We start from the raw sequence: 114,236 nt of genomic DNA, 5'->3' as shown, positions 1-114,236 counted from the left end.
TGCATGTGCACACATGCACATACATACAAGAAATTGGACCATAACATCAAGTGATATACAAAAGTCAACTCAAAACATATTTAAAACCCAAATGCAGAAGTTAAACTACAGTTTAGAGCACTGGCTGCTATTCCAGAGGTCCTGAGTTCAATTCCCAGCACTTACATGGTTGCTCACAACCATCTGTAGTGGGATCTAATTCCCTCTTCTGGTGTGTCTGAAGACAGCTACGGTGTACTCACATATGAAAAATAAATAAATCTTTTTTTAAAAAAACTACTGTTTTGGGGTGATGGCCTCAGCAAGATGTGGTATTACCCTCTTGAAATCATAGCAGCTGTGATTACAGCAAGAAAGTCTCATGCTTAGCCTCCCCAACATTTCCTCTTGGAAGTGTGGATCTAGCTCATGAGGTCCCTAAGGTTCCACCCTTCCCTGAGGATATATAAAAGGCTCACAATTTCTAAAGGAGGAAAAGTTCTTCAGTAGTGTAGCTGCTGGCAAGTTACCCATGATACTTGTAGGTAACCCCTCACCTATTCTCCTGTAAGCAACCCCAATTAAACTTACTTGCCCCATTGGTGAAAGAATTCCTTTGGTCTGTTGGTTCCTTATTTGGAGTGAGTATGTGTTTAATCCATATATTCTCAAAAAGTTAATACAACAACCACATAAAAGAAAATATGAACATCAACTTTGTGATCAGGATTAGACAATAGTTCTTTATATATGACTATATAGCTATGTCCTCCAAATTGAAATATTACCTCCTGAAGAGAGGAGGGAAGTTCATGTAATATATTAGATTGAGGAAAATAAGGAAATTTCTAAGGCTTTAAGAACTCAAAAACTACAAAATTCTTTCCCCACAGTTAGAAAAGCAGTAAACAACTGTAGGCTGAGCTGCCAGCAAATTGAGCAGGAAGCTCCAGGGATGTAGCTTTCATGAGTCATCCATCATCCATGCTGGGATGGGCTTTGCAAAGATACAGCTGTCATTGAGTCACCCATGCTCCTGTAAATAACCCTTCACCTGTGATTCTGTAAAAAACACCAGTAAACTCAGAAGTTCATTTAGCTACAGTTGGTGGAATCATTTCTTTAGTCTGTCATCAGTGCCTCATCTGAGATGAACAGACATTTGTTCATATCTCCCCAGGAAAAGTCAGACAACATATATCACGAGCACAGGAAACTTAAGAAAACTATTGGAGTTTATCACAAGATTAAAACATTTGTGCATCAAAGAGTGAAAAGATAGCCCATGGAGTGGGAGAAAAGACTTACATTTGCGTATTTGATAAGGATCTACTAACTAGAAAATATAAATAACTCATTAACAAAAAGACAAATGACTCAAAAAAATGAACAAGTAGAGGATTAGAAGTCCAAGACTAGCCTGGCAGTGGTGGTGCACGCCTTTAATCCCTGCACTTGGGAAGCAGAGGCAGGCAGATTTCTGAGTTCGAGGCCAGCCTGGTCTACAGAGTGAGTTCCAGGACAGCCAGGGCTATACAGAGAAACCCTGTCTCGAAAAAACAAACAAACAAAAATAAAAAGAAGCCATTACAAAACTTAGAAATGTTAAGAAGTCATTTCATGCCAGGCGGTGGTGGCACACGCCTTTAATCCCAGCACTTGGGAAGCAGAGACAGGTGGATTTCTGAGTTCAAGGCCAGCCTGGTCTACAGAGTGAGTTCCAGGACAGCCAGAACTACACAGAGAAACCCTGTCTCAAATAACCAAAAGAAGAAGAAGAAGAAGAAGAAGAAGAAGAAGAAGAAGAAGAAGAAGAAGAAGAAGAAGAAGAAGAAGAAGTCGTCATCCAAGACTAGGTAGACCTGGGACAGTTTGACTGACATAAGACCCTGTCTCAAATACACACACACACACACACACACACACACACACACACACACACACGGACTAATACGTACGTGAAAAGATGTGTAACATTATTGATCATCAAAGAAATGCAAATCAAATCCATGAAATGCCCTTGAATGACTGGGGAGGCATGATTGCTAATGAGTATGGGGTTTCCTTTTGTAGTAATTAGACAGTAGTGATTGTTGTGAAACTCACTGAACTGTACATGATATTGGGGATGAGAGTTAAGCAATATCTTGTACATCCCAGGATGAGTGCTGAGATTACAGGCCTATGCCACCATGCCTAGCCAAATTTTATACTTTAAACGGTAAATTTTGTACTGTGTGAGTGAAGTCTATACCAATAAAAATTAATTTTTATTTTCAGACAGGGTCTCAATGTATAGACCTGATTGGCTAGAACTCCTACGTAGACCAAGCTGGCCCTGAACTCTCAAGAGTTTTACCTACCTCTGCCTCCCAGGGGCTAGGATTAAAGATCTGCACTACCACACTCAGCTTTTATTTTAAGATTTCTTTCAATTTATGTATGAGTAGTTTGCCCTCATGTATGTATATGTACCACATACATGCCTAGGGCTCTAGGATGCCAGAAGAGGGAGTGTTGAATCTCCTGGAACTGGAGTTATTGATGGTTGTGGATCAGCTATGGGTGCTAGAAATTGAGCTTGCATCCTCTGCAAGGGCAGCAAGTTCTCTTAACTGCTAAGCAATCTTTCCAGCCACATAAAATTTTAATCTTGGAAAAGGATTTTTTTAACTAGTAGGAAAACATTAACAAAAAGTAGTAGTTGCTATATTAATATTGACAAGGTGGATTTTAAGGCAAAGTTAATCCTAGTACTAAATTTTTAATAAAGCATTGGACCAACCTGAAATGCAGAACTGAAAAGTACATAAAGCAGCATGCAAAAAAAAAAAAATTGCAAGAACAGTCTGGGAAGATGGCTGCTGCTGTTCATCTGGAGGACCTGGGATCAATCCTCAGTGCCCAAATGATGGCTAACAACCATCTCTAATTCTAGTTCAAGGGAACTTTTGCTCTCTCCTGGTCTCTCAGAGCACCAGGTATACACATGGTGTACAGATATGCATGTTGGCAAACACTCATATACATAAATTAATTTTTAAATATTTATAAAAGTTCTACAAGGAGAATCTAGCAAAATGCACTTGAGCTTTTGCTCAAAGGATCATTCAAGGTAAGTAAGATACAGCTTCCTAAGAAAGAGGAGCTGTCAAAATCTCCTTAGATAGTGAGGGAGGAGACCTGAGGGAGAGGTTTTAATATTGATCAGAAATGGCCAGATAGGGTTGAAAATATTGAAAAGTATTTTAAAGAAGTACTTTTGTTTGGCTGGCAAGTTTGTGAAACTTGATCAATTTGCTCAGTTTGTGAAAGCTCTAGCCATGAAAGTCTGACAACCTGAGTCTGATCCCAATATCACACATAAAGTGCTCACCTTGGGTTAGGGATAGAGATAGGAGGCTTGGCTAAAACTAGGCTTAGGTAGAGAATGTGGTTCCAACACACCCTTTAGACATATATGCCTGGCAGGAAGGAACTTGCGGCTATGTTGCCAACTCAGTCACTGTTTGTCCAAGAAACTTTCATCCTTGGCTCTTTCCTGGGTTCTTGGCCACATTCTTGACTCACCTATTACCCACTCCTGCCCTTCCCCTGACAGCCTACCTCCATTGAGTCCCACTTCAGGTAAAGGTTCTCTGTATCATGTGTCTTTTTCCTCATATGGACCCAGAAGTACCCATCTCCCAATCACCGTTCCTATTTCACTTCTGGGCCATTCTTCACCTGAACTCTAAAGGGATCTCATAGGGTCAAAACTGAAATCTAGACTTCTCCTTGGGAACACTGATAAGAGGGGGCTGGAGAGAACTCTCCTTTTCTTCAGTTACCCAATCCTTATGTCCCAAGCAAGCCCTGTCCCTCACATAGAAGTCAATAGGATGATTCAGAGTGAGAGAATGGATTTTAGATTCTCACTCTGCCACAAGATGTGTGCCCTTTGTTCCATTACTCAGTTTTTATATTCCTCAGTTTCCCCCACATTGATGGTGAGGGTGATGATGACAACAGCTGCCTCATTCACAGATGAGCTTTAAGTGAATTCCCATTAAGCTTTCCAAAGGCTGGCATAAGGTAAGTGCCCAATAAAGAGTCCTTGTCAGCTTCCTTTTTATTACAAGAGATAGGCCTTCCATAAAGAAAGGTGAAGCATAAGTTGTTTTTTTCTCTACTTTTAGATCCCTGAAGCATCTTTAACTTACCATATCCAAAAGTGATCTCATTACCTCTCCCCCAAAGCCATCCCAGCTGAATCTTTCTCTAGATCTGTTGCCAAGACTGTCCACCCAACTCCTAAAGAGCTCCTATCTCAGGTTAGGTATGAGGTTCAGTTGGTAGAATGCCTACCTACCAGGTGCTAAATCTTGGGTTTATCCCTAGCACCACATTGCACACCTGTAATTCCAGCACTCAGGAAGTGGAAGCCTAAGAATCAGACGTTGAAGGCCATCCATGGCCACATAGCAAGTTTAAAGCCACTTACATTTGTATGAGTCCTGTTTGGCCAACATCTGGTGAGGCAATGTTCTCTTGTGACACACACAAGAGGTACTTCCTGAATTCCTGCCTGTCCCTAAAAGACTGGACTCAGCTCCTGATTTACACCTGACTTTTTTTTTTAAATGAATTTGCGCCGGGCAGTGGTGGCGCATGCCTTTAATCCCAGCACTTGGGAGGCAGAGACAGGCGGATTTCTGAGTTCAAGAGTTCGAGGCTAGCCTGGTCTACAGAGTAAGTTCCAGGACAGCCAGGGCTACACAGAGAAACCCTGTCTCGAAAAACCAAAAACAAAAAAAGAATTTGCCTTTATTTTATGTGCATTAGTGCTTTGCCTGCATGTATGTCTATGTGAAAGTGTCAGATCTTGGAGTTACAAACAGTTGTGAGCTGCCATGTGAGTGCTGGGATTTGAGCTCTGGTCCTCTGGAAGAGCAGGTGTGTGCCCTTAATCTCTCCATCAATCTCTCTGCTAAGTGACCCATAGCTCTACTCTCTCAAACTGCCCTCAAACTTCCAATGGGAAGATCTGGGAAGGATAAAAGACACGCTGCCTCTATATCACCCAGGGTTGTCCCTGGCACTTCACTCCAAAATGAGCCTCTCTCCTCAGCTCAAACTTATCTAGGGCAAGATTTAGGGGCCTGGTGGGCAAGGAATGGATTTGAGCTGCTGCCTCAGGTACTAAAGGATTAAGAAGTGACTCATAGATCTCTAAACATGTGTCTGTAGCATCCTCTGCTGGGGGTGAAGTCATACTGCACCGTGTCAAAGCCAATCTGTGTCAAGGGGCCAAAAGTGATCTGGCCCTATGCTTAGTCTGGACTGAGTGCTGATTGTTTCTGGAAGGCTGGCTCTGATGCTCATGTTTAAGGCTGCCAGAGCAGCTAGAAGAATAATTTTCCTGTGCATATTGTCCCCATAAAACTACCCCCCTTCACCCACTAAGAGCCTCCCTTGCAGAGTAGAAGTTCAATCAGTACTGCATCAACAAAATAAGAATGGATAGATGTTCTACGTGACCAAAGGAAAAGATGAGGTACATGGGGAAGCCAAAAGGAGACTAGAAAAGGTGACCAAAAGACAATGAGGTCCGAGGAGAGGTCACTGGAGGTGAGTAAATCAAGATGCTGAGACCCTTTTTTGGTACCAGATGTCTAAGGTTTCCCTCTAGTGACCCCAATAGGGGTAATAGCAGGACACTGGGCAAGCATGTCAGGATACATGGCCCAAAGCCTGAAGCACAGGATGACTGAGGTGACCATGAGGACAGACAAGGAAGTTGTCCACTTGCTTCCAGACCTCCTGGCTCCAATCCTAAAACCCAGAGTAGCCTCTGCCCCAGAAACCCAGGCCAGCTCTCTCTTGGGTCTCAATGCCTCTCTTTGGATCCCAAAATTTGACAAAATGAGCCTTTTCATACACACACACACACACACACACACACACACACACACCAATCAGGCTCTGTCATCCACCTCACACAATGGAAACTAGAGCAAGGAAGGAGGAAGAAAAGCCTCCTTTAAACTCTGGCTAAGCCAGACAGTGGTGGAGCGCGCCTTTAATCCCAGCACTTGGGAGGCAGAGGCAGGCGGATTTCTGAGTTCGAGGCCAGCCTGGTCTACAGAGTGAGTTCCAGGACAGCCAGGGCTGCACAGAGAAACCCTGTCTCGAAAAACAAAACAAAAAACAAACAAAAAAATAAACTCTAGCTTAGGGCAACCCAACTGAGCTCAGCAAGACAAGCTTCTGGAATCCTGGCCTACTGGTGGTAAATGGGGTTAGGGCCACTAGAACCAGATGATAGCCCATAACTCATCACACAAGAAGCAGCAGTGGAGGAAAATATCCTGAACTCTGGTCACTTTCAAGCCCTTTCCAGCCCAGGATTCGGAATCAGGAGCAGATTGCTGCTGCTGCTGCTGCTGCTGCTGCTGCTGCTGCTGCTGCTGCTGCTGCTGCTGCTGAATTATGCCTCCTGCCATTGCCCCCTGCTGACAGCCCAGTAGATCTTGCTGGTGTCCATTTTCTCTCAAACCCAGGGCAACCAGCCAGGCAGCCTCTTGCTGGCAGCACTCTGAGGGTCAGAATTAGGAAGTCCTTGAACAATCCAGAGTGTGCCATGATCCCAGCGACTCCTTGGTCCAAGAAGCAGAGCACAAGACCTAGTGCAGATCCACTGACAGTAGACTTGCTTCCTTCATGTCCTTCCTTTAGGTGATCCACAACCCCATGCTCATCCCACACCCAGTTCAGCACCAGAGCATTGTTCTGTTTGTCTTTATTGGTTGGGAAGAGGAAGAATTAAAGGGCCACAACACAAGCAGGACCACCCACAGTCAGCAAAGCACAAACAGCCACACAATGCATGTGCGTGCAAGGTGCAGGAAGGATGGCCCCCAAATCCACTTTTGAATACCTCCTCATTCTCCATAGAGGGTGGCAACACCATGGGGAAGGGAGCCTCCATCATAGGTAAGGATAGAGGCTGGGGGACATATTGGGGAAGTCCTGTACCCTAGTGCCATGCATCACACCCACAATCTCAGACTTTTCAGCAGAGGCCAGTCCAGGGGAAAAGGATCAGGGAAGGAGACCAAAAGGGCCAGAAGAAAGAAAAGCTGGGAGTCAGTCCACTTGGCCTTCCTTGGCATCCACCTGGAGTGGTGGGGAGGAGAAAAAAGCAGAGGAAGACAAGTTTAAGAGGTGCCCAGCTTTCCTAGATCCTTCCCAGCATCTTACTCAAGCTTTCGCTTTCCTTTCATAGAGACTCCATAGGGTCATGCCCCTATCCTACTAGTATAACAGGCCTGATGTACCCCTCTTCCTAGCTTCTCCTTCTCTGACACTCTGCTCTAGGCTCTCCAAACCCCATTTAGTTCATTATCACCCTCTAGGCTCCCTAAGAAACTAGTTCCCAGAGGATGCAGGGTCCACATACCTGGTTGTCACCACTTGGGGGACTGGCTAGTCCCAAGGCCTGGGTGGCTGTGACGGGTCATACCCTGTTTAGAGGCCTCCTCACCCTCTGGGCTCTGTCCCAGCTTACGGATGTGACGTAGGAATGATGTGGCATTGAATGCACGCTGTGGGAAAAGAGCAGGGTCAGGCTAAGCTGGGGCCAGCACCAAGACCAATTCTAAGACCACCATCAAGACCAGTGGCTACACCCTGAAACAGAAACATGGTAATCTCTCTCTCCATGCTCACCTTCCAGTGGGTCCTGGCAAAATTCTTCTGGATCTGCTCACTGACAGAACCCAGGATGTCCCTGTCCAAGGCTGCATCCCCAGAGATCCTAGAGGAAGGTTGGGAATCAGCACAGGTGTTGCTCCTGCCCCTGTTCCACATGCCAGGCATCCCACTCACCAAAGATGCTGTAAGGCCTGTTGGCAGGTGAACCTCTTCTGGGGATCACGTTCCAGAAGGTGCCGAATGAAGTCTTTGGCTGGAACAGGGGGCAAGGTCAGTCTGCCCTGTCCCTGGTTCCCTTTATGAGTCCCCAGGACAGGGCCAGCCTTACACTCACCTGATTCTGAGATGTCATCCCAAAAGGGGGAATCAAACTCGTAGCTGGCCCTCAGAATCTGGCTGAAGAGTTCAGGATCGCTCTCATCATAGAAGGGGGGGTACCCACACAGCCTGGCACCCACAGATGAATCACCCAGTTGTCCACCCCTCCCCACCCCAGCAGGGACAGGCAGTAGGAGTTGAGCCGTCGCAGCGGTCACTCACAGGATGTAGGAGATGACACCCAGGGCCCACACATCTACGGCCTTCCCGTAGGGTTTCTGCTCCAGGAGCTCTGGGGCTGGCGGCCAGAGGCAGACAGACAGACAAACATGTCTGCACAGGCACGCACACATGGCATGCCCTTGAGGGCCACCTGGTGTACCTATTCAGCCCCAAGAATAGACTGCCACAGGCAACAGCTGTCCCAGGTCCTGGAGCCTTGGCATCCCCTGGGTCACCAGCTCCCTCCCCACCACAGTGAGCCTTGGAGTAAGCACTTCCCTCTTACCCACATATCCTGGGGTTCCGCAGGCTGTGCCTAGCATGTTGTCAGCTTGTATTTTGGACAAGCCAAAGTCAGAGACCATGATCTTGGAGTCCTCAAAAGGTGTGGCATAGAGGAGGTTTTCAGGCTGTTGACACATGGGACCAGGGAAAGGGCCTATGAGTTTGAGAATAGCTTGGGCGTTGGGATAGGGTGGGCCTCAGCACCCTTAATCTCCTCGGACCCAGACTGAAGTGAAAGTTGAGAAAAATGACACTCAGGTCTAAAGATAAGTTCGATAGGGTGGAGGCACAGCCAGGTACCTTGAGGTCCCGGTGCACGATGCCTAGACTATGAAGGTAGGAGACAGCACCAAGGACCTGCCCTACAAGGTGGCTGGCATCCTTCTCTGTGTAGGAGCCCCGTTCCATGATGCGGTCAAATAATTCACCACCTGTTACCCTGGAGGTGGGAAGGAACAAGGTAGGAGGTCAACTGACCCAGGGATAGATTTGGACATTGCACCCCTTCTGCTCAGCCCCCCAGCAGCCCTCCTCACAGCTCCATGGCCAAGTAGAGATGGGAGGGGCTCTCATGGACGTCCTCTAGAGCCACAATGTTGGGGTGGCTGATTCTGAAACAGAGAAAAGGCTCCTGATGGATCTTCATCTGGAAGAGCTCAGTCCTGAGCCTGCCCCTCTTTTCCTTCACCTGTGCCCTGTTCCCTACCAACCCCTGCCCTGACTAGCCCGGGCCTTCCTAGAACACATACTTCTGTGGGCCATTTATAAAGCTCAGATGGATAGGGTGCCTCTAATGTTGCCATGGAGACATGCAGACTCAAAGGGAAAGAGATGCCTAAGCCCCTCCCCCTGCAGATTGGCAACCAGGTCTAATGAGTCCAGAGGACTCAGCCTGGGTGGCCACAGGTCTCCCCAGCCCAAGGGGAAAGTGGGCACACCTGCGGAGTACCGCGATCTCATTTTCCACCAGGGCTTCCTTGCCCCGAAGTGCTTTCTTGGGAATGCACTTGAGGGCCACAAGATGAGCAGAGCCCCTTTCCTGGGCCAGCATCACCTCGGAGAAGGCACCCCTGTCACAGAGCCAAATAGTGGAAGGCAAGAAAAGAAGAAGAAGGTGCCAGTGAGAGGAGGATGAAGAGCAAAATGGAGGAGGTGCTCAGGCCAGACCACCCACCCTAACACACACTCACAAGTGTGCACACACATATCCCCACAGCACATCACACAGGTTCACATACACTGGCACATTCACACACCACCTCCCAAACAGACAACAGCATACCTCACAATTTACCCCCATGTTCACACTCACACCACACACACACACACATCACTCACAAGCTCCACACATTTGCTCACATGTGCACATGCCCCACATACACAAGCACTCACGCCCACAGCCCAGCATGCACACTCACGAGCCCAGCTTCTCCCGGATCTCATAGACACTGCTGATGTCCTCCGTCTGTTTCTTGAGCAGCAGCATGTCTGGGGGTGGGGGTGAGGGTGGGGGTGGAGCGAGGCCCCTTGGCAACGCGCAGCTCCCTTGCCCACAAAGCCAAATAGTCCCCCAACTCAAGATGGAGTCACCCACTCCCAAGCCCAAGTACACCTTACTCCCCCCCAACAACCAGGGCCACACACAGTCCCACTGAGGCAGACCACTGCATGCGGGCCTCCCACTCAGGTATGCTGCTGCCAGCCTGTACTCTGCCCCCCCACTCCCACTCCAGCATCCAGAGCACACGTAATCTTGGCCACCAACACTATGACACCCCCTTACTGCCTCCATACATCAAGCCAAAACTGCCGGCTATTTTCCAGAAGGCTCCATACACTCACACCATGGTTCATTAGGCCCACCTCCACCCATAAGGCCCGTGCCCCTCCCCCACCAGACCTTCCACCTTGGCTTAGCTCAAGCACACAGCACGTAGGCCACGAACCCGCTCGAATGCACCTTCGACCTTGCTTGCAGCCACCTGTCACGACCACAGCCACCCACGCAGCCACCTAATCGCTGCTTGGCCCCTGGAGCCTCGGAGTGGAGGGACTCCGCAACCTCGGCCGCCTGTGTCCAGAGCTGCGTGGGCCGTGCGCGTGCGGACAGGGGGCGCGCCAGGCGCCCCGGGGGGGGCGGGGGGGGGGGGGGGGGTGGCCTGCGGAGCTAAGGTGGCTGTTGGCCTGGGACCTATACTCCCCAGCCTACCCGCCACGCTCGCCTGCTTGCCCCCAGTCCAAAGCGGGGGTGGTGCGGACCTGCAGCTGCTGCCACCGCCACCGCTGCCGCAGCAATGTCTCCTCACGCAGTAGCTGTTGTGTCGCCGAGCCCCCCGCCCGCGCCCCGCCGGCCCCGCCCCCTCCGCGCGAGGCCCCGCGAGCCCTGAGCAGCCAAGCAAGCGGTGGCTGTGGCCACAGCACTGCAGGGATCCTTGTAAGGCAGAATCCCGGGTTCTGGCCACCATTGTCTGACTCCTTAGTTATGCTTGCTGACTACTGGGTGCTCAAGTGCCCTGGTAGCCCAGTGAGTGGCCCCAAAGCCTTTGCACCACTGGTGACTTTGCCCAGAAGTGTTGCCATACAATAGGCCTGGGTGTCTGCCTTCCTTGTTCTAATATGATGTCCACAAACAGATTATCCAGGCCATTTGCTACTCAGCAGTCTCTTTTCCTAGTCTCTGCCAGCCCCTGAAACCTTGATGCCAGCACACCCAAGTCTTTACCAGCTGGCTCCCTTTGCTTCCACCGTTACCTCCTGGCCCTCCTCTTTTGCACCACATCATTCCCTTCATTGGGGTTATGTGGCTCCTGGACGCACATATGCCACACTCCCTGGCAGAGTAGGAGTCTGATGATTCTCTGGCCTTTTCCTCCAACTCTCTTCCCTTCTTCAACCTCCTCTGCACCTGCCCCCTAGCCTTTGCATGCACTGACCATCTTTGCCCAGATGTCTACTCAGTTCAGCCCTCATTCCATAAATTAGTCTGGCATACTGCTTCCTCAGACAGGCCTCTGACCTCTGTTGCCTCTGCCTGCCAGTTCTCTAAGTCATGACTCTGTCTCCTCTTCAGAGCACCTGCCACTGCAAATCACCTTGCCAGGTCTTCTTCCCTAAAGCAACTGACACAGTCCAGGTGAGGCACTCAGGAAGTACTGAGGTCAACCTTCATGCAAAAATTTGAGGATTCCTCCACACCACCATCACCCCATCCAGCCCTATTACAACTCTGTGTCTGTCCTGCAAAGAGAATTCCTGTCCTGCTTGAGTTCCTGTCCTGGCTTCCTTCAGTGATGAACAGTTACCTGGAAGTATAAGCCAAATAAACACTTTCCTTCCCAAGTTACTTTGATGATGGTGTTTTGTTGCAGCAATAAAAATCCTACCTAGGATATGGAGTTTTGTTTGTTTTTGAGATAGGATGTCATGTATTCCAAGCCAGCCACAAACTCACTATATAAATGAAGATGATCTTTAACCTCTGATCCTCATACTTCTGCCTCCAAGTGCTGGAATTATAGTCCTGTATCATCAAGCCTCTTCTTACACAGTGCTGGGGTTGGAACCCAGGTGTTTGTATATGTTAGGCTTGAACTCAGCCAACTGACTTCCATTCTCAGTCCTCATGAAGAAATTTGGATGTGTTCAGCCTCATGTGGAAAATATCACATGCAAGCGAAAGTGGTCTGTAGTCCTGGCTACCTGGGAGACTGAAGAGGAGAATCAATTCAGTTCAGAATTTCAAGGACAGCCTAAGCAACATACGGAGACCCCCCTTTTACAGAAATGATGTCATAAGTTGGACATGATGATGCATTCCTGCAATCCCAACACTTGGGTAGTGGAGGCTAGAGTTCTAGGTCAGCCTCAGTTCAATGACACCCTATAAAAAAATAGTATCCTAGCTTTTGGTTGACACCAGTTGTCTTGTGTACTTTTGTATTGCTATAATAAAACACTGTGACCAAGGTAACTTATAAAAGAAAGAGTTTAATTAACTTTGGACTTATGGTTTCAGAGGGCTGGAGTCCATGACCATTATGTTGGGAATCATAACAGCAGAGGGGTAGGCATGGAATTGGTGCATTAGCTCAGAGCTCACATCTTGATCCACAAATAGGAGGCAGAGAGAGGGAAAGATACTGGGAATGATATGAGTCTTTTAAAACCTCAAAGTCCCACCCTCTTAACACACCTCCTCCTACAACATCAACTCCTAATCCTTCCCAAACAGTTTCACCAAATGGGACCCAAATATTAAAATATTGGAACCCGTGGAGGCCATTCTCATCTAAAATTTGTAATTATGTATTCAGTAATTATGACCTTTGTAATTATTTAGATAATCATTGAAGTACTGTGTATGTCAACTTCAAGATACATATGTGTGTGGTGCCAGTGAATAAAGAACTTTGAAAATCAACTGAAATTGCTGGAGAGATGACTTAGCTATTTTTAAGACTTGTTGCTCTTCCAGAGGACCTGAGCTCTTCTCCTAGTATCCACATAGGGTAGCTCACAGCTGCTTATATATTCCAGCTCTAGATGATACAATGCCCTCCTGTGGTCTCCACAAGCACTTACAGGCATGAGTACAACCCAACATCCCTCCATATACATAATTAAAAATAAGATTAATCAGCCGGGCAGTGGTGGCGCACGCCTTTAATCCCAGCACTTGGGAGGCAGAGGCAGGCGGATTTCTGAGTTTGAGGACAGCCTGATCTACAGCCTGAGTTCCAGGACAGCCTGGGCTACACAGAGAAACCCTGTCTCAAAAAAACAAACAAAATATGATAAATATTTTTATTAATTCTTTAGAAATGTACCACATTTTGAATATACTCACCCTGCTTCCAAGTCTTCCCAGATTTACCCAAAATTATCCAAAGTCCACAGAGAATTCAAATAAGAAAATGAACAATCCAATTTTTAAAAACAAGCCAAACCTCGGAAGAAACAACTCACCAAAGAAATGCAACAGGCAAATATGCATTTAAAAAGGTGTTTACCACCATATCTCATTACCAGATTTCATGATGTTCTTAGATACCTCTTAAAATGGCCAAAACCCAGAACACTGATAACAGGTAATGTTGGCAAGGACACTGGGACAGTCATCTGATGCCAATGGGAATGAAAACTACTGTAACAGCCACTTTGGAAGGTTGTTTGTTTGTTTGTTTGTTTGATCAATTTCATCTTGTTTCGTGCCACTCCACCTGTCTTGGCAATTTTGTTGTTTTTCTCAAGGAAGGGTTTCTCTATGTAGCCCTGGCTGTCCTGGAACTTGTGATGTAGAACAAGCTGGCCTTGAACTCAAGAGACCTTTCTACTTTTGCCCTCAGAGTGATGGGATTAAAGGCATGTGCCACCATTGCCTGGCAGAGGCTTGACAATTTCTAATGACGCATCTTGCTTTTACCATATGGCCCGGTGATAATACTCCTTGGTGTTTATGACACATATGTGAAATCTTATGTCCACATAAAACCCAGCAGCTTTATTCATAATTAGTGAAGACTGGAAGCAAGCAGGATACCCTTTAGAAGCTCAAAGGAAAACTTGTCAGTGAGGAAGAGGAAAGAACAATGCAACCACACAGAGAAACTAATAATTCTTCAAAATGTTTTGCTGAGCCAGGCATGGTGTCACACACAGTGAGGAAATAGAGGCAGGAAGACCCGAGTTCAAGGTAATCCTCCGGTACACAACAAGTTTGAGGCCAGCCAAGGATACATGAGACCTTGCCCCCACCCACAAACAAGCGAACAGCATACTGTTAAGTGAAATAAACCAGGGGGAACAAATCACCTATAGAACATGTCAGAAAGGGCAAAACTATTGAGACAAGAAACAAATCAGAAGTCATCAGGGAGTGAGAAAAGGACAGTGTTTTACTAGGGAAAGCAAAGGGAATTTTGAAAGCAGAAAAACTATTCTGTCTGGTGATGTCATGATAGAGGGTTCATGATAGACATTCAGCAGAAGTGTCTTGACAGTAGAAAAGGAAACAGAAGTCTATACAAGCCCTGGTGATCTTGTAGGAGGTAAAGGGGTCACAATATAGAGTGCAGATTGTGACAAAAAAAAAGCTTTACTGTGTCACAAATGTATATACTCTCTGAAAGGATTGATTTAAGTCACTGTACACAGGAATAAGTGAATAAGACTAAGTGCAGGCTGTGTAACAAGCATAGGGCCCTAGGTTCCATCTCCAGCAGTGCAAACTATGGAAGAAGTTGGAGGAAAGAAAGGGGAAGGGAAGGAAATGATATAATCATATTTTAATTAAAATGAATTCTAAAAAACTAAAATAAATACAGGTATTTAAGACTAGAGCAGGAGAAATTGGTAAATCAGTAAAGCGCTTGTCACCCAAACATGAGAACCTGAGTTGAGATCCCCAGAACTCACATAAAAAGCCAGTGCATGTCTGTAATCCCAGTTCTGGGAAGGCAAAAACAGGAAGATCTGTGGGATGTGGTGACCATCAAGGTGGCACAAGTTCAGTGAGAAAACTTGCTTCAACAAAAAATAAAGTAGAGGGGCTCAGTAAAGGAGTTAAAGTAAAGTAAAGTAAAGTAAAAAGTAAAGTAAAGGAGAGATGGCTCAGCGGTTAAGAGCACTGACTGCTCTTCCAAAGGTCTTGAGTTCAATTCCCAGCAACCACATCTGTACTACAACTCAACTCACAACCATCTGTAATGTGATCCAATGCCCTCTTGTGATGTGTTTGAACACAGCTACAGTATACTCACATACATAAAATAAACAAAATAAGTCTTTAAAAAAATACTAAAGGTTAACAAAAAATACTAAAGGCAGATGAGGTGCAGTGGGAGGGTATGAGTTAACAATTCTAAGACCACTAGATCTCTACAGTGCAGTTAGAGAAGCAAAGGGACAAGGCTAAGTTGATCCACATGGTAATGGATTAGAGTCAGAAACATCACTTTGAATTCCTGCTTAATTCAGACATTAATGCATGTCTATTTATAGCTAGTGTACAGAGTAATGAGTTGTGCAAGTCCCCTTGCTCTGTCTGCTGAGAAGGCCCAGAAACACTACTCCATAGCAATGAACATTTTCAATGAATGACTCCTTGGAGAAATGGCTCATTCAAAATCCACAGCAGGAAATACATGAGCTGGACATAGCGGCAGAAAGCAAGCAAATGCTCAAACAGGCACATACATGCACACAAGTGCATGATACAGAAGTGGGTTGGGAAAGAAGATAAGTGGTATAGCACATCCCCCTACATAGCCAAGAAGCTTTTTTTTAAGGTCCTATGTTGGCTTACAACTATCTGTAACTCCAGTTCCAGAGGACCAGACATTCTCTTCTGGCCTCAATCACACAAGTGGTGCACAGATATAACACCTATACATATGAGAATAATAAAACTTAAAAGGGTTCATGATAATTAACATTGGTTATTAACTTGACATGATCTAGAACCACTGGAAAAAAACAAACTGCTGGGCATGCTTATGAGGTATTATCTAGATTAGGTTAATTGATGTTGGAAGCATGAACATTCCATGGGCTGGGATCCCAGACTGAAAAAGAGAAAAAAGAAAAACAGAGAAAACATTCAAAGATTCAAGCTTAAGACCAGACTGGTCTACATGTCAAGTTCCAGAGCAGCTAGGGCTATATAGTTAAGACCCTGTTTCAAAATAGCAAGTGAGAGCCAGATGTGGTGGCACATGCCTTTAATCACATGGGAAAGCAGAGACAGGAAGATCTCTGTGAGCAGCTAGGGCTATATAGTTAAGACCCTGTTTCAAAATAGCAAGTGAGAGCCAGATGTGGTGGCACATGCCTTTAATCTCTGGGAAAGCAGAGACAGGAAGATCTCTGTGAGTTTGAGGCCAGCCTGGTGTACATAGTAAGTTCCAGTACAGCCAAAGCTACACCGCAAGGGCGTATCTGAAAACAGCACCAACAACAATAGAGTATAATAAATCATTTATTAACTAATAAATAAATATCAGAAAATAAATAAAAGTGCTGTGAAGAAGAATGCAACATACTCACCAGAGCGGATCCTGTCTGTTACAGCTTGTGTTAACTGTCTATCAAAGGCTATGGATCAAAGGCTTTCTCCCCAGCCTATAGTGCTCTGGACAGGGGTGGAACCCTTAGAAGGTAGGGTTTAGTGGGAGGAAGTTAGGTCACTGAGCTGTATCTTTGAAGACAATATTGGGGACCTCTTCTTGTGGCTTTCTGGCCAGAATGGCACTGCAATGCTCCCTTGCCAGGTGTTCTGCCTCACTACATGACAAAGATAACATATTCAAGTGACTTTTGCCTGAAACTCCAAAAATTTCGAACTAAAACTAAGCCCACCTCTGTAAGCTGCTGTGCCAAGGTGTTTGTTACAGGAGTGGCAAGTGACTGACATAGCCCAAGGAAGAAGGACATGATATTTTTCTTGTAAAGAATGCAATGTGGAAAGAGAAGGTATCCCTTTGATGAGTGGGAATCTGACATATCTCCACCAGACAGCCATTGTCAACATTGGCCAATGGTGCTATTGATATCCCAAAGGATGGATGAGCATGGTCTTACAAACACCTAAGGCTTAGCTAATATTCCACCTCCATCAGAACTGTCAGAATCATCAAAACGAAGCACTCCTCACAGTCACAGTAAACATGATAGACAAAATCAATGTTGTATCCTGGATGGGATTTTGGAACAACAAAGGGACTTTAGAGAAATGCTGCAGTAAGCTAAATAAACTGGACTACTATACTTGATAGCGGACCTCTGTTGACTCACTGAGATAAATGTAGCATAAGAGTTTTTGTGATATGGCAGAGGGATGTGGGAGCGCTCACTACTATCTCAGCCATTTTTCTGTAAATCTAAAAAAGGCTTAAGTTGCATATAGTATCCCACATCTGGAATCCTAGCACTCTAGAAATGGAGACAGGAATATCAAAAGAACAAAGTCACCCTCCGCTGTAAACTGGGTTCAAGGCAGTCTAGACTAAATAAGATCTTGTCTCAAAACACTGGAAAAATTTTTCTCTAAGTCTGAATGTGGTGATTCACACTTGTAATCTCAGTACTCAGGAGGTTCTATCTAAGTTCAAGGCCAACCACTATCCCACCATGGACCCCCCCAAAAGGAAAACTAAGTCTTCAATAACAAAATATGGTGTAATATAAAAAGTTTATGTCAAAACATAAAACATTAATCTTTTCAGATTGTGTGAGTGAGCACAGCTGATAAACAAGGTAGTCTGTGCTGGGGAGGGGACTTGTGCCTTTCAGCAGTCCCCAGGCTTCTGATACTGCACCCCAGCTCCATGAATCTTAACCCCATCCTATTTGTTCTCCTTGTCTGCTGGCTCAGGAGTTGGAAGTACAAAGCCCTTCCAGGACCCTATCTTTCCCTTTGTTCCCAGCTCATTCTAATTCTAAAGCTTATTGTGCTGAACCCCTAGAAGAGGAGGTGCTCCAACCATGCCTTCAGCTGCCTAGCTTCTTACAGAATCATTGTAGAAGGTGATGGCCTCCATTCAGCCTTCTCTCAGTCCATGACTACCTTAGGCCTGGGCAGACAGTGGGTCTCATCTTTGTCTTGCCTGCCAGCCTCCATCACCATGGGCCCTGTGGCAGCCCTCTCCCAGCTTGCTGCCTCCACCTTAGCCTGTTCTCAGTTTCTACTCCAGTTCCTAGATGGTTGTTCTCAGCACAGTTCAATGCCTTCACGAGTGCTAGTTGGGAAGAGCTTATGGCTATCAGCTGAGATCCTGGGGAGTCCCAGCATGCTCCTCCCTAGCAACTACACTTTCCCTGACACCTCAGCAGGAGCATGCCCTAGAGAGAGCCTGCCCAACATTGTAAAGTCCAATGCCTTTGTTCCCCCTAGTGCTCCACATCTCCTAGGAACTGTCCCTAGAGAGACAAACTGTCCCCATCAGTGTACACACTTTCACAGGTATCTGGGTTGGAACACACACCACAGGCACAGAGGCTGATTGAATTTGTTTTTTAGCTTCTTGGGAAATGGCTCATGGGTAGGGCAGTTGTTTACAGTGTCTCCTTTAGCCTCCTGACCATCAACCAAAAGTCAGTAAAGAAATAGAATCAATACCAATGCAGGATAACAATGGGCAAGTACAATGTCTTAATTAAATTTTAGTGCAGTGAACAGACACCATGACCAAGGCAAGTCTTATAAAGACAACATTTAATTGGGGCTGGCTTACAGGTTCAGAGGTTCAGTCCATTATCATCAAGATGGGAGCATGGCAGTGTCCAGGCAGGCATGGTGCAGGAGGAGCTGAGAGTTCTACATCTTCATCTGAAGGCTGCTAGAAGATTGGCTTCCATGCAGCTAGGATGAGGGTCTTAAGGTCACACCCAGTGATTCACCTACTCCAACAAGGCCATACCTTCTAACAGTGCCACTCCCTAGGCCAAACATATACAAACCATAACATGGAACCTAAGCCTGGGCTAGTCATTGGAGTATGGAGAGGTTCAGGCCCTAAGAAGATGAGTTAGGCAAGAAAACTGCTGCAGGAAAAACTGGCTGCATGGAATCTAGGGTAACCCACAGACTGGAGGGGAGCTGGAAGGTAGTGTCATCAGACAAGGGATAAGTGGGACCCCATGGAATCAGGTCTTGAGACCTGTGAAACTTATGCCCTTGAGATGTAGAGGCCCAGAAATCTTCAAGGTCACATTGGTTATCCTCCATGGCCTTTCATTTCTGTTTCCTAGTTGTCTCTACCCTGTCTACCGTCTGAGCCTAGAAAAGCAGTGCCGGTCCCAGGTGACTAAGCATGGGTAACTGGTACCTTAAAATGCCTCTTTGTGCCTAGGTGGAAATAATATTCCTTCCTTAATGTTCCTGTACCTGGGCTCAGCACATGCCTTTTCACCCAGATGCTCCTCACTTTTACACCCAGTCTTGACTTTTTGAACTCCAAACCTCCCCACACACAGCAGTGACCATCTCCCCAAAGTGCCATCAGCTCACCCACATGTTTTTTGGGCTACTATATTCTTTGTTTCCCATCCCTGCTCCCTGGATAAGCAGGATCTTAAATTCCCAAAAGTACTCACACCCAGTTCCCACTTCTACAGCCTGATTTTCCTGTTATCGACTGGTCTCTGCCCACATCTCACCCAGATAACTGTTGCAGCAGCTCCTTTTCCTTTGCACATCTTTATACTGCAATGGAGTCCTCTGTAGCCATTCCTTGGGATCCTCTTCTTTCTTCTCTTAAATAACTCTTTTCCTTGTTCCTTGAACTGCTCCAACTCTTCCAGGATATATGTGCTTTGAGTAACTCCTCCATGGCCTTTGTTTCTCCAGGAAGACTTTGGTCCCAGGCTGGGACAAAAATGACCCAAGTTAGGGTTCTCTGATAAGCAAGGAGAATCTACTAGGACATAGGCACTTGTCACACACACATACACACACACACAGAGAGAGAGAGAGACAGAGAGACAGAGAGACAGAGACAGAGACAGAGAGACAGAGACAGAGAGTGAGTGCGAGAGCACTCTTCCTGCTAGCCTGGGTGGAGTTGATGCCCCTCCCTCTTCCCTCACCTATCAGGCTCAATCTGGCTCTGGCTGGAACTGCTTTTCTTTCTAAAGCTGCCTGATGGCTTCAGGCTTAGCATGATAGGATGAGCCATCTGGGGACTTTGGTGTCTGATCAGATCAAAGAGTTTGGGATTGAAATGGGGACGCTTCACTTTCCTAGTCCACTCCAGGCTAGAGTTGGCCTTGGAAAATTCCCAAGAAGCTGCTTAGCTGCTGATGGAGAGGCCTAAAAGTCCCTGAAGAGCAGGCAGGTTACTGAGCTTAGAGGGAGGGTCTGTACATCTATCAGGCACCAGGGGGCAGCCTTACCCTATTCTTACCCCAGTATGTATAGATCACACGCCCTACCCATCCCCACAAGTTATCATGGAGTCCCCTTTACACTGGTGACACATTGTAACTTTGATCTTCAACCAAGTAAGCTACCCTTTGCCCACTCTGGAGACAAACAGAAATTGATCACACCCAGAGCTGGCACCATGACCCTCAGCCTCCAGGTTGTATCTTTGAGGAAACCTAAATGTCTTGAGGAGACAGCTCAGTGTTTCTGGCATAGTTCCACAGAACTCCTGGAGAACGATCTCCCCTCTCCAGGCCAGCGCAGCGACAGCTCTTCAGGGGGCAATTGCACAGGACACTTACTTTGGTGCAGGAACCAAGAAACTTTGCACCTGGGTATCCAACTCTCCCTAGGTCCTAATTGGGAAGTAAAGACGAAACATTAGGTAGACTGAAAGAACCTTGATGAAGGGTGGTCCACCGGGAAACGAGGTTCTAGGCTAGAAAGAGTGGAGAGAAGCGAGAAGGACTAAGGATGTCTGGAGGTCAACTAGAGACTCCGTTTTCCTGGTGATTCAGAAAAACCTAAGGGGACTTTGACCCGACCCGGGCCAGGTGATCCTGGAACGAATGGCGGCTCGGCCCACTGAAAAGAAAGTGCTGGCCAGCGCCCCAGGTAGCAGCCATCCTGCTCGCCACTGAAGCGGCATCTCCTCTAGAGAAGGAGGTAGGCGGAGTGACAGGGAGGGCGGGATGGAGGGGGAGGGGGGAACCAGCCGGGTCGTGGGGGTGGGGCGACAGTGACATCACCGGGAGTCGGTTCTTAAGCAGCAGCGGGTCGCGCAGGGAGAGGGACAGTTGGAGTGCCGTGGCGAATCTTTGAGACCGCGGCGGCCCGGAGAGCGGCTGTAGCCGCCGCCGGCGGGAAGGAGGGGGCTAGTCGTGCCCAGGACCACCGGAGCCGCCAGCGCCAGCAGAGCCGCAGGCGAGCAGGACAGCCGCTTGGGACTGGGCCGGGGCTGCGGGCCGCAGGCCCCTTGCTCCGGCCGCCGCTTGCAGAGAGTGGGCGTCCGATGCCACCCACAACGAGCTAGGGTGAGCCTCCGGCAGGGCAAGCAGTCGTCGCTGCAGCCGCCACCGCCGCCCGAGCCGCGGGCAGGAGTCTTGGGAGCCGCCGCCGCCCGGCCAGGCTCCGCCGCCGCCCGCACGCTCCCGGGCCCCCGACACACATGAGATTCTTCAGGCTCACTTTCAAGTGCTTCGTGGACTGCTTCTGACTGCGCCGCCCCCGCCGTCCCGCACCCCTCCCGCCCACCCGTAGCCCCGTCCCCCGGCCCGGCCGTCCCCGAGGCCCCCGGGCGGGCCCGCGCTTTCGGGGCCCTCTCTCCAGGTGCCACCGCAGCCCCTTGCCCGCCCGCCACCCTCGAGGTGCCGCGACCCCCGGCACGGCCTCGCGGCCCCAGGGGCCATGGCGAAAAAGAGCGCTGAAAACGGTATTTATAGCGTGTCTGGCGACGAGAAGAAGGGTCCTCTCATCGTGCCCGGGCCCGACGGTGCCCCAGCCAAGGGCGATGGCCCTGCGGGCCTGGGGGCACCCGGTGGCCGCCTTGCCGTGCCGCCGCGAGAGACTTGGACACGCCAGATGGACTTCATCATGTCCTGCGTGGGCTTCGCCGTGGGCCTCGGAAACGTGTGGCGCTTCCCCTACCTGTGCTACAAGAACGGAGGAGGTGAGTGCCCCTGCGCATCCTGGCTTTTCATCAGTGGTCAGTTCCCAGCCCCAACCTGCCACGGGCCCACCAGAGTAGCGGGGCAAAGTCCAGAGGTTAGGGAGGCCCGCCCAAAGCGGGTGGGGGCCATGGTGCCCCCTCACTAACCAAGCATTCGGTGACCCAGCACAGCGGCCTCTACCCCCCCTCACCAGTCATGTGCCTGGCAGTGTGGAGGGGAAGCAATCAAGGAGAGCTTCCAGATGAACTGAGGGGTTGCCTCACAGACTTCCAGTCCAGACTGGGAGTGATTGGCCACTGAGGTGGGAAGGGAAGGCCTGCCCCCAGTGGAGGGGGCTCTAGGAGGTGAGGAGCCCTGGCTGCTCCCATGGGTCAGGCACACAAGTGACACATTGTGTGGACCCCCCCAAGTGTGCACATAGGAGTACACACACACACACACACACACACACACACACGCACACACAATGGGCCACTCTGTCCCTCCCCCACACTCTCCCCTACCCTCCCTCTTCTCCCTTTTCTCCTCTCCCCTCCCCTCTGGCCCAGGGTTGGAACACTGGGTGCTTGAGCCAGGGTTGGGAAGTCTGCGGCCTGGCCTGCCTGGCGCCGCCACTGAACAGGCTGCATGCACATCCCATGCCCAGTTGCCTAAGCTCAGCTTAGCAACAATAGTGGGTACTCGCCTGTCCTGGGACTGCAAAGCAGCACTGGGCTTCTAGAGAGCTGAAGCAGCTGGGTGATGAGTGGGAAACTGAGTCCCAGAGTGGGGGGTGGGCTCTGTCCAAGGTCACACACAAGAAGGATGCTGGGAACAGGAGCCCAGTAAACTGCAATTAACTCTGTCACTGAGTAGCAAAGAGAGCTGATCCTGTGCAGATAGGGGTCCTAGACAGCAGTAAAGAGGAGTAGGTCAGAACTGCAGCTGCTCAGTTCTCCTCTCCTTCCTACCACTCCACATAATTGCTGGAATACTCTCTCAGCCCCTTTCCTTAATTTGTCTCTTTGTCCTATACCAATACCCCCATAAGCAGAGAATTGCCACCACCCAGTTTTCTCTTGGGACTCTCGTGGTTACAAAGTTCGGGGTAGTTGGGCTCATTGCCTTTTGACAAGCCCCCAAGCCTGAGCAACCAGCCTGGCACACATGAACACACCCTAGTCATTCCTTCCTGTCTGCTGCCTGCCAAAAAGAATTGTAGCACAAGAGAGGGCCTGTATGCATAAGCCTGTGTATTTTCAATGCCTGCTAGGTCACCCTAGGTGTCTACAGGCTCAGACCTCAGTGAGCCAAGGGCTTCCCATAGTACAGAGAACACTGGCTAGATGCTGCTGCTGTGCCTCCTCTCAACAGACCTAGAGCTCATCTCCTGGAGTTATTCACCTTGAGCCTCTGAGTCAGTGGCCACCACTGTGCTGATTCACTCAGTGGGAAGTCATGGGACTGGGGTGCAAGCTGAAGCTGGGGCTCTGTCTGGGCCTTCTCGGACTTCTGGAGTCTGGGCTGGTGTGAGGCCTGGATGGCTTGGCTGATGGGTTTGGGTTAAGTCCCCTCCTGACCACACTCCATGCTTCCTCCTCTAGGTGTGTTCCTTATTCCCTATGTCCTGATTGCCCTGGTTGGAGGAATTCCCATTTTCTTCCTGGAAATCTCACTGGGCCAGTTCATGAAGGCCGGCAGCATCAATGTCTGGAACATCTGTCCCCTATTCAAAGGTGAGCCGCCCTGGACCAACCATCAAGTCTCCATTTTTCAATTATTGGCCAGGGCCAGGGAACACAATATGGCTGTGACCCACTTGAAGAAATCTTTTGATTTCTTAGGAAAGATTCCTAGGCTTAGGAGAGAGTCTGCAGGATACTAGATTATACAATTAATTTGAAGAGTCAGGAACTAGGGGGCAGGCTTGCTTAAAAGGGAAAGAATGGAGCACAAACAGCCAGGCTTAGGAACAGGACCTGTTGGACACACTTGACTCACCTCAAAGGTCCTATTACTGTCCTTGAAGAAGCTGGGCACACAGGGGTGAAGCAATTTGCCAAGGTTGCCCTCTGAAGGGATGAGTATTTTCCACACTTCCTCAGGTTACTAGAAAGCTTTCTCAGCTGATGTATAATGGAGGCTACTGGGTAACATGGAGTGGAGGCTTGCCTTCTGTGATTGCAGGGTGGCACTGGAACCCAGGAAAGAGCAAGGATTTGAAGCTAGACAATCAACAGGATGTAGTAACCATATAGGTAGAAGAGGAGAACTGTCTCTAGCTCTGGGCTGGGTGGGGGAGCTGAAGCACAAAGATCATGGAGGAACATGGCAAATCTTAGCCAGAGACAGACAGACAAGAAAGGTAGCCTAGAGTTGGGACACACAATTGGACTTGAAAAGCTTGGAGAAGTCTCTGGCAGGATGAAAAGAGAGAGATGATACTGGGAGAGATGGAGGCATACAGGGAACAAACTGTCAGGAACTCATCAGGGATCAATGCCAGCTCTGGAAGGGGAGATAATGAGGGTGGTAGAAAAATGGCTACAAAGGACCCCAGAAGGAGCAAAAGCTTCTGACTCATCCTTAGGTCTGGGCTATGCCTCCATGGTGATTGTCTTCTATTGCAACACTTACTACATCATGGTGCTGGCCTGGGGCTTCTATTACCTGGTCAAGTCCTTTACTACCACTTTGCCGTGGGCTACGTGTGGCCACACCTGGAACACTCCTGACTGTGTGGAGATCTTTCGCCATGAAGACTGTGCCAATGCCAGCCTGGCCAACCTCACATGTGACCAGCTTGCTGACCGTCGGTCCCCTGTCATCGAGTTCTGGGAGTGAGTCAGGTGCCTGTGGGCAAGCCCATCCTCTCTCATCCCTTGGGGGTCTCCATATGTGGTCAAGCCCTGGGTGCATATGGCCAGGGATACAAAACAACCACTCCTGGGTTTTGTCTGTCCCCATCCTCCAGGAGTGCCTAGACAAGTCTTAGGGCTTGAATAGACATTGCTCCTATAGCAACATGACATTTGCTATTGTCCTGTCATGTTGACATCATTATGGAGCTGAAACTGCATATTTGTAGAAGGTTGGAGTGAGGATGATGACCCGGGGTAATCCTCCAAATACCTGATGGTACAGCCTAGACCAGGGCTGTGATGAGGGAGGACCTGCCAACTCCAAAGCAATCACTGTGCCCTTTGCTGACATGATCCTCAGGTGCCTTCCTTTCTTCTCTACCCTAGGAACAAAGTCTTGAGGCTTTCCACAGGGCTGGAGGTTCCAGGAACCCTTAACTGGGAGGTGACCCTGTGCCTGCTGGCCTGCTGGGTGCTGGTCTACTTTTGTGTGTGGAAGGGGGTCAAGTCAACAGGAAAGGTATAAGTAGGGGCATGCAGGGTGGGGGCAGCATTACCTGGGAGGTATACTTGTCTGCAAGGGACACAATGACAATAGGAGACTAGACTGAGGGTCAAACTTACAGAGGGGACAAGTCCTTAAACTCACACCTTTTACTCTCACCTGTTGGTGGGCATTCTTTCTCAATCTTCACCTCCAAGGACAATAACCTTCAGCCCAGAGAGTAAAAGGTCCTTTCCCTGTGTCCACTGCTCATCTTGGCCCTTTCCATTTCCTACCTCTTCTACTGCCTCTCCTTCTGTTTCTTCCTGCTCCTTGCTAGATGCCTAAGTTAATTTTGTCACTCTGGGTGGACCTGATCTGTAGAGGCTCTCACCTCTGTGATGAACCAACACATTAAACTTGCTAAGCCAGGGGACATGCTCAGGTCCCTGGAGGATCAAACTCCAGTGCATCAAGATTTCTTCACAGCATGGTCCTCAAATGCTGAGTATCTCCCTCCTTCCCTGTCTTAGCAATAACACCAAGCTGCAAACCCAACTCTTGACCAGCTAGAATCCCTAACTGCTAAGGAGCCCATCAGTCTACCAAGAATGACCTGGAGTTTGGGACCACGGGGCTCTGAGGGAATATGTGCTTATTATAATCCATGTAATATTGCCACAGATTTTCTGTGCCCATACTCCCCATACCTTCCTGCCCCCATATAGGCCTGCCCCATAGGAACAAATTCCGTAGACTGCTTTCCTTTATTAGACGTTAGATACACCTAGGGACCCTCACATTGGAATGTTATGGCCCTGTTTCTTCCCTCCTTTTGCAGCTAACTAGAGCCTGCTATGAGGCTGCCAGGGCCCCAGCCTGGCTCCTACCTTCCCTGCGGATAGTCCCTCACTCAGGAATAGAATGAGTGCTATTGGCTTTCCTAATCCAAATTCTGAGCATGACTGCAATTTGGGGAGATGACTGTTAGGCATGTTATCAGCTCACAGTAGCACTGGGAACCAGCCACCAAATTTAGGCAGGAGGTATCTTAAGGGGGAACAGGGACCCAGAGCCTTTCTGAGCACCCTGGCCCCCCAGATCGTGTACTTCACTGCTACATTCCCCTACGTGGTCCTCGTTGTGCTGCTGGTGCGAGGGGTGCTGCTGCCTGGAGCCCTGGATGGTATCATCTACTATCTCAAGCCTGACTGGTCAAAGCTAGGGTCCCCTCAGGTGAGGAAAGATAGTTTTTGTGGCAACAGGGTTGGGAGATGCTGCCTGTTAAACAGGGTCCCTTGTGACTCTTCTCTTGACCTATCCCTTCCAGGTATGGATAGATGCTGGGACCCAGATTTTCTTCTCTTATGCCATTGGCCTGGGGGCCCTCACAGCCCTAGGCAGCTACAATCGCTTCAACAACAACTGCTACAAGTAGGCACCCACCCCTGCCCTGCCTGCCCTGCCTGCCCTGCCTTGCCCTGGAGCAATGGAACTCCTTAAACCAGAATATTCTGCCCCTCCACCCTCAGGGATGCCATCATCCTGGCACTCATCAACAGCGGGACCAGCTTCTTTGCTGGCTTTGTGGTCTTCTCCATCCTGGGCTTCATGGCCACAGAGCAGGGTGTGCATATCTCCAAGGTGGCAGAATCAGGTGAGTTGCCTGACCTCGGCCAACTTCCAGAGCAGCAGAACTACTCTGATGTAGGACACACACACACACACACACACACACACACACACACACACACACCATTCTGACATGTGACAGATGAGTTCAGCTAGCTCTGTGAAGCTGAGATGCATGGCTCTATGCAGCTGAGATAAGGCAATTCTCTGGATCTGGGGACCCCCGTCAGACACTTCCTGGACTGCAGGGTGTGTCCTCATGTTTATTGAGTGCTGCAGATAGGAATAAAGATGATCCTTCAGTTCTATCAACCCAGGACAACCAGCAACTGCCATGGTTGCTGGAGCTCAGGGATAGTAGTGTGAGTCAGGAGTCCTGCTAATACAGGGTGGGGTGCTACCAAGGACCACAGCCTTTCAGAACTCTGGTGTGAGATGCCTGTAGGACCTCAATGGGCTTAGCCATGCTGAGGCACAAATAGTCCTCAGATTTTTATTATTTTATTATCTGGGGGATAGTTGTGACCTTGAGCATCAGGGTACTCAGGATGGTGCTGAGGGCCAGTCTCACCCTGCATCTTTGCACTCAGGGCCTGGTCTAGCCTTCATTGCCTACCCACGGGCTGTCACACTGATGCCTGTGGCCCCACTCTGGGCTGCCTTGTTCTTCTTCATGCTGCTGCTGCTCGGTCTGGACAGCCAGGTTTGCAGGAGCTCTAGGGCAGGAATGGGGTAGGGGCTGGTGGTGGACAGGGGACTTGGCACATTGGGCAAGAGGTACACGGGTACATGGGGAACCTGGGCCTGAGCTGCCCTGGCCACAGTTTGTAGGTGTGGAGGGCTTCATCACCGGGCTCCTGGATCTCCTCCCGGCCTCCTACTACTTCCGTTTCCAAAGGGAGATCTCCGTTGCCCTCTGCTGTGCCCTCTGCTTTGTCATCGATCTCTCCATGGTGACTGATGTGAGTGGGGGTAAGGTGGGTTACTGTCAGTTTCCAACCATGGGCCATCTTCCCTGACCTGACTCTGTTCCTCAGGGCGGGATGTACGTCTTCCAGCTGTTTGACTACTACTCAGCTAGTGGCACTACCCTGCTTTGGCAAGCCTTTTGGGAGTGTGTGGTGGTGGCTTGGGTTTATGGTAGGTCAAGATGAAGGGCCGGGTTAGAAATTGTGGGGTGGAATGGGGATGAATGGTCTCCATCTCTAGCCTTCCTGTCCACCTCATCCTGTTCCAGGAGCTGACCGCTTCATGGATGATATTGCCTGTATGATTGGGTATCGACCTTGCCCCTGGATGAAATGGTGCTGGTCCTTCTTCACCCCACTGGTCTGCATGGTAAGGCTAGGGAAGTAGGCAAGTGGTGTGGTGTAGTAGGGCACCAGTGACTACAGGCATCTGTGTCCACAGGGCATCTTCATCTTCAATGTTGTGTACTACAAGCCACTAGTCTACAACAACACCTACGTGTACCCATGGTGGGGTGAAGCTATGGGCTGGGCCTTTGCACTCTCTTCTATGCTCTGTGTGCCCCTCCACCTCCTGGGCTGTCTCCTCAGGGCAAAAGGAACCATGGCAGAGGTAAGGTCCCTACCTAACTCATTCCTCAAAGAACAGACCATTGCTCAGAAGCATGGTCAGCTAAGACTGGAGGAGGAAATAGATGGAAGGGAAGCTAACCCATTATGGCCTCATGTGGCAGAAAGGATGCAGGACCCACCTCTCACTTCCCTGGCTCCACACAAGGACCACATTACAGGGATCAGGGCCTGAAAGGGCCCTAAGGTACCTTGATGGCAGATTGTAGGAGCTAGAGAGGTTGAAGCAGTTGCATGTGACACATGGGAAATTCAGCATGGCCTCCTCTCCCACAGAGATGGCAGCACCTGACCCAGCCTATTTGGGGCCTCCACCACTTGGAATACAGAGCTCAGGATGCAGATGTCAGGGGCCTGACCACCCTGACTCCCGTGTCCGAGAGCAGCAAGGTCGTCGTGGTGGAGAGTGTCATGTGACAGGCACCCCCAGCTCATATCACCAGCTCATCCTTTGGTAGCCATAGCAGCCCCAGCTTTAGCCCCCACCCATCCCTCTGGGGGCTTGCCTTTCCTTGACAGTTTGGGGGTCTGCCTGGGGGGGAGGGGAGGAAGCACCATGAGTGCTAACAAAAATAACTTTTTCCATTTTTAATAAAACGCCAAAAATATCACAACCCACCAAAAATAGATGCCTCTCCTCCCCACTCCACAACCACGCTGGTATTTGTGTTGCTTCCAGGCCTACCTCCTCTCCTTCCCAGTGCCCAAGATCCATCTCCTAGCCTTGCCAAGCCCACCTGCCTGCCTCCTAAGCTCTGCTCTGTAACACATCTTTGCCCTAGAAACAACAGTGGCAGCTTGGGTAACAGGAGAAGAGGGGAAATAAGGTAGGACAGGAGGGGAGGCAAGAGAGGGACAGTGGAACCAAGGTGAATATCTCAGCTGAATTAGACCCTTCCCACCTCTATTTCTAGAAGCTAGAGAGCCAGTCAGCAATGGAACCTTGTGTTCCTGCGCCAATTGCCACCAATATTGTGTGAGCTTGGGTCTGACTACATGTCTGTGTGTGTGTGTGTGTGTGTGTGCGCGCGCGCGCGTGTGTGTCTTGCACACGTACATGTGTAGATCTGTAGATCTCTTATCTCTTACTGAAAGTGAATACCAGAAGTAAACAGAGCCTCTGGGCAGAGGCTTATATTTTGCACATTTTATAAGAAAAAAAAAAACTTGAGAGTGAGACTTCTGCTTGTATATTTCTAAAAAGCCCCTACCATCCCATTTCCACTCCTTTCCTTCATATCTGCACCTTTCTTCTCTGACCCTAGCCAAGGAGTGTGAATTTATAAACTTAATTTTCATAGGCAAAACAAAAGTTTCAGGCTGTTGAGTACTGTTGTGTGGATGTTCTGTACGGTGTCCAGCCAGAGACAGGAGTAGGAAAGTGGGAGCCTGAATGGTGTCCCCACACTGTTCCTTTGCCTCTAGTCTGTGGGGTGGACGGCTGTAACATTGTCCCAGGGAATCTGGGTCTGCTCACCTGACATGCTCAGACTTGCCCACACCCAGCTTCTTGGGCTGGGCATGATTGCAGGGATGTCCCATGGACACAGCCTAGGGAAGGGATCCTAGGCATGGCTCCCACCTCCAAGCTAAAGGCTGATGTACTTTCGACATCTCAAGTCTTCCATGTAGCAGCTTAAACCCACATATGTATCCCATCAAGGCCGAAACAGCCAAGTAGCCCCTAGAAAGGCTTCCTTCACAAAGCTGGACTAAGCCAGGGAGGTGGGGCTGGGTAAGGGCGCAAGCCTTTGGGGATGTTCTTACTGTGCTAAAAAAGCCACTGCAAACATAGCAATAAAAACACTTCATTTTCCAAAGTTGGCTCTTGTTTCTGCTTCTCTGGAAGAGGAATGAGGTGGGGATGCTGGTGTGGGAACCTTCCTCCAGCTCCACCTTGCATTCACTAAAGCCCATTCTGAGGGATTCTGCACCTAGTACCATGTCAGAAACTGGAAATAGAGCAGCAAAGGAAGCCTCAATCCCCTAGACTGAAGAACATGGGGTGACAGTAAGTTCAATAGGAACAAATGCAGCAGAGAGAGGCTGTAGCTATGTGTTATTCCAACAATTTTTCTAAACCAAGCATGGTGGCTCATGCCTATATGCCCAAACTTGAGATACTGAGGCAGGTAGATCAAGAGAAGTATGTTTGTGAGCAAGTGGCCTTCCATGATCTAAAAGTAAAGGGCATACTAGGATCACAGATAGTAAGAGGTAAGCTGAGGCAATGAACCAGGGACTAGCCATCAGTATCTGGACCTGTCTGGTAGCACTGGAGCTGGGTCAGGGAGGTTCTTTGGATTGGGGTCTTCTTTCCTGGCAGAATCAGAAGGAGCTGTGGATGACTATATGATGCAGTAATGAGGAGTCAAGATAAACACCAGAGATTTGGCTTGAGCCACAGGAAGAATGGTGCTGCCAGGTCCTGTGATGGGGAAAATTGGGAGTTGGTTTCGGGCATGTCATCTGGGAAATGTCATCCAAGTAGAGATCTCTGGTTGGCAAATAGACACAAGACTTTGCAGTTCTAGAAAGTCTGGCCTGGAGCTAAAACTTCTGAAGTACTTACCACATGAGTCCTGAGTCTAGAAGGGCTGGAGATGGAGCTTAAGTGGATACAGAGGGAAACTCAGTGACATATATCATCCTGGGCCCTGACTGGCCTTCAAAGGTCAAAGATGATGGTGCTATATATAGTTCACTGTGTGGCAGAGATTATAGGGACTCAGACAAGAGTGGTCTTGGGCAACATGCAAAAGTCTCGTTTAAAAAATGGGAATTCAAAAAGTCAGCTAGGCCTGTCAAACTAGCTACTCAGGCGGCTGAAGCAGGAGGATCAAAAGTTTGAGGCTTTCCTAGTAGCTGAAGATAAGGTCAATGATAGAACACCTACTTAGCATATATAAGGCCTTGGGTTTAATTCCCAGAATTTCCAAAAGCAGAGGCTGGGGTAGGGGTGGAGTTAGCTGAGTCTGGCCATCCCAGGTATTTGGAGGACTATGGCAAGGGGGAATTGCAAAATCAAAGTCTTCCTGGGCTACAGGGCAAGTTTAAAGCCATCTTGGAGAGCCTATGAAGATTGTCTCAAAACACATCAAGAAAAGGAGATACAGCTCAGAAGTAAAACACTTGCCTAGCATGTGGAACACCCTAGGTTCAATGCCCAATGGAGGAAGGGAGAGAGTCAAATATATACATGAATGAATGAACAAAGTATGGCTTATTCACAAAATGCAATTTTACTTAGTCTGACAAAGGAAATTGAGATATATGCTGTATGGATGATCCTGAAGGACATGATGATTGGTGAGACACTTCTGTAAGACCACTGCATGATTCTACTCAAAAGAAACTCCTAGAGCAGTCAAATCTAGAGACTGAGTGGAGTGATGAGGCTTAATCTCAGATGAGTGGCTGGGGTTTAGGAAACATGATATCAAGTTCTATATGTGCAAATGTTTAATGGCATCAAAACTATGCGCTTGAAAATGGTAAAGATGTTTTAGGATGTGTTACAAGTTTATACATTTATGCTTTACCACAATATAAAAAAGTGATAGAGGACAGGTCTTGAAAGGGTGGGACTTAGTGCACAGAGGACAGCCTCTGACGAGTCTGTGGTGCCACAAGAAGGATGATAACCAGACAACCCTAGTTCTGTTCTGTGCAAAGTAGTTCTGTTCCATGCAGAGTGGGAAGCAATCATCACCTGGAGCAGACTGTAGCCTCCCTGCTCCCTTCTCAGCACTCATCTTCAGTTTGTCTTCCTTTACAGGCCTCTGCTCTTGCCCAAACTCCTGTTTGCTCTTATCCCTAAATCTCAGCATGTTATCGTCAGCTGCAGAAGATCTTCGTAAGGTCTACTAGAACATCCCCCTGGCCTCACACCACCCTTTCACTCAACTAACTCCACCCATGAAAAAGAAGGAGCTCACAGTCTCAGGCTCTGTTGAGGATGAGCTCTCACGTCTCCTTCAGGCCAAAGGCCTTCTCAGCAACCAGTCAACTTCAGAGACAGAAAACGGTGACATCATAGAAGGCTACTTCACAGAGCTGTGCTATTTAACTGGGTGCTACAACAATAGATTCCTATTTACTCAGAAAAACTGCTCCTATACAAAGGTTTAAGAAACTGAATTAAAAAAGTCAAAGTAGATTGAGAAAATGGAATGGCAAACCATCAGACAGGATGCCCCAGAAGCTGGGCCAGAGAGGGTAGTGGTCAGGGTCAGAGTGGAAAAGCAGGAGAAGTGATCTGGACTTTAGCCTTCCAAAGCACAGACAAGCAATCTCAGGGAAGCCCAAAGTAGTCCAGAACACTTCCTGGAAAAGTAGACTACTAATCCTGAGCCTTGGCATAGCAACCAGAGGGTGTTACCTGAATGTTCTTTCCCCCATGGACACCACCTCTAGACTGCTGGGAAGGGGGTGGACTCCTCACAGGACAGCCATGCTTTGAGGGTAAGGAAGAGTGACAGAATGCTTGAGAAGGCATCTGCTTGGCCTAGGCCCACACAGGTCAGACAGGAGTAGGAACATAGATAACTGACAACCACTTAGCCAACATCAACATCTTCAGGAGTCACTCCATTCCAAGAGACACTTCTAACTTGCTCCCATAATCCCTCCACCTAGTCTTAACACACAGTGGGCACAGAACACACCCTCAAAGAGATGGCTGATGGAGGAGGGTAGGATAGGGGTGATAAGCACCTGATCAGGAATAGACCCTTTCTTTTGCCCTGCTAGAAAGCAGCCTAGCTACAGGCTGATCTAAGGAAGCAAGCAGTGAGGGCAAAACCACATCTAGCAACTCTTCAGCACTGGTGGGCAGCAAAGACCCAAGCACTATGCAGTCCTTTCTCTACTGCCTTGAAGCCCCTCTCCACTGCCTTGTTCTGCAGTACCAAGTTCTAGGTCACTGCCAAGGACAGTCTCCTTTCCCAGTCAGCATTAGTCAGAGGTCATGCTGTAAACCTTCAGGAGGGGGTTGGGCAGGGAGTGACTGGTGGCACTCTGCCACATTCTATCTGTCCTGAATGTGATGAATAGGAACTCAGAGAAGGCACCAGGAAGTCCTGCTGGTTTACAAGGCTTCCCAGACAGTTGCCAACTCCCAGGAAGACTGACAAGACAGACACTCCCTAAGAGCCATAAAGCAGAGTTGTCCTGACTGAAGGGGGGAGGGATGAAGGCAGAAAGCAAAGCTTTGAGTGTGAGTCTGGTCTTCAAGGGCTAAGAACAAGCTCAAGGAAAGGAAAAGTGCCACACTGAGCCTCTGCAGCCTTCCTGGACACTCTTAACTTTGAGAGAGGAGCAGCAGAATCATCCCCAAAGCCTCAGACACAAATACCTTGTAACATAACAACATTTATTCCCCTCAGGATAAAACAGTTGATCTGCTTCACAGCAGCCTCCTTTAGGACACATGGCAAAATAAAATGGGGTTCAACTGCAGGCCAGGTCACCAGTGTTTTTCTATACTTCTAGGAGTGGAAAGTGCCCTGGCCATGGAGAACAGTGGTAAAATTACTCTGAATGAACAACAATCAGGTCCTTTTTGGTATAAGAGCAATATGTGTAATAGGGCCAAAATGATGATCTATAAGCCATGGAAGAAAACTGGGGAAGTAGAAGGGAATAAACCTAAGTACCAGAGGGACAGGCTGGACTCCAAGGAAGCAATAAGCATGGGTCAAGTAGAAGCCAGCTGCAGGCAGGAAAAACCAAACCTTTACTCCTCCTTCTTGTCTGAGGGACCACGTACTGATGCCTGGGAAAGGAAAAAACCCCAAAGAATGAAGTTAGTAGGGCCTGGGCCTACCCCTTTGGCCTCTAGTACTATGCCCCCAAGCACTTGGTTCCCCACTCCTGATAATGACAAGTACCTAGGCAAGCAAGGTGCCTTAACCTCAATAATACCCTAAAGCTTGCCAGCCTATCCCACCCACTAGGGAAGACCCTTGACCTAATGCCAAGGGAGGGCTGGCAGTTAGAGGAGTCCACTGCAGCTCTCTTTTACTGCAATGGGAGCAGAATCAAGACCTCCTCCAGAGCACACAGTGGGTTAGTCCCAATTTAGGGCCTTTTCACAATTGTATACCTTCCAGTTAAAACCCAAATCCTTGGGGGTTTGGAGATAGCATCTGCCATAAAAGCATGAAGACCCAGGTTCAATCCCAAAACACAAAAAAAGCTAGTTATAGTAGAGCATACTTGTAATCTCAGAGCTGGGGAGGCAGATCAGTTAGATTCCTATAGCTAGGTAGCAAGTCTACTTTGTAAGCTCTAGGCAAATGAGATATCCGGTCTCATAAAATAAAATGGATAGCTTTTGAGGAGTGATACCCAAGGTTATCCTCTGGTGTCCATTATACATGTATAGACATGTATGTGCATGGACACACAGACCCAATCCCCAAGTCCTGCCCAGATAGCCTGGTATGTGGGGCTGGCCCCTTCCTCCTACCCACTACCTGACGTAAACCAAACAAATCTAGGGATCTTTACTTGGCTCCTTCTACTCACCTTCCTGACCAAGCTTCCAGCCATATCTGGAGTTGTGAGCCTAGCCTGAAAATTCAGATCAACAACTAATACCTTGAACCTTGCAGGTTTTAGCCCACCATCTAGTACCATGCCACATACCCTGCAGGAAGGGTTCTGACAGCTGGGTCTGCTCTAAGCTTACACTCAGAAACAAAGGAGGCAACAGGCTCCTTAGTACTCTAGGAATTGTGATGTAGGACCCTGACCCTAACCTGCACCTACAGATAGGGAAACACTGACCTGCAGCTTGGCATGCTCTTCTAGCAGACGGTCATATTCTTTGGTAAGGCCCTCAGACTGCTTCTGCATAGCCAGAGCCTCGTTTTCAGCTTTCTCAAGTTCTAACAACAACGAAAATGAATACAGGAAGTCAAAAGATTATCTAAGGAAAAAAAAACCCTACCTGCTTAAAACATGGGAAACTGATGCAAAAGAGGTTATATAGAGAAGGTTCCAATGTTTGTCAATGTTTTTGCCTTTATAAACCACTAGAGGAGAGTTGTAAGGAAGGGAAAACCCAACAGCTAGATGGAATAAAAAGTCAGCACCAGCCCCCTTAGTCCTTTAAATGGAGGGACACTAACGAATGGTTCCCAGAAGGGGCAACCTTAACTGGCTGGCAGTGAAAGGCAATGAGCAAAATCCCAGCATCAAGACCCCTAGTGACATTGGCCAACAATTACAGTGCTGAATGCATCTGGAATTAATCTAGGAGTGAGGAGGGAAAAAGAAGGGGGAAAGGGAGGGTGGATCACACAAATTCTTCCAGACACTTTTTTGTTCTTGGCTCCAAGGCATTTTGGGCCTCCCTACTGCCTGCCTGTCTTAAAGAGAAACCACCAGTGAGCACTACTAAAGTATGCACAGCAGCTGTTAGGCCTTCTCAAAGGCCTACTCTCAAATCACTGAGATGCTCTAGCAGTGAACTTGTTTGATCACATTTGGGCGTGAAGGTGCAGAGTACTATGTGTTTGCTTCCACCCAACTCTTGAGCTTTCACATGAAGTGGGCTATTAATATTTGATCCATGGGGGCATCAATGGACACTGGACCTTCTGGATATAACAGGACAGCCATCCTCACTTTTCTTGGTGCTGGCAAGCTCATCTTTTAGCTTCTTCAGGTCATTCTTCAGGCTCTTGTTCTCCTCTAACTTCTTTTCAGTACTCCCAACATCCAACTTGTCTCCATCCTCAGCAGCTCCCTAGGGAAAGTGCCAAGCACCTGGGTTATTCAGAAGGAAGTGAAGCTGAAGACAGAGACAGTGTACTCACATACATGAAATAAATTTTTAAAAAATCTTTTAAAAAAAAAGAAGGAAGTGAAGGTGAAATTCCAGACCAGTGTACTCCATAGAACTCTGATTTCTCAAGCTACTTCGAGCAATTACTGGCCCTTTTGGAAATATCAAGACAAAACTAGGCCACTACAGAGCTCCCAGGCACAGACCAGGGATATAGCTAGCTGCTGAGGAAAGAAGCACCTGCTGCAAGCTTATTCACAGGATATACACTTTGCCTACCCAGGCCCCTAGACCTACCTTCGCACAAGTAAAGTTCAATGGCTCTGTGTTTACCCATCTAACCAGTAACTCAAGTTGCTGTCACCTGGAACTCTCGGCCCAGATAACCTAAAGAACCACGCCTATTCTTTCTCTTCCCTGACTCTTGCAGCTCACTGCAGCCAATGACTCCAAAATTTGTTTATATCCAACTGCACCCCACCAATCTCTAAATCATCACTCTCCTTCACAGCTTGGCTTACAACTACACGTCTTCTGACAGGCCAACAAATTGGTCTCTGCTTCTTCCCTAATACCAAGGAATCCATTAGTCCCATGTTCATAAAGGGTTGCAACTAACAACTAACTTCTAAAGAATAAGGGTCTTCTTCAGCACAGATCTCTGTTCCTAAAGAGTCATTCTCATAAGACAAAACAAAACAAACTGCCTCTGGAAAGAGCATATGGAGGTAACAATGGTAATACCCTCTTCCTCTACTGTGACCTCATAAATGAAGAGAAGGCACCAGAGTCATCCTGGATCCTTCCAATAGACACACCCTACCCACTAAAAACTCTTTCGTTAGGGACCAGCATTCTCACACAGGCTCTAGCCTAATAGTAACTACTGTGGATTCTTAGAGATGTAGCACTAGCACTGTGGTTCTGGTCACCAAGGCTAATGCTACTCTTCTAAGCAAGCAGTTTTGTTAAGTGCCCTGGAACAGGCATCAGGCATTTTTTCTTCCATTTTCCCCAGGCATGTACTTCGCCTGACTTCAAGTACTGTGGCTAGATTTTTCCTACTCAGGCTATAAGGGCAAACTTACCTTCTTTAGCTGATCATTCTCCTCCATGTATTTCTTGGCTGCCTCGCTGGCACTTTCTGCCTGCTTTTTAAAGGCTTCATTGGAGGCCAACAGTGTGGCCTGCTGGGAGATGAGAGTCACCAGGCGTCTAAGCAGGCTGCAATTGTTTACAAAAAGAAGGGAAAAGTGAGACGCTTGAGAGCAAAGGGCCTGGCAAGAACTCTTCTTGGCTGTTACCTGCCTACCCTGCCTCCAGCCTAGACCTGGCAACACAAAGTGGAGCCCAGGAACTGGCCTCTGCCACCACTACCCCGGCCCAAACAGCTGCATTGAACAATGGGAAGTATCTCAGGGAGGGATCAGAAGCAGCACACACAGGCACAGCCTAGCCATATAGCAATAGATCTTGGAACACCGGCACTTTCCAAGTGATGGCCTAGATGTGCTAGACAAGCCTCAGCACTGTTTTCCTTCTTGCGAGGCCAGGCTTGCCTCCCTAGGAGAACAATGTTAAGATAAATTTGGACACTTCCAACATGCCAAGTGAATTCCTCATAGCTACTTCATGAGGTAGTTACCAACTGCTATTCACTCTCATTTGACCAAAAAAAAAAAAAAAAAAAAAAAAAAAAGGTTCAGCAGGGTGAAGCAATGTGTCTAAGTTAAAGAAATGTCTAGCAGCCAGAAATACGCATAGCTATAATTCCCACTCCTATCTACTGGACTCCAAAACCTACACTGGGAAACATAATCTCTCAGCTTCCAGATTCCAACATGAGTAAAAAAAAAAACTTCTTCACCTCTAAATTGCCTTCCCAAACGTATTTTACAACCAGGTGGGACAATGTTATCTGTTATATAATAGCATTCAAACTGAGGTTGTCATCAAGTACTTGGGACACAGAAAAAAAGAATCAAGACACAGATACCTGTTGCCTATTTCAAACAGCTATAAAGGTAAACAGGTAAGCAGGTAGGAATAAGCACTGGACCCTGAACAATAGACTAAATGAACAGAGAGAGGACAGAAGGACTTGCTACAGCCTTGAGAAAGGTACTGCTCAGGCAGCCAAGAAAGGGGAGTACTTGCCCACATGTCTTGGAAAATCTAGCCACAGTACTTGAAGTCAGGCAAAGTACATGCCTGGGGAAAATGGAAGAAAAAATGCCTGATGCTTCTTCCAGGGCACTTAACAAAACTGCTTGCTTAGAAAAGTAGCAGTAACCTTAGTGGTCTGCTCCAGGACTGGCCTCTCTAGTCCCATCATGCATTGTCATTCCCATCTGTAGCCTGGGCAGTCAAGGGAACCAAAAGCACAGAACAGGTAAGCTCTCTTCTCAGCCTCAGTCCAAGATCTGAAGGGCTCTAAGTAGAACCCTTTTTGGAAATGCACATGTGGAATAGAGTGACACTATGGGTCCTGCTTTGGGGAAAAGCTCCCAGGGGTCCCTGGTGGCACAGAGAGAGCCAAGCTGTTGATTCCTGGCATGAGAAGAGAGTTTCCAGTGACATGTGCTCTCTAAAATTAGCAGGCCAGACCTCGTGGCCTAGAGCTCAGGTTTCCCTGCCTCAGCCCAGAGCTGCCCACCAGCCTGCCCCCACACTGGGCTAGAGTCCTGAAAGTAGAAGCTACCAAGCACCCAAGCAGCCAACAAAAAGTCATAGGCATGACACACAGTGGCCAGAAACTAGAGAAATACCAGTAAGAAAGGCAAGTGTGACTAGCCCCAACTCCCAGCACAGAAGCTTCCTGGTTCCTGAATAGGTCCCTGTAAAGTTTAAGAGGTCCCTCCCCATAGCTAGAAATGAGGAGAGGAGCATGTGTGCCACCTGGTGGTGGAGATGGGACCCATGGGCACTGTTGGGTCCTAGCAAAGATGAATGAATAAACCAAGACTTGCCACCCCTACCTGGCCAGGCAAATGGCTGCTATGGAGTGTCCATAGCTATCACCCCAGCTACCAAGGGAAGCCAGCCAGCTGGTAGATGACGGCCACAATCAGAAAGGTAGTCCCATCAGGAACGACAGTCTCAGTGTAACAATTCTGTTCAGTGCTATCGTAGGCCGTCCTCAGATATTGTGAACTAGGGTTTCCTGGATGGTCCAGAATACTCACAAAATACAGCATCCACAAAAATCCAAGCCCAAGACCCTGAACAGTGTCTGCTCACAATTCTGACGTTTGATTTGCAGCCATTAACAAGACAATCACATTGCCAATCTGAACCTGATTTTTTCTTCCTGTGGCCAACTGTCATGGATATTTTTTCCACCTCCCTCCCAGGGTACCCTAGTTGGCCACCAAGGGCAAACACTCTAATGGCACCTCCAACACATACACTGACAGTTCTTTCATACTACCTATGTTGGAGGTAGGCCTCTAATCCATCCAGGGCTGATTGTGGGTCATTTGCTTGCCATTTCCACTTAACTCCGTCTTCTTTCCTTTCCTGCCTTTGCCCTCTAACTGCCTCAACCTTCAACCATTTATTTGAGTTTTCAGAGGATGTGGACTCTGTAACATATGCTGCTACTGACAAGTTGGTTTTAAGAGATCTTTCATCTGGTATACTCTTCCTCAGGTGTCTACTCTGCAGTCTGTATTTTCTTCCAGCTAGCTTTATTGCTTAAAGGGTTTATGTGCCACCAGACTCAAAACAACCTACTAAACATCAGATTCTGATGTTACACAAACACTCCAAACAAAGCCTGCCAAGATGAGTCTTCCCTTACTCCAACAGAACCAGCTATCAAGTATATCTCTGCGGTAGAGGCACTGTTCTCCTTGTCCCTTACCACAAGTCACTATCAATATTTTCCTTGTCAACTCTAGAGAAGATGCTCTCTACTCATCTCATGGTCAGTGCCTAGTGCTTCCTCCCTGCTGGCATCTGTAGAGTTCCCATCCACTGCAGAGCTGACAAATTTGACTGGTTGTTCCTCTGGTTGAGCCACTGTGTGGGAGTAATGCAAAGCTTTCACTATCCCTAGAACATGCCTATTTCTACATATTAGACACTATGTCCATCCTAGCCACCTCAACCATCACCTCCCTTGGGAAAGCCTTTTCTGTTGGGGAGGTGCCCTCTAGTGTTCCCACAGCAGCCCCCGATACACCACAAGCTCTTGTATTCACTTTCTCAGGATATTCAGTCATCTGATTGTCCTATCAGGCTACAAAGACCTTTAGGCTGGGCCCTACACATGTCATCTCTACTCCCCCAGACTAGGTACAATGAAAAGAAACCTTCCAGGTGACCTAATTTCACTCCTGGAACAGGGAACACTCCCTGACAAGTGAAGGAGTATGTTTGAGGCTGCCTGTCAGGTCCAAGCCTGCCCCCTTTCTCTTGCTAAACTCATGTCTGGCACTAGAGACTGGGGGTGGGGCATAAGCTGATATAGCACTCATCACCCTATCTAACAGAAGACACAAAAGAAAGCAGCAGGAGGGTGCTGGCTCAGACTCTGTCAGTGAGCAAGCTTAACTTGTGGCTGAAGTGGCAGCTGAAAAGCCATATGGGAAACTTGATTCACTACCTCAAGCTGATGAGACCCAAGCTCTGGTTTCTACCCCAAACCTTAGGGACCTGGCAAGCCAGGTTAAGCCTTTCCTAGTGTTCTGGCCAGCATTTGCCAGCCCAAGAAATCAGTTTCTGGAACATTTTACTGCTTTCTCACTTAAATAGTCTCTCAAGCACTCTCTCCATTGTTTTCTATATGGTATTTGTCAGGCCTCTAAAACTGAGTGAGGCATATGGTAAACAGAAACAAGCTTCAGAACTGCCATACTCTAATCCAAAAACACAAGAGCCTACAGAAATCATAAATGACCACTTCATGGCCTTTATTCCTGCATAGATAGCATCGATCTCTGTTTTATCTCCTAAAGATTTATCCAAGATTAACTTTTTATACCTATTCACTTAAAAAGCATAGGCGAGGCCGGATGGTGGTGGTACATACCTGTAAATCCCAGCACTGAGTTCTAGGCCAGCCTGGTCTACAGAGCGAGTTCCAAGAAAACCAGGGCTACATAGAGAAACCCTGACTTGAAATACATACGAACAAAACAAAAACTAACAAAGCATAGGTAAAAACCTAATAGCTAAAGAAAGTTCCTAAAGATCTAGAGTAGTCACTGACACAACAGTTCAGGGTTCATATAAACTGAATCCAAGCACAGATACAAAGCCCCAAAACAAAACTTAACAGAATACAGATATATCCTTGGCAGACAAATATCTGAACTCAACTTGGCATTCTTGGTAAAGAGTTGTCATGCTTTTATAAAAAGGCTGAGCACACAAGAGAAGGCAGGAGAAATTGAATCAATTTCTCTCTCTCTCTCTCTCTCTCTCTCTCTCTCTCTCTCTCTCTCTCTCTCTCTCTCTCTCCCTCCCTCTCTCCCTCTCCCCCTCCCTCTCTCTCTCCCTCTCCCTCTCCCTCTCTCTCTCTCTCTCTCTCCTTTAAGAAACAGGTCAAGCACATTAAGTAAAGAGACATGGCTTCACAGGCACTTTTCACCCATGTGCCCCAGTGAGCATACAGGAAGAGAAAAACAAGAACAAGTGGGAGAAGGAACAAGTCCCAATTGAAAGGTTCCACGATGTGATCCAGAACAGCCTCAGCTGAGAAGACACCCCCTACAGACATAAGTTGTATACACTAGCCCAGCTATACATCTGCCCCATGTCAAGTAAGACTTTGGTGCCACCTGCTGACTTTATGCTGTCACAACTTAGGAAAGTCCTACAGTATGGCCATAGACTTGGGACTCTCTGTGAATATGCCTCAACTATTGGAAGAAAAGATGAGGTGGCTACCCTGTCAAGGAATCACAACTAGGAGATGCTCAGGCAAGACTTCAAGGTAATACAAAGTGGTAGTTCTGGGGGTTCCACTGCCCTCTCAGTAGTCATTAAAATAAGGAAGAGCCAGACATGCTCAAGAAAAGGGGGTATAAATACTCAAGGTTATCCAAAGAGACCTACATGGCTGACTCATGACAGAGAGTAGTACATGAGAGACTCCTGGGATCACAGAATCAAGGATCTATGTATGTCAAATCTCTATGCCCAAAGAGACAAGTCAGAAAGATCCTATGGCTTGGCCACAGTAAACAAACTAGACAGAACAAGGCTACAGAAGAGGCTTTTCTGCCAGTGGACACAAAGAGTAACAGTGACTCTTCTGTGGTAGTGATCATAAGGGTACAGGAAGAGGGGCTTAGATAAGAGTAATACCCACAGGCTATGTCATGAGTACAGTTTCAGATTTGAAAAGGAGAGTTCTGGAGGCTACTGAGGAAGAATATGAAAGTTTGTTAACACTGCTTAAGATGGTGACAATGGCAACTATGTAATTCTGTGTTTTCCATTAAAATTGCACAAGACACAGAGGATGAGGCAGGACACTGTACCCTCTGTTCCTGGGTTCATTGACAGGGTTAAAGTAGTAGTTTTCGAGCATAGTACATAACACAGGGGAGAAAAAACCCAAGAAATAAGAAAGTGGTGGTCCATGTCTTATGTAAACAGGTGGTAGAAGCAGGCCAACTCCATGGGTTCTGAATTTGCCTAGCAGAAATCATCCCCCACAGGCAAGTTGTACCTGGCTCTCTTACCACTAGCATTCCATCTTCCCAGCTTCCCTCTCTTTTGGAGCTCCTAAACCTCCTCCTCTTTCTGGAATATACTCGATCCTGACTGTCTGCGCCCAATCCAGCTTGCCTGCCCTGTCTTCTCAGCCACAACGCCTCAGTATGCTCTGAGCCATCTCTCCAGCCCCAAATCTTATCTCTTTAAAAAAAAAGAAAAATGAGGGCTGGAGAGATGGCTCAGTGGTTAAGAGCACTGACTGTTCTTCCCCGGAGTTCAAGTCCCAGAAACCACATGGTGGCTCACAACCATCTGTAATGGGTTCCAATGCCTTCTTCTGGTATGTCTGAAGACAGCTACAGTGTACTTATGTGCATAAAATAAATGTTCTTTTTTAAAAAGAAAAATGTACCTAAGTTTGGAGGGGCTTATATACAAGAGGACATGTAGACCAAAAACAAAGGCATTTTACTATTAGGGCCAACCAACACTGTTGGCAGATTCAAGAACATACTTCTAGAAGAAAGCAGGAAGACTACTAGCAGTCTAAAGTTAGTCTAGCTCAAATAAGGTAAACAATTAATTAATTCAAAGTTCAGAAACATCCCTAATATTACCTGTAGGTATTTCTGAGAATAAGAGAACAAGAGAGGTTGATATTTCTCTAATTATCTGTGTTTCTTTTAAAAAATGATGTCAAGGGCCTTACATATGCTAGACTCTTAACTCTAAACATATTCCACGGCCTGAAGTTTCTGGATGTTTCTCCCCCAATATTCATATTCTCTCTCTCCCTCTGTCCCCCTGCCCCATGTATGTGTAAAATCCTGCACACCAGTAAAGGTCAAGGAAGAACATGTGATGTCCTGCTCTATCACTCTATCATGTCTTCCCTTGAGACAGAGTCTTTCAATGAACCTGGAGCTAGGTTGGCAGCCAGCAAGCCTCAGTGAATCCTCCTGTCTCTACTGGCTCAGAGCAGTTTAGTTATAAGCCTACTTAACTAACATGCTTAGCTCTTTACATAACTGATGATTTGAACTCAGGTCCTCATATTTAAAAAAGAAAGGATCACCGGGCAGTGGTGGCGTACACCTTTAATCCCAGCACTTGGGAGGCAGAGGCAGGCGGATTTCTGAGTTCGAGGCCAGCCTGGTCTACAAAATGAGTTCCAGGACAGCCAGGGCTATACAGAGAAACTCTGTCTCAAAAAAACAAACAAACAAAAAAAGATAGGAGCAACTGATGAACCTACACTGATCCTTGGGATTGCTGCATCTTTTTATAAGATGTGGCACAAAACACCCACCCCCACCCCGTGACTAGATGGAGTCACAGAAGGGTACTATAGGCACAACAAGGCAGCTGGCACATAGCTCACAGTGGCTCTCTGAGCAAGATGTTAAATCAGCTATTTGTCTTGCCTTATATGCTTGTCAAAGGAAAAGAAGTAAACAGTAGTTATCAACAGAATTATAGTATTCCACCCCAAGTATCACTCTGAGAATACTGGATGATATAAAATCTACTTTCATCTGAAGCTACCCATTTAGATTAGAAAGAATTGCATTTGTCAACTTAAAAATGGTCCTACTGTTTGATCTCTTTCGTAGAATACACAAGTCCTTGGGTTTCATCCTCAGCAGACAGGGAATAAAAACAGAATTGTACACCCAAAAGTGAGGTTTTTTGTTTGTTTGTTTGTTTTGTTTTTTGAGACAGGGTTTCTCTGTGTAGTCCTGGCTGTCCTGGAACTCACTCTGTAGTAGGCTGGCCTCGAACTCAGAAATCCGCCTGCCTCCGCCTCCCAAGTGCTGGGATTAAAGGCGTGCACCACCACCGCCTGGCAAAAGTGAGGTTTTTACTACACATTCATGTACTAACAGTTTGTTCAACAATATACCACATATAACAAGGCTTTGCTGAAATTATAATTTAACTTTTGCCTATAGTAAATACACAGTTGAAACAGAAAAGGAAACTGTACATTAGAGCTGCAGAATTCATAGTGAAGGGTTTAGCAGAAGTTTTTACAGATTTCAGTAAGTTACTTAAAAACAAACAAATGACAAAAAAAAATTATAGGGCTGGAGGTTATAGATTAGAGACAGAGTAAATATCCAGTGTGTAAGAGGCTCTGGGTTCAATCCCCAGCACTGAAAAAAAAAAAAATTGAAAACATAGACCTCAACCTCCAAAAGGTTTCCACTAAGAGGGAGAAATATTCATAGTGTATATTTTGCTTACAAGCAAATATATGATGAAAATACATACAAAGTAAATCACAATGGGCACGTTTATCAACCCAATTATACTTCCTTAAGAAGAAGATGAAGCTTAAAGATACCTGAAAAGATAATACTGTGATCACAGGAGATGACAATTCCATGTGTGCTACTACCCCTGAAAAATCTTGTAGTAGGATAAGGTGTAGGGGTAAAAAAATGGCAATTCTGATGATTCTGACCATACACAGCCTTGGGCTGATTCTGTTTATCTTGGTTTTAACAAAAAATTTAAAATGTAAAAAAAATGAATCTTATTAATAAAGATATTTTGTGCAACTATCCAATGGGTTGTGTTTATACTGTCTATAAAAAGTAAAAATCTTAAATTTAAAAGCAGCCTACCCGCACAGTGTTTATAAAGTTTATAGTATGGTATTCCTTCACACTCACCTCTCAGCCCCTCTTGCCACCTCACCCAGAGCAATAGCCTATACTGCAAGCTACAATCATGCCCCATAAGGATACAGTGAGTTTTAGTTTTGTGTACCTTTCTCTTTCATTAACTTATTTATGTATGAATGTGTTTTCTATTTATATGCATGTGTACATGACTTTATATTGAACTCAAATCTTGCCATTCTAGTCATTTCCCATCCACCCTCTCCCACTTGGCAACTGGGAAGTAAGCATGTTTGTTGCCTTCCAACATTTATCCCATTCTGCAGCTCCTCAAGGATCAGTAGGAGTTCCATCATAAACTGATCATATAGTTTCTGGATATAATTTCATCATGCCTAAAGGAAGTTAAATTGTTTAGAGAAGCTTGGCATTTTGGTAGAGCCTTACAAGAAAGTTTCATTCTGTCCTCCAACTCTTTACTTAACATAGCCATGTAAAGCCTGCTTTCTGCCCAGTTCTTTTCATGCAGAATTAACAGGTTTTCACACTCCATATACTGTGTTTGTGTATGTACATTAGAGATGTCACCTAGGGCCTTGCGCACACACTAGACACTCTGTCACTGAGCTATATACACCCACTAGCCCCATCCCCACCATATTTTTTAAAAATACTCTATATATTTAGGGTATGTGTCAACCTCTCCCAACATTCTCATTTCTTGACTTTCCTAAATTTGAAGATACTATGCTTTAAGGTGATTAAACATATTACTTTAAACCAAGCAGGCTAACAGGTACCTAATAATCCCAGCTACTCAGGAGGTTGAAGCAGAGGAATGGTAAATCTGAAAACAAGCCCAGGTAACTTGGTGATATCTCATTTCAAAAGCAAAGAGTTCTAGAGAGATGGTTTGGTGGTTTGGAGTACCTGCTCTTACAGAGGACATGGATATAATTCCCAGCACCTATATAGTGTCTTACAACCATTCATAACCCCAGTACTAGAGAATCTAACCAGAGGTGTACATATGGTACACATACATGCATGTAGGCTAAACATTCATATACATAAAATAAATAAATCTAAAAAGAAAATTTTTACGTAAAGCAAAAGATATAGCTCAGTAGTACAATGCATGCCTAGTATGTAAGAGGCCCTGGGTTCAAGCCCTGGTACCACAAAAATATTTAACACTTACATGGAAATAAACATACATATATACATATATATACACATATATACATATACACATAAACATACACACACACACACATATATATAAATATAATCTTTAAAATGTCTCAGAGTTGAAAGTGAATGTAGTACCAAAGCATAACGTGGTTTGGATTTGTGGAGCTCTAAGTTGTACATACATACAGTGATGACTCTACACACTAAAACACTAAGGAGATATAAAAGTAGACACACACACACCCTTATTTGCCTCCACTTTTCACTGTCCTCAACTGGGATCCAGAAAATCCAAGATTATCTGGCCTCACTGTTTTCTGGAAAGCTAAAATCTGAATAGGTAGTCATACTATTGCATAATGAAGTACAACACACCAGATGATTAAGACGGTAAAAATTCCCTTAAACAGTAAATCTTGAGTCTTTTGGCCCAGAGCCAGGTGGGAATTCACACTCTCATGGTTCCACTGTCTGAATAGTCTCTAAAATTCATGTGTTGAGTTAAATTTCCATTGTGGTAATACTACGAGGTAGAGCCTATTGGAAAATCATTAAGCTTTGAGGGGTTCTGTCCTCATAAATGGATTAGTATCTTATTAAGGTTCACAGGAAACTAATTTGGGCTTTTTATGCTGTTATCATGTAAGAATAAGAACAGTGTTCTTCCCCTCCAGATAATGCAGCATCAAGGTATCATTTCAGAAGCAGAAAACAGCCCCTACTAGATACCAAGCCTGTCCAAGCGTTGACATGACAGACCCTAGAATACTAGTTTATATTCCCAGCCTTTTTTTTTTTTTTTTTTTTTTTTTGATTTTTCGAGACAGGGTTTCTCTGTATAGTCCTGGCTGTCCTGGAACTCACTCTGTAGACCAGGCTGGCCTCGAACTCAGAAATCCGCCTGCCTCTGCCTCCCAAGTGCTGGGATTAAAGGTGTGTGCCGTGCACCACCACTGCCTGGCTTTATTCCCAGCCTATTACTGATATCTTCTTAATACCGTCACCTGCCCTGGCCTGAGCATATATGTCTGTCTACTTCTCTGCTAGGCCCTTGGATCAAATAGACCCATGGGTGAAAATGGAAACAGAAAACAAGAGTTCTGACTCTAATAGGCATTTTCTACTCATTTGATCTTACCCAATTAGCCATGTTTGTAGTCTTGGCTGAGGCTCTCTATTTTGCAAGTATTGTTGAGAAATATTCAAGGCACCATAGGTCACAACACGCTCTTAAATACAAATTTACACTAGGGAAGGCCCTGAGGACTAGGCCAGTTTTAATCCAATCATGCTACTTCTGCTCACTTTACCCAACTCAGTACCCCATATATAAAAGACCCCAAACCAGTTAGTCCCTTATAAGATGAGGTCCAAAGACCCTTTCCCAGAGAGAAAGCTTTGCCACTTCAATCTACAAGCAAACAGGGCACATACATTTGACCTACCACAAAATGTGGTAAGATGGGAGTCTTTTGCCAAGCATAATAGCTTTAATTTCATCATTTGGGAGGCAGAGGCAGGTGGATTTTAATGAGTTTAAGGCCAGCCTTGTTTACATAATGAGTTCCAGGGCATCCAATAATGCATACATTGAGAGTCTCTCTCTCAAAAAAAAAAAAAAATCCAGTAGAGTCTTCTGGAATTTGTTCTTACCCCCTACCCCTACCCCCACCCTTGCTGCCTCTGGAGGTCAGAGGGCAATTGTGTGGTTTATCAAACACAAAGAGGTCTTTGGGCCCAGGCCACACAGAAGAATTAAAGCCACAGAAAAAGTCCAAACACAGCTCTATATCCTTGGCTAGCCCAGGGCTTCCTCCACAAGCTCCAATCTCTCCCTACTCACAAGGACAGCAGCAAGGAAAAGCCAGCAATATAGAGATTCCTCTGAGCACGGAAAAGCTTCATGTGGAAGTGCTCCATGGCACCTGGATTGTTCTGGAGGTTGACCTTTTCCGTCACATCATCGTATTTCCGGATCTCACGTACAGCATCTATGGTAGAGCAGAGATGGGCATTTGGATATCACTTTGACAAGGAAAACAGGTAGGAAGATAAGCCAGACTCTAATCCTTCAAATCCATCTTCTTCATTAGTACTAATTCTATACACACCCTTTATGGGAGGCTTTATCAAAAGTTGCCAAAACATTTTCCTCTTAACTGTTTACAGATCAAGCCACACCCTACTCTAGTTAGATCATGTGTGTGCACTATACTTCAAGATGCTCTTCAAGGTTGAAGCACTGCTGGTAATGGGGACAGATTCCCTTTCATATGATGCTCTTTTGCTACTTGTCCTCTGAACCTCTGCATGCACACTATGGCATGCATGTGTTCCCCATCCCTGATAAACTGTAATTAAAGTCTGTAAAGACAAATTCATGCTTATCAAAAATTCAAACAACAAAATTATAAAAAAGAAAAAAAACTCTTAATAGTCACCTATGGCTGGGTATCTATATATGTAAATACAGAGCTTTCAGATTTAAAGTCAATTGTCACACCACACTATGCTATCTGCTTTGTAACATACATTTGTCACTGAAATTATCTTCAATCTGTGTTTTCTGTCAATCTTTTTCACAGCACGCTACAAATTTAGAGCAAAAGAATTTTCCTTTATATCCCCTGGAGTCTACCATAAGGCACATTACAGAAAGTCTGTTGAGTAAGTAACCTCTGCTCCCACAAGAGCCACTCTCAGATGCATAATGATCTGGCTTAATAATACATGTCCTCAGAATATTTGATCTGTAATGCAGAAATGGAACCTTAGTGTATCTACTAATCTCTCCTATCCCTTACCTCAAGAAAGTGTTCTAGAGGTTTGGTGGCACACACCTTTAATCCCAGTACTTGGGAGGTAGAGGCAGGCAGATCTGAGTTTGAAGCCAACCTGGTCTATACAGGGAGTTCCACGTCAGCCAAGGCTATACAATGAAACACTATTACACAATGAAACAGTATCTCCCACTGACAACACAACAAAAAAGGAACATTTTTTAAAAAAAAATATCAGTAAATAAAAATCTACCTTAAGAGCTGGGGATAGTCTCGAAAAACCAAACCAAACCAAAAAAAAAAAAAAAAAAAAAGAGCTGGGGATAGTGGTATATACTTATAAAACACAGGCCTTTGAGAGACTGAGGCATGAGGGTCACAACTTAGTAGCTAGCCAGAGCTACAAGATAAGACCCTGCCTCAAACAATTAACAAAATCTACCTGAAGGTTTTTTTTTAACACACTTCCATGTGAGACAAGCAAGATATCATTGTCTGGGTATTGTTCAGTTTGTCATTTCTAGTTTGAGACTACACAACAATGTGCCTGCCCTCTTAATATCTTTGCATTAAATCTGTGCCATGAAGCACTCTCAAATGCTACCAGTAGGATCATAAACAGGTATAACACACCTGGAAGAAAATAAAAACATTCATACCCTCAGGTTCAGCTTTAGTATAATTATGGGAGAATCTGATTCCTTATTTAAAAAGAATTCAAATGCTATCAAATAATGTCTAAGGTACAATAAGTAGAAAAAGTATCATCCAAAGCATACAGAAAAAGTACCATCCAAAGCATACATATGACTCCAGGTTGTAAATATTTCAACATATAACTAAGTTTTCATGACAGTTATCTATGCGATTATGTTATAAGGGATTGTGTTTAATTTTTGTGTTTAAAAAATATGCATTATTTTCATAATTAGAAAACAAGCTAAAAAATATTTTGTGTTTTTTTTTTACATTGTTACTTATATTTAGAAATCCCATCATTTCTTGTCAAATAACCAAGAGGAGATTTGGAATGAGAGACGCTTGTGTACTATCAACTCAAAAACAACAGCAGAACCCAGCTTTTCCTCTCAGGTCTTAGTTAACAGGAGTAAACCTACCCCTGTTTACCTCTATCTCTCCCAGAAAGATCTGATCTAGGTTCCTCCCAGTGAGGAAGGGCTCTGGCTGATGATGCCCACTATCTTCACAGTACTGTTATCAATCAGCACCTCTATCTGTAGGTAGGTGTGTAGACATTTTTTCTAGGTAATGCTTTTTAAATTATCTTTATGCATTCACATGTGTATTTGTGTGTGAATACAGATACAAATGTGTCTGAGGACATCTGTGGAAAGAAATCAGAGGACAACCTCAAGTATCAGTCCTTGCCTTCTGCCTTGTTTGAGATAGGACCTGCCAAGTCTCCAGAGATTCTTCTATCTCTCTGTAGGAGTTCTGGGATTGTAGAGGCTCACATCCAACATCTGGCTTTCTATATGGGGTCTGGAAATTTGAAATCAAGTCCTCATACTTGCACAGCAAGTGCTTTTATCCACAGAGCCAGCCATCTTTCTAGCATCCTAGATTATGCTTCTAAGACTAAAGAAGTAGGAAGTTACCAGTAATCAGAACCATATTCATCCCTAGAATTCCCAAGCTGACACCTGCAGATCTCCAAAAACAATCAAGTTCTTGGCAGTCAACTAGTAGCTTCTACATAAGTCTCTCTCTGGCCCAATAAAATGTACTAGGAAATCAAAGACTCTTTTGGCTCTAGTTAGGGGACGGGGCAAGACTGACAAAATAATCCCAACATGTGCCTTGACTCTACATTTCTTGTTTCTATCTCAACTCAAAAGCAAGCATATAAAACAATTAAAAAAATAACTTGTGCTGGGCGGTGGTGGCCTTTAATCCCAGCACTTGGGAGGCAGAGGCAGGCAGATTTCTGAGTTTGAGGCCAGCCTGGTCTACAGAGTGAGTTCCAGGACAGCCAGGGCTATACAGAGAAACACTGTCTCAAAAAAAACAAACAAAAAAAATAACTTGTATAGCCTGGCATTTCATAAAGTTCAACTCTAAGCAAGACCTGCTTCCCATCGGCTCCTATCCCAGAAGTTGCTTAGACCCTAAGTGGAAAAAGCTGCCTCTTGGAATCTTGTTAAAAGCATTTAAAAAGGTTATGTGAGTAGCTGTCATCCAACAGCTGTGCCTGAGAACCTACAGGCCACATCTTGGCTGTTCAGAGAAGTTCTGCCTGTACAAATTCCATCAAACATTAAAGGAAACATTAAAAGGAAATGTCCAATACTGCAGCTAGTGGATGCACAACATTAACCCACATTCTATTCTGCTGTGTTTCTGCTAGGAACTTGAAGGAAGGAGTGCTCTATGTCTAAGTGGACATCACATCTCTGAAACAGGATTCAGTATTTCACAGCAGACTCAAGGAAAGAGGAAGTAGTCCAAGTAGGGAAACATACTTATTGCTTACTATAGCAAAACAATAAACACCCAACAGCCAGGCAATAGCTTTACTAGTTCCTTGTCTCTATATGAGCCCACTACCACCTCACTATAAAATGTTCCCCTTCTATCTTTTTTGTTTTTTGAGACAGGGTCTTTCTATGTTGCCCTGGCTATCTGGAACTTTCTATGTAAACCAAGCTGGCCTCACACTTAGAAAGATCCAAGCAGCCAATGGTGGCACACATCTTTAATTCCAGAACTCAGAAGGCAGAGACAGGTAGTTCTCTGTAAGTTTGAAGCCAGCCTAGTCTACAGATTGAGTTCCACAACAGCCAGGGCTACATAGCGAAACACTGCTTTGAAAATCAAAACAAAAAACAAAACACCCAACTCACAAAGATTCACTTGCTATAATGTCATATACCACCACTCGTCTCCCTCCATCCTGATACCACCTATCAAAGCTGCAGCCTGCCCTCTGATCCATTTATCTTTCAAAGCCATGTGGATATGCATATTAATGCTAGAGGTATAAAACTATACAACTTAAAGACCTGGAAAGACTTTACATCTGTGCACATGCAGAATAGTCTCAGAACCCTGTCTCCAAGACATACAAAGTTTCAAACACCTAGTTTATTACCATACTTTAAGATAAGACAGAACCCATCTTCCAACTAGGCTATTTACTTGGTTGTTTAGTTCCGTACTTGGAAGCCCTGTGTCCACAGGCATGCTGGTACATATATATAACCCTAGTACTCAACTTACTGAGCCAGGAGGATCAAGAGTTTAATGCCAAGCCAGGTAGTGGTGGTATACATCTTTAATCCAAGCACTTAGGAGGCAGAGGCACGTGGATCTCTGAGTCTGAGGCCAGCCTGGTGTACAGAGTGAGTTCTAGGAGAATCAAGACAGAGAAACCCTGTCTCAGAAAAAGTTTAATGACAACCTAGACTACAGAGTGAGACTTTCTCTCAAAAGAAAAAACAAACAAACTCAAGTGTCTTTTTTTTTGGTTTGGTTTTTCCAGACAGGGTTTCTCTGTGTAGCCCTGGCTGTCCTGGAACTCACTCTGTAGACCAGGCTAGTCTTGAACTCTCGAACTCAGAAATCCGCCTGCATCTGCCTCCCAAGTGCTGGGATTAAAGGCGTGCGCCACCACCGCCCAGCTCAAGTGTCTTTTTTAAGATGAACAAAAGCAGCCAGGCACACACCTTTTTAATCCCAGAACTCAGAAGGCAGCAGCTAAATCTCTATAAATTCAGGGCCAGCCTGGTCTACAGAACAAGTTCCATGAGAGCCAGGGCCACACAGAGAGACTGTCTCAAAAAAAAAAAAGATAAATAAAAGTAAAAGACAAAATAATTTCTAAAAAAGAAGCCTGATGTCAGTTTTCAAGGGAGAAGACCATACTACTATCTACATGACTAATAAGCAGCACTATTTGGATCAGGGTCACAGACCAATTAGCTTCTCTTAGTATCAGTTCTAAAATAACTAGGATAGGGTACCTTGGTAACAACTGTGGTCACAAGAGTATATAAAGGCCATTGAGTATAAGTCCATATGGACTACTATAGGAGCCTCTTGAAATGAAGGTCCTGATAATAGCAAGCACTTCCTTAACAGATTATGAAAAGGGCAGAGAATGCTTATTTTCCAATGTGGCACAGATCTTTAGAAGCCATGACACAGGATCTGGTCGGGTAGCAACCTACTTACTACAGCTCACTTACCAATGACCAACAGCACAAGAATGACGATGAGAACAACAAAGAAAGTGTTGCCATAGGTCACTACCAACTCGACCAGCCGGGATTTAAAAATCTTCTGCCATCTGTGAAAGAAATGAAGACAAATATTGAAGAAAATGAACTTTTGCAATCCAAACCTTAGGCAAAATGAAAGGACAACTTGGTACTCTTCTGCAGTGTCCAAGAGGCCCCACACAAAATCAGTCTCAGCTACTGCTTATGTCTTTCCTATTTATTAAGTTCAGGAGTATTTAGAAAAAGATTTTTGTGCATGTACAGAAACACCTGGAAAGTCAGCCTTAAAAAAACACTGGGAGTTTCCAGTAAGGGTAACTTTTCATCATACTTCCCTTTGTAGTAGATGAAATGCCTGCTACAAATATGGTTTTGAGAAAGAGTCTCACTATGTAGATCTGGCTGTCCAGTAACTCACTATGTAGATCAGGCTAGCCTCAAGCTCACAAATATCCACCTGCTTCTGTCAATGCTAGGATTAAAGAAGTATACCACCATGCCTGGCTTCCCTTTGTCTAAAATGTGACAATCATTTTTTGTTTGGTCTAGACTCCTACCACCCTAGGTTATGAAAAGGAATCTACACTCTCTGTCATTTCTATGAACAAATAGTTAAAATATAGTTCTCTAAAGAGCCTTCGGAAGGAGTTCCATACTGCTAAAAATCAGTAAGCTAGGCTGATCATGGTGGTACATGCCCTTTAATCCCATCACTTGAAAGGCAGAGGCAGGTGGATTTCTGTGAGTTGGAGGCCAAACTGGGTCTACACTGCTAGTCCCAAGCCTACATAATGAGATCAGATGCAAAGTTAAAAATCAGCAGTTGATTTGTTAGAAACATGACGTGACATGATTCTGAATTTACATTTAGTGTTTTAAGTTGGTCTTAATTAGTCTCCCCTTCGTGCTTTTTTCAATTTTTCTATATGTTGGTGTCTATATGTATATACATGTTTGTGCCTGTGCATGAGTATGTGGGCCTTAAGTGGGTATCTTCTCCAATCATTCTCTACTTTTGTTTCCAATGGTCTCACTGATTCAGCTAGACTGGCTAGAATCCTCCTGATCTTTGCCTCTACCACACTCTATTACAGAAGTGTGTCACCATGTCCTGATTTTACATGAGTGATAGAGATCAAACTCAGATCTTTAGTTTATGCTTGTTCAGCAAGCACTTTACTTACAGAGGCAGTTCCCTAATCCTTTTCCTTTTCAGACAGGGTCTCATGTAGCTCAAGCAAACCTCAAATTTGCTATGTAGCCAAGATAGGCCTTGAACTCCTAAACCTGCCTTCACCTTCTAAGTGGTGGAACAAAGTTAGTTGTCCTAGAGAGTAGTTCCACCAGGGTTTTGGTCTCTATTTCCTGTGAATTAAATGTCAATGTGGGTCTTAGCAAGAAAATTCTTAGTTATTACTAGCTATGGTGATTGTATAACATCCTAATTTAAATAGGAATAGTGTTAATGTACTACAAATGATTTAAAAATTAATATCTAAATAACTTTTAGCAAATCCTGTTTTTTATTAAAAGAGAATATAACTTCATCCTTCATAGGCTAAGTAATGCTCATGAACCTACTAAGCAGCGCCACCAGTAGGAGCTAGTTAGGAGGTCAAAAGTCAGCAAATCAGCAACAATGTAAGCCAATGGTGCAAGTATTCTAGTTTCCACACAACTATCCCCCACAGCCCTGAGGCCCAAGGGTATGAAAGAGAATATTACTCAAAAAAGTTGAAGACAGATCTTCCTCTACAAAGACCAGAAGACAGTGTGCACAGGAAAGCAACTAAAAAGGTGACGAAGCAAAACAGTGTTTAAGATTGGTGACTAAAAAAAAATCATACTCCTGCCACCCTTACTCAAGACAGGTTTTTACGTGTTTCCATGTAGCCTCAATTTCAGGGTCCACCAATTCTACACACAGAAACTACAAGGTTCAGGGTTTGATAGCATCCTCCTCATATTCTTGCTTTGTTGCTCCACTAGCCATACCTTTTGGGAGAAATGAAGGGAATGCACAGAAGCAACACAGCAAAGACTTCTGCATAGAGGAAGGTGGCAACAGCAGTCCACTGCAGACTCATCCTGTGATTAAAAGTTTCCAACAGAGGGATGGGAGCTTGTTTCCTGACAGAACACAGAAAAAAAAACAGGAGGAACCATGAGAGCTGGAAAGTCACTGACATCTAATTCAGGGACCCTGGAGAGGCTGAGGCTGCTACACTGCTTGAGAGCTTTTGAAACCCTGGTTGAAATAGGACTTAACCCAACAGCAGATATTTGACCAATGATGCTAACCAGCTAATAAACTTCCCTTGACTGGGACAGTTACTTGTGACCCTCCAGCAAGTGTGTTACTATGACTAAGTATTTTTGTTGATGATTCCTTTCCCCGGGCGAGTCCAAGAGACTCTTAGACATGTTTAACTAAGAAAATGTTTCTCATAAGAACAGGAGAACCTTCTCTGCACCGGTCAGGCTCCCTTCCAAGACTAGATGCCTCTGCTGCAGGAGCTACATGTCTTTCAGTCGCTGCTACAGTGTGACTGGGATTACTGCAGTGTTCATACACGTATCTTCTGCAAACCCCACCGCCTAACCCTCTGAACAATAAAGAAGGCCCATTTTCTCCAACGCTTATGAGGGGCAGATAAACCTAGCAGCCTCCAGCCTCCTAAAGCTGCTTTTTGAGAACTAGACAGGCTTTCCGAATGCTCACACGAATGCACAAGGTGTAAGGCATCCACATACTCTCAAAAGGCCCACAAGAGCGACTCCTAGAGGTCGGGAATCCAGACCAAAAGCAAATACAGGTCTCCACAGAGCACATCAAGGCCTTACCGGGAGAAAGTTCCAGAACCAGAGAAAGTTTCTCCCGAAGCCAAAAGAGACCTCCCTGCATCCCTAGTAAGCCACAATGCCCAAGTCCATCGCGTCAGGTGGCCTTCGAGGAGCTGGGCCAACCTGGGCAGCTCTTTCAGGTGGGACTTCTCCACTGGCCCCTGTCCTCGCGCCCCCTAGAGTCGCGCTCCACCTGCCTCCACAACATCTCTCTGCATGATCCTGACCTAAACTCCCAAGTCAGCCCGGATCCCTACACTTCCCAGAACCCAAAGTCTTTCTGGGATGCTCGCCTGATACTCCCTCATGAAGGGACTGGGGGGAACTTCGGTGGTCCGAAAGTCAGCCAGGCATGCGGACCCAACTTACCGAGTTTCAGCCCACGCGCACGCCCCAACCGAACTACCAAACTCTCACCAATGCTCAGGTCCGCCCCCTAGCCCACAGCCGGAAACCGGAAACGCGCGTCGGGCCCCGCCTACAAGTCATCCTGAGGCCCCCTAACGGCTCCGCCCATTGTCGTTTCCCGCCCCGCCCTTAGGCGCGGCCTGTTGCCAAGGTCTTGAAGTAGAGGCTGGCGGCTGATGGCCAACTGCCTCGCCTCTGACACTTCGGACACTTCGGTGGAGCTTTGAAGAGCCTTGGCGGGAAGGCTAGGACCATTTCTCTAGACTACGTGGACATGCTTCGTCTCTGTAGTCGGAGATAGGGAGGGGCCCAGCGGTAGAGAGAGAACAGGGTGGGGCATCCCTGACCCGTACTCCGCCTCTTGCCTCAACTCCGCCTCCTCTCCCCCCAACCCCGGGAGGGGTAGGTGGGTGGGGATTCTGGGCCTTAGTGTAGAAGCTGTCGGTACAGCCAGGCTGCAGAGCAGACAAACACGCTTGGTGCCCCGGGGAGGGGCGTCACCGGGGGTGGGGAGGAGCAGTAAGAGGAGGGAGGTGGAAGGGAAGAGACAGCCTCTCTGCTTAAGACCTCTCAAGGCTCTGACCTCAGGGGCTAAGGGACAATCTGTAGAGGGAAGCCAGTTTCCTCCACCCGGGCTGCCTGAAGAGGCCAAGACCCTGGAGGATTCTAAGCCAACCGATCCAGGGGCCCCAGCACCACCCCGAGAGCCTAGAGCAACAATCTTGGGGACCACTTCAGGGTTTCCAGTTGCCTAGACAACGAGCCCTTGGTCAGAGCAACAACCCTTCCAGGATCTGTCCGCTATTGTAGCCTTGGGCAGCAGTTCCAGCCCTCAGCCTGCTCACCAATCCAGGTGACATGCCGGTGCTCTCCACTCCCAGGCCCTCGCGGGTGACCACGCTGAAGCGCACAGCTGTGGTCCTGGCCCTCACAGCCTATGGAGTCCACAAAATCTACCCTCTAGTACGGCAGTGTCTGATTCCTGCCAGAGGTCCTCAGGTGCCAGCTGGGGAGCCTACGCAAGAGGCCTCTGGGGCCACCGCAGCCAAGGCTGGCATGAACCAGGTATTCCTGCAGCGGCTCCTGGTGCTCCTGAGGCTGCTGTTCCCCCGAGTCTTGTGCCGGGAAACAGGGCTGCTGGCCCTGCACTCTGCTGCCCTGGTAAGCCGAACTTTCCTATCTGTGTATGTTGCCCGCTTGGACGGCAGACTGGCCCGCTGCATTGTACGTAAGGACCCTCGGGCCTTTAGCTGGCAACTGCTGCAGTGGCTCCTCATCGCCCTTCCTGCCACTTTCATCAACAGTGCCATCCGCTACCTAGAGGGCCAGCTGGCTCTTTCTTTCCGAAGCCGTCTAGTAGCTCATGCCTATGGCCTCTACTTCTCCCAGCAGACTTACTACCGAGTAAGCAACATGGATGGACGACTTCGAAACCCTGACCAGTCTCTGACAGAGGACGTGGTAGCCTTTGCTGCCTCTGTAGCCCACCTCTATTCCAACTTGACCAAGCCACTTCTGGATGTGGCTGTGACCTCCTACACTCTCCTACGAGCTGCCCGATCCCGAGGAGCTGGCACAGCCTGGCCCTCAGCTATCGCTGGCCTGGTGGTATTCCTCACAGCCAACGTGCTTCGAGCCTTCTCTCCCAAGTTTGGGGAGCTAGTGGCAGAGGAGGCACGGCGAAAGGGGGAACTGCGCTACATGCACTCTCGAGTGGTGGCCAACTCAGAGGAAATTGCCTTCTACGGGGGCCATGAGGTGGGGCAGGTTGAGATGCTGCTTATATAGCAGAGAAGGTAGCTGGGAGACCTATTGAAGACAGCTATAAGCAATAAGGAAAGCCCAAGGCCTACTCAGGCTGATGTTAAAGTTGTGAATAGGCACTAGGACAAACTTGGGGTTAGTCCTTGGATGGCTATCTCAAGATGCAGAAATGGAGAAATGGCACCATTGGGTGGGAACTTCCCTGTGCTAGCAGCCTGCAACCTCTAAGCCACTTCTGCTTCTTTGGTAAAATTGTCTTGGACAATTTGGATTCTAGCTTTGAATTCTAGCAACTTGTGATGCTACTTGTCTAGCTTACTCCAATCTTGTAGTCAACCATTCCTGCAGCCAAACAGGAGGAATTAGACTCCTACCATCTGGGAACGTAGGACAGAGCCTGCCTCTTGCCTCTCTGAGCCCTTTGAAGGCTGGCGTCCAGCAGAGTTGGCTGGCTGGGCTGTCCAGTATTATGGGCATGACTCAGCCCAAGCAGAGGTTAACAAGCAGAGCTCAGCACAGCGGCTGCAGCAGCAGTGTTGCTGCTCAGGGTCAAGGCTGTCAGAACCCCAGGCGTGTCTGGTTAGTGACTTAGCAACCTGCCTAATTGCCTCCTCCCTTCCAGGGATAGGGATGCCTGGCACCAGCCTCTGCCATAGAAGCCTAACAACCTTCCTCTCCCACACCCTTCTCCCACCCCTTATGCCCTACTCCCAGTGTAGCCACCCTTCCAGCCAGATCCCAGCCACTTTATGAAGTGGTGTGGGGCCAGGGAAGCCTAGAAGACACCGGGAAAGGTCACTTTAAACCAGCATAAACTTTATGCCCTGGCAGCCCCTCCTCTTCTTTGTGCCTGTGCTTGCAGCTGCCTTAGGGTTTGTTCTGGCTACTAGTTTCAGTTTCCCAGTGCTTGGGGCCGGAAAGGGATACAAAAGCGCCCATTTCTTGAAGGCCTGTGTGTTTCCTGGGTCAGGTAGTCACTTGCCCCAGGACCTTATTCCATTGGCTGCATTTCATATAGACAATCAGTTTTGTCCTTGACTTTTAGAAAGGATTTGTCTCTACATTCTGCAAAGAGTTCTCACTGGTCCAGGTCAGGTTTTAGATTAGGAGAAAAAGTGCATCACTCTTACTATAAACCCCTCTTCCATTCTCTTCTCCAGAATTCTGGGCTGCAGGGCTTTGGTAAATTGCCAGGGCCTTGGGTGAGGCACTTGGCACAGTACCTATAGCTATACCATCAACCTTAGCTGGCACTGCTACCAGGTTGAGGCATGAGCCTAGATTACCAGGGTGCTGCAAAGGTAGTGCACTCACTTCAGGAATGAGAAGCTGGGTTTTTGAAAAGCTGGGCTATATGAGCAGTTCTAGACAGAGGGCACAAAAGAGAGAACACCGGTATTTAAAAAGACTTCCTCTGGGCTAACTTCAGGAAATAGCACATTAAACAATAGAGTTCACTTGCTGGGACCCAGAGACCTTGTGTAAATCCTTGGCCTGCTTGTCTAAGCCTTGTATGTAAAGCTGTATGAGGTGATGGGCCACCATGAGTGGATTGACTGTCCTTGTACATGTCCCACTACAGTCTCACTGGTTGCTGTATTGTAGACATGGCCTGAATTCAAGTTAAGAGTTTATGAAAAAGGGACTAACTGGCTGGCTGGCAGGCAAACAGCAGGGTATAATATTCTTACTATAATTTCAGACAGTGCACATGCATGTGTCCATACATGTATACAAACCTCCCGCTTAAAAGAACAAAGTAAATCTTAAGTCATCTTCATTTGTAAGAATCGGGTTATTAGGCTGAGGCAGGATGTTCATTGTGAGTTCAAAGCCAGCTTGGGCTATATAGTGAGTTTCTGGGCTACAGAGCAAGGCTGTCTCAAAACATAAAAGCCAAGCATGGTGTTACGTACCTTTAATCCCAACACTTGAGAAGCAGAGACAGAAAAATTGCCACAAATTTGAGGTTGGCCCTGGTCTACATAAAGAATTCCAGACCAGCCAGGGCTATATAATGAGACCCTCTCAAAAAAAAAAACCCACAAAAACAAACAAAAAGACAAACAGAAGTCTGGTTCTCTAGAGCTGGAATATAGCTCAGTGGTAGAGTGAGTACTCACCTAGCACATTCAAGGCCTAGAATGCCCAAGGCCCTAGGTTCTATGCATAATACCTCAAAACTAAATAAAAATCTGGTTCTCTTAACAGTCCAGTCCATGCAGTCCACATTTCTACACACCTTGCTACTTCTAGGCTATATGAGCTTGGACAGGTCACTTTGTCTCTCTCTGCTTCTGTGTCCTATAATAGACATGAGAATGTGCACAGTAAGGTATATGGCAGTAAGTTGGGAGAAAGAAAACAAACAGTGCCATGATATTTGGGCATGGGGGTAGGGGAGAAGAACAATCCAATACCACAGTTACCTTGCAATGACTATTTCTGGATACTTCTAGACTACTTTGAGGTCTGTCCAACTGCAGTTCCTATCAGGGTTGAGAGCATATTCACCTGGTTTTGGTGGGAAATTCAGTGTAAGTTTCTTACAGAAAAGAGCCTGGAAAAGAAACAGGAAATGGGGATTGTTGACTGAGTTTTATAAAACCAAGAACTTTATCCTTTGCTCCCTTGTGCTATTCTTTGAGCTATTGATCATGATGTCTGGGGTGGAGAGGCACTAGGAAGGAGCCCTAAGAAATGGGGTCAGCAGAAGATGAAAGATAGCTTCCCTCAGGGGCCTGGATCCAGAAACTGCCCAGGCAAGGTACAAAGAGGGACGCAGTGAGTGTCCCAACCACAGTAGTAATTGAAAGAGGGTAGAAAGTTCCCTATAACCTCAGACAGTCCCTTACCACCACCCCTATTTGAAGCTTGGCTCCACCACAAATACAATCCCCAAGTACTTGACCTTGTGGCCATCGAACAGCATGTCTGTGGGTCATACTTGGGGACTCTTACCATCATCTCCCAGGAGTTGTCACATTTGAATATCTATTGACCTTACAGGTGGAGCTGGCACTACTACAGCACTCCTATCAAGACCTGGCTTCACAGATCAACCTCATCCTACTTGAACGGCTATGGTATGTCATGCTGGAACAGTTCCTCATGAAATATGTGTGGAGTGCATCTGGCCTGGTTATGGTAGCTGTCCCCATCATCACAGCCACTGGCTATGCAGAATCAGGTAAGAGCCAAGGATCCAGGGACTAGGGCCCAGAGCTCATCCAGCTCACTTTCCTTTTCTTCCTGAGTAAATTTGAGACCCTACTGGCCTTGAGATTATCAGAAGTCAGTCATTCCTTGTAGCTCTTTGCTGCCACATGTGCATCTCATGGTTCTTAGTACCAAGAAGCCTAGCACAAGACCACAACTTAGGAACACCACATACAAATGTTCCATATGTGTGTACCCTTTACCTTCCTATCCTTAACCCAATTTTAATTGGAGATGAGCATAAAAAGTGGCTTGGTTGAGCCCCTTCATGACCCCAGCCTTGGTTTCTTCCTAACAATGGTTCTTACAAATTGCCAGGGCAGATGCCTTTGGGAAGTAGGAAGCCTGCCCTACCATTTACTTTGATGGTGGTCATGTTATCTTTATTTATGTTTGCTCTTCTACTGGTTTGCAGCTTATTCATTCACCTTTTAGTGAATGCCCTTGAAAAGGTAGACATTCGACCTTGAAAGCCTCCTTAGATTAATCAATAGCTCCCCTCCTCCTGAGCCTTAGAATAGTTTACCTAGAGAAGCAACCCCCATGACATTTGCTCAGCATTCCCTTCCTACACTTCAATCATACTTCCTGATAGACTTATTTCAGAAGTCACCCTTTCTTCTTTTGGTTTGTTTTGATTTGAAATGGGCTCTCTCTTTATAGCCCAGACTTGCCTTGAACTTGCCATCCTCCTTCATCAGCCTCCCTAGTGCTGGGATTACACTGTGCCTGGGTAAAAAGTTCTTTCAGCTAGGGTAACATGGGGTCTTTTTCAATTAACTTGTCTGAAAATATCTTTTACACTTATTCCTGAGCTAGTTAGTTTAAGCATAAAAATTTAGTTGAGAATTAATTTCTTTCAGTCATTTGACAAGATTTCACTGTTGTCTCACTTCTTGCATAGCTGTTCATTTTTTAAAATTAATTTAATTATTAGTATTATGAATTTTTCTCTCTAGGTATCTTTATCATTTTCTTTCTTGGTATTCTTCAGCCTTAGTGCAATGTGTTTAGGTTTCTGCTTCTCTGGCATCAAACTTGTGTTTCTTTCAAATATACATGCTTCCCTTTTTAAATTTTTTTTAATTTTATGTGTATGAGTGTTTTGTCTCAATGTATGTTTGTGTACCAAGTGCATGCCTGGTACCTGCAGAAGGCAGAAGAGGACATCAGATCCCCTGGAACTTGGGTTACGGACAGTTGTAACTTATAAACGTAGGTGATCTGCAAGAGCAATGTCTTAGTTACTTTTTCTATTCCTGTGAAGAAACACCATAATCAAGGCAATTTATGAAAGAAACCATTTAGCCAGGTGTGGTGCTACATGCCTTTAATCCCAGCACTTGTGGATCTCAGTTTAAGGCCAGCCTGATCTACATAGTGAGTTCTAGGACAGCCAGGGCTGTATAGAGAGACCCTGTCTCCAAAACAAAACAAAAAAAAGCATTTAATTGAGGTCTTGCTTATAGTTTCAAAGGATGAGTCCATGACCATCATGACAGAGAACATGCAGCAGGGAAGCAGGCATGGCACTGGAGCTTACTCAGAACTTACAAGTTGGAGGCAGACAGCCAGAGAAACCTCAAAGCCCACCTCAACCTCTGTAACACAACTCCTCCAATGAGGTCATACTTCCTAATACTACCCAGTATAGTTCCACCAACTAGGGACCAAGTATTGAAAAATATGAGTCAATGGAGGCCATTTTCATTCAAGCCATCACAAGCAGTAGTAACTGCTATTAACCACTGAGCCTATTTAGGTTTTTCAGCTTCTCAGTCTTTCTTTTAGTTTAATAATTCTCCAGGTTACCTGTTGTTCTTCCTTCAGTCATATACAACTTGATTTTTTTTTATAAAGCGTTTAACTATTTCTGCCACGAAGCCTTTATATGCTCTGCCTTACTGCTCTCCCAAGCACTGCCTTTCTGTGTATGTCACTTTGTATATTTTCTCTCCCTTACCTTTTATGGTGACCTACATAAAGGGTGTGTTTGTGGCAAGTGATAGTCCAGGTACTTTAAGGAAAATCCTGAGAGGAATCGACTTAACCACTGGGGTAAGCTTTGTTTATGGTCTACAGTGGCAGCCCTGGGGCTAGAAAAGGGGTGGGATTCCAGTATCTTGTATTTTCTTCCTGCCAAGCCTTGACTCCAAAGATCCTAGGAGGTTCTGCCTCTAGAATATGCTAGCTGCCAAAATGTCCTTGCCACAAAACCCTATGGACTCACTTCCTTTGTCTCACTATCAAAGGAAAAGTTATAGCAATATTGGAAAGGAAGTCTAGTGTTCCTGCTGCTTACTGGAGCTAAGTCTTTGAAAACACAATAGAAAGGGGGATATTTAGACTTAGCTCACCTCACTGTTAGCACATTTGTTTTGATGACTCCTCAGTGTACACTCATTATTTATCCATCTGCACCAAAGGACTCTTGGAGCTGCCTTTCTCCCTGTTCCGCACCATCATTTCCAGTTTCTAGGTTTGTGTAAAACCCTTGCTCTAGGACTGGCAAGATGGTTTAGCAGGTAAAAGGTGCTTACCCTAAAAATCTTGACAATCTGAGTTTGATTTGGTTGGTTGGTTGATTGGTTGGTTGTTTTGTTTTGTTTTGTTTTGTTTTGTTTTGTTTTGTTTTGTTTTGTTTTGTTTTTCTGAGATAGGGATTCTTTTTATAGTCCTGACTGTCCTGGAACTCTCTCTGTAGACCAGGCTGGCCTCAAACTCATAGAGATCCACCTGCTTCTACCTCCTGAGTATTGGATTAAACGTATGTGCCACCACTGCCCCACCTGAGTTTGATTTCTGGAGCCCATATAAAAGTGGAGAGAACCCACTCCACAATGTTGTCCTCAAACATGTATGCTATAATACATGTGTATCCATACATTTTATACACACACACACCAGTAACAATAATAATAATAATTTCGTAAAGCTTTACTCTTCTGTGGATCACAAAGTCAAGAAAATTGAAGCTATCAAGTAAGAAAAGACTTTAAGGGCATGACCATGGGATATAAACTCTAACCAAACAAAAACAAAAAAAACAACAACAAAACAGGGTAGCCAGCCATGATGGCAAATGCTTTTAATCTTTTTAATCCCAGCACTTGGGGGACAGAGACAGTTGGATCTCTGTGAATTCAAGGCTAGCCTGGTCCACAAAGTGAGTTGTAGTCCTCAGAGAAACCTTTCTCAAAAGGCAAAACAAAACAAAACAAACAAAAAAAACAGCTTTAGATAGGAGTGACTCTTGTGAGAAATCAGAGGTTAGAGATCAAGGTACAGAGTAGGTTGTGAAGAAGAATGTGAGAGTTAAGTAAGCAAGGTCAAGAGGAGAAATGTCACACCTTCAGAAACAAAGCTCAATAGGTATTAGATGAAGAAATCTACCTGTTCAGGAGGAGGGACTGATATGGTGCCCAACAGAAGATAGGGGCACTTCTAGTTGATAGGAGCTACTTATGCCAAGAAATAAAGCTAGATGCCTGGTGGCTCTTTTTTTTTTTTTTTTTTTTTTGTAATTATGGTACATGGGGGTGCTGATGCCTTAGGAGGCCAGAAGCACTGAATCCCCTGGAATGGGAATGACAAGCAGTTGGAAGCCACCTGACATGGGTTTTGGAAATCAAACTCAGATTCTCTGCAGGAATAGTAAGCACTCTTAACCATTGCTGTCTATCTAGAGTCTTTTCTTAATGGATATTATTGAGATGTGATTAAAAGACCATGCAATTCAGCCTTTTTAAACATGTACCTCAGTTTTTTATTGTATTCATATTTGTGCAGCCATCACCATTTGCAGGGAATGATTAGCTCATGTGTGGGCATGGGTGTGGGTTCTTGAATCTTGTTGGGCTGTTGTGATTCCTACGGCTCCAAAAAGACTGGATCGCAGGAGTCTTGACTGAGTTCACTCTGCACACGGCACTGGGTGGGTGCTACGGGGCCTTGCACAGAGGGAGGAGTTCTCACTCAGTCTGAAGTTCTGCAGGGCACAGGGCTCTTGGATTGGGGATCCCCGGGCCAGGAGGTGGACAGGGACCGACTGGTCTCAAGCCCTTGGGCTTTCAGACACTGCTGAGAGGCTATGGAAGGACCGAGACTGGGGGTGTGTGGGCATGTGACTGGCCGGCCCACAGCTAAGAGAAATGAGGGGGGTAGAAGAAAGAGGCCCCAGCAGCACACTGTGGGAGAGACTCGGTTACTGTACTCACTTAGCAGACTTGTGGTCCAGCTAGCTTGCTTGGAGAGGCAGTCCCTGTGACTGGAACACAGAAAGGTCCTCCAGGCAGGAAGTTTGGCACGGTGGCTGCAGCTACAGCCGGTCATTAAAGGCTTTCTCCGCGGTTTCCCACAGCGGGCCCCAAAAACACAAGAAAGTCCATGGTTCCAAAAGGGTTTATTTTTATGGCAGATGGTACATGGATCTGGATGCACCCCCCTGAAACTCAGGGCAGACCTGAGTTAAATAGGGAGGGAGAAGAGGGGGTCTGGGGAAGAATGCTTAATTGGCTACGCCCTCTGGCCTTCAGGTATCTCATTTAGTATGTAAATCTCTTGAGGCTGAGGCCTGTAGTCACACCCTCTAACTGTGCTCTTTGGAAGGGGCTGCATTGCCCTGTGTGACTGAACGGTGCAGGTTAATGGAGATCTTCACCACATGTCAGGAGCCTGGATTCTGGGAGTGCGGTGGAATAGATGCCCATCCCTCACAGACAATGGACACCTGTTGGGTCTCCGGGCTACTTCCAGCCAGCACTTCTACCAAAACCGGCCATCCTTTCATGGCCCCACAATTCCCTCTCTTTTCTTTTATAAAAGGAGGAGTGTCACTGTGTCATCTGTGAAAATTTTGGATGAGGAAGTCAAAAGAAAACACTACGCAGGCTGGGGTGGTAGCACAATTAAGTCACAGGATAAAGGGAGTTGAGGGTGGGGTTGGGAAGGCAAGGGATCATTGAACCAATTAAATACATATGGTACAGTTTGAGGGTAATACCAGCCAGCACTTCTACCAAAACCCAAGCTATCCTTTCATGGCCCCACCAACCATTATTTAAATTCAGAACATTTTGAAATGTAAAGGAAACTCCATATCAATTATTAGTCACTCCTAATCCTCATTCAATCTGCTCCTGGCACCCTTTAATCTGCCTTCTATGTCTATGGATTTGCTTATTCCAAACATCTCAAATAGAAATGAAATCCTATGGTATGTGAGTTTTGCTGTCTGGCTTCTTTCTCTGAGGATAATTTTTTCAAGGTTCATCTATGTTGGAAGATTGAACCAGTCCTTCATTCCCTCTTATGGCTGACTAATATTTCATTGTATGTTTATACCACAATTTCTCTTTATGTTCTTTTGAGACGGGTATATGTCATCACATCTGGTGTATTATAATTGTTTTTAATTATATATTCATTATATGTAGTGATAGGTCTCATAAAGAAAAGATATTTTGTTTATTTGTTTAAGACAAGGTTTCTCTGTGTAGCCCAGCTGTCCTGGAACTCACTCTGTAGACCAGGCTGGCCTTGAACTCAGAAATCCGCCTGCCTCTGCCTCCCAAGCACTGGGGTAACAGGCATGTACCACCATGCCCAACTTTCATAAAGACATTTTCATTCCCAGATTTACCTCTTTTTACATTTTCCTGTGTCTCTCCCTGTTCCTGCTAGTCTCTGTTTTCATAAATTTTAGAAAACCTGGTATTTGTCTTTCTGAGTCTAGTATAATGAGCTCCAGTTATATCCATTTTCTAGTAAATGGCATAGTTTCATTTTTCTTTATGACTAAATAAAATTCCATTGAATATATGTACCACATTTTCATTATCTATTCATCTGTTGATGAACATCTAGGCTGGTTGTATTAACATGGATTATTTCTATGATAGGACTTAGAGTCCTACCTATATGTCCAGTAGTAGTACGGATAGGTCATATGGGAATTCCATTTTCAGTTTTTTTCAGGAACCTCCACATCCTCCCAGGATTTGTTGTCATTTCTTTTTTATTTGTTTGTTTGTTTGTTTAGTTACTTATTTCTGGTTTTCCAAGGCAGGATTTTCCTATGTAACCCTGAATATCCTAGAACTTGCACTATTGACAAGGCTGGCCTCGAACTCAGAAATCCACCTGCCTCTGCCTCCCAAGTCCTGGGATTAAAGGCATGCGCCACCACTGCCTGGCTTGAATTTTCCCATTTCTTAACTGGATTATTTGTTGTTTTATTTGGTATTTAATTTTATTGTTTTTAGACAGGGTCTGGAGCTGTTTTTCTAGAACAGGCTGGCCTCAAAATCACAGAAATCCATGTCTACCTCCCAAATGCTGAAATTAAAGGTGTGGGTCACCATGCCCAGCCAGCCTGTAATTTTGTTTTTGAGTCAGGGTCTCCTGTAGCTAAGGTTGTCCTGAAATTCACTCTGTAGCCAAGGAGGGCCTTAAACTTTTGATCCTCATATGCTACTTCCCAACTGTTGAGATTTCAAGAGTATACCCTTATACCAAAGTACAAAAGGTATTCGATTCATTTGGAATTAAGTTTCATATAGGATGAGAGATAAGATTTAGTTTTGTTCTTCTACAATATACATTTCAATGTCTTTATCCATTTATCCATTACCAGACTGGCTGGTTGTTTCTACCTTTTGGCTATCATGAATAGCACTATTGTGAACATTCCATACAAGTTTCTGTGTGAATTCAAGTTTTTGTTTCTCCAGGCTATATAGCTAGGAAAGGAATTCCTAGGACCTTTGGTAACTCACTATTTAACGTTGTGAGGAACTGCTAAGTACTTTTCCATTTGATCTCCTCCCAGCCATAGATGGGGGGGGGGTCCCACTTCTCACCTGGCCAATGTCTGCCCTTACCTCCCTTTGCTCCAGCTTCCTTTGTCAAGATGACATGTTATTTCTTAGCAATATCAGTTTCCTTACTGATTAATGATATCAAGCATCTTTTTATAAACTTACTGTGATGAGGAAGTGCACATGTTACTACACACATGTAGAAGTCAGAAGGCAACTTTTGGAAATCAACTTGCACCATACAGACCCTGGAGATTAAACTTAGGTCATTAGACTTGGTGACCAACACCTTTACCAGATGAGTCACCTCACCAACACACCTTATTGCTCTTTATATATCTTTTTTTTTCTGAGAAAACATTTTACACTAGCCCAGGTTGGCCTCGAACATGTGGCATACCTCCTGCTTCAGCCTTCAGACTACTGAGAAACCAGCCCCCCCCAAAAAAGACACACATACACACACACAATTTGGATCCTTTTCCAGCTGTGTAAAGTCAAGATCCTCCTATTTCCACCACCCAAATGTTCAAATGCTACATTGCTCTGGGCTAAGAAATGTTTTAGAGGACTACAACTCTACTAGCTATGTGGTTTAGATATATTCTTTCCCAGTCTGTATATTGTTTGCCATTGCACTTTTCTGATGAAGTCCCTCAGTGCTCAAAAGTATTTAATTCTGAGGTTCAGGTTGTTCTATTTTTCTTGCTTGTGTTTCTGGTTTCATAACTAAGAAATCAAACCCAAGGACAAGTGTCCATTTTTTCCTATGAGTTAATTTTCATTTGTGCTATGAGATGGAGAACATATGTGCTCTGTACATCTGTCATAACATAGTATGCACAGTATTCATCTTTTCCATGGTGGCTCTATGACTTTCCATTGTCTTTCCTAACCCAACTTTGGCTTTCAGACTCAGAAGCCATGAAGAAGGCAGCCTTGGAAATGAAGGAAGAAGAGCTGGTTAGTGAGCGTACAGAAGCCTTCACCATTGCCCGAAACCTCCTCACAGCTGCTGCAGATGCCACCGAGAGGATCATGTCATCGTACAAGGAGGTAACCCCAATGCAGCTCCTACCCTGCCTGCTCTTCCACTCCTGAATTGGCTGGTATTGAATCCATGTCACCCTCCTTATAGGTGACAGAGCTGGCTGGCTACACAGCCAGAGTGTACGAGATGTTCCAGGTATTTGAAGATGTACAACACTGTCGTTTTAAGAGAACAGGAGATCTAGAGGAGGCTCAGGCTGGGCCTGGGGCCATGGTACAGTCTGGTGTCCATGTAGAGGGGCCCCTGAAGATCCAAGGTAAGGTAGCCTCTGTGCAGAGTACTTCCTCTGCCTTTCTACCCACTGCTTTGTCTCCTCCCATACCACCCCAACACTCAGAGACCCCTGTATACCCTTTCTTATCCACTCAGGACTCATTGCCAGAAAGATCATTGAAAACTAGGTTACTCTGGAGGGAGCTGGCCCAGTAGCCTGCATTCTCCAAGCACTGGCTACCAGCTGAGCTGCTAGCAAACTTTCCCAAGTGTGTTGGTTTTGGTTACCAGTTAAAAGAGATAATTCTGGGCTCTCTGTGCTAGATATCATTCACCCATACAAGGCAAACAGAGAAATCAAGGCAGTGAGGAATGGGGATGTAGTTCAGTTGTAGAGTGCTTGCCTAGCATGTATGAGACCTTGAGTTTATTTCCTAGCAGTGTAATAAAAACAAAAGATTTACATAGCTAGGGATATAGCTCAGTTAGTGTTTGCCTAGCATGCACAAAGCTCTAGGTTCAATCCCTGCTGTCACATAAAGCAGGCATGGTATTGTTAAGGTCAGCATTCTAAGTAAATAAATATTTAAAATAAATAAAATATTTAAATTCATAAGTGATAGCTAATGCCTATAATTCCAGCATTTGTGAGCCTGAGGCAAGATTGCTGCATATTCAAGGCCCGTGAGGGCTTTAATATTAGACTACCTTGTTTTGAAAAGAAACAAAAGAAAAAGAAGTAAAGACAGAGTCTAAGCACAAAAAAAAAAAGTCTAGGCACTTGCCAGTTCACAGGAGTCAGGGTACCGCAGCAAGGAAGCCCAGGCATCAAAGCTGATCTTACAATGTTGCCAAGAAGGGTCTGGGTTCCAGAGTATCAAAAGGTGGCAGCTTGAGGCATGCTACTTGACTCTGGGGTTATCAACCTGTTGGAAGACCTCTGTTTTCCCATGGGACCTAGACCACACCATACTGTTTGGGAACCCAGGGGCCTGTTATTAAGATAGGAAGTAGGGATAAGCAGCAGGGAACAGGAAAGCAGCAAAATGCTGTGCTCCTGTCCTTTCATGCCTTCTCTCTACAGGCCAGGTGGTGGATGTGGAACAGGGGATCATCTGTGAGAACATCCCTATCATTACACCCACTGGAGAAGTGGTGGTGGCCAGTCTCAACATCAGGGTAGGTCAAGTAGAGAAACATTCCTAACCTGAGGTGCTGACCAATCTGGGCCAAGTAGCTGGGGACAAGGTACACTTCTGAGATTATTTGGCCACCTGCATCTGTGAACCCTAGCCCTTGGCTCACTTAGCTTTGCTAGCAGAAACATTGTCCCCAGCCACGTGGAAGATAGGCCAAAGTGAAGCTGAGAGACCAACTATCTCTGACCATGAGTCCTGAAGCAATAGTGTAAGTGCTGATAAAAGAGATTAACAATTACCAGGGTTGTCCAAGGGTTACCCAAGTGTCCCTAGTCTGATTATTTGTCTATCCCATCAGGCTTCCCTGAACTCTGGGCTGGGTATTTGAAACCAAAGATAAATCAGAGAGTGAGCTGACCTTAAGAAGTACCCAGAAGTACCTACTGCTTACTGTGGTGGTACATACCTTTAATCCCAGCACTTGGGAGGCAGAGGTAGGCAAATCTCTGTGAGTTTGAGGCCAGTTTGGTCTGCATAGTGAGTTCCAAGACAGCCAGGGCTACACAGAGAAACTCTAATGTCTTGAAAAACCAAAATAAATAAACAAATTAAAAATGTCCCTAGTTAGACTCTGATCTAAAGTACAGTAAGGACCACCAAAAGGTTGATAATTACTTGATGAAAGGATACCCTATCAAGTTTTTCCTCAAAGCATAGGAAGTAGATAGGTGGACATAACAGGAGTTAGGGCATGAGAGACAAAGGGGCCAGGGCCTGCCTCCTAGCAAGGAAGGAAGCTAGAAAGAGGCAAGAGGAGGTAGAATATCAGGCTCCTGCCTTCACTGAGGGGTTTGCTGAGCCTGGAGAGGAAGAAGTAGGGCAAGATTATTGAAAGCCAGTTGAGTCAGTAGACATAACATGCTCCCTCCCTAAAACAGTATAATATAGTAGGTGGTACCTGATGGACCCAAGGTATATAGTTTCCTGGCTGACTCTAGGAAAAAATAATAGGAAGCAAAGACACTGTAGTATGGGTGAACAGACTGCAGCTGGGTAGATAGCAAGGCTGCCAAGGAATCAAGGTAGAAGAGTAGATCTGGGGCCCTGAGGGAACCAGAAACTTCTTGTCACTCCTGTCCTCCAGAGCCAACTGTTTCATGCTGGTGAGTGTCCCGGGGTTGCCCTAAACAAGCCCTCCTTGGATCAGCAGCATTATCACCAGAAATGAACTTTTTCCATATTCTGGAGGCCAGAAGTCTAGTTTCAAGGGGCAGGAAGGTTCCTTCTTTGGGAGAATGTGTACCCTGGGTCTTGTCTGACTTCTGCTTTCCTGACATTCCTTGGTGTTCCTGGGCTTCTGCTATATTACCCTACTCTCTGCCTCTATCTTCACAGACATACGCATCCCTTTGTGTTTTGTCTATTCAAATCTTCCCTCTTTGTAAGGTCTCCAGCCATATTGGATTTAGCCCACTACCCTCCAGTATGCCTTATTGTTCATTTAGCTAATTGCATGTGCAATGGCAGGTCTCATTCTGAACAGTAGGACATAGGATTTCAGATAAATTCAGGGGGCATAGGTCAACCTGTCACACTGCTCAAGGCAAATCAAAGGCCAGAACCTGGATCCTCCTGGGAGCCCTATGGAGCAACACTCTTATTATTGCTTGTAGATAAGGAAACACCTACACTAAAAGAAGGAAGGAACTAAGGATGACGGTGCTAAGGATGGCTGTGCCATCTGTGCTGCAGGGTGCTGTGCCTCCTCTGTGACCCAAACTCTCTGACTAGCTAGCAGTAGCTAAATGAACTAACCCCTCCTTCCCACCAGAACTCCATTGGTCAGCTACTCTAGGGCCATCTTCTGTGACCCCTGATACCTGAGGGCAGAGAAGACCATGGGGAGAAGGGTTAGCCTTTTACATGTAGAACTTTTTTCCCAAAGTGGGGGAAAACCTTTCCCCAGGCGGTTCCTTGTATTTGTGTATGTGTGTGTGTTTGTGTGTGTGTGTATGTGTATGTGTGTGAGGGGGGTCTCATTGTGTAGCTCTTATACTTCCCAAATGTTGAGATTAGATCCATGTACTACTTCCTCCTGCTTCCCTACACAGTTCTAGAAAACCTCTTGACACTACACTTGGATCCCACTAGAGTTAGAAGGGATAGAGAGTCCTTTGGAGTATCCTAGAATGTACTTACTCATTTGACCACAGCAAAATAAGCTGTGGTCCCTGTTTTTGGCTTGTGCTATCCAGGCATGTTGGAACCTTAGGGGTCAAAACCAAGTCTTGTCCATTCCCTTGTATTCTACACCAGGTATTCAATTGAGGTTCTGTATACTGAACCCCATCCCTGTGACCTTGTAGTCACTTGCCAAGAAATCAAGAATGGGCTTGGTAGCACACACTTAAAATCCCAGTCCTTGGAAATCTAAGACAAGAAGACTAAATTCCAGACTAGCCTAGGCAACATAGCAAGACCCTTCCCACCTGCCAGCCTTATGTATAGAAAGATACTTTGCTTGTTCCCTCCCTCCTTCCTTCCTCCCTTCCTTCCCTCTTCCCTCCTTCTCTCCCTCCCGTTCCTTCCCTCCTCTTTCTTTCTTTTTTGAGACAGGATCTCATGTTGCCCAGGTTGACCTTGAACTTATGTGTAGACAAGGGCTGAAGTTGAGATACACTTGAACTTATGATCCTCCTGTTTCCACCTCACCTTTCAGTGCTGGATTACAAGTATGCATGGTTTATGTGGTACTGAGGATTGAACTCATGATCTGTCTGATCTTTGCTCAGCAAGCACCCTACCAACTGAACTACATCCCTATCCCAGATATAGAAGGCTTTATGAGACTGGGAAGGAGGCCAAAGTGATCCAGGGTATAGGGAAAAAGTCTTAAGCTCTGGATGCCATGTCCTGATGCTTCCACAGGTGGAGGAAGGCATGCACCTGCTCATCACAGGCCCCAATGGCTGTGGCAAGAGTTCTCTGTTCCGAATCCTAGGTGGACTCTGGCCCACATACAGTGGTGTACTCTATAAGCCCCCACCTCAGCGCATGTTCTATATCCCTCAGAGGTAAGTAAACCTATTCGCTGTGTCTTCTCCACCTCTTCACATCTGTGTAATACTAGAGTCCACCTTTCAGGAGATGTCAAGATTTTAACCAGATCCCAATATCCAGTAGCACAAGCTAGTCCTGTCCATTTCAGATGGGGGGAGGGTCTTATATCTCAAACTCATATCCATAGTTGAGGGTGATAAACACATTTGTGTCCATGCACATATGTGAGTATATGGACGTGTTAGTTGGGAGAGTGCCTGGGTGTAATATGTCAGCAGTTGGAAAGCACTCTGAAGCTTACTAAGGCACAGAGCACTGCTGAGAAACAGGGCTACTTTGCCCCTAGTGGACATGCAGCTTTCTCACAGGCCCTACATGTCCGTGGGCTCCTTGCGTGACCAAGTGATCTATCCCGACTCTGCGGAAGACATGCGGAGGAAAGGCTGCTCGGAGCAGCAGCTGGAAGCCATCCTGGGCATCGTGCATCTCCGCCACATCCTGCAACGGGAGGGAGGTAGGGGCAGGGCACACTAGTGCCCTTTGTCCCAAGACACTGATGGAGAACCTGTTGCCAACCTACCTCTAGCCTCTACCCCAAGTCCCTGGGGACAAGAGTTACCTCAGCATCCAGGAGTTCAAAGTGCCTGCCAGGAAGGAAGGGTAAACAGGTTACTGGGGTTCCAGAAAAGGGGACTTGTAGCAGAGCACTTGCTTCATTGGGTGCCTAGGAGACCCTGTGTCAAATAAAAGAGCAACCTAGGACAGTCACCCTATTGGGTAGCCAGATGATACCAGGACGAGTTGCAACTGGGGCTTGAGAGATGTTGGCTGTCCTTGTGAGACACTGGAAGCTCTGAGGCTTTATGTAACCAACTGACAGATCAATTTTATGTTTGAGCAAGCTGACCTGTCTCTGGGTAGGGTAGGATGGCCATGCACATGTTCCTATTTGTACAGAGGCTTGGAATGTGAGTGGAGACCAGAGTTATGGGTGACTCTGAGGAGAGATCTTAAGAGGGAAGGACAGGTAGCAAAAGAAAGTGCTTTTGAGAAGAGAAAGCTTATTGAGGGACATCTCTTCAAGTGCTCTTATTGAGGGACATCTGCTCCAGTACTCTGTGGTTGCCTTGAATGGCTAGTATCTGTGGTCAACCATTGCAACCTTTTAGGACTGAATTCAACTCTGAGTAATAGTACCATGCTAGTCCCCTTAGTGGTTCAAAACATTTACAGGTTTATCCTACTATGCTATAAGTCCCAAAAGAAAAAGACTAGAGTTGGAAGGCAGAAATGTTCACTATAGGCTCCAGGGATACAGGCTCTTGTACCAAGTTTGGTGCTGTGCATGGCTTCCATTCTTAAAGTCACCTTATAACCCAATATGACTGATGTAGCCATCACATCCAGTCCCCTAAACTGTAGGATGGAGGAAGTAATGAAGGAAAAAGGCAAAGGATACTTACCTTTTGCTTTCCTAGAAGATTCCATGGGTTCTACATGTATAACAGTGGCTAGAATTAGCACTATGCTTACCCTTCACCATAGGGCAAGCTAAAATGTTTCACATGCCCTAAGGACAGTTCTAGTCATATAGAAACACAGGATGGTTGATAGAAAAGGACTTCTGCCACAGAGTCCTGACAAATCACCTTCCTTACATGCTCACTCAGTCTTCTAAGCCAGTGTAGTAGCACTAGGCCATGAGGCCCAGTTCCTCTGATGAAGTGCATTTGTCCTTGAGAGAACATTCTAACCATCCCTGGAGATCTGCTGAGGACAGTGTTGACAGGTTCTTCCCTGGCAACCCATTAGGTGTCCTGGAACTTTAAAACATCTTCCCTCTATACATGTCTCTGTGTTTAAATTTCTATTTTCTATAAAGGTACCAGTTATACTAGATTAGGGTTCATCCTCTTGAACTCAACCTGAGCACATTTGGAAAGATTGCCTCTCCAAATCCTACTGGGGGGTAAGACTGTAGCATATGTTTTGTGGGGAAGAAAAATTTTGTTCCAAGTCTTTCAGTTATTGGTGTTACAGGCAGATGAGGACACAGAAGTCTGCAGCCAGACAATTTCTGCCAGGGTCAAATGTGTCTCATTTAACCCTGACCCTACCCTGACTCCCACTGGGTTTCTGTTGAATTGAGATGAGTCCTTCACCTCCTGCCCAGGTTGGGAGGCTGTGTGTGACTGGAAGGATGTCCTGTCTGGAGGTGAGAAGCAGAGGATTGGCATGGCACGCATGTTCTACCACAGGTGAGCACTGTGATGACTTTCAAGGACATTCAGTAATTTGGACCCAACAACAGAGAAAAAAGGGGTACTCCAGTAGGAAAAAGACAGCTATGTGAAGGAGTTTCACCTTTTCCCCCAGCTCTCCCACAGCTCTCCCCCCAGTGCAGCAGGGCTATGGGTCACAAATGATTGGCCAAGGGCTGGAAGTTGGACAGTGGTAAGGAATTCACAGCTTTCTCCTTCACCACCCCCACCCTAAGGCCCAAGTACGCCCTCCTGGATGAGTGCACTAGTGCTGTAAGCATTGATGTGGAAGGCAAGATCTTCCAGGCAGCCAAAGATGCTGGTATCGCACTGCTATCCATCACCCATCGACCCTCCCTATGGTAGGTGCTCTTGGAATTGTGGGTAAGTCTGTCACCTGAAGTGAGAAAGCAGCTGTGACAGCTTTCTATCCCTCTCCTGTTCAGGAAATACCACACACACTTGCTGCAGTTTGATGGGGAGGGAGGCTGGAAGTTTGAGAAGCTGGATTCTGCTGCCCGCCTGAGCCTGACTGAAGAGAAACAGCGCCTGGAGCAGCAACTGGCAGGCATCCCCAAGATGCAGGGGCGCCTTCAGGAGCTCCGCCAGATCCTTGGCGAAGCTGCAGCCCCAGTTCAACCCCTGGTCCCAGGCATCCCCATTTGACTCAGGACCTTATCCCCAGCTCCCACCCTCCTCCAGGCTCTGGGATCACAGGAAGGAAGCTGTAGCTCCTCCCCTCCGCTCACTGCCCTGCATGCCTTCTCCCTGCCAAGCTTCTTAGCCAATTACCTGCTTTCCCTGAAGACCCCATTCTGGGGCAAGTAGATATGAATGGGGACATTCTGCATTCCACCTTCACTCTGGGGTCTGCTTCAGGAACTGTGCCCTATTCAGGGCACTGTGTCTTTTACTTTTCTCTGGAGAAGGATGGAGGGTTTGGAAGGTCCCAGTCCTGACTCTACACCAGTATGGCTGAGCCATAGGAAGTAAGCAAGAACTGCCCCCTTACTGCCAGCAGCCAGAATGTGTGGCAAACCTGGTGGTTGTGGGTCACATCCCTCCTGAAACCCAAATCCTCATCATTGCTTTGATCCATCCCTTTGTTGCTATCCCCTAGAGTGGCCAGCCAATGCCCCCGTCCCATAGGACACCCCCTGCCATGGAAACAACCTAATGGGGGCCAGGATTAGACAGGGCCCAAAGTGTGCCCTTCCCCATGGTTACCCCCAGAATAGCAGTGTTCCTCCTGAGCCATGAAGAGAATGTAGCCCTGGCCCTCGCACTCCTCCATCTCTACAACCTAATTTATTGGACTTCCAGTTTATAGCTGTCTAAATTGCCAACATGAGTACCCTGCCAGCACAAGAGGTGACTGGGTGGTCCCTTCAATCTACCTAGTCTCTGGTGCCAAACCTGACCCCTCACCAGCCTATACTGCCAGTTGCTACTGGGGGTGCCCTCTGCCAGCTAGGCAGGAGTGAGGGCATCATGTTCCCAGCTCAGTGCCAAAGAGGGTTCACAGTAGGTGCTGTGTCTGCTAAACCAGCCCTCACCAGGAGGGAGACCCCTCACACACACCCTACTGCCACTGTGTGCCTTTCCTGGGCCCTCAGCCCTCTGGCTGGGGTAACACCCCTCAGTCCTCTCAGTAAAAACCTCTGGAAAGTACAATCCTGCCTCCTGGACTTGGTATCTGGTAGAAATTCTGGGGAATAAGCCAGGCATGATGGTGCCTTTAAGCTCAGCACTCTGGAATCAGACACAGGTGAATCTCTGTGAGTTCAAGGCTAGCCCAATCTACATAGTGAGTTTCAAAACATCCAGGGCTGCATAGTGACACCCTGTCTCAAAAAGAGGGATAACAATAACAAAAGTTCTGGGAAGAAGTCAGAACGTTGTTGGAAGAAAAAGAGGAGACCTGCCCCCAAACATGCTTAAGTGAGAACCTAATCAGCTGCTAACCCCTTGAGACTCAAAAGAGTCAGTGTTCTTTTGTACCCTAGGGAGACAGAGTTGATAATCATTGCTGTAAAATAATACTTGAAGCTAAATGACTTTAAGCCCCTTGCTGGAAAGAAGATACCACTGCTAGGTCCCTGCAGGGGAGTGCAGAAAGCAATGCTATGGAAACCCAGTGATCTTCCAGGGAGGTAAATTGAGCACTGAGAGAGCCACAGGAAAGAAGTGATTCCTGGATTGAGTTGCACTGGTGCTCCTGAACCTTCTAGGAAGAGGGAAACGCTTGTCCAAAGGCCCAGGGGTATGTCCAGAGAAAGATATCCGGTACAGGGGGTGAGGAAAGGCCTGAACTGAGGTAAAAGGTCAGTGAGGGGATCTATGTAGTATGAGAATGGCCTTGGGTTCTGCATAAAACAGGCCATGGAGCTGTGTTCGGCCAGACAACTGCTGCTAGGAATGGAGAGGGGATGCTCTTGTAAACCTAAGCTGAGTTCCCACACTGCCCAAATTCCCACCCTTAAGTCATACCAAAAGAACCAAGAAAAAAACCCATGTAGATGTTTACTGTGTACATTCTACACAGTATCCACAGAAGCCTGAGTACCCAACAACAGACGGACAAATATGCATATTCATACAATAGAACATTATTTGACCATAAAAGGCTGTGAAACAGTGACACATGCTACAATATACACTAATATTAAAGACATGCTACTGACATAAAGAAGCCAAACACACAGGTCCAAGTATTATATGATTGCATTTAAATGAAATATACAGAACAGACAAATCCATAACAACATAAGGCAAATGAAAAATTGCCAGGGCTGGGGGGTTGGGGGTATGGATATGGGCAGAGATTGTTTTTGTTGTTGTTATTGTTGTTGTTTTGTTTTTTGGAGGTTTTTTGTTTTTGTTTTTCGAGACAGGGTTTCTCTGTATAGCCCTGGCTGTCCTAGAACTCACTCTGTAGACCAGGCTGGCCTCGAACTCAGAAATCCGCCTGCCTCTGCCTCCCAAGTGCTGGGATTAAAGGCGTGCGCCACCACCGCCTGGCTGGCAGAGATTGTTTAATGAATACAAAGTGTTTTGGGGAGAAAGTAATGAAAATGTTCTGGAACAACAGAGGTGATAGTTATGCAACATTGCAAATTTACAAAACACTGCTGAACTATGTACTTCAAAGAGACTTGTATGAATTTCACAATAAAACAAGTGGTTAATAGGTGGATATAGATGGATAGACAGATATATGGATTGCTATTAAGATAGAGAAATAGGTGATTGATTGGTAGGATAATAAATTAGCCAGGCATGGTGGCTCAGGCCTATAATTCCAGTACTTGAGGTATTGAAGCAGGAAGATTGCCACAAGTTTGAGGCCAGTTTGGGCTACCCACTGTATTCCTAGTAAACTAGAGCCAAAAGTTAGACCTTTTCTCAAAAATAAAAAAAAGATAGTAGATTAGTAGATTCATAGATGATACAGGAAAGATTATTTATAGATAATAGATAGTGGAAGGAAAATGATAGATGGTAGATAGATACATAGATACTGTCTTAGGGTTTCCATAGCTGTGAAGAGACACCATGACCAAGGCAACTGTTATAAAGGACAACATTTAATTGGAGCTGGCTTACAGGTTCAGAAGTTCAGTCCATTGTCACCATAGCAGGAAGCATGGCAGCATCTAGGCAGACATTGTGCTAGAGAAGGGGCTGAGAATTTTACATCTTCATCTGAAGGAAGCCAGGAACAGATTACTGTCTTCTAGGCAGCTAGGAGGAGAATCTCAAAGCCCACCCCCACAGTGACACACTTCCTTCAACAAGGCTACACCTAATAGTACCACTCGCTGGCCCAAGCATATTCAAACCACCACAGATACATGGGTGGGAGGGGAGGTGGGTGGATAGAGGCTGAGAAAATGAAACAAGCAGAGCTCTTGCTTTAGCTGAGGCCCAAAATCTCAAGGAGAGGGATCTGACAATTGGGAAAAGCAAGGTGGCCCTAAGTTTGAGCTGTATAGGGGGAAGTAGTACCCTTTCAGAGAGAAGCAGATTGTGAGTTGAAGTGATTTCAGAAGTCTTAAGCACCTTGAGTGACACATGGGAGATGGGGCACATGATTAGCCTTTGATCCTCCTTCAAACTCTGCAGAAATGGCAGCCAAGTAATTGAGCTATCCAAAGAAATATAGTCACAACAGAAAATAAAGAGAAATACCTAATGTAAGATAATGTGTAGACGCCCAGAAATGGTTGAAGGGACAATAACTGATTTAGGTGCAAAGCAAAGTGAGCAAGTGATGGAAACTACTAACAACTCTGCATCCAGAGGAAAGGCCACAAGTCAAGGCCTCAGGAAAAAGCAACACTGCCAACACCATGGTCTTAGACTTCCAATCTGCAAACCTGTCTATGAAATACTGAAAGAAGCAGTGGGTATAGACATTTTTGTTGCCTTAGTTTCAGAAGGGGAGAAGAACCTGCTATAGTGTAAAGATACCTAAGAAAGCTGTAGGACAGGAAATGTCTCTACCAGGTAAGACCAAGGCCTTCCAAGGGCATGCCAACCAGCCAGCCCTCTACCTTCCTTGAGAAGCCCATACCTTGCTCCTTGAGTATACCTTATTCTTTCCCTAAGTGCATCTCTAACCCCCATACTTAAAAATCTATGTCAAAATGCATTTTTAGCTGGGTATGGTGGCCACACCTTTAATTCCAGCACTCAGGAGGCCAAGGCAGGCAGATCTCAGAGTTTGAAGACAGCCTGGTCTACAAAGTGAGTTCCAGGACAGCAAAAGCTACAAAGTGAGGCCCTGCTTTTTTTTTTAAAGTATTTTAATAAACTGTGACTCTTCTGTCAGAAGCCTACATGTTCTCAGGTATGATTTATTCTTTTTCAAGCGCTTTTTTTGTTGTTTTAAATTATATATACAGTGCATGTATATGTGGATACGTGCACCTGAATGCATGTGACCTGAGAGACCAGATAGATGGGATCCCCGGAGCTGGAATTACCGGTGGATGCTGGCAATTGAATTTGGGTCACCCACAAGAGCCATATAGACTCTTGATCACTAAGCCATTTCCCTAGCCCCCCCCCTTTTTCTGTTTTAATAACTCAAAACTCTGTTTCATATTGGCTTCTTCTGAAATTCTTTCTGTGTAAGAGCCAAGAACCTGGGTTTTATCTAAGTCAACATCCCTGTGGTGGTTTGAATGAGATGACCTCCCCTAAGTCTCAGGCATTTGAATACTTGGTTTCTGGTTGGTAGCTTTTTTAGGGTGTGGAAGTATTAGGAAGTGTGGTTTTGCTGGAGGAAGTAAGTCACTGGAGGCTGACTTTGAGGTTTCAAAAGACAGCAGCTTCTCATTATAATCAGATGTGCTCTCTGTGCTTCCAGTTTGTAGATTGAGATGTGAGTTCTCAGCTACTGTTCCAGAGTCATACCTACCTGCCTATTACTAAGCTCCCCACATGGTGATGGCCTCATCCCTGTGGAACCATAAATCCCAAATAAATCCTTTCTATAAGTTGCCCTGGCCATGGTGTTTATCACACCAATAGAAAAGTAAGACAGCCCCTAAAAGACTAAGCAAATTGGATAAGGCTTTATCATACCCTTAATTCCAATACTCAGGAGGCAGAGACAAGTGTATCTCTATGAATTTAAGGCCACCATGCCCTGGAAAAAATCTTAAACTTAGGTATACGCACCTCTGACAAGTGACCCTACAATACAGGTGGCATCTAGACTGTTTTCTGAAAAAGCACTATGGGATCACATTAGATTAATGTTCCAGATACATTGGTTCTCTGACTCCATTCAGTTCAACTGATATGGACCATAACTAGCCCCACCTACAGGTATGAGCCAACCCCCACATCCCTCCCTCCCTCCCTCCTTTCTTCTCTCTTGATTTTTGTTGGTAGTCTTTTTTGCTTTGTAGCCCAGGCTAGCCTAGAACTTGAGATCCTCTCTGTACCACCACACCTGGATTATTTCCTTTTACAGAATGGAAACTCAAAGATAACTCTTTGCATTCCAACATTGAAAATGAACAATGAACTCTATTTTTATTTTTGGGAGGCAGGGTTTGAGACAGGGTTTCTTTGTATAGCTCTGGCTGTCCTGGAACTTACTCTGTAGACCAGGCTGCCCTAGAAGTTAGATCCACCTGTTTTTGCCTGGTGGGAGTGCTGGGATTAAAGGTGTGTGCCACCAAAGCTTGGCATACAATGAACTCTAATTGGTTGTTTCCTGGGGGAGCCAATGCACTCCACCTGAGATGCCAGTGCTCTGCAGCTCAGCTTCTCTTCTGGTGTCCTCTCAAGATTGTCTCTCATTGTCTTATGATCACAACCATTGCTTGCCCTTTGGACTCAGTCCCCAAGCCACTCTCATTTGTCTTGGGTTCACTTTGCCTAAGAAGTTTCAGGCAGAGTAGGTACTCTACAACTAGTAGCCAGATGGAAAAAAAACACAATGTATCATCATTTGGGAGTCTTTGATCCCTTAGTTGCTAACCATCTTCTGTAAGGCATCAAATTGTTCTTCATTTTAAGTGATCCTAATTGTGCAACTGAAAAGTAAGGAGAGAGCACTGTGTGACTGTGCACATCTCTTGCTGACTGCATTTTCTAGAATAATATTTTTACAGTAAGGTATTGTGCATCTTCTAAGGTATATGAAGACTGTCCAGAAGAGGCTTGGCATAGTTGCTTATAAGGAGCTAAGAATTACCTACCCTCATATTGCACTACACTGGCTCAAAGGTACACAAAACCATTTGCCAGTTTCTCATTTATAAGCTATGGACCAGTTAGAACATTTGCTTACTACACAGGGAGCCCTGAATTCCATCCCCTGCACTGCATAAACCAGGTATGATGTGACACATGCCTATAGTCCTAGCACTCAGGAGGTCGAACCAGTAGAATCAGAAGTTCAAAGTTCATGATCATTTTCAGCTACATAGGAAATTCGGGGGGGGGGGCAACCTAGGCTACAGGAGATCTAGTCCCCAAAAGAAAACACAAGAACTCTTACCCCTGTTGATAAGACATGGGCACTGCATTATCATACAGTTCATATGTTTTAAATTTTGTCAGCATTCAAAAAAAGTCAGTTAAAATATTGCCTCTTTTGAGTAGGAGGAGGATCAGGAGTTCAGGATCGTCCTCAGCTAAATAGGTCAGCCTAGGCTACATGAGACTATACCAAACAATAGGAACCACAAAAGTCAGGCATTGTGGCTCATTCCCATAATCCCAGTACCAGGGTGGCAGATGCAGGAGGATCATAGCAAGTGCAGGGTGAGCCAGGGCTATAATAGGGTTAGAAATTGCCCCCTCCAATGGATTTCACAACCATCCCTCTACATTTCAGGAAGATGTATACTTCAACAACATTTTACCTTCACATTAATAGTTATTTCTCATGGACAGAGGGCATGGTTTACTGGTAGCTGGATTGCCTCCTGTGCACAAAACCCTTGGTTTTGTGAGGAAAACCATAAGTTTATATTGTTTGGTTTTTCGAGACAAGGTTTCTCTGTGTAGCCCTGGCTGTCCTAGAACTCCATCTGTAGACCAGACTGACCTCAAATTCAGAGATCCTGGAGTCTCTGCCTCTCAAATGCTGGAATTAAAGGTGTGGGCTACCATCTTTCAGCTACTAACTTGAAATTTCAGGTTAATTTACTGTGAATGTGGTTCCAAGATAGCTTATCTATCTCTCCAGCATTGTGTGTTTAACAATTTCTAACTGATGAACATATAAAGCCTTTTAGCCCTAGTTTAAAATATAAACAGTAGAAAATATCTCTTAGTTGTAATTTTTCCCCTACCACCACCCAAACTGTTCTTATTTCTAAACATTATATGCTTTTGCTCTTGGGCTGGTGAGATGGCTCAGCAGTTAAGAGCACTGACTGCTCTTCCAGAGATTCTGAGTTCACTTCCAGCAACCACATGGTGGCTCACAACCATCTGCAATGGGATCTCATGCCTTCTTCTGGTGTGTCTGAAGAGAGCAACAGTCTACTCACATACATACAATAAATAAATCTTTTAAAACTATGCTTTTGCTCAATTCTATGGTAACAAAAATTATATTGTCCTTCAAAATGAAAAAAATTAACACTTAGGGCAAAAATGATGACAGGAGTTAGGAGGATATCTTCAAGGTCAACCTCTGCTATAAATCAAGTTTCAGGCCTGAGACCCAATTGATGTGGAAGATGGAGGGGTGGAAGGTAAGAAGAAGGAAGGAAGGAAGGAAGGAAGAAAGGAAGGAAGGAAGGAAGGAAGGAAGGAAGGAAGGAAAGGAAAGAGAGTAAAGAAAGACAGAAAGACCGAAAAAGACAGACAGATAGACAGACAGAAGGGAGGGAGAAAAAAACTTCCAGAAGCTGGGTATGGTAGTACATGCCTACTGTAGAGGACCAATCAGGGCTGCATAGCAACCACTTGTCTCAGCACTCCTCAATTGGTGCAATCACACACACAATAAAAGATGCACATGTATCTGCTTCACCTTCTGCATATGACCAGGGGCAGAACAGAAAGACTGTGGAAATGAAAATTAAAGTCATAGTGAATTACCTTTGTATGAGCAGTAATTGGCAGAAATTTGAAAAAGTCCAACAGTGGCAGTTGTTGACACAGATGTGGAACAAAGGAACTCCCCAAGCTGATGCAAATGTATTTTCTGTTGTGATAATAGAGTTTATAGCCAGAAAAGCTCACTCCTAGGCTCCCTCTGGAGGACTTAAAGACACTAAAGTACACCTGCAAAGCTACTCACTTTGTTTCTGGCAGGCAAAAGCCTAAAGCAATCTAAATAAATATCTATTAACAGAATAGAAAAAAAATCAGAGTCACATACTGAAATAACACATAGCAACACAAATGAAAAAGCTGAATCTGTACACATTAGCTTGGATGCTTCATGACTTGAACCACACAGCAGACTAGTGAGCCTCACAGACAGAACCTTCCAAATAATGGGAACAAAATACATATTGCTTTACATTTAAAAAAAATATTTATTTTAAGAGCGAGAAGGGGAGCTAGAGAAATGGCTCAGTGGTTAAGAGCACTGGCTGGCTGTGGGAAAAAATCCACGGCAAAGTCCCGGGGGAGGAGGACTTTCCATGCTGGTGGGTCACACAAAAAGGAGAAAGTCCGGAGTTCCAAGGGCTGGAAGCTTTGGTGACAGCAGGCCCCAATGATATGAGAAAGTCCGTGGGTTCCAAGAGTTTTATTGCCATGGTGTGGTAGTTGGATCTGGATGTGCACCCCCCAATCTAAGCCAGGGCTGGCCTGCCTTAAATAGGGGAGGGGGAAGAGGAGGGACTGGGAAGGAATAACTTAATTTAGCTAGCCCCCCCCCACCGCCTTTTGGTAACTCATGAATATGGAAATCTCTCAGGGCTGAAGCCTGTAGTCATGACCTCTACCTGTGTGTGGATGGTGACGCAAACTTCTCTAGGAGGAGCTACTCTGAGCCAAACGTGTCTGCAAGGTGCAGGTTAATGGAGATGTAGCCCACGTGTTAGGAGCCTGGATTCTGGGAGTGTGGAGAAATGTATTTCGTCCCTTGCAAGGTCTCCGGCCATTTCCAAGCCAATGCTCTACCAAAACCCAAGACCCCTTCACGGTCCTACAGCTGTCTTTCCAAAGGACCCAAGTTCAATTCTCAGCACCCACAAGGCAGCTTAAGACTATTTGTAACTCCAGTTTCAGGAAGTATGACATACTAACAAACAATCATACAGGCAAAACACATAAAATAAAAATAAAAATAATAAATTTTGCCAGGCAGTGGTGGCGCACGCCTTTAATCCCAGCACTTGAGAGGCAGAGGCAGAGGCAGGCAGATTTCTGAGTTCGAGGCCAGCTTGGTCTAAAGAGTGAGTTCCAGGACAGCCGGGACTACACAAAGAAACCCTGTCTCAAAAAACCAAAATAATAACAATAATAATAAATTTTGAAAAATGATATTCAAATAAACTACAAATCATCTATCTTCTTGAAAAGATGTTCCAAATAGGTTCCATAGTGATTGGATAATATGAAATTGTTCCTAAGGTAGATAACATTTAGAAAAATATTTATTTTATGTGTATGAATGTTTTGTCTGCATGTATGTTTTGCTTACTATGTTCACACAATGCCCAAAGGCCACAAGATGTCAGATCCCCTGGAATTAGAGCTATAGATGTTTGCAAAGCTCCATGTAGGTGCTAGGAATCAAACTCAAGCACCCCAGAAGAGCAGTCCATGTTTTTATCCACTGACCTATCTCTACAGTTCCAGAATACACATTTTTTAAAACACATTTAAAAATGTAAACTTTAGCCGGGCGGTGGTGGCACACGCCTTTAATCCAAGCACTTGGGAGGCAGAGGCAGGCAGATTTCTGAGTTCGAGGCCAGCCTGGTCTAAAGAGTGAGTTCCAGGACAGCCAGGACTACACAGAGAAACCCTGTCTCGAAAGAACCAAAAAAATAAAAAATAAAAAATAATGTAAACTTTAATAAGTGTTAATATGTGTACAAGTAGTTGGGTGTGGTGGTACATGCCTTTAATCCCAGGACTGGGGACTCAGAGGCAGGCAGATCTCTGTGAGTTTGAGGCTAGCCTAGTCTACAAAGTGAGTTTCAGACTCATAGACTACATAGAGAAACCCTGTCTCAAAAAACAAATAAATGTTGAAGTTAGGTCCCAGTTCTTCTTCCCAGTCCTGTGCTCCCAGAAATAAGACTCAGACTCAAAATACATTTACAAATACCCTGACAATATAGCTAGGCTCTGCTCTGACTAGATCCTAACTAAAGATAACCCATTTAATTTAACCTACATTCTGCCACATGGCTGTACTCAGATATCATGTGTCTGTCTTGTAATATCTTGTTGGAGATTGGTGCTAATGCTTTGAACCTGTGTGTCCAGACTCTGAAGGTCCTTGCCCCTAATTGGTTTTTTATCTATCAGTAAAGATGCCTGTGGCCAATGACTGGGCACAAGGTAGGACACACAGAGTTGTGAGGGTGGGATGAAGAAAAAATCTCCAGGAATGAGGAAGAAGAGGACATAGTAGCAGCAGGAGATAAAGCTAACCAGCCATGTGAGTTTCTGAGTAAGTGGCCACTGACCACTACCCTCATTGGGCCTGGGGTAATAGGGGAAAAATTAGGAGTGCTCAGCCTTTGAATTAGCCAGGACATTTTAAAATTAACTGGTGTGTGTGTGTGTGTGTGTGTGTGTGTGTGTGTGTGTGTGTGTTTTACATTTGCAGATCTAAGATAGCTCCTGGGTGGTGCAGCCAAAAACTCACTGCAACACATCTTCCCAGGTGTATTTTCTGCCTGGGTGTATACCAGAATATCCTTTCTCTCACCTAGATGTCTCACATCTATTTCCTGACTAAATCATAGGCCATAGGCTTTTTAATTGACAGATGATGCATCCATACAATAAAGAAGATATATTCTTGCTACAATTCCTCTTTTTGTCCAATAAAAGGCTCTTTTTCTTTTAAATATAAATTAAATACAGTTATAATTATAAAACAATCATGAAAACTATAAGGTATGATATAGATTTACATTATCCAGTCCATAGTATTTTGCAACTGTAGAAGATATTATATTATGTATCCTATTTTGGTTGTGTTTATGTTTACATTTTTTTACTTAACTCGATTTCTATCTGTACTTGCACTACCATCCTAAAAACATCTTCTTAGACCTAAACATATTTCTAAATACTAAACAACTTAAGTTTAATTCTGAGATTATAACTATCTAGTTTCTAGCCCCATCAGAGTCCTGAGAAGGAATAAATATTATTTGAGAGCTGAGTATGTAGGAAGTACAGGAACACAGTTTCCAAAAATTATAGAAATGACAGAGACAGCTGATCTCTTGGATAGTCCCCAATATTTTTTATGATGCTAAAATTTCTATCTTCAGCATTTGGGCCTAGAATATCTGACAGACATTTATGAAGCAGGAATTGTTAAGGATTTTCTTACCCTGTCTTAGCAGAGCTTGGCAATTGACTATCTTGTGTCCATTTATTCTTTTTGGACAGCATTTTGTCTGCAAACAAATTTATGGCATTTTGTTTCTCCAGTGATCAGCTTGCTATAATTGAAGCAATTCTATATGTAGGTTTTTGATGTTCATCATCTTCCAAGTTGAATGGTGTACTGCTAGAAATTGATGTGTATCAATGTCAAAAAAGATCTTAAATTAACAAAATTATGATTAAATGCCATATTCTGTGAGTCTCTGAGATTTTTGAAGACCATCTATCTATTTATAGCATATCCAAACAAGTAACAGGATGTATATTTCTGTGATAATCTAGACTAGTATCTAACATGACTTTGAGTTTGATTGACTGACCCTTAACTTACATTATTTAATTATGTTAAACAGTTTATAATAGCATCTATTAATAGGACTGGACCTAAACCTTGTATATTTAAATGAGTTGCATGGGCACTTTGCCTATCTAAGAGTTGAAACATACATATATTATGTTGTAGCAAAATTAATCTTTTTTTTTTCGAGACAGGATTTCTCTGTGTAGTTCTGGCTGTCCTGGAACTCACTCTGTAGACCAGGCTGGCCTTGAACTCAGAAATTCACCTGCCTCTGCCTCCCAAGTGCTACACAGATCTCTACCAATGTAAGATTATGGCTATAAAATAGTTTTTGGTTTAAGAGTAGATTCCTATTTGTCTAATATTTTTATATTTCTATATTCTTCCTTTTTTATTTTTAACCCCTTACCCTTTATTTAAGAAAGAAAGAAAGAAAGAAAGAAAGAAAGAAAGAAAGAAAGAAAGAAAGAAAGAAAGAAAGAAAGAAAGGAAGGAAGGAAGATAGAGAAGACGAAAGGAAACAAAAATTCCTGAGTCTAAGCTTCCTAGTTTCCTCCCTAAGAACATAATTATTTGTAAATTATCCATAACATATGTATAATTTACAAAATGACCAAAACCATCCATCCCAATTTAAGGGACTGGGGCAACGTTCTTCTCATAATTGCTTCCTGCTGAATTGGAGTGAAAAAATTCCTGTTTTGGGGTCTAAGAGAATTGGAAAAATGGTTAAGTCAAAAGAAAGCTAGCAGGGGCTAGAGGGATGGCTCAGGAGTTAAGAGCACTGACTCTTCCAGAGGTCCTGAGTTCAACTCCCAGCAACCACATGATGGCTCACAACCATCTGTAATGGGATCCAATACCCTGTTCTTATCTGTCTGAAGACAGCTACAGTATACTCATACATTAGAAAGAAAGAATGAAAGAAAGAAAGAGAGAAAGAAAGAAAGAAAGAAAGAAAGAAAGAAAGAGAGAGAGAGAGAGAGAGAGAGAAGAAAAAGAAGGAAAGAAGGAAAGGAGGGAAGGGGGAGGGAGGGAGGGAAGAAAGGAAGGAAGGAAAGAAGGAAGGAAGAAAAAAAGAAACAGACAAACAAAGATACAAGAAAAGAAACAAAGACAGAAACAAAGAAAGAAAGCTAGCTGGCATCTTTTGTTGTCCAGTCTCTGTGTTCTGATTATGTTCAGGGCTTAACTGAAGTCCTGACAGGAACAGTCTGAAGGGCTGGAGAAACTGAGGTCATCTGGGATTAGCACTCCTTTCTGAAGCTCGCCTCTGGAAACAGAGCTTCTAGAAAAGCTTCAGTTTGAGGCAAGATCAATCAGGGAGCTGGAACAGCAAGTCTCAGTATTTCAGCATCTCTGAGGGTGAATCCTGTCAGGGCTACCCTCCTGGTTTTTCATTCTGCAATATACAAACCTTAGATGAAATACAGTTCTGTAGTGGGTTGGCCTGTTGCTGCTTATATTCTAATGCTAATATTAGGACCCCAAGACTGGTTGCCTCAGAGATGAGAGTCAGCATGTAGACACTAAGTGACCCTGCCCCCAAATTATTTATTAGTAAATAAAGATGCCAACATCTAATAACTGGGCAGAAAAGAGATAGGTGAGGTTCAGGTTTCACAGGCTTGGGGTTGGAGGAGAACAACAAAGAGAGAAGAAGGTGCAGAAAGAAGAGAAGCCACCATGGGTTAGGTGAGCCATGAGGGCTGGCCAATTGGAGTTAAGAGCAGTCCAAATGTAACATAGTAATAATTTGGGTTATTGATAGGAAAGTAGATTTTAATAACATAAAGGGTAGGTATCCGCCCAGCTCTTGTGCTGTTCAAGGCTTATTGTAAATATAAAGTCTGTGTGTGTCTTTTATCCAGGAACTAAAGAGTCCAAGGTGGGGTAGAAACACTGGTCAGGATTAAATAATTTCTACAACATAGTTCTATGAAGACATATGTATGGAATGTGCAGGGTGCACAGATAAATTAAGAATGATTTTCTGCTCTTTGAGCAGAACTTCCTTAGAAGTTAGTTTGACTATATAATCAAACTACAATATAAATTTTCATTCATGTCATATGAAAGGATGGCATGATGAATTCTGGGGACTTTGTAGCCAACAAAATCTATTGGCTATGTATAGCAGAAGTTCTGATTAGAGACGTTTTCATGTCTCAGCCAGTCTCAGGGCTGTTCTCATGTAGAGGGATTAGCAAATCATGTTACCTATTCTGTTTGGTCTTCTTAATTTCTTTTTTCCTGTCTGTAGCCAAGATCTTCAGTGGTCTTCCTATATCAAATCTGATTTTTATAATTTTGGAAGGAATTCAAAGCCTTTTCTTCTTTCCTGTTAACATAAATCTAGACCCTCTCTCCCAACATAGTATGCCTTTGGTCCAGCAGTTTGAAGTCATTAGAAGTATAGACTGAGGGAGGGCTGGAGAGATGGCTCAGTGGTTAAGAGTACTGACTGCTCTTCCAGAAATTCTGAGTTTAATTCCCAGCAACCACATGGTGACTCACAACTGTCTCTAATGGGAGCAAATGCCCTCTTTTGGTGAGTCTGAAGACAGCTACAGTGTACTCACATACGTAAAATAAATAAATATATCTTTTTTTTTAAGTATAGAATTTACTTTCCCTGGGCTCTGTCCTAGTGGCGTATGGGAGCTTAGGACACTGTCTGGTGATGTACAGTCCCTTTCTACAATATTGGAGATAAAGCTGGACTTTGAGTCCGTGCCTGCATATTCCTACAACTTCTCAGAGTCCCACGGATAATAACTGAGGAGATAAATCATGCAGGAAACAGTCTTAAAAAATAAAAATAAAAAAATTTAAAACATTTTCTTTAAAAGGAAAAAAAAAGTATAGACTGATTCAATCCAGGAGCCCCTTTACTATTCAAGTGCGCTTTATTTTGACCTCTCTCAAGGAGGATGTATCATATCACCATAACCATTTAACTTATAGCCATCTTCATTTTGATAATTTAAAACAATTAAAAACAATTATTATTTATTGAGATATAGTTTCTATGTGTAGCTCAGGCTGACTTGGATTTGCTCTGTTAATTAGGCTGGCCTTGATTTCATAAGGAAACTTTCTGTCTCTTTGTCTCTCAAGTATTGAGATCAAAGGCTTGGATTTATTTATTATCTATGTACCCTTGAAAACATATCAATTCCCATTTCTTTCTTCTTTGGAGATTAATATCTTCATGGATAAAAACACCTATATTCCTCTTTCTCTTTATATAAATTCAAGATTGATGTGTATTTATTTTTTTCACTATTAAGGGTTTTCTACTTATTAACCAAAAACCTACATAGTATCTTTAAGGAAAAACTGTCATTTTGAATTTTAGGCTGTCACTTGTAAGTGTCTGTATCTATCAGCAGAGGGTCCCACCCTGACTTTATTGTGTAGACCAGGCTGATCTAGAATTCACAGAGATCTGCCTGTCTCTGTCTCCTCTGTCTGCTGTGTTTTAACTCAGATATTGGTGCTGTACCTGGCCACATTCCTGTCCCTTTGTTTAACAGGGAGAGGCCTTTTGGCATTTAGCCTTAGCAGGCAATCTAGGGCTCCATTTCCACATGTCATGAGAGCTGAACATTAAATTCAGTTCAGCTTGTGGAGAAGCTGACCAAGATATATAAAGTTGGAGATACAAGTGGCTGATCATTTAGAATTTCTTTTTTTTCTTTCTTTCTTTTTCTTGTTTTTTTGAGACAGGATTTCTCTGTGTAGTCCTGGCTGTCCTGGAACTCACTCTTTAGTCCAGGCTAGCCTCAAACTCAGAGATCTGCCTGCTTCTTACTGCTAGTGCTGGGACTAAAGACATACGCCACTACCACCCAGCTACTTCATTTTTTTGGCAGAATATTTATTAAGGTATTTAATATACAATTCTTCATTTGTCATTTTGAACATCTTTTATTGTAAAGATAATCCTTTTGTCTGATGACAAACCTAAGACACAATGAGGTTCTGGACTTCTACACTGTATAAACTGCATTTCTTCTTGAGATATAGATTTCCTTCTGTATATCTGAGGTAAGGTTTTTTTATTATTTCTTTCTGCAGTATTTTGTGGCTGAGGAAATACTTCCTTTAGAATGCTGTGAAATTACAGAAGCTGCATGACCCTGCTGTCAGGTGTCATCTTGCTGCCCATAATGACCACTCAAGCAGGGGTTCAGAATACACATTCTTAAGCCAAGCCTATAATTGTGGTACTTCAGAACCCGAGGCAGGAGGATTGCTGTGAGTATGAGGCAAGCCTGTATTGTGCTACAAAGTAAGATCCTACACAAAAAGAACATTCTCCAAGATGGGCTACAAAACAAGTCCTCTGACCTCTACACAGACACTGTGGCCTATCTGTGTTCCCACATACATCACACACAGAGGAAATAATAACTACAAAAGAAAACTTTTCCAAAGGATGAGTTCCTTAACTGATTGTTCATTTATATTTCTAAGTGGTCAACTCTGAAATCATATACATAAAAGAAACACTAAATGAACTGAGTATATATATATATATATATATATATATATATATATATATATATATATATATATATATATTAAAGAAAAAGAGGTCATGAAAATTTTTCCTGTGCATTGGTGTGTTGCCTGCATGTATGAAGCATGTGTGAGGGTACCATATCCCTGGAATTGGAGTTACAGACAGTTATGAATTGTCATGTGGGTGCTAGGAATTGAACCTAGGACCTCTGGAAACAGCCAGTGCTCTTAACCACTAAGCCATCTTCCCAGTTCCTGAGGTTATGGATTTAAGAGGAAGCAGGGAGCAGGCATGTGGGAGAGGCTGGAGGAAGTAAAGGAAATGAGGTAATGGTGTATTTAATTGTATTTGAATTTTTTAAAATAATGCTTAGTGCGGGCGGTGGTGGCGCACGCCTTTAATCCCAGCACTTGGGAGGCAGAGGCAGCTGGATTTCTGAGTTTGAGGCCAGCCTGGTCTACAGAGTGAGTTCCAGGACAGCCCAGGCTATAAAGAGAAACTCTGTCTCGAAAAACCAAAAATAAAATAAAATAATAATAATAATAATGATGATGATAATGATAATAATGCTTAGCAATCACAAAATATTCAATAAAAGAAATTTTAATGATGAATAAAATAAATAAAAAAGGGAAACCTTTGGGCTAGAGAGATGGCTCAGCAGTTAAGAGCACTGGGTGCTCATCCAGAGGTCCTGAGTTCAAATCCCAGCAACCACATAGTGGCTCACAACCATCTGTAATGGGATCTGATGCCCTCTTCTGTCATGCAGGTATATGTGCAAATAGAGTACTCATATACATAAATAAATCTCCTTTTTTTTGAGACAGGGTTTCTCTGTGTAGCCCTGGCTGTCCTGGAACTCACTCTGTAGACCAGGCTGGCCTCGAACTCAGAAATCTGCCTGCCTCTGCCTCCCAAGTGCTGGGATTAAAGGCATGCGCCACCACTGCCCAGCTATAAATAAATCTTTTAAAATGGTTAAATGGTGTGTGTGTGTGTGTGTGTGTGTGTGTGTGTGTGTGTGTGTGAGAGAGAGAGAGAGAGAGAGAGAGAGAGAGAGAGAGAGAGAGAGAGAGACCTTTAGTTCTGGCACTTGGGAGGCAAAGGCAGAGCCAGGTGGATCTCTATGAGTTCAAGGCCAGCATGGTCTACAAAGTGAGACCCTGTCTAAAATAAACAAACAAGAGAAAAATTGGAAAGAGAGTGGGTGTAGTATAATGGGATGTTAAAGCAAATTCCTATCTTCTTTATGGAGGAATCCAGAAGACAGTAAGTAAAATAATCCAGACACAGAAAGGCAAACATGCTTTTACCCATGTGTGGTGTCAGTGCAGGTAGTGTCAGTGCAGGTAGTGATCCTCGAAGAGGTAAGAATAAAAACTTTGTTCAGAGGTGGTAGATGTTAAAGTTCATATTTATTTTTAAAAAAAAATTATTTAGAGTTGTTAACATCTACCACCTCTGCTTACACTAAACTAAACCACTTCTGGAACCTCCAGAGTTAGGTTCTGGTTGTTAGGCGATATTCTCCACCATCACCAGAAGAATCTCTTCTGATTGAAGAAAAAGCCAAAAATCACCTTGGGGTTTTGAGACAACCCAAACAGTTGAAAACAGGGGGACTTGTCATGTTGCAACTGTAGTATTAAGGATATGTACAATCAAGTTTAAGAACCAGAGAAAAGGTTCCATGTAGCAGTGTGCACTTTTGTGAGGTATGACCTTGTTGGATTAAGTGTGGCCTTATTGGAGGAAGTGTGTCATTGCGGGCATGGGCTTTAAGACCCTCATCCTAGCTGCCTGGGAGCCAGTACTCTGCTAGCAGCCTTCAGATGAAAATATGGAACTCTCAGCTCTTCCAGTGCCATGCCTACCTGGATGCTACTGTGCGCCTGTCTTGATGATAATAGACTGAATCTCTAAACCTGTAAGCCAGCCCCAAATATATGTTATTGTTGGGGTTGGAGAGATGGCTCAAAGCACTATTTTTCTTTTTCTTTTTCTTTTTTTTTTTGTTTGTTTTTCGAGACAGGGTTTCTCTATGTTTTCCTGGCTGTCCTGGAACTCACTCTGTAGACCAGGCTGGCCTAGAACTCAGAAATCCACCTGCCTCTGCCTCCCAAGTGCTGGGATTAAAGGCGTGCGCCACCACCGCCCGGCCTAGCACTATTTTTCCAAAGGTCCTGAGTTCAATTCCCTACAACCTCATCTGATGCCCTTTTCTGGCATGCAGGTATACAGTATGGAGATAGAGGACTCATATACATAAAGTAAGTAAATCTTTTTCTAGGAAAATGTTATTCTTTATAAGAGTTGCCTTGGTCATGGTATGTCTTCACAGCAATGGAAACCCTAACTAAGACACTTACATGTTTATGTGCTACATTTTCATTATCCAGTCATCGTTTGAAGGACATTAAGGTTGTTTCCATTTCCTAGCTATTGTCAATAGAATAGTAATGGACATGACTGAGAAGACATGAATGAGAAGGTACAGATAGGGAGGTCATGGGAAAGACACTGAGCTAGAGCTTGAAGAAGGAAGTGGAATGTCTGGGTATGTAGAGTATGTGATTATTTTGTGTTGTGTAACCAATTAGAGGATTTATCCCTACAAAAGACTAATTCTCTTTCAGTGGTCATTAGCTTTCTATTCTTGTTTTAAAATTTTTTAATCCTTAAAAATGTTTCTTCTTGAGAATCATTATTTTATTAACCTTTATAACAGTATTGGTTTTCAAAAATTCATACAAGATATTTTGATCATGTTTTCCCATTCCCTCAATTCATCCCAGTTCCTCTCCTCTATCTGACCCACTCAAATTTATGTTTTCCCTTTTTCCTGTCTTTAAAAAATACTAGAAGCCGGGCGGTGGTGGCGCACGCCTTTAATCCCAGCACTTGGGAGGCAGAGACAGGCGGATTTCTGAGTTCGAGGCCAGCCTGGTCTACAGAGTGAGTTCCAGGACAGCCAGGACTATGCAGAGAAACCCTGTCTCGAAAAACCAAAAAAAAAAAAAAAATACTAGAAAACAAATATCTAAACAAACAAAAACAAATAAGACAAAGATGTCAAACACAAATCCCCCCATACACACACACAACACACATACTAAAAATCCTGGAATTTATTTTGTGTTGGCTAACTACATTTGGACATGCTGCCTCGATATATCCAGTAACACTCCATTAGAGAAAACAGATTTTTACTTTGATGGTGGGTATTAATTATAGATAGTCTCTAGGATAGGGATGGGAGCCCATGTCCACTCACCCCCACCATGTTAGAACAACATGTAGCTTAAAAATATGTGCGTGTTTTGTGTGTTCTGCCACAGTCTTTGAGAGCTCACTTGTGTATTGGTCCCTTTGTGCCTAGAAGGCATTGCTTCCATGTTTTTCATTTGTGATAGAACCCTTTGTAAGTTAAAATTTTGTCATGAATGAATATATTCTTTTATATGTCAAGATTATCTATTCCCATTGTAGGATATTTATTATATAAATATATGATATAAGGAGATTTTCACTCTGTGGATGAGTCATTACCACATTGGTCATATATATTTACATGATGGATGAGGAAATGAAACACTATGGTTTTCTATGACAGAAGTTTGTGTGTGGTTCATTCTGCATCTATAATGAAAGGCTTGTAGTGAAAGCACAAACTATTTTATTTTTACATCTTATTCCATTATGGACAAGAAGCCTGTTAAAATTTTTCTGAAATGATGTATGGGATATCATGGAAGCCTTGTCCAGCTGCCTTGAGAGGCATTTATCATTGGTTTTCATGTTAGAGTCCGTGATTCCTAGGCCGCTGTGTGCCTTTCAGTTCCTGAGAAACCCAGACACTCTCTTCTCATTCAGTGAAGCATCCAGGCTGCCCATGTTTCTCTGTTTTCCCTAGAAGTCATCAAAGCCTACAGAACCTTGATCAACAATTAGTCTTAAACATTAATCCGTGTACTCTATATAGCTCGCATACATTATTATATTTTGGCAACTACCATTGTATTCAATCCTGGCAACCTCAAGTGTATTGTGATTCTGTAAGGGTATAAATACCTCTCTAATTGCTTACAGTAAATTTGTCACAGCCTCAGTCTTGCTGTGCTTTCTCAAGAAGGAGGAGGAGGAGGAGGAAGAGGAGGAGGAAGGGGGGGAAGGGAGGAGGAGGAGGAGAAGAAGAAACAAAAACAAAACAAAAACTTTTCGTTTGGATTGCCTTTTTCAACCTGGATCAGGTTTTGGGGAGTCTAATGCCAGGCGATCCATTGTCAGCACAATTAAAACCCAGTACTGTTTGGAGAAAAGTTTCCAGGCTACAATCATTCCCATCCCAGGTTTCCAGGCAACAATCATTCCAGTTCCAGGTACACCATCAAGCTTAAGGTGTGGCTACTTAGAAACTCCTTTAAAATCTAATGTGGTCTCTGAGATAGCATAGAGGTCAGCAGGCCATGAAATACATGTGACATCTCCCCTAAGGATGGGTTTTACTAAATGGGAGATGAGGTAGAGTCTGGGATAAACATTCTGAGTAATTTGGGTGAGGTCTGCCTCCCTAGATAGCAAAAAGACCACTAGATTATTAACAAAATCCACTCTCAGGTTTCTGGGCAGAAAATACAGGTATTTTATCTCCACTATTGAGGAGAGGTCTCTGTATGTTTAACATTCTTGGTTTCCTAGTGCTCTGTGGGCTGAAGGACCTTTGTGGCCCTAACAGTGTGGAATGTAAAAAAGTTGAACTTGTTGGGTGTGGTGGATCATGCCTGTAATTCCTGAACTTGAAAGGTAGAGGCAAGAGGATTAGGAATTTAGGAATATGCTAGACTAAAAAAATATATAATTTTTAGACAGGGGGGTGTACTTCAGTGGAAGAGCATAAGCAAAGCCCTGGGGTCCATTCACAACAAACAAACAAACAGAAAATTGGATAGTCCCAGAAGCAGGGAGCTGAATGATGGTTGATAGGGGCTTGTGGTGGTGGAATGGGGAAAGGAGAAATGTCAGCTGAAGGGTGCAATTTATGTTATTAGATGAACAAGTTCTTGAGATCCTGTATTGTGATTCTCATTTAATAATTTAAAATAACAGATCAAGGGCTAGAAAGATGGATCAATGGTTGCTAGAAAGATGGATCAAAAAAAAAAAAAAGATGGATCAATGGTTAAGAGTACTTAGTATTCTTCCAAAGGATCTGAGTTAGGTTCCTAGTACCACATCAAGTGTCTCAGTTGTAACTCCAGATCCAGTGTATCCATTGCTTTTGACCTTGTTGGGCACCTAATATCCCATACACACACACACAAACACACATACACGCACATGTGCCACACGTGCACACACACACACCTACACATAAATAAAAATAGGGGGCTGGGGAGATGGCTCAGCAGTTACGATCACTGGATGCTTTTTCAGAGAATCTAGGTTCAATTCCCAGCACTCATATGGCAGCTTACAACTATCTATAACTCCAGTTCCAGGAGATGTGACTCTCTTACCCAGACTTACATGAAGGCAAAAACACAAATGAAGAGAAAATAAAAATAAAATCTTTAAAAAAAATAATAGCCAGGTGTAATGGCACATACTTTTAATCATAGCACTCTGGAGCCAGAAACAGGAGGAACTCTGTGAATTCAAGGCCAGCCTGGACTACAAAGTGAGTTCTAGGACAGCCAATATTGTTGTTACACAGAGAGAACCTGTGTCAAAAAATCATACATACATGTGGAAAGCCGCGGCTTGTGCTGACAGCATTTGCCATTACAAGATGGCGCTGGCATCCGGTGCTCCTCCAAGTAAACAAGTAAACTGCGCATGTGCTATGGTAAAAGCGCGCCAAGTCACAGCTTATCCCGGGGCGTTTTGGCGGGTAACGAGTAAGCAGCCAATCAGAAATGAACACGCCGCTCCAAGGGTATATAAGCAGTGCCTTTCTGGGGCCCGGGGTCTTCCTCCTTTCATTAACAATAAACGTTTGCTGCGGAAGGATCCTGGTGTCCGCGTGCGTCTTGCTGGCGAGACAATTACACGCGGGTCACACATACATACATACATACATACATACATACATACACATATGCATGTGTGTGTGTGTTTAAAAAAAAGAACAAACCAAAAATCTGTTATCACACTAAATATAGTCCATCTCTTAGTTCTGCATTAATATTAGAACAAACAAAAAGAAAAGCAAAGAGTCTCCAAAAACCAAAAAAGAAAGAAAGAGAGAAAGAAAGAAAGCAAAGCAAAGCAAAGCAAAGCAAAGCAGCAAAGCAAAGCAAAAGGGCAGAGCTTTGACTCAAAGGTGTGAGGAAAAAGGCCACATGGTGGCTCCAGGGTATAGAAGATACTGTTCTCAAGCTGCCTAGCTTCATTATCATTCCTCAAAAGACTCCTGGAAAGGGTTTGTGTTCTCTTATGTGTATTGACTTCAACAAGATGAAAGAAATATGTTTACAATTGAAAGCAGATGATCGACTGCTTGATGGGACTGAGTAGTAAGCTACTGCCAGTTGTGGTGGTGCATGCCCATAGGATATATTGAAGAGGATAAGAGGATAAGCTGAGTTCAGTTCAAAGACCCACATGGTAGAAGGAATTTTTTGTCCTCTAATTTTGATCTCTCTCTCTCTCTCTCTCTCTCTCTCTCTCTCTCTCTCTCTCTCTCTCTCTCTCTCTCCCTCCCTCCCTCCCTCCCTCCCTCCCTCTCTCTCTCTCCATCTCTCCCCCCCTCCCTTCCCCCCTCTCTCCTGCACATGCACACGCACACACACACAATGATGCACACATGATAATTTTTAAAATGTTTTTAAAGACCTAGGTTTGGTTCCCAGAACCCATATGGCAGCTCACAACCATCTGTAACTCCACTTCCTAAGGCACCAATGCTTTGTTCAGGTTTCCATGGGCCTTGCATGGACATACATGAAGGATATGACTTAAATAAATAGCAAACTTAAAGAATTAAAAAATTCTTAGTTAGGGTTGGAGAGATGGCTCATTTGGTTAAGAGCACTAGCTGCTCTTCCAGAGGTCCTGAGTTCAATTCCCAGCAACCACTTGGTGGCTCACAACCATCTGTAATGGGGATCTGATGCCCTCTTCTGGTATCTGAAGACAGCTACAGCATACTCATGTGCACAAAATAAATAAAATCTTTAAAATAAATTCTTAGTTAATTAATGTGGTAGTACATGCCTTTTAATCTTAGGAGGTAGAGGCAGGAGGATCTCCGTGAGTTCAGGTCCAGTATGGCCTACATACTAACTTTCAGAACAGCCAGAGCTACACAGTGAAACCCTATGTATAATAAATAATAATAATAATGATAGTTATAATAATAATGACTGAAGCCAGAGTCACATATGGTGATGTGATGGTGTGTACCTGTAATAAACATTTGGGAAGCAGGAAGGGCAGAGAGAAGAAGAGAAAGAAGACTGAACATGTTCCTGTTTTGCCTCATGGATTGCTGTTGCTAGAAATAGCTTGGGAGCTAAGGTGAGTGCTGTGTTAAAGAATGTCAGGTGACTGATAAACATCTCTCATGGCTTTTCCTGTGAGTGGTCCATGGGGGAAAAGAGGGCAAGAATGTAGAAAAACAAGTTACTTTAGCTTTGGGAACCAAATTACTTAGTTGGGGTAACTTTCATGGTTTAACTAAAATGGAGGAGGTTCTCTTGCCCTGGGTTGAATCCCTAGTGGGTGGGAGGGTCTGCGGTGGGGGGAGATGGAGAAGAGAGAAGAGAGAGAGAAACAGAGAGAGCATGGCAGTGGTGGTGCATGCCTTTAGTTCCAGCACTAGGAAAGTAGAGGCAGGCAGGCAGGCAGGCAATTTCTGAGTTCAAGGCCAGTTTGCCAGGGCTACACAGAGAAACCCTGTCTTGAAAACAAAAAACAAAAAAAATATTGAAGAGGTGTACTGACATTGTTGTGAGGCTGAGGCAAGGATGATCACAAGTTTAAGATCAGTCTGGGCAACTACTACCAGTGGTCAACAGAGGGAAAGACCCTGTCTCCCTTCCAAAAATTTGCTTCAGGGCACTGGAGTTTGTAGTGCAGTGTGTGTAAAGCCCTGGTTCAAATGCCAGCATAAGTCCACCCTATTCCCTTATGAAAAAGACAAAATAAGAAATAAAAAATTGAAAAAATTGACTTACAACAATTGAAACTAACTTCATATGGAATTTGAACATATACCTCCAAATAACTAAAAGAATTCTGAGAAAGCTGAACAGAGTCAGAAAACTTCCCACTTCCCAATTTCAAAATAGTTCAAAGTAACATATATTACAGTGAAGTATTGGATGATAGACAGGCAAACTGATGGAACACAATAGGGAATCCATAAACACATACACACACACACACACACACACACACACACACACACACTGCCCCCAATATATGTGAAAGTGACCTTTGACAAGGATATTGAAGCGACAAACTAAGGAAGGACAGTTCTTTTAACAAATAGTTTCAGGGAAACCAGGTACCTACATGCAAAACAATGAAGTTCAGTGCTGGAGAGATGACTTATCAGTTAAGAGCACATACTACTCTTGCAGAAAATATTTCAGGTCATAACTGCCTGTAATTCCAACTTCAAGGAATCCAATGCCATCTTCTGGTCTCCTCGGGCACCTGTAGGTCTCTCCACGTACACATAATTAAAAATAAAAAATACATTTTTTAAAGAATGAAATTAAGTTGGGTGATGGTGGTTGTGGATTTAGTTTAATGCTTGCATTATGGGTTCCCAAAATTGCACGAGAATTCCACATGTGAAATGCTGAGGGTCCCTGACCCTCTGGTTAGCAAATAAAGTTGCTAGCAGTTAATAGCTGGGCAGAGAGACAGAGGCAAGACTTTAGGAATCACGGGCAAGGGGGCCGAGGAGGAGGTAGAACCTCCATGTTGGGAAAGCAGAAGGACCAGGCTTGAGAGCTGCAGAAGGGAAAGCATATGATCATGTAAGAGCTGGGGAAGAGTGACTCCAGGGACACCCCTCCCCGCCAATTAGGTCTAGGGTAGCTAAAATGGAATATAGATTTTAGCAAGTAATAATTCAGGAGTATAGGAGGGGAGGCATTACCAATGTGGAAGTTTGGGGAGTGGCCTAACCATTGAATTGATAAAGGCATATTAAGTATAAGTGTGTGTTTCATTTGACAATCCAGAGCATTGGGGCAGTTAGTGAGGAACTTGCACAGCTATTGTTGGGTAGGTGGAGCACACTAATCAACTACACCAACAGGTGGTAGCACACACTTTGAATCTCAGCATTCAAAAGGCAGAGTCAGGTGAATCTCTGTGACCAAGGCCAAACCTGGTGTACAGAGCAAGTTCTAGGACAGCTAGGGCTACACAGAGAAACCCTGTAATTCCCAAAATACACAAAGCTTTGTTACTATTGTTTTTATTTTTATTTTATTGTTTTTAATGTGTATGGGTGTTTTGTCTGCATGTATTTCTGTGCACTATGTATACACATAGTGCCCAGAGAGTCCAGAAAAGGAACTTGGATCCCCTTGAATTGGATTTACAGTTATGAGTTGTCTGAGAATCGGCTCATTCTTGGTGGCTGTGGTGTTGAGTATATCACCAATCTCGTGATCCCCTGTACAAATGGCAGGCCCTGTCCTCTGGAGGGCTTCCATAATGGTATTCTCCTATACACCACAAAATCATGTTCAGTAATAAATCTCGCACCCTGTCTGAAATTTAAAAAAAAAAAAGAATAAGAAGATGAAGAAACTGGAAGCTAGCAGTCAAGCTAGGCCTGGTGGCACTTAGTGGTAATCCTAGCATTCAAGAGGTAAGCAAGAGGCTCAAGGATCCTAAGTTTCGAGACTAGCTTGAGCTACACAGCTGGATCTTGTCTCGAGAAAAACACAAAAACAGGGCTGCAGAGATGGCTCAGTGGTTAAGAGCTGCACTTCCAGAGGACCCAAGTTCAATCCCCAGTACCCACATGGTAGCTCACAACTGTCCATAACTACAGTTTCAGGGGATCTGACACCCTTACACCAATGTACATGATATAAATTTTTTTAAAAAAAACCACAAAGACAGTGGGCTAGGAATACAGCTCATTTGATAGAGTGCTTACCAACATGCCCAGAGGCCTTGGTTTGGTCCTCAAACTACATAGTCATCTCTGGTGTGGATTTCTCTCTTCTGAATGCCATTCTTTCTCTTAACTCTAGTGTTTAAAATCCATACTTAAATTCCTTGAATAAATTCCAGCTCTGCCAGGTATGATATCACATACCTTTTATCCCAGCACTTAGAAAGCAGAAGCAGGATGATTTCTGTGAGTTAGAGACCAGTCTGATCTACAGATTAAGTCCCAGACCAACCAGGGATATGCACTGAGACCCTGTTTCCAAAAAGAAAGTGCTAAATGTTGAGGCTGAAGAGATGACTCAGTAGTTAAGAGTACTGTCTACTCTTGCAAAGGGCCTAGGTTCTCTTCCTAGCACCCACATGGCAGCCCACAACTGTTTATAACTCTCCTTCCAGGGGATCTGATGCTCTCTTCTGGCCTCTCCATGAACCAAACATAAATGTTGGGTACAGCCATACATGCAGGCACAAACAATCATATACATAAAATTAAAAAATATTAATGCCAAGTGCAATGGAGGTATTGAAGACATCATATCTGCACAATGTTAGTGGGATTTGGTAGAGGCAGGAAGTTCATATCTCTTCTGATCAGTCAGTGAGTCCCTTGCCAGCATCTGGAAAGCTGGGAACACAACCAGGAGATGGCACGAGACCAGTAAAGGCTGCCTCCCTAACTATCAATAAGAGTTGCATATAGCTGGTCTGTGGAGGACTTATATAGAGCAGAGTGACACATCTGCAAAGGAACCAGCCATGTGCAGGATTGCAGCAACATAATGTCAGCATAGGTCACTGATGTTACCAGCTGCATTTGTTACAGTCTGCTGCAGAGGTGGGGGTGGGGGCGGGGCATGGAAGAAGCCTGAGCAGGACATTCACGTGTGCATTTAGAGAATGAGGTTGCTTGTCCATAGATGCATTTTCATCCATGAAGAAAGACATTCTCAAAACTGAACTGAAGATGTTTGTGTTTTCTTCTTTTTTCTCCTCATCCTCCCTCTTCCTTCTCTTTCCTTTTCTCCTCTTCCTCTTCTTCCCCCACCTTTTTTTTTTTTTTTTTTTGATAGACTCTCACTATATAACTCTGGAACTTTCTATATAAACCACCATCAGCACTCAGGTCACTTTAATCCAAGCTATGATCTCAAATCCAGATGGCCTCATAAGCTATTCTCCTGTTGTGGGAAATATTAAAAAATCGACACCAAGTTCCTGCGCTATGCCCTGCTACTCTCTGCCCCAGCGGGCTGGCTGGCCATGCACTGGCAGACAATGGCCGGCCTGTTCGTATCTCGTGGAGACTCTCTGACTCAGAGCTCCAAAATCTCTCCACCCAGCTCACTAAGTTCCCACTGGCGGGTCACTACCATGCCAGCCCCATGCTTCAAAACCCCCAAGACCTTTGTGGTGCACATCAGGCAAACCCATGCTTTGCCGCGGTAACTTTCTCTCTTGAACCCAGACCAGCCAGCCGCTGCATGAAGGAAAATGCAGCACAAACTTAGTTCAGTAACAATGGTAACTCAACCACTGGCCACAACAACTAAAATCTTAATCTTGTAAGCCTTATTAAATCTAAATCCTCCAGTGGCGAATCCTGATCGATCCGCCATTGAAACAAGGAGACACTAATTACATCTTGTCCTCACGCTATCCCAGTGCTAGAAAGCCCTCTCTTGCCCTCTCACCCCCGCCCCCTTCCTCCTGATTCTTCTCTTTCCCTATCAAACCCGGAAGTCCCGCCTACTCGCCCAGTGATTGGCTTCTTTATTCATTAGGGGATGGTTTACAAGAAGTCACCTGAGTATGTGACTCACGCCTCATCCGCAGCCCCTCCCAGGAGAATGTTATTAACATCAAAATACAAACAGCACCAGGCCAGTCCACAATATTACCCCCTGCTTGTGGGCTCCTTCTTTATTCCTCATCTTCATGCACTTTCTCACTGCTATAGAGAAAGGACATCTCAGGGTAGAGCTCCCATATTCTCTCATCTTTGCTACTTACACGTATTCAGTACCAGGCCTTAAAGATCCTAATGCATTTGTTTCTTTCCATGACCATAGCATCTCTGGTCCAGGCCTCTCCACGTTCTCTGTTCCATGGCTCTCTGCTTATAGTTGAACAAATGCAAAGCTGTTTAGAAAGCAAGCTCAAGTTCTGGAGCTTAGCAGCTGTGAATATGATTTGCTGACCTTTGCATCCTTGCAGCCCACTCTCCATCAATCTTATGCTCCAGTAAGAGAACAAATACTTGTTTCCTCAACAGAACAGGGGCATGTCACCCATTTCCTCTCTGCTCTATACCCGCCAAAGTTCACATGGCCAGATGGATATAGGTTGGATTTCTATATGTAACTCTGTTTGTTTGTTTGTTTGTTTGTTTGTTTGTTTTTCCGTGACAGGGTTTCTCTGTGTAGCCCTGGCTGTCCTGGAACTCACTCTGTAGATCAGGCTCTCCTTGAAATCAGAAATACACCTGCCTCTGCCTCCCAAGTACTGGGATTAAAGGCGTGTGCCACCACTGTTCTGCTTCTATATGTAACTCTTAGCCTTGCCACTTACTAGCTGTGAAACTTTCCTTGCCACCTGGAGGAAATGACCAAAGCTCCTTCTGGAGTCATTGGGAGGACAAAATATGTTAATATCATTGTATATTAACCTTTTGTTTTTCTCTAGATGGTCAATGGACACTTTGTGTGAAGCTAGAAAATGCCAACCTTGGACAGTGGCCTGTTTTTAGCAGCTCCAGTTGTATGCACACAGCCAGTCCTCTCATACACCTGCAAAGGAGCAGGTCAGGATAGGTTGGGTTCCCAACCTGGGCCAGATGGGATGTGTTGGGCTGGGCATGATTGCACTGATGGGTAGAAGAGCTCCACTGGGACCGTTCCTGGAACAGAAGCTGCTACTCAGATCACTGGTGGCCCACTAGGTAGGTAGGAGCTAGGGCTGGTTTAGGCACCATGTACAAGAACAACTGGGCCTAAGGACACTGCCTTGAGGCTGCTAAGGACAGGAAGAAGCAAGAGTCTGTAGGGCTGACTAAGCTAGAGCCAAGCAAAAGCAGAGTGATACCTGTGTGATACCTGCAGGCATGATGTCCCCCAGGGGGGTTGGCAGTGGAGCTAGGAGAGCAAGAACCAAACTTCTGACCCAAAATGAGAGAGCTGGTGCCATCCTGAAATGGGGTGCAATGTAAGGAAGCTGCCTGCTTAGTTTCCCACCCCCACAGTCAACCAACCAGCTCAGCCAGATGGCAAGGGCCACCTGCCACTTCGCCCTGGAACTTGCTGCTACTGTGAACTATAGAAAGAGCAAAGACTCTAAACCAAGTAAAAGTGTCCCTGTACAGTGGGCCTTTAGGGTAGTTGGCCCCAAAGTGTCCTACAAGAGCAGCAAGGGAGCCAGTGCTACTGGCACTCCTTTCCTTCCTTTGGTGGAAGGATCCAGGCCCATCCTGGGAGGACCTTCCCAGGGTGACCTGTCCTATGTCTGAAGCCCAGGGCTAAATCCTGGCAAAGTTCCCTGTGGTCTCCCTGCCTTAGCCCCTCCAATGCATTATCCTCTTCTGGTTTTCCCCACTACTATTCTGTACCTGGCACAGCTTTGCCAGTCCTTGGGGGTAGAACTGAGTGGGGATAATCTTCTCTTAGGCCAGTCAGCAGGAGAGAAGGTCTTCTTTATGGGTTGTCTTTGTCAGTGCCTCCTCTGCCTTAGCCTGGACAAAGGCAGGCATTGACAGCTGGGACTGGCACTTCATCCAGGACCAAAGCTATTGAGGCTGAAGCTGGCATTTCAGGGACTCAGTGCCTTTGGTCCTGTGGTGGGGGCTTAAGGACTACCTTGTGCTCTTTATAGGGACCCAGAGAAACTCAGGGAGGGAGCATTCTGCACTAGCACAGTAGTTGTGAACCACATGGGGGAAACTGGCTCAAGGAAACCCTGTCCCTTTGTCTCTACATCCCAGGGAGTTTCCTCCCTGGAGATGGGGAGTGGCAGGGAGCTCCCTGGCTAGAACAGCCAGAGTGGGGGCAAGAACACCAGATAGAAGGTCCCTGGCCTGGGTTTCTAGACAGAGGGGACATTGTTGGGGTGGAGGCAGGGCTGCCTTGGCCAGGCCACTATTGACAAAGCTGCCAGCTGTGGTGGAGCCCGGTCTCCAGCCCCTTGCCCCCTCCCCTGCCTCTTTCCTCCCCCAGGGCCACCATGAATGGGGCTGAGCCTCAACTGTCTCCCTCCCACTCAGTACAATGACCCCCCCAGCCATCTTGTGTCCGTCGCCACTACCCTGAGGCAGCTGATGTGAGAAGACCCCCATTTCTACACTCCGTAGTGGTGGTAAGTGTCTGGGCCCTATGTCTCCAAAGGCGTCCCTAAGAGATTCAGAGAAGGATAAATTTGCCTGGACTAGGGCACATAGCAGCCTTGCAGGGAGCTTCTATCTTCTCTGCCTTCTTGGCTAACAACTCCCATCTCCTCCATTACACAAACCCAACTCTGTCACAGAGATACATGGGCACTAGAGGAAACTGTCTTTCCTGTCTGTGCTCTCGAGATAAGGGGACTTGGGGTCTTTCTGAGTAGCAGTGGGTGGCTCCTGGCTGCCACATGCCCATATGACTGTGTCGATCTCAACTGAATTCAGGATCTATCACCAGCTCCTACCCTCTTTCTAGAACTCTACTCAGGGTTAAATCTGTCTGAATGTTACCTAATTAGGCAGTTGGTCAGTGGCTACTGCTGACTGCTTTTGGAAGAGAGCTGGGGACTGGCACCTGTCCTCAGTGCCTCAGACTCAGGGTCCCCTCCACTCACACATGGAGCTACCTGTCCTGCTTCTCTTCTCTGTCTGACCTTTCTCTCATGGCTCTCCTCATCAGTGTTCCTACGTCGAGGACCCTTCTAGAACTAGGTTTTCACAGACTCTAGCTGCTGGGGTCCATCACTCTTGTACCCTGAGCTGCCTGCCTCCTAGTACCTCAGAGTTCCCCTGGAACCCTCCAGGCTGGCTCAAAGCTCTCCTGCCACCCCTACACTGACCACCCTGTGGTGGTCTAAAGCTCTGGCCCTGGCCACCTGTTCATTACTGTTTTGGGGGTACTGTGCCTATCCTATGTCTGGCTGCATCTTGGCTGGAAGCCAAAGCTCTTCTTGGCTGTCTTGTCCAGTTAGTGAAGGTTCCTGTATGAAGCTGGTTCTGACTGCATAGAGTAGGTTTTCTGTCCCTGTCCCTTTTGTCATGGGTATTCTAGCTTTACACATGATGACCTGGCTTCTCTTATCATCATGTCTTTTTGTCTAGGTAACCATACCTAGTTGCCCTTCGGACATGGCTCCCTTTTTCTGCCCCTGTCACTCAGAATCCCTCTGTCATGCCCATATGGCTTCTCAGGATCTGTCCTCTTTCTAGTCTATATACATATAAAGCAGAAGATGAAAGAATTCTTTCCTTGTGTCTGCCCTCATCCCCATCCTGTCTCTTTCTCCGTCTCTAGGACACTTTCTTTATCCTTTCTGTCCTCTTCCTGGATGTCTCCCTCTGATCACCCTCCACCCTTCCTCTCTTTCTCTCTCTTCCTCCCCTCCCTCCCCTGTCTCTCTAGCCTCTTTTGCCTTCCTTTAGTCATATCTCTTTCCTAGTTTAGCTCCCATTCTCTCTCTTACCTGCTTCTGCCTGTTGAAGAATGAAGCATCTTCAGCATTCTCCCATCAGGTCTTATGCTGACTGACTTCCTCCAGGCTCCTGTGATGGCTCCCTGGTCTCTCTTCAGCCTCCACCTTCTGCTGCTGTTCCTGCTGCTGCTGCCCTTAACCAGGGCCCATCGCTTCTCTGTACCAAACACCAGCTTCACCCACCTGGTGCTGGCACCAGACCAGGGTAAACTCTACGTGGGTGCAGTGAATCACCTCTTCCAGCTCAGCCCTGAGCTGAAGATGGAGTCTGTGGCTGTCACTGGCCCTGTCATTGACAGTCCTGATTGTGTGCCTTTCCGTGACCTGGCTGAGTGCCCACAGGCCCAGCTCACCGATAATGCCAACCAGCTCTTGCTGGTGAGCAGCAAGACACAGGAGCTGGTGGCTTGTGGGCAAGTGAGGCAGGGTGTATGTGAGAAGCGGCGCCTTGGGGATGTGACTCAAGTGCTGTACCAGGCTGAGGACCCTGGTGATGGGCAGTTTGTGGCTGCCAATACCCTGGGAGTGACCACAGTAGGCCTAGTGGTGCCCTTGCCAGGTCGAGACCTCCTGCTGGTAGCCAGAGGCCTGGCAGGCAAGGTGTCAGCAGGAGTGCCACCCCTAACTGTGCGCCAGCTGACTGGGCCACAGCCTTTCTCCAGTGAAGGTCTGGGAAGACTTGTGGTGGGTGACTTTTCAGACTATAATAATAGCTATGTAGGAGCTTTTTCTGATGCTCATTCTGCCTACTTTGTCTTTCGTCGCCGTGGGGCTCGGGCCCAGGCTGAGTATCGCTCCTATGTAGCTCGTGTCTGCCTTGGAGATGTCAACCTTTATTCCTATGTGGAAGTGCCCCTTACCTGCCATGGCCAGGGCCTTATCCAGGCTGCCTTCCTTGCTCCAAACACCTTGCTAGGTGCATTTTCAGCAGGCACAAGTCAGGCACAGGCGGCCCTGTGTGCCTTTCCCTTAGCTGACCTGGACAGGATTATGGAACAAGCCAGGCGACTTTGCTATACTACTGGTGGTCAGGGTCCCAGCGGCCTGGAAGAAGCCACTGTGGAGTATGGTGTCACGTCCCGTTGCGTCACTCTGCCTCCTGTGAGTGGTGAGAGCCTGGCTCCTACATTTTGACTGGGGGTTCTATCTTCACTTTCTGTGTCTTGCCCTGCTTTGTCAGCCCTCTCCCTCTGTGATATGGGACAGAGTACTCTCCAGGAATAGCTAGCTACAGGTTCACCTCTTAGCTGAGTATATCAATAGGTAGCAGATGGCTCTATCTTGAAGCTCTGATCTGCTCTCAGTCTTTCAATTCCTCCCAACTCCTTTCTCACTGGCTGTGGGGTATCCTCTGCTCCAAGGGGAATGCCTACCCACCACCTCCTGAGAACTGATTCTCTACGCCTTGCCTATCTAGGACTCCCCCGAGTCATACCCTTGTGGCGATGAACACACCCCCAGCCCCATCGCAGGCCACCAACCCCTTGAGGCCCAGCCTCTGCTGCAGCTGGGACAGCCCATCAGTGCAGTGGCTGCTCTCCAGACAGATGGTCATATGATAGCCTTCTTGGGAGACACCCAGGGCCAGCTACATAAGGTGAGATCCTCACCAATGGGAGTGGTTTTGGGGTTTTGGATGACCTTTACACTTTCAGGCTAGGCCTGGTAGCTCTGCTATGTATGGTTCAGGAAAGCCTCAGGATAACTCCATCTCTCAGCTGTGTCCCACTGTGGGTCAGAATGCCTCACTGCACATGGGCATCTGGTAGGACCCACCTCCTGCTCTGGTTCCCAAATGAGAAACTACCTAGGAACCTCTGCAGGCACCTGTGCCTTCTCTAACCAATGAGAGTAGTGCTGAAGCTGGATGGGGATGATATGTAGGTAAGCCCAGAGGACCTGATACACAGAAGTAGCCTGGACCCAGGATTCTCTCTAAGGTAAAACATGCCTTCCAGTAAACTTTTTGTCTTTGTAGCTGCCCTTCCCATGTGGTAGAATGGCCTGGTATTCAAGAGCTTTAGCCAGGGCTCTTCTGTTGCCCCAGCCTTGTTACTTCCTGGAGAATGGCTTAACCTTGAGGGTCCTGAATGGGATAAAGTAACATGTTCCTACCTTAATGACCTATGAGGAGGGGGTGTCTGGCTCTGAGGTAACAAGACTACTTCCTGAGAGTCTTTATGTCCATCTAAAGGAGCCAGGAAAGCATGTGCCTTCAATGGCCAGCATTAAGCCATCAATAGAAGTGGCCTTGGCTTGGCAGGGTGGCCCAGTTTTATTTTTGTGCCCCTACCCAGGTCTTTCTAAACAGCTCCCATGGCCAGGTATACCATTCCCAGCAAGTGGGGCCCCCAGGCTCAGCCATCAGTCCAGACCTCCTGGTAGACAACAGTGGAGACCACCTCTATGTCCTGACTGCCCAGCAGGTAAGGCCTGTCTCTGAGGCTAGACAAGAGGTCTTAGACAAGAGGCCTACATCTTTGTAACCACCTTTATCTCTTCCTCACTGCCCATCCAGGTAGACCGGATACTTGTGGCAGCCTGTCCTCAGTTTCCTGACTGCACTACCTGCCTCCAGGCCAGGGACCCACTGTGTGGCTGGTGCATCCTTCAGGGCAGGTGAGCATGGGCCCAGGCTTGAACCAACAGATACTGGGGGTCCAAGAAACTGTCCATGGAAGCATCTGTAGGTGTGCCAAAAGGCCAACTTGGCTCAGTTTTTCCTGAGCTCCTTGATACCATCTCAGATCATTGGATCACTGTTTACCTCTCACTCCTGCAGTCTTACCTCAAACCAGGCCTTTGATCTCTCTCAGGACCCATGACTTGCTGCTGGTGTTCCTTGGCCAACTCTGGTTTTCCTCCAACCTGGACTGTCAGCCCAGGACTCATTTATGGAAACTTGAAGTATAGGCTGGGTATATAGCTCAGTTAGATGAGTGTTTGCCTAGCATGCACAAAACTCTGGGTTCAACTCCTACCACATATAAGTTAGGCATGGTGCAGGGTGCATCCATGGTGGTGCATACTTGTAATCCCAGCACTTGGGAGGTGGAGGCAGGACGACTAGAAATCCAAGTTTACCTCCAGCTACAGTTTCAGGCCCACCTGGCATACATGAACCCTTGTTAGAAGAGGGGGAATGAGGGAGAAAGGAAGGAAGAAAGGAGGAAGGGAGAGAAGGAAGAGAGGGGAAAGAGGGAAGGAGGGAGGGAAGAAGAAAGCCAGTGTTTTCTTCTCACTTATAATTAAGGTTACAACCTGCACCTGGCCATGAAGCCCTACGTTTCTTTCACTCCTCCTTACTTTGCTCCAGCCAGGCCATCCTCCTATCCCCATGCTAGGAAAGCTAAGACCTACAAGGTGAATCAATGGGTCCTCTGCCTGGCAGGTGTACTCGGAGGGACAAGTGTGGACGGGCGGCCCAGCCAAACCAGTGGCTGTGGAGCTATGAAAACAACCACTGCCTTTATATCCAGAGCCAGCTACCAGCCCAGCACCCCCGTCAGGAACAGGGCCAGGTGAAGCACCGACACTGCTGGTCTTGCAGCTAGTGGGGCCATTCCCTGTGGGAGCACAGTGTTAGCTGTTTCCTGCCCATTTCTGCCCTAGCTGCCTCTGCCCACAGCCCCAGCAAGACACTTACACACTCTGCTCTAGATCCATTTCCCTGTATCCCTCTCATGTGTCACAGATCACTTTGTCTGTTCCTCGGCTGCCCACCCTGGCCATGGATGAATTCTTCCACTGTGCCTTTGGGGACTACAACAGTTTAGCTCAAGTGGAAGGGTCCCATGTGGTCTGTGCCACCCCTCCTCAAGATCAGATGCCACTTAATCCTCCAGGCTCAGGTGAGTGGACTCTTGAGTAGGGATCCCTGGGTGGAAAGAGCTACAAGACCTTCTCTGCCACCACTGTCCCCTTCCAGATCATGTCACCTTGCCCCTGGCCCTGATGTTTGAGGATGTGGTAGTGGCTTCCACCACATTCTCCTTCTATGACTGCAGCGCTGTTCAGGCCTTGGAAGTGGCTGCCCCGTGAGTTCCTGGGCCTAGCTCCTGATGGGTAAGGGTGGAAATCCCAGATGGCACCCAGCCTGAAAACATCCCTGCCCTTTCAGGTGCCGCACTTGTGTGAGCAGCCTGTGGCGGTGCCACTGGTGCCCCCAGAGTAGCCACTGTGTATATGGAGAGCACTGCCCAGAGGGTGAAAAGGCTATCTACAGTGCCCAGGAGGTGGGTATGACTGACATACAAGCTCCTTGTACCTGATCAATCCAGAAGGCCACCCCAGCAGGACAGTACCAGAGCCACCCAGGAGTAGTCCCATGCAATTTTGAAGAGCTAAGGCTGTCCTTTCCCTAGGTGGACATTCTGGTTCGTGGCCCGGAGGCTTGCCCCCAGGTTGAGGGTCTAGCAAGTCCCCAGTTGGTGCCTGTGGGCTGGGAGAGCCATGTGACCCTGCACATTCAGAACTTTCACTATTTCCAAGTGAGTAGTCAGGTGGATGGGGGAATGATGGAAGACTAGATAATGTCCACAAGACTAACATTATGACATCTGCGCCTTCTAGGGTCTGCCTGCCTTGTACTACTGCTGGCTAGAGCTGCCTGGGAAACTGCAAAAGCTACCTGCCTCCCTAGAAGAGACATCCAGGGACTCTGGCCTCATTCACTGCCAGGCCCAGGAGGTGAAAGGCTGCTTGGTGTCTTGGGCAGCCCCCATCTAGTCAAGTGAACACACACACACACACACACACACACACACACACACACACACAGA

General features: G+C 45.5%; 5 protein-coding genes and 1 non-coding gene across 10 annotated transcripts in view; 4 read left to right on the top strand and 2 right to left on the bottom strand.

Annotated features, from left to right (window-relative positions):
* Positions 1-6,743: 6,743 nt before the first annotated feature.
* On the bottom strand, positions 6,744-10,810 carry Pnck (pregnancy up-regulated nonubiquitous CaM kinase). 3 transcript variants are annotated; one of them, XM_028785318.1, is made up of 12 exons: positions 10,759-10,810; positions 9,918-9,987; positions 9,438-9,569; positions 9,036-9,110; positions 8,800-8,938; positions 8,501-8,624; positions 8,215-8,290; positions 8,009-8,121; positions 7,849-7,927; positions 7,690-7,777; positions 7,421-7,565; positions 6,744-7,137 (listed from the first exon to the last, which is right to left on the bottom strand). In XM_028785318.1, the coding sequence occupies exons 2-11, from the start codon at positions 9,983-9,985 to the stop codon at positions 7,428-7,430; spliced, it is 1,032 nt and encodes a 343-aa protein (XP_028641151.1). In that variant the 5' UTR covers positions 9,986-9,987; positions 10,759-10,810; the 3' UTR covers positions 6,744-7,137; positions 7,421-7,427. The 3 variants fall into 3 exon arrangements, with proteins under 3 accessions (XP_028641151.1, XP_028641149.1, XP_028641150.1); XM_028785316.1 differs by lacking the exon at positions 10,759-10,810 and adding an exon at positions 10,460-10,624; XM_028785317.1 differs by lacking the exon at positions 10,759-10,810 and adding an exon at positions 10,400-10,587.
* A 10,372-nt stretch (positions 10,811-21,182) lies between these two features.
* Slc6a8 (solute carrier family 6 member 8) lies at positions 21,183-32,787 on the top strand. Of its 2 annotated transcripts, none has more exons than XM_028785321.1 (13): positions 21,183-22,088; positions 23,673-23,804; positions 24,659-24,908; positions 25,317-25,449; positions 26,515-26,649; positions 26,744-26,847; positions 26,946-27,070; positions 27,636-27,748; positions 27,870-28,007; positions 28,083-28,185; positions 28,283-28,383; positions 28,456-28,626; positions 28,920-30,463. In XM_028785321.1, exons 1-13 carry the CDS (start codon positions 21,827-21,829, stop codon positions 29,058-29,060), a joined length of 1,908 nt encoding a protein of 635 aa, XP_028641154.1. In that variant the 5' UTR covers positions 21,183-21,826; the 3' UTR covers positions 29,061-30,463. The 2 variants fall into 2 exon arrangements, with proteins under 2 accessions (XP_028641154.1, XP_028641155.1); XM_028785322.1 differs by lacking the exon at positions 28,920-30,463 and adding an exon at positions 32,422-32,787 and having other exon boundaries at positions 21,827-22,088.
* Positions 32,788-33,996: 1,209 nt separating this feature from the next.
* Bcap31 (B cell receptor associated protein 31) lies at positions 33,997-57,268 on the bottom strand. The gene is made up of 8 exons (XM_028785323.1): positions 57,163-57,268; positions 55,945-56,079; positions 53,917-54,017; positions 48,772-48,919; positions 37,527-37,662; positions 36,279-36,399; positions 35,436-35,536; positions 33,997-34,419 (listed from the first exon to the last, which is right to left on the bottom strand). Exons 2-8 carry the CDS (start codon positions 56,034-56,036, stop codon positions 34,381-34,383), a joined length of 738 nt encoding a protein of 245 aa, XP_028641156.1. The 5' UTR covers positions 56,037-56,079; positions 57,163-57,268; the 3' UTR covers positions 33,997-34,380.
* A 358-nt stretch (positions 57,269-57,626) lies between these two features.
* Abcd1 (ATP binding cassette subfamily D member 1) lies at positions 57,627-78,400 on the top strand. 2 transcript variants are annotated; one of them, XM_028785319.1, is made up of 10 exons: positions 57,627-58,959; positions 61,975-62,155; positions 69,916-70,058; positions 70,141-70,309; positions 71,351-71,445; positions 74,334-74,479; positions 74,834-74,979; positions 76,639-76,723; positions 76,963-77,088; positions 77,173-78,400. In XM_028785319.1, the coding sequence occupies exons 1-10, from the start codon at positions 58,060-58,062 to the stop codon at positions 77,390-77,392; spliced, it is 2,211 nt and encodes a 736-aa protein (XP_028641152.1). In that variant the 5' UTR covers positions 57,627-58,059; the 3' UTR covers positions 77,393-78,400. The 2 variants fall into 2 exon arrangements, with proteins under 2 accessions (XP_028641152.1, XP_028641153.1); XM_028785320.1 differs by having other exon boundaries at positions 57,714-58,362.
* Positions 78,401-91,710: 13,310 nt separating this feature from the next.
* Positions 91,711-91,904, top strand: LOC114637159. Its single transcript, XR_003713733.1, has one exon. It is a non-coding gene; the product is annotated as a small nucleolar RNA SNORA73 family (small nucleolar RNA).
* Positions 91,905-108,071: 16,167 nt separating this feature from the next.
* Positions 108,072-114,236, top strand: part of Plxnb3 (plexin B3) — a 14,701-nt gene continuing 8,536 nt past the window's right edge. The window contains exons 1-11 of the mRNA XM_028785324.1: positions 108,072-108,120; positions 109,496-110,556; positions 110,873-111,052; positions 111,753-111,881; positions 111,974-112,074; positions 112,847-112,976; positions 113,150-113,306; positions 113,384-113,492; positions 113,576-113,690; positions 113,820-113,945; positions 114,028-114,144. Coding sequence (XP_028641157.1) covers positions 109,501-110,556; positions 110,873-111,052; positions 111,753-111,881; positions 111,974-112,074; positions 112,847-112,976; positions 113,150-113,306; positions 113,384-113,492; positions 113,576-113,690; positions 113,820-113,945; positions 114,028-114,144 — 2,220 coding nt within the window. The 5' untranslated portion in view covers positions 108,072-108,120; positions 109,496-109,500. The remainder of the gene's footprint in view (positions 108,121-109,495; positions 110,557-110,872; positions 111,053-111,752; positions 111,882-111,973; positions 112,075-112,846; positions 112,977-113,149; positions 113,307-113,383; positions 113,493-113,575; positions 113,691-113,819; positions 113,946-114,027; positions 114,145-114,236) is intronic.

The sequence above is a fragment of the Grammomys surdaster genome, unplaced genomic scaffold (genome assembly GCF_004785775.1).
Source record: "Grammomys surdaster isolate TR1022 unplaced genomic scaffold, NIH_TR_1.0 125179, whole genome shotgun sequence".
Lineage (NCBI taxonomy): Eukaryota > Metazoa > Chordata > Mammalia > Rodentia > Muridae > Grammomys > Grammomys surdaster.
This window is presented reverse-complemented; position numbering and strand designations above follow the sequence as displayed.

Bases quoted from the DNA above. Each gene is read 5' to 3' on its own strand.
- Pnck (XM_028785318.1), bottom strand. From the start codon at position 9,985: ATGCTGCTGCTCAAGAAACAGACGGAGGACATCAGCAGTGTCTATGAG. The intron at 8,939-9,035 runs GTGAGGAGGGCT...TCCCACCTCCAG, and splicing joins CTCTACTTGGCCATGGAGCT to GGTAACAGGTGGTGAATTAT. The intron at 8,122-8,214 runs GTGAGTGACCGC...TGTGGGTGCCAG, and splicing joins GGTGTCATCTCCTACATCCT to GCTGTGTGGGTACCCCCCCT.
- Slc6a8 (XM_028785321.1), top strand. From the start codon at position 21,827: ATGGCGAAAAAGAGCGCTGAAAACGGTATTTATAGCGTGTCTGGCGAC. The intron at 26,848-26,945 runs GTAGGCACCCAC...CTCCACCCTCAG, and splicing joins TTCAACAACAACTGCTACAA to GGATGCCATCATCCTGGCAC. The intron at 28,186-28,282 runs GTAGGTCAAGAT...ATCCTGTTCCAG, and splicing joins GGTGGTGGCTTGGGTTTATG to GAGCTGACCGCTTCATGGAT.
- Bcap31 (XM_028785323.1), bottom strand. From the start codon at position 56,036: ATGAGTCTGCAGTGGACTGCTGTTGCCACCTTCCTCTATGCAGAAGTC. The intron at 54,018-55,944 runs GTATGGCTAGTG...TTTCTTTCACAG, and splicing joins CCCTTCATTTCTCCCAAAAG to ATGGCAGAAGATTTTTAAAT. The intron at 34,420-35,435 runs GTCAGTGTTTCC...TTCCTTTCCCAG, and splicing joins AAGAGCATGCCAAGCTGCAG to GCATCAGTACGTGGTCCCTC.
- Abcd1 (XM_028785319.1), top strand. From the start codon at position 58,060: ATGCCGGTGCTCTCCACTCCCAGGCCCTCGCGGGTGACCACGCTGAAG. The intron at 74,480-74,833 runs GTAAGTAAACCT...GCTTTCTCACAG, and splicing joins ATGTTCTATATCCCTCAGAG to GCCCTACATGTCCGTGGGCT. The intron at 74,980-76,638 runs GTAGGGGCAGGG...CCTCCTGCCCAG, and splicing joins CATCCTGCAACGGGAGGGAG to GTTGGGAGGCTGTGTGTGAC.